At 37.6% G+C, this 103,026-nt stretch overlaps 1 protein-coding gene across 1 annotated transcript; it reads right to left on the bottom strand.

Moving 5' to 3' along the window:
• Nucleotides 1-22,186: 22,186 nt before the first annotated feature.
• pkp2 (plakophilin 2) lies at nucleotides 22,187-100,397 on the bottom strand. Its single transcript, XM_028816218.2, has 13 exons — nucleotides 100,097-100,397; nucleotides 70,204-70,295; nucleotides 53,897-54,570; nucleotides 42,113-42,251; nucleotides 41,624-41,831; nucleotides 36,096-36,273; nucleotides 33,650-33,767; nucleotides 31,053-31,214; nucleotides 30,551-30,727; nucleotides 29,816-29,969; nucleotides 28,654-28,843; nucleotides 27,632-27,719; nucleotides 22,187-24,044 (listed from the first exon to the last, which is right to left on the bottom strand). The coding sequence occupies exons 1-13, from the start codon at nucleotides 100,302-100,304 to the stop codon at nucleotides 23,982-23,984; spliced, it is 2,451 nt and encodes an 816-aa protein (XP_028672051.2). The 5' UTR covers nucleotides 100,305-100,397; the 3' UTR covers nucleotides 22,187-23,981.
• Between the last annotated feature and the right edge of the window lie 2,629 nt (nucleotides 100,398-103,026).

Genomic DNA, 103,026 nt, shown 5'->3' with positions numbered 1-103,026 from the left:
AGAGAAGAAGTAAAGTAAAAAGGAACTGAGTTGTTGGTTTGTTTGTGATTGTGCACTGTGTGCTCTAAAGGAAAAAAAGAGCAAAATGAAAGTGTGTGCTTTAAGGACTTGGGTGTCCTGTGTTTCTCTGTGTTACGGCTGATCTTCCACAATATATATACTAGGGGGAAAGCCCCCCTGGCGCCTTTGGTGCCTCAACCTTCAGCTAACTAAATCACCTAAATACAAACATTGGTGTTATGAATAGATAATTTTTTTAATAGTTTGTTCCTGTGAAAGAAAGTTTACTCAATCAAAAATAAAAGGCACAACTTTCTTGATATTTTAGTTTATAATTTAAAAACGGAACAAGAATTGGAAAATTTAACAAAATCACATTAAAGTTCAATAAATTATGAAAAGAATGATACCAAGCATATACATGTAGGTTAAAAGTAAGACTAATTTTTAAATAACATTAATACATTTTTGCCAAATTCTGAAAAGCACAAAGACACGTCATACTGTATCTGAACAACGTCAGTGTTCCTTTGCTCATATCTGATGGCCGTCACCTGACAGGCCACAGGTCCACCTTGACAACCACTGCTGTCTGGTTCAGCTTAACTTCTTTTCAAATCATATCTACTGGTTTTAAATGTATGCCTTTTTTTGTATAGCACCTTGACTTTGTGCCCAGTGACCCCTACATGCTTATGGGATGCAGCCCAACAGCAAGCAGGTATCATAGTAGTCTGCCGAATTTTCACTTTTCCCTCCTGCAGTCTTCAGCACTTGCCTGGCTACTTTTTGCTTGTGTATTGTTAGAAGACGCACGGCAGTGTTAGGCGCGCCAAATCAGATGTTTGTTTATTGCAAGAATAAGACACCGTAATAGTCTCATCGTACAGTACATAAATTAGTGTAGGAAGGAGAGGCTTCAAATATGGGGCCTCTGGATCTCAGCATTTAAACCAAGGAGGCCGCTGAAATTGTTCACGTTGCTTTCTCATGGTCCACTCTTTTCCCCTCTTGGTTTTATAGCCTTGGAATAGAAAAGCGTCAGCGTTGCAGGTGAGAGACATTAGTCCTCTGTCACATTAGCCATCTGTCATTAGTCCCCTGAGATCATGCGCACTAGCCTACACCCTAGGATGTCAGACAATGCCCAGCGTGAGGCCGTCAGGCCCACCGGGTTCGAGTCGTTGTCTTTTTGCAATGTCTGTAACCTACAGAGGTTTCTTCTTCCCTTCTGTTGACAGCTGGTGTTAGCTTAATAAAACTACATATGGCCATTTAGTTATATTTTTGCAATCTTTATGTATGTTCAGTGGCCTAAATTTTAATAGTATATAAGAAGTGCATGCCTATGCTACATATAGGTTTTGGTTTATGGCCTCGTGTGTTTGCTTTTGACATTAACTGTACACACGTGCACACATGCTGTATAACGTAACAAGTCCGCTGTATGAAGACAAATGGACTTTTGGGCAGCGGGAGTGGAGTTTGTTTTATTCAAGGATTCAGGTAATAACGGCTGTTTGTCTTTACTTTCCTATCCTGCCTCCACGCCTTTAGAGTGACCCGCTGTATTCATTTGTTAGGTTGGGTAGTCTTTAGTAGCCCAGGGGGATCATTGATGGCTGCTTGACTTTTTGCATGGACAGTTGGTGTGCCCAGAGCTCGGAGCCATGTAGAAACCCCTCTCCGTTCTCAGAACACACTTGCTTTATTACAGTTCTGTCAAACGGAGTGTAAAACAGGAGCCAAACTCAAATAGGTGCCAGTCCACGTCCAGGGCACTCACTTTACATTTGCCAGTCACCCTAAGTTAGCCCATTTAGTAACACAACACGTGGTGAAAGCCAGTTAATCCAATGCCTGGCAGAAGGCAGCAATCTGACCAGCACTGGGCACCAGTCCACCCCAGCCCATGCACTGCAGTAACAGAAATATAAAAATGTATTTTGATGAATAATAGTTTCATACTGAAATTCCCAAACCCCCTTAATTCAAGTTTGAAGCAGCACTGATGACCCTGGGCTGGGCACTCATACCCACCCCACGCTTGGACCAGTTTCCCGTGGCCATTTAAGCCAGGCCGAGTGTCACTGGGGATGTGGGGGAGCCAGGGGGAGAGAGAGGACAGTGGCAATGTGTGCGATTTGTGAGACAGCAGCGCCAACCGCTGTGCCCCTCAAAAACAATATTTACCATGTAAATATTAATTTCAACAATAACAAAGGTGGTTATTTTATTATTGCATGTTTTTCAGACGCCTTTACCCAAGGCAGTGTACAAGATCAGGATGTATTTCATTTGTTTGCGCAGGTATTTTTGTATTTTTTTTACTTCTTTTTTACATTGGAGCACTTTCTCGTAAGAGTGAAGTGATATTCTAAAAAAAGGTGTGGCTCGGCATATGGAAGCCGCACCAACAAGGTGGGCCTTCTGGGAAAGCTTATCAGGAGAGAAAGGGCAGAACGAAGGCAAACTGCAATAAAGGATTATACATTTGAGTGCTCTTTATGATGCCATCTCACTTTACTGGCAGGCAACACATTACTGGATGTACAGTTTCAGCGTTAGAAGTCTCAAAACATGTGAACGGTTTCTAAATAAAACAAGGCTATTACAGCTGAAGAGACGTAGACAGAGTAACATGGTTGGCTGAAAAATGGTGTTGACGTGGCATCCTGGTGGCTTAATGTCCGTAGGGCACACTGCCTACTTGTACTTTACTGGCTCTTCTAGTGACCCCAATCTGTGTGTTTACATGCATTTTATTAACCTGGCTATTCACAGAAACCCCGTTTCACAGATGCATCCATACCCTCATTCCGCGGTTAGAGAAACTGGGTTGACTCTCTGTGAGTAACCTGGCTATGTGGACATGTAAACCCTTAACCAGGTTACAGTTAGGGATTTTGTAGTCTTTGCTTCACACACACATCCAGCAACCACGTGTAGAAAAATGTGGAAGCAACCTCAAAGATAAACTTCCTGTGGCAAATGCCCAGGCAATCGCTTTTGAGAAATCGCTAAATGATGACCAAAACATACGGTGTAGAACAATCTCGACAGACTTGGGCTCCCTGCTTGTTTTCAGGTTCACGGTGGCAGCTGATGATGTTTAATCTCTTTGTTTTGCTTATTTTTATGATGTTGGAGTGTCTGGCCAAGTGATCTCCATAAGTGGACTTGAAGATTTTTAAGAAATGAGATTTCTGCCTTAGCCGGGTTACTTGGCTCATCTCGGTTTTATGTGGGCAGTAAACACACTCCATGATTATCAGTGCAGTCACTTATATTGTAGGATCTACCATCAAGTATTATTTTATGAATTGCATTGTGGGAGCCACTCCTGCTGTTCTTTGGCTGCTTAAGAGAAATGACGTGGTGTCCAACCACCATGGTGTGCTGATGCTCCGTCATTGCCTGCATGGAAGGTGCATGATCTCCCCGTGTCTGTGTGTGTTTCTTCCTTGCTCATCCCAAAGATGTGTGTGTTATTTTAACTGGCCTGGCCCAGTGTGACTTTGTGCCAGCGAGCCCTGCACTGCCCTAGTGTCCCATTCAAAGTTGGTCCTGTCTTGAACCCCTGGCAGCCTAGACGGGCCCTGGCCGCCCTGTGGTCTGGACTGAATTAAACCGATCTGAGAAAGTTCTGTTATGTTATACTAATACAGGCAGCATGGCTTAGCTGGTGTGGGTGGTGACACGCTGTAGAGATTTTACTGCCGTAAATTAGTAAATCGGACATTTGTGACATTTAAGGTGCTTAGGGCACAGGATCCTCTCTTAAAAACTTATGAGACTCAGCAAAACGTTCAATTAAGAATATGAAGAAGAGCCAATTGGGCGTATTTGACAGCACAGGCTTTGCTTCTTGGACAGCCGACTAGTTAGCTTCATTGTCCCTCAAGTCAAATGTGTAAAAGAGAAGAATAGAAGTGAAGTTAAACGTGAAGCTGTGAAGAGTGAAAATTTCCTCCAGGCTCTTGCCACAGACATTTTCTGCTTTTCTTCAGATCCTCACCTTTTTTTTTTTTCCTTTCTTCTTTGAAATTCTTATCTTAAGTAATCCAGCCAGGAATGCTGTAAGGAAAATTCTGAGTCATGGTATTTTACCGCCTTACTTTAGCTAACTCTGACCGTAAACCCTGTGATTAGCAAGCTGGATTCAATGGCTAAAAGACTGCAGAGGTGTGTGAGAACAAAATGATTGTCCAATTATCTGCTTAGGCTCTACCCTGGTGTTCTTCAAAATACCCTTAGCAAGACTGAGGTGAGCCGTTTGAAAGTTCAACTGCTTTTGTCACTCAGCCGAACACAACCCGTAGTCTGTTGTTACATACTTCATGCTAGTCACTTTGTGTCTGTCGATGCGAAGCAGCTTTACAGGCCCAGGTCTTTTGGCTTTGCCCAGGGCCCGTCTGCCAGCTTTGCTGCCCTGCAGTTTCACACTTCATCTCCATAGCGCTGGATAACATAGAATGAGTGCTGGCTTGACATTTGCTATTGGTAGGTGCATCATTGTTGCCTGCAAGACATTGCTTTTATACTTAGTGCAAGTCCTTCTACAGTACAGCAAGAAAAAAGAATGAACACGGCATACTGCAAGATTCTCATGTCTGCTTAAACCAATTCTGGGTAGTGGGGGCCCAAGCCTGTCCTGGTAGCACTGGGCAGAAGGCAGGAAACAGCCCAGGACATGAGAAAAGGCCATTGGAGGGGCCACCAACATGTATAGTTGTCACTTGCCCATTAACCCTAACCTGCTGTGGGAGAAAAACCCATCCAGACAGGCAGCATGCAAAGTCCACAGCGATTACGTCTTAGACACAGGAGCTGAACCCAGGACGCTGTGATGACTGCTGTACCACTGTGCAACCATGCTGCCCCAGAATGAAGAATACCACTTGCTGAAGTAGTGTTACACTTGCAACGCTCCTATTAGTGACTATGGCTGGTGCTTTTCTGTTCACCATACGTAGTAGAAGTGGAGATAAATGATTTGTTTCCATAACCTCGGGGTGGCACTGCGTGTAAATAAGTCCTAATATCCTAACTTGAGTCATGTGAGACTTCGGTTTCATCCTCACTTATGGTTATGACACTCTTAACAATACCCCATAGATTCTCCGCAACCTTGAGAGGATTGTGAAGCACAGCCCATTCAAGAATTTGTGAGAAATTCACAAAGAGTGGACTGCGGCTGGATTCAGTGCTTCAAGAGCCACCACACATAGATGTATCCAGGACATGGGCTACAACTGTCGCATTCCTTGTGTCAAGCCACTCTTGAACCAGAGACAACGTCAGAAGCGTCTTACCTGAGCTAAGGGTAAAACAGACTGGACTGTTGCTCAGTGGTCCAAAGACCTCTTTTCAGATGAAAGTAAATTTTGCATTTCAATTGGAAATCAAGGTCCCAGAGTCTAGAGGAAGAGTGGAGAGGCACAGAATCCAAGTCGCTTGAGGTCCAGTGTGAAGTTTCCACAGTCAGTGATGACTTGGGGAGCCATGTCATCTGCTGGTGTTGGTCCACTGTGTTTTATCAAGTCCAAAGTCAGCATAGCCGTTTACCAGGAAATCTTAGAGCATTTCATGCTTCCCTGTGCTGACAAGCTTTATGGAAATTCTGATTTCATTTTCCAGCAGGACTTGGCACCTGCCCACACTGACAAAAGTATCTATACCTAGTTTAATGACCATGGTATCACTGTGATTAATTGGTCAGCAAACTCGCCTGACCTAAACCCCATATAGAATCTATGGGGTATTGTCAAGAGGAAAATAAGAGACACCAGACCCAACAATTCAGACGAGCTAAAGGCTGCTATCAATACATCCTGGGCTTCCATGACACCTCAGCAGTGCCACAGGCTGATTGCCTCCATGCCACGCAGCATTATTGCAGTAATTCATGCAAAAGGAGCCCTGACCAAGTATTGAGTGCATACTTGGACATACTTTTCAGTAGGCCAACATTTCTGTAGTAAAAATCATTTTTTATTGGTCTTATGTAATATTCTAATTTTCTGAGAAAACTGAATTTTGCATTTTCATTACCTGAAATGACCTGATTACGCTTGAAATATATCACTCTGTGTGTAATGAATCTATATAATATATGAGTTTCACTTTTTGAATTGAGTTACTGAAATAAATTAACCTTTCGATGATATTCTAATTTTTTGAGTTGCACCTATGTGTGTGTATGTATTGTAGCAGTAGAGGTTCTGATCCACCTCTTGTACCCTCAGGTACCACTCCAAACACCTGGTAAAAGTCCAAGACTCTTTTATTTTACAATAATCACGTGCACAAAGCACCCTCCACTCCACACTACTCATATAAATCAATTCTCCAAATACAAACACCAATCCTCCTCTCCCAGACACTTCGCCACCCTTCCTCCCAGCTCAGCTCAATGTCTGGGCTTTCCCAGAGTCCTTTATACCCCCTGACCCGGAATGTGTTTCTGTTCCATTACCCACAAGTCCTTATTCCTTCCGGGTCAGGATAAACAGTCCTTATCTTCAACCCGGGAGCATGTCGTTTCTTCCTGTCATGGGATTATGACGCACTTCCGGGTTATAGGGCATATAAGAGTCCAAGAGCCTCCCTACAGCGACTCCCGGTGGTCCCCAAGGTATCCAGCAGGGCTGTGCATAAAAAGTACATAGTCCATGAGGCCCTGCTGGAATTCGGGGCCCGTCCATGCTGTCGGGAGAGCTCCTCCTGGCAGCCTGGGGGTGAGGGCCGGAAACTCTCGCCGGCCATCCATCACAGTATGTATATAGATATATATAGATATATGTAGATATAGATTTAGCACCCCTTCTGCCTGTTTCTTGAATTTTTTGACCTTGTTTGATGTTATCCGTTTTGTACACTCAGGATGTCGTTTCAATGCTCAGATCACATCTTGTCTTTCTGTTTGTTTGTGGATCATGCAAAAACAGCGGAACCACATTTTCACAAAATACTGCATGTAGGCTGTGGTTGGTCCAACTTGAATTAATTTCAGGCTGATAGCATCACTCTAAAATGGCCGCATTGAATTTCATGATGTTTTGCTATGTAGATTTTAAGTTGTATTAACGCCTTTTAAAAGTCCCATTGAGAAATGGGGTTGTAATGGAACTGCATTATCTCACCCAAACAGTTCAGCCAATGATAACGAATTTGGCATATTCTTTAGGTTTGGCCCTACTTGCAGGGACGGATGTGTTCCACGTCAGTGATTCAATGGAAACCATGGTGTGTGTGGCTGTCATGTGATGTGTGAAGAGTGGCTACATTTGCTTTCATAAAATTTTGTATTTACGTCATCGTTCATGCAGTTTAGAATGAAAGTTTCATGGAGTTTCAAGAATTTCACTGGTGAGTCGTAATGGAAAGACCATCCCAACAACAAGCACAAATTGTTCCAACACAACGGAGAGGCCATTCATGAATGTATGCGTGTGTGTTACAGTAAACCCAACTCAATATCATGAATAGAAGCTCACTGGACGGAGCGCTTCAAAAAACAATAGCTGTGCCCAGATTACATGCCGTATCAATGATTCAGCTACCGAACGGTTTATTAACGTAAGATTAAACGTCTATTTGTTACATCTCTGCAAACCAGGAAATTCTAAGAAGTAGTGTTCATGGCTCAACCCAAGGAAGTACGTCAACTATGGAATCCTGTCGTACACAAAATTAGCAAATTCTTGACTTGTGAGAGCAAAGAAGTTCCTTGTTGATCAGTGTAGATGTTGGATCTCAGTTAGCAATGACCAAAGGGTCAACATTTTAAAAAACACCAAAGCATTTGCCTTCGTACGTTAACCCGTTATACTCAATCCCCCAGGCTAGTGTGCCATAGTGATTGTATGATACTCTCCTTAGCTGAATTCTAAGATGATGAACTCTGCCTGCATGACACGAGAGAGAGTGGAGAGTACGTAACAATGTGGGGTGTCTAGTCGTCATGAATTTTTGACTTAGAATCTAGTTACTGTACATGGGAGTTTGATTTTTATTTTTTTACTGTGTTATCTGCTTAATTGTTAAATAAGAGCAAAACAAATAAAAACACCGCACCCAGTAACAGAGGGCCATACTCTGACAGTTTCTACAGGGTTGTTTCCTGTTATGGCCTATTCTGCTGTAGTTTACTATGCCATTGTCTTCATCAAAGAGACTGATATTTTTAATGTAGTTATCAAGGCTGTGAAAGTTAATGCAAACCTAAGGCTGATTAAACATTAACACACACATAAAGGATTGCACAGTACTGGACAGATCATATAACTGAGCACTTCCTTGTAAGTCTGTGAGCTTTCTTTGTCTGCCTCATTAGCATCTTCATCTGTTTTACGAACATGGCCAGAACAATGCAAAGTCCTATTTATAATTATAGTGTGCCGTTACTGTGCCCTGTGGCATCCCGTGACCCCCATACGCCATACGCCAAAGTACTTGACCTTTTTAAGAAGTATCCCGAGGCCAGACCTGTTCTCGAAAATAGTCTATTGTATCAGCTCCTCTGTCTGTTGATTAGAGCTTGGGCACTACACTTATCTGCAATTCTTCTGGCAACCTGCCTCTTACTGACTTTAGAAATTTTAAACACATTGCTCATAGATTGTCCTCACTGCATTTTTATCTCGTTTGTACTTATTACAGATGTTGCTGAGCTTAATCTTGGCTCTTCTCAGAATGTTTTGGTCCAGTATGGAGAACATTCTGTACTTTCAAATGACTCTGTGGTACCGTTCACCTTCTTACGTCCTTATTAACTGGCTGGCCCGGCCTGTCCCTGACAGGGTTTGCTCGGTCTCTGTCAGTTCATACGCTGGACCTCTCAGTCTCTTGGGACTTTTTTTATTGCCACTAATATGCAGCCATATTGGTGCACACTCATTGCATCTGCCTGTACTGGGCCATCACCAACTTCATCAATCCACTCCCTCAGGCTGGTGTAGTGGGCATGGAAATTTTGTCAGATAGCAGGGCTGTGCTGTGGAAGCTTTTGAAACTATATTCAGAAAAGAAAACTGACAATCTGGAGTCAACATCAAAAACTAGGATAATAAAAACAAAAGCAATATGTGAACAAACAGCATGAACAGGAGGCAAATTTACGAAATGGCAGAAATCCAAAACATAAGTAAACCTGCAGTAGAGTGCAAAGCTGCTATTGAGATGAAGGAAAATTCGGCTGAAAATCGTCATCTATGCAATGTGCAGAAGCTATTAAAAAGGCAAAAAAGTTAGGTTATATTGTAAAAACTGTTGACTTGAACTCAAGGGATGTTACGCTCAGACTATACAATGCACCAGTGAGACCCCATCTAGATCATCATATGCAGTTCACCACACTACAAGAAAGACATAGCAGCACTTGAAGCTGTGCAGAGGAGAGCAACCAAAGAGAATCCCAGGACTTAAGGACGTGTCCTACTGGGACAGACTCAGAGAAGTAAAGCTGTTTAGTCTCGAGCAGAGAAGACTGCATGAAGACCTAATCCAGGTGTTTAAAATCCTCAAAGGCATTGATAAAGTAGATCCAGCGACATTCCTTCAGCTTAAGGGTGAATCACAAACATCAGTGGAAATTAAGGGGAAGTGCATTTCAAACTGAAGCTACGAAGCTCTTCTTTGCACAAAGATTTATGGGACTCTGGAACAAACTACTGAGACATGGAGTTGAAGCAGAAACCTTGACAACCTTTACGAAAAATCTGGATGAGATATCTGGACAGCTTAGCTATTCGCTAAAAACAAACAGGCTTGATGGACTGAATGGTCTCCTCTTGTTTGTTACATATGTTCAAATTCAGAATTCAGTGCTGCAGCACTGAAGCTCTGGATAAGAGTATCTGCTAAATGATGTAAATGTAAATGTAAAATGAAAAAACAGGAACTTCTGTGGGCACCTAAAAGATCTTACAGGCATTAATAAAATAGAATTATTACCACATTCCCAAACCCTCTTAATTCATCTCAGAGTATTGGGAAGCTGGAGGCCATGAAAAGAAGCAAAAGTGCCAAAGAGTCTGTCACAGTGCCCACCAAGACAACGGCTCAGGAACTGTCAGGGTAGCCAGCATGTTTTTACAGATGTGGGAGGAAAACTCCCATGGACAACATGTAAACTGCGGAGGGGAAATGACTGGAATCAAATCCGTGACGAAAGATCCATGAGGCAGCAGTACCAACCACAGCGCCCCCATACGTATATAATGTGAGTTTTGAGATTTTAATCTTGAGTGCACTGCGAGGTTGTTGAGAAGTGCTGATTACTGCTGCTCAGTCCCAAAGGGCCTCCAAACAAAGCTGGCACTCATAGAAAAACTCCCAGCATTCCAAACAGCAAAACCTAGAAGTGCTGGCCCACTTGAGATGCTGGTTCAGGTAAATATTTAATTGTTATTGAGGATACCAATAAAAATTGAGAGAAAGTGAGCCTAAAACAGAAAAAAACGTCCAAGTGCTTGTTTCATACTGAGAATCATGAGAATCTCTCAAATGCAGTGGTAGGTGGATGTGGTTATTATCCCTGGAGGGATATTTGTTTGCAGCAAAGAAATAAAAGCAGACAATGCCATGCCACACACACAGTACCATAAATCCTAAGAGAAAGAAATGCAACACGCTGCTATAATTTGAGAACATAACTGGTATTTCCTATAAATGTTACATTCTTCTGGTATTCCATATCATTTAGAGCTCATCAGGGTCCAGCAGCTTTAGAACTGAAAAATGCCAAAAGCAATGAAAGTAGAAGAGTTTATAAAGTGGATGCTCCTACGTCTAGCAAATTTAATGAGCCTAATGGCAATCTTTTAAATATTTGAACTGAGACAATGGCAACTCTCTGACTGAGTCCATCTGCCTTTCTTGCTAATCTGACTGTTATGAAGCTCGGCAACAGCGGTCTGATTGTGACTAATAATTATGCTACAATTTGAACAACGTTGCTTTTCTTTTTAACACTAATTGGCCACCCCAAGCACAATACCAAGAATCACCAGCCATTATATAAAACTAGAAGTGCCACCTTGTCTTCTTTCGGCTGCTCCCGTTAGGGGTTGCCACAGCAGATCATCTTCTTCCATATCTTTCTGTCCTCTGCATCTTGTTCTGTAACCCCCATCACCTGAATGTCCTCTCTCACCACATCCATAAACCTTCTCTTAGGCCTTCCTCTTTTCCTCTTCCCTGGCAGCTCTATGCTTAGCATCCTTCTCCCAATATACCCAGCATCTCTCCTCTGCACACGTCCAAACCAACGCAATCTTGCCTCTCTGACTTTGTCTCCCAACCATCCAACTTGAGCTGACCCTCTAATGTACTCATTTCTAATCCTGTCCATCCTCATCACACCCAGTGCAAATCTTAGCATCTTTAACTCTGCCACCTCCAGCTGTCTCCTGCTTTCTGGTCAGTGCCACTGTCTCCAACCCATATAACATAGCTGGTCTCACTACCATCCTGTAGACCTTCCCTTTCACTCTTGCTGATACCCGTCTGTCACAAATCATTCCTAACACTCTTCTTCACCCATTCCACCCTGCCTGCACTCTCTTTTTCATCTCTCTTCCACAATCCCCATTACTCTGTACTGTTGATCCCAAGTATTTAAACTCATCCACATTCAACAACTCTACTCCCTGCATCCTCACCATTCCACTGACCTCCCTCTCATTTACCACATGTATTCTGTCTTGTTCCTACTGACCTTCATTGCTCTCCTCTCTAGAGCATATCTCCACCTCTCCAGGGTCTCCTCAACCTGCTCCCTACTATCATTACAGATCACAATGTCATCAGCAAACATCATAGTCCATGGGGACTCCTGTCTAATCTTGTCTGTCAACCTGTCCATCATTATTTCAAATAAGAAAGGGCTCAGAGCCGATCCCTGATGTAATCCCACCTCCACCTTGAATGCATCCGTCACTCCTACCGCAGACCTCACCACTGTCACACTTCCCTCGTACATATCCTATACAACTCTTACGAACTTCTCTGCCACTCCTGACTTCCTCATACAACACCACAGCTCCTCTCCACAAAGATGCACTGCAACTCTTTCTGGTCTTCTCTTTGCTTCTCCATCAGCACCCTCAGATCAGAAATGCCACTAGTTTCAATTAAACTTTTTTTAAAATGTCACTGTAAGTTTGCATACTTTTAAACTATTCAGTTATCTTCACATTTCTGCCCCTCTTTACTGATCTTATCTATAGTATAGTTTGTCCAGTGATCAGCCTGCTGTCAATGATAATGAGGTCCAGATAGTTTAGAATATTCCACCATTTCCACAATCCACTCTGTTATTGTTGTTAGGATTGAAAGAGTAGACAAGCATCTGAAATTCAAAACTGTTGACTTTAGTCTTTATTTAGCTGGAAGGAGGAATGCTTTCTCCTCTTCTGCACAAGGCCCATGATTATAGTCCTTATCTTAAAAAACACTAACGACAAGATCAACATTATCAGCAAATATGTCTAAACTCTAAAAGGTGATTATGTGCAAGACAAACACTGCGATGACTGATCACAGCCCAAAGTAGTGACTTGAATAGTGGAGGGAGGACTGTGAGGGCTTGTAAAATGTTGCAGGTTCATGGGCCCATCATCTTCACAGGTACAGAGTGTACAGTAAACGTCTTACTTTATATTCTAATGAACACATCAGAATGAGAGAGCAGAAGCATTGAGATTTTAGGGGCTCTAACAACAAATGACCAGGACATTAAACAAGTGTGTTTAAACAATGAGGCCATAGAGCTCATACCAAACTCTCTGTGAAAGTAGGGCCAAGGATGTGGGGCTGGCGGGACGTACAGAATCCCTCCTAGTGATCTTAGCCTCGGAGCTCGGTCTCTTGCTTCCTGCCTTTTCTTCTCCTCTCTGGTGGCTCACAAGAGTGCTTTGGACTTTTCTGACCTCTGACACATTCTGTGGTGCTCATGTGACTGATGGGCTAAGATGGCCCTGGGCTCCTTGAGTTAGAGTAGCTGGGGGGGCCTCAGTTTGAGAAGCTCAGTTCAGTCCAGCATTAGATGACAGAAGAGTAGTAGAGTTTTGGAAAGAGCAGGGGGCAACTGCAGAAACACCTTGACGGTGGGGGGAATCACCTGGATCTGTGAGGGCATTGCTTCAGTAATGGCAGACCAACCACAAGCGTTACCTGGTAGGTAACCACCTACACAATTCAGGTTGTCGAGACTCGGACTACACATGCAATGAATGTAATTACTTCGGACCTACAGGCTGTCAAATAAACGAACTACATGCCATGGCGCAGCATAAAGGGACTTAGTCTCTGACGCTGACGTCTGAGGTTCGATCCATGCAAGGGGAGCAGTAGAGTGTGTACACCTGATGAGCCCAAAAGAGGGCGAAACACATGTCGTGTACTCTTTGCATTATTTGACAGTAAACTATGCAATATATATATATATATTTATATATATATATATATATATATATATATATATATATATATATATATATATATATACAGTGCATCCGGAAAGTATTCACAGTGCATCACTTTTTCCACATTTTGTTATGTTACAGCCTTATTCCAAAATGGATTAAATTCATTTTTTTCCTCAGAATTCTGCACACAGCACCCCATAATGACAACGTGAAAAAAGTTTACTTGAGGTTTTTGCAAATTTATTAAAAATAAAAAAACTGAGAAATCACATGTACATAAGTATTCACAGCCTTTGCTCAATACTTTGTCGATGCACCTTTGGCAGCAATTACAGCCTCAAGTCTTTTTGAATATGATGCCACAAGCTTGGCACACCTATCCTTGGCCAGTTTTGCCCATTCCTCTTTGCAGCACCTCTCAAGCTCCATCAGGTTGGATGGGAAGCGTCGGTGCACAGCCATTTTAAGATCTCTCCAGAGATGTTCAATCGGATTCAAGTCTGGGCTCTGGCTGGGCCACTCAAGGACATTCACAGAGTTGTCCTGAAGCCACTCCTTTGATATCTTGGCTGTGTGCTTAGGGTCGTTGTCCTGCTGAAAGATGAACCGTCGCCCCAGTCTGAGGTCAAGAGCACTCTGGAGCAGGTTTTCATCCAGGATGTCTCTGTACATTGCTGCAGTCATCTTTCCCTTTATCCTGACTAGTCTCCCAGTTCCTGCCGCTGAAAAACATCCCCACAGCATGATGCTGCCACCATCATGCTTCACTGTAGGGATGGTATTAACCTGGTGATGAGCGGTGCCTGGTTTCCTCTAAACGTGTTGCCTGGCATTCACACCAAAGAGTTCAATCTTTGTCTAATCAGATCAGAGAATTTTCTTTCTCATGGTCTGAGAATCCTTCAAGTGCCTTTTGGCAAACTCCAGGTGGGCTGCCATGTGCCTTTTACTAAGGAGTGGCTTCCGTCTGGCCACTATACCATACAAGCCTGATTGGTGGATTGCTGCAGAGATGGTTGTCCTTCTGGAAGGTTCTCCTCTCTCCACAGAGGACCTCTGGAGCTCTGACAGAGTGACCTTCGGGTTCTTGGTCACCTCCCTGACTAAGGCCCTTCTCCCCAAATCACTCAGTTTAGATGGCCGGCCAGCTCTAGGAAGAGTCCTGGTGGTTTCGAACTTCTTCCACTTACGGATGATGGAGGCCACTGTGCTCATTGGGACCTTCAAAGCAGCAGAAATTTTTCTGTAACCTTCCCCAGATTTGTGCCTCGAGACCATCCTGTCTCTGAGGTCTACAGACAATTCCTTTGACTTCATGCTTGGTTTGTGCTCTGACATGAACTGTCAACTGTGGGACCTTATGTAGACAGGTGTGTGCCTTTCCAAATCATGTCCAATCAATTGAATTTACCACAGGTGGACTCCAATTAAGCTGTAGAATCATCTCAAGGATGATGTAGTCCTGGGTTGCTGCACCCACCTCACAATGTACCACCTGCATTGGGACCCGAGTGCAACCGGTGACACCTCAGCAACTAACACCTGGTAAATTTCATCTTTTATTTGGATTTATAGAAAATTTCTTTTGGAAGTAGAAATGCTATTTTATTTTGAACACCGGGCTGTCTTCCCAAATGAGAATGCCGTAAGTGGGCTCGTGTATGTAAACAGTGCTTTTTAAGAAACCAGGTTTGTGCCTTAGCCAGGTTACTCTCATCACCACGGATTTATGTGTGCCAGTAAATGCAATGAATGTTTTATATTTTTAATAGCTTCTCGTGAATTGCTCATCTCTGGCTGTGCACTTACTTTAAACAGGATTACGTGGCGGCCTGGGCTGTACTTAATGTATGGTATCTGCTGTAGACGTTCTTTTATTGTCAGAAGATGAACCTCACCACTCTAAACATAGTTTTATTTTTTAAAAGTGTTTTTCATGGAACAGAAGATTTATTATCATTACAATATCCAGTAAAATGCTGCCATTTATGTAACCATAATTTGCCTTATCCGAAGGTGTTGCTGATTTCCCACTCTCATGACAGTCAATAATAAATTTTTATCTTAGAAATCTGTCTGATGATATAAAGTACACAAATTAGAACACAACACTGGCATTAAGAGTTCACTCTCTTTTATGATTCCATATCAAACACCTTACATGGAGTCAGTTAAATATTACAACAAGATTGCCTCAAGTGGCAGCCATCCACCCACCCTTCCATGTCCCATAATGGACTCCAGCTCTGCATACAAGGAGGGAACAAGTCCTGGATGGGATGCCAGGTCTTTGCACTCATTCACACAATCAACCTGACTAACACAGGACTCCCCCAGATAAGCCCCACTGAACTCTGGGAAGACATGCAAGCTCTGATGGCAGTAGGGGAAATGTTCATGGGCCTTGTCATGCTGAAGTACATTCATTCAGTAATTTTGAAACAATATACAGGTGTCCATTGTGCTCCATATGACAAACATTTCCTCCTTCTCCTCTGATTATTAAAAATTTATTTGGTATATGCTGACCGATCCTGGCATAAGGAAGCATCAGGACTGCTCAGGACCACAGCTCTGTGACGCCAGGGCTAAGGCAGACAATCCTGATGCTCAATGTCCGTGGCTCCAATGGTGGCATTTTATTGATACGAGTGTTTTCCGTGCCTTCTTTCCCACTCACAAGTGTGTTCATGAGAAGAGCAGCGCCCCCACCAAAGATGTCCTTCGACACCCTGTTTTTCCTCAGCTGCCGACTCTTCCAGAGAACACTTTACAATTCTAATATGGCAGTATAATAAACTGGTCCAACCACTTGTGCTTATCTGGAGCTCTACTTCAAACATGTTTCTGATAACTGATGGGAAAGACTTGCTATAAAATGACTAACTGAAAATTAGCGCCTCATATCTCAAAGTGTAAACTAGGCGTGACAGAACTCAAAGAGCCCTGCTTTTATACAGTATATACCATATATAAATAGCTGTGTGAATGATATGGCAGCAGGGTGGTGTAATGGCGTGCTGCTGTTGTCTTACAGATTTGGCATCTTGTGTCCACCAGTCTAGAATTTCTAATTAACTTAGTACTAGGGGGCTTTGCCCCCTTCTCGCTTCACTTGCCAACCCCTGTGTTTGGTTTTCCGGATACACACTTTTAAGATTTTTTTTTCTTTGAATTGTTGCTATTTCATTAGGTTCACTTTTATTTCCGAACTTCTGTAAAAACAATATTTGTAATCTTGTGAGTCCCAATATGCTCAGTCTTTTTAATGAGGTCAGGACAGGTTTCTCTGTTTGGAATTTCAGCACAGACAAAATGATCGACATCATCAGCAGTTAATAATTTTTTTTTATACAAAGTAACCAATAAATGCATGTGTGGTAAACTCCATTTTTGAAAATCCAAGATTCTTTATTTGTCGCATGCATAGTTATACAGGACAACACGCAGTGAAATGCATCCTGATCCGCTTATCAAAAACTGTGCAAAGTTAGAAGAATATCAGTAAGATTAACAAAAAGTCATAGATCGAAAGATAACAGTATAGTAGAACATAATAAATAAGTAAAATTATGTGAATAAAGTAGAATTAAGTGTTAAGGTGCAATAGTGTAGTAATTATTGTGCAAAACCAAAGTTAGACTGGTACATAGTTAAATGAGGCAGTTTGTTTGTTTGCGCTACTGCGATATTTACTTTCTTGTTTTATATTTTCTAATTTTCCTACTTTCATATCCTTTAATTTTCTCCACATGTGTATAGCGCCATTTTTTTTTTTTTTAAGCCTTTCTAATTTCCCTGGTTTCATAGTCTCTAACCTGCTCTGCATGTGTTTAGCGCCAACGTTTGTAAATGTCTTTATGAAGTTCTACTTTGTCTTTTATTCATTGTCTTTTAATTCTGAGCCGGACTGGACGTGCTTTTTTTTTTCCAATTCCACTTGTTCCGGGCTGATAATTACTTTCCTTATTTTCTGAATTTGTACCTCGATTATTCTTTTTTGCTCTTTTTTCTCTCCAACACATTTGAGTCTCTTTTCTCCGCGCTGCTTTCTTCTTCGCTTAGATATCGACATTTCATTTATAACATATTGTCTTTATACGCTTTATATGCGCGGAGAGCCCTGGATCTGTGTGTGCTCAAATCCTTCACAAGACTGAATGTTTTGCTGCCCCGTTGTCTTATTTGATATTGATCGTAAGTAGGGCGTGTCTTGCAAGAATCTCATGTTCTACGTCACCGTGAGACGGTCCTGGGTCAATCTCTTGGCACAATGTCTCATTTTACGGTCCCCACGAGATGCACCGTGGCAAGTCTCTTTGGTCTCGCGGGTCTTTTAAATGTCTTCCGAGAAGATCACGTATCGTAACCTTGCTTTTGCTTTCCAGGACTGGATTTCTTTTTATAATAGAGAGAAATATGTCTGTCAAATTCTGTGTCCAGCCTCTGTCTGCATGAAGTCAGCCCACAATGAGTGTGAAATGGACTGGAGCTCCAAACAAGGCTGGTTGGCACAAAATGAAACCTTCAGCTTCCAGCTTGTTAGGCACTGTGCCATACAGCACACCAAAATGGCAGCTGAAGTGAGTATCTCAGCAAACTACTCAATAGAAAGTGATTCATTTAACAGCCTTATTTATAAAGATTATAGTGGAGCATGAAGCAAAGCTGCTTAGTCCCATTCAGGGTTTTTTTTTTATGACTAGCCCAGCAAAGCAGAATAATGACTGGACAAGATGGTAGTGCCAATCACAAGGCTGCATTTATTGACTCGCACTAATATAAATGAAGGTGCACTGTATGGCTTGGGTCCATGGCCACCGTTCTGTTCTTAATCAGCCTTCTTTATCTTTTTTGTAAAGGAACCAAAAGTATTGGATTACATTTTGCTGTACCATTCTGTTTTTTTCATTTTATTTTTCAACTGCTTTTAAAATGTTACTCCAACATGGCAGTGGATCCTAAAACCTTATAACTTAAAAACTAAAAACTCCCACTGGTTTTGTCTCTTTGATTTTGTTCATCCAAGAGACTCACCCGCTCTCTTCTTTCTTTCTCTCTTTCTTTATGTGACTGTATAAATCTCAACCTGGATAAATTCACACGACTATATCTGGGGCAATTTTAAAGGGCCTGCTATGCAGAATATAGGCAGCAGCAGAGAGCAGGTCTTGCTAACTTCATGAGAAGTTTCCAAGCAACCATTGAGTGGAAAATGTATGAACTGAAAATTCTAGTAATATTTGGTCTGTTTATTAAAATTTGAAAATGGAAAAATGTTAAGAGTCTGTTTACTAAGTTCTAGTCTGTTGTAGTCAGTTTATTAGAACCAAGTCTCTGAAATTCTAGCATCTGCTGAGCTCTCCAATTTGCTCAGTGTACATAATTTATCCCCGAGTGTTAGAGTCCAACAACTGGTGACAGTTCTTCTTGTCCCTCAGTGGTCACTTCAGCCGCACAGACCCACACATGGGCACAACAAATATGGGCAACTGAGCTAAAAGATGGTAAGCCTGCTCTCAATACCCACCTCGCCTTCAGGTAGGGACGCCAGCTGACATGTTCAAAGCTGCACTTTCACTCCTTATGTGATAAGACTGATGAATGTTAATTGTACTCTGAAGTGTAGCAAGTCTTTGAAACACAAAGGTGAGCCTTCCTCAGACTGAACTTGGGGTTTCTAAGTTTCTGCTGTTATTCACCTTGGAATTAACGTTCACTTCTTTCTTTGTTTCTTTAGGTAGACTCTCTCTAACTGATGCAGGCATGTACGTGTTAACTGTCAAAATTGTGCTTCATAACACAGCATACTGCGTATGCACTGTAGAATCTGCATGTAGATTACTTTTTTGTAATTTTCAAGGAAATCCTAATTAAAAGAGAATAGACTCCCACAAAAAAAAAATGAAAACATCTGGAGCTAAACTAAAAAAAATGTAGTTTGGTCAGATGACGTGACAAACTAGAAAACGATTCCCTAAGCCTTGTAAAACTGACAGAATAAAATGGGTTCAGCCACACAGGCTTGAGAGCAGCGCACGCCTCGCCAGCACCACTCTGTGACGTTGTTTAGTGCTTGGCGGAGATCCAGAGGTGTGTATGAATGGAGCACAAGGAAGAAAGTGCTGCATCAGCAAATCTGAGAGAAAACCCTCGTGCAGGGCTGTTCCATAGCTGATGAAGTTGCTGGGGGCAATGAGGAGATTTTTAGGCTGCTGTGTCCAACCTGCAACTGTGACACAAGTGTCTCCTCAGGACAGTACTTGTACAGATATTCAATTTTTATTTTAAAGAATTAAAAAACAATTGAGTTTTAAAAGGTGGTCTCTGTTTTAAGAATGCTTATTTTACCCCATAATCCAGGCTCAGTGGTAAAGAAAGCTGCCAATTTTAAAATTGTTGGATGAAACCTTATTTATCTATCAATCCCGCTTATTCCAATACTATAAGCATCAAGCACGAAGACAGACGGTTAGAGCAGTCCATGCTCACTCACACAGGCCATGTCCAATTCTTCACTTATGCAAACATAAAGTATGTCAAATCAAATCAAAAAAAATAAAGTCAGAATACCTGGAGGAAACTGAGCAGATGCAGGATGCTGTCCACAAAGCTTGAAAGCGTTCACATTATTTTCCATTTTCAGGTACTGAACGCATTACACAGACTTTATATAAATGTAGGGCAGATGAGTTTTGATTAATTTCAATTTATGGTACAATTCAGGCAACAGGATTTTTTTTTTTTTTTTTTACAAAAGTAATAACCATTTATTCAAAAATATGTCCACATACAGAAATTGAAAGGTGGGTTCCAAAAAATACCATGATATTGATTCAAAAACAGCAGTGATAAATCTGAAAGACAAAGTGAAATGAATCCTGCAATATGACATGTACCTTCATTCAGTGATTTAAAGTGCCATTTCTGAAAGAACTACTAATTTGTATGGATAGATGATGCACTGTTAAAGCTAAGCACTTTTATGGAGTAGTCTTTGGTTTTCAAAAACAAGTAACACAAAAATAAATTATACATAAACAGATATGCTGACTAATCATCATATATACTCTATTTTACTAGAGAATGCAGTCTCGTGAAAATGCACTTTTTAATATGTAGTAAAAACAGCAAATGCTCAATCTTGGGTGTATTGCTTGTCTAGACACATCCAGTAATCTGAAATATGAGATACACGTTTCGTTGCATGAACAGTGACATGAAGGGCCTTCCTCACTAGCTTGACTAATTAGGCTCCTGTCTGATACTTCAAATCACCCTTAAAACTCGGCTACCAGCTTACATAGCTGCCAATCTCACCTCAGCATATTGCTCATCACCATCATTGCGTTTGTAATATCAACCTCAATCTCTACGCTCTTCCATAGCCCGATTCTCCATCTAATGGCAATTATTCACCTAACTTTGCCACGTCATTCTCTGGAATCATCTTCCAGTAGACTTTATCCAAATGTACCTGCAAGCACCCATTATTTCATCATTCCTGCTTTTTGTTCCTAAAAACTCCAGGTGTAATATAATGAATGCTCACATGACTCCAAGGTGCTCTTTATTAAATTTTAATGTAGTAGTATTGCCATGTGTACAGAGCACAACAGACTGTCTGACCAACATGCAACTGATCCCCCACAATACATAATCAGTTCTCTGTCTTGTGTACATAGAAAGCAAAATTCCGCTTACCTGACGTACTCCTTAGCCTTATTTGTATACCACTTGTTCAGTAACGTTTCCACTTCCAGAATCGGCCTGCTCCTCTGTACAGTAAATTTTACTTTTAATATTCTTTCCAGTGACTATTTCTCTGTGATATTCAATGCTCTGTAGTTACCCCACTCTAAATTATACTCTGATGTGCTTTTTGAAAGATATTGTATAAAGTACAAAGTGACTAATATCACTTAATATCAGGAAATTGAGCCTTAATGTTATACAGTATATATGCTCATTTACTAAAAAGGACAAATACAAATGTTTTGTTTGTTAATCCTTCTTAAAATGCTGCCACCTTTAAACAAGGTGCACACACACAATAGCTAAATAAAGTGTACAGAATTATCACCGGAAGGAACTTGTAAATTATTCATTAAAAACTATACACAAAAAATGTCAGATATTGATGAAGAGTAAGAAAAATCTTAGTGATTTTGAATGCTGTAATGCGTCTACTGAATTACAAACATAATTGTTATGTCCTATTTATAATTAAGCTGCTTACTCATTTAGAATTCCTGTGTGAAAAATAATTACAATCAGGTCACAAATAAAAAATACTTTGTGAATTATGCATTTTGCCATGTAATAATAAAAAAAAACAGTAAAATGTATTATTTTCAATGGCACAGTGAAAAGAATTCATTTTCTTTAGTTAGTGCAATTATTTGTCATTATAAAGATAAGCTTTAAGTCTACAAGAATCTGGTAACACTGACATGCATCAACCGAATGAGTTATCATTTGCCTAGTGTTTCATTACTAGATATCTTTTAAACACCAGTTAGAGATAAAGGAGCTGTAGTACATCAAAGATACTAAATACTGCCTTGGTGATACAATACCTGGATATAAAACTCAAAAAATAAGACTCATAACCCTGTGCCTCCATTACAATATGAACGTCAAAGAAAGCTACTGGGGCTACACATTTTTGTTTGAAGCAAATGTCTGCAATTACCAAAACTTCTGTTTTAACTAATCACACTGTTATCTCCCAGTTTCTCAAAGCAGTTTACTTTTTTTATTATCTAAGGTTTTTAATAAAGATTTGTTAAGATTTTGCTCTATTTGTTTTGAAATGTTTTAGTTATTGAAGCAACAGCTACGTAATGATGGCACACGTAGTGACTCATCTTTAGCACCACATGTCATTTACAACCATTCTTTTGCTCTGTGCTGTTACTATCTGACACAGATGACGTCAACACTGTTTTTAGAAATTGATTTCACTAATGCGGTCATAAAGCAAAAAACCTGTAAATCAAATGATAGCTCTTTCTGTAAAATTATCTATAACCAAATGAAGATCTGGTGTTGGGTCAAGTCACCATTTTGTGGTAAAAAGGGCGGTGGCACTCAAGATCATAGCCTTTCACAACAAGATAAGATTGGACTTCATGTGGAAGGAAACACTGGCAAACAACATGTTTGTAAGTAACACACAGTATGTCTACATGCTGTGGCTTAGTGGACTCGTGTGTTCATTCAGGTGCTACTGATGGTCCTAAGATTCAAATGCACCAATACCTACTGATAACTGCAATATGAGGATTTATTTCCCATCTGTGAAAGACACTACAGCTTGTAGTGTTGTAGCCTCTGGTAACTCACCCAGAAGCTCACACTTCAAAAATGATTACAATATTGAATATAAGTGAAACAGCATTGACAAACTATGATATATATGGGGTTTGGACCTTTCCATTGATCTCTCATACCCACCATGCATTCTATAGTGTGAAGAAACCCACTCTATACATGTATGTGTCAATGACATTTTTTTGGATATATCCATCCATCCATTATCCAACCCGCTATATCCTAACACAGGGTCACAGGGGTCTGCTGGAGCCAATCCCAGCCAACACAGGGCACAAGGCAGGGAACAAACCCTGTGCTGGGCACCAGCCCACCGCAGGGCATGCACACACACACACACCAAGCACACATTAGGGTCAGTTTAGAATCGCCAATCCACCTAACCTTCATGTCTTTGTACTGTGGGAGGAAACCCATGCAGACACGGGGAGAACATGCAAACTCCATGCAGGGAGGACCCGGGAAGTAAACCCAGGTCTCCTTACTGTGAGGCAGCAGCGCTACCCACTGTGCCACCGTGCCACCCTATTTTGAATATATGCATCAGCTAATGTATAAATTTATCTTAACTGCTTGGATGCCACAGCAAATGCAACACATTTAAAAAGACACTATAGTCAGGCCATTTTTTGTAAGTCACAGCGAAAGCCACGGACTGTTTATTGATTTACTGATGACCTAAAAACATTATTATTTGAATTATTTTGAGAAAGACTCAACAAATGTGAGTTATATTTTTGTTGAAGACTTAAAATAATGTTTTCCCTTTTTTCTATTTTATGTAAAATGCCGCCCCCCCCCCATTTAACAGTATTAAAAGAGAACTTAAATTAAGAGCAGGAATTGCTCGGAATGAAAATGAGCAGCCACTCTCGCTGTCCAGGATCTTTCTCATCAGAAATACCACAAGGGGAAATGTAAGTGCAAATTAATCCTTAGCCACAGCTATGATTACTATATTTTCGAATTTTCATTACGCAATTAATGACTTTCTCCAAACTACAGTAGTAATGTTATTTGTAACTATCAGTGAAAAAACACCTACAAATATGCAACCTTTTGACTATATTGACTGTAATATTGTGAGAAACAATTGCTTGTGCCGGTTAACTGAAATTTGTTAACATACAGTATAGGCACAGTTATTTTGCATTTTATGATGACATAAAGAGCTCTGCAGATATTCAGTGGAAAAAAGTATTTCTTCTTTTCTTATGATGTCCGAGCTGCTTTCATTGTCCTTGAGTTGATAAATTGACTCTTTTTATATCCAGCCTTTAAAAAAAGGAGAAAGAAACTGTTAATGAGAAGAGAAAATACCCTAACGTTTTTCCTTGCAACACCATGGAAATTGAATCCATATTATACATAATTAAAAATAAACACACTATCCTTAAATACAATAATGAAATTCAATATGTTCCCATATAATTTACATCTGTATCGGCTTTTGAATGTTATAAAATGCCGGCAAATGTCAATGAACTGAATTGTAATTTAAGAAAATCTTACAAAGCAAAAAGTGCATGAAATTCGTCATTAAAGGCAATGTTAAAAATGTTAAATAAAATTTGAAAAATGACATGTTTACAGTAAATTCCACTTTTATTGTATACTTAAAAGTGAAACAGTAAAATATGTTTAATATTTTTGTAAAAATATAAGAAAACATACCACATAAGTTTTGTATATTTTACGCCACCGACACCCTTCTGTTAATATTCTAGATTAGATAGTTGTAGAGGGCATTTTTAATTTTCAAAAAAATGTACTGCTGTACCCTGTATGTGTTTAAAAAAGCACTCCTGGCACATATTTTGTTTTGTAGATGGTGTGATGCAAAGGTGAGGTACTGCAAGAACAAATATGAGTTGAAGTTTTCAGTAGACAGCATGACAATTCAAATACTGAAACCAAGGGACAGGATTTAGAAAAGTTCAAAGCAGCTCATTTTTGTTAAGACTCAATATTCAGCATATTGTATATAACAGATAAGTGTTACCTGTTAGGCAAAAAAATACAGTAAATGAAGTTGGAACATATTTCTACTGTGGAAATGCACCAACACAAGTCACTGGGACAAGAAGTACACTAATGCTGATTAGCTCTTGGTATCTAACATGCTGTTAACTTCCTTGCAGTGTTAAAAGAAACTTGTGGAAGTGCTCACTGTGCAAAGGTGTTACATAAAATAAACAGCAACTGACAACTGTTTAAACAAATGATGAAAGAGCAAGCAGAAAGCTAAATGTGCTATATTTGGGGCAACTGCCATTAAAATACACACTACAAACTCATTAAATGAGGTGTTTTAAAATACAGTTCTCTGTACTGTGCTGAAATGACGTGTAGAATGTGTACACCTGTACAATTTGAATATGTATGTTTTGACAGATGGACATTTTTCTGTATTTCAAAACAGCAAATTAGTTTTATAATAAAGAACAGAGCTGATATCACAAATCACGTCGTTCTGGGGTTAAGGACTGGAGTTCTAGAAAAGGTTTGCCACCACATAAGAGAAAACGAGAAACTATGAAGTCATTGTCAAATTCACACAAGGGTGTTTTCCCAGACACCAAACATTGCCAATTTGTTAGTTCAGTCAAATTAAAAAACAATTTTAAAACTCTCAGATGCCAAAACATTTTGTTAAGAGAACTACAGTACAGCTGTAACAGTGAGAAACACAATGACTGGAAGCAGCATCAATTACGCCTTGGCTGAATCCCTGGTTTTCGTTTGTCTGAGGTGTGTCTCAGTACGAGTAGGTACGAGTGAACTTTCAGGTCGGCAGTGGCAGCAGGCTGCTGCAAGAGCACAAAAGCTGAAAGCGCTGCACAAGACTTTAGTTTGTTCAAAAACGATTTTCCAGAAATGAATATGCAGTGCTGCTCTGAACAGCATGGTACTATATTGTCAAATGTGTTTTTAGATGTTCTAATGCCACTCAAAGCAGCATGTTAATCTTATGGGACTTAAAGAGCTGAACCAGGACTATTGAATCCTAAAATTTAGAATAACCCTGAATCTTGCCAGCTGTGTTGTACATATACTGTACCTCTTACCAACAGCCTACATATTTGTATTTTTATTATATCCAAACATATCTTTAAAACAGTTAAACATACTTGCCACTGAAATTTACTTACACACTTACTGTAAGACAAAGAAGATGAGTCATGCACACAGAGTTAAAATACGGAGCTGCCAGAAGGCATGTCTAGCAAAAATTTAATTGAAGATAACATTAATAAAGACTATTACAAAGCAGTGTTTTTTATGTTTGTTTTAAAGCAGAAATAAGTAGTCTAATTAAAAAAAGCTTGCTAGTTTTGAGGAGTTATGCTTTATATGTAATTACAAAAAAAACCTCCAAAAAACAGCGTTGCACTGTAAATAAATAAATGCCTGTTTTTTTCATGTACGTCCTACAGTTGCTTTTATCCTAATGGTGATGGTTTTCTTTCCTTTTTTTCTTTTTATACAAGAAATGGAGTGAAAATCCTCTTTCAGTTTTGTCATTTTAAACCTTTGGACAAAACTATAATAAAGTCATCTCAAAGTTCTAAAATCAGATTACTCTAATCTCAGGTGACAACATACTGTATGTATATAACAGATTTTATGTTTTTCTTTATTTATTCATTAAAAAATAAGACTCTCAGGCCTACTGCTTTCACATTAGTTAAGAAGGTGGCACGACATAGTAATCCAACGCACCAGATTAACTGATAATCAGAGCCCACCTATACAGAATAAAAACTGAGAACCTTTTGCAGTTGAGTCTGAACACATCTGTGCTGATTTCAGAGAAACAACTGTAGCTGCTGTTCACTTTTAGTAAAGTCATAAGGCCATTTTCAAACAACAAAGTCTATCGTTCTGCAGTGAGAAGGATTATTGACCGATGGAATATATATAAAACAGCATTCAACTTTCCAAAGAGGGTTCAAAAAAATTCATCCAAAGAACATGCCATATGATGTACCAAGACACTGTAAACAACCCAGAAAGGCACAACCTGGAATCTATAGACTATGGCAACACACTAAATGTTGTAATGGATGACTCCACCATCACAAAATAATTGAAAAATCCTGACTTTGATGGAACTAACATAATTCTGATTCTTTCCACGTAAACATGGCAGCACATTAGATTGCAATGTTGAAGCTGGATAAACCCTAAGAGTTCTGGAACAGAAAAAAGTGTATTGTGAAAGGAATCTCAAACAAGACATGGATTTTGCACGGTAGCTTATTTTTTGTTGAGTAAGAATAAAATGTGTCCTCACAGGTGGCGCAGTGGTAGTGCTGCTGCTTTGCAGTAAGGAGGCTCTGGAAGATTGTGGGTTCGCTTCCCAGTTCTTCCCTGTGTGGATAGCGCTTTGAGTACTGAGAAAAGCGCTATATAAATGTAATGAATTATTATTATTAATGTGTTTGCCATTGGTAGTTAGATTTGTCTAATTTTAGGAAAGGGTGAAGAATTGACTATTGTTTTATTATTATCAATTAGAATTTAAAAAGGTTGCACTTAATTTTTCACATTTCTGCATTTAAGAAGGTGAGGTTTAATATCCAGGGCCACAAAAACATGGAGCATGAACAGACTGTGCCGCCCATCATTCTCTAATATTCATTCTAGTACTTTCAATATGCTACTTGCACCATCTGATAGTTTTCATTTTACATGATTATATACTGTATACATTTAAAGAGAAATCACTACTTAATATATTCAATATTATTAATATGAAAAAGAGTCCTTTCCATTGCAGTCACAGAAAATAAAATACTTAATATTAATGATTTCTGATACTCATTCTGTTATGTAGTTGCTTATTCTTAATATATTACCTTTTTGTATACACTGTGAAGTTCACTGTGTTTCCACATCGTACAAAGCAGCATGGATGCGGCTTTTCCAGCTTTAGATTGAATGTAGCTAAAAGAAAAATCACATGTTTTACACATATCTACATCAAGCTGAAGCTTTTCCTATTTACAGATGCATTTAGTTGTTGATTAATGAGTGAACATAGAAACATTAAAAGAAACAAATGAAGAAAACTTAGAAATCATCCTAATTCATATATTTAATTATTTTTTTTCTGTTTACATACTGTAGAATAAGCAACTATGTTTACAGTAATTAAATATAAACTTTTAACATAGCTCATGCTATACAACATCAATTATAATGATGACTTTGCCCACATACTAACTCAAGTGTCCTGAACTGTTGTATTGTTTACTACATTAAAAAACACTTCATGATTCTGTTCAGCAGGAATAGTCAAATTTAGGGGGATATGCTGTCTCTTTACATATTATAACAACATACTCAATCATTAAGCACTGCTACCAGATTACCCCTGAAATGGCCTCCCAAAGTAAACTGCTTCTGTTTGGAGGGACACTGAGTATACAAGAAAATACACGGAATGCCGTCATGGGTATGTGTGCCATGGAAAAACTTCCATTGCACATACACTGAGATTATATACAGTACATACATACATTGAGATACTATATTTATTCATCAATAAACCCATAATTTAGTGCAAAGTGATCAACTTATTCTGTCTACTCCCCTATGTGGACAATCATTTCTGTTTTTGAATATGGTCATTTATACTGATCTTGTTATCAAAGATGCAGTGTCATACCACTGAAGCACAGGCCTCGACTTTCTTTCTCAAGGCCACAAAGCCAATCAGCAGTAATTTGTGAAGCTGCACATTTGTGGTTTCAAGGCAAATACTAACCAATGAAACTTGGCACCTTCATCAGCTTTTCAACATTTAGTCAGTAAGATAACAGGCCTTTCTACCCTATTGATAAACCACAAAAGGAGATATGAGCCAAATGATACTCACCTATCAGTGCAACTGATGCTACAGATCTTTTTCAACCCATCATTACTGAGGAGTAGCCGAGCATTTTGAGAGCTACTTTGAACCAGGTTGTTAAGTATACAGCACAATGAAGCAATCACATCATTGGACATTATGGGATCAGAAGCAGACATTGGGAGCACTGACACCACATCAGGTAGGACTTGGTTTGCTAGAAATTGAAAACACATTAAAAGATGTACAGATAAAATGCATCAGTGGGTGTTATGTTTTAATCTTGTACCTCATTTTACTATATTTAAAGCCAAAGGCACACTGTACTTAAAACACTTCCTAAAATTTTCCTTTTAAGAGCTTAAGAGTTGTGAAAGGTTACAGACTTGACATATAAATTGGCACATAATTTTTGCAAATATAAAGCTGAAAAGAAGAAAAAAATCAGATTGTGTAAATGTTTGAACTTAACAAACACAATAATGCCCATTAAATACCCTTAAATATTGTATTGTGCAGGCACTTCAGTTAAACACTTCAACACCAAATACAAATAATGGCAACACCGTAGATCAGCGACTTACAACTACATTTTGAAGTCACTGTATGTAAGACAAGGAAAATCCCTACTGTTGACTTCAAAAACCCACAGCAGGCTTGTTGATAACAAGCCCTCGCAAACTATTTGCATTTTCTTCATCTGTTTTAAAAAGAAAAGAGTCCCTACAACTCTCCAAGCTGTGCAGACAGGGCTCATTCATCCTGCATAAAAAAAGATAACCTTCTGATCCTCCTAATCATTTTACAGCTATACTACTGAAACATATTTTATCAAATAACTTCTAACAGTACAAATAAACCAAAAATAATACTTGTTATTGTTAATATTGAATTTAATGGCATGGTAATGCAGTATTTAATTCTTCTGCTGTTTATCCCTCCAGAAAAATGGGTTTACCTCTCAGCCCAGTCACAGTATTTTTGAATTTCACATATTCTTCACATTAGTGTGGCCTTTTTCTCTTGATGATTTAAAAACTGTCCCTTGACCAAGTGTCTGCTATTTACGCAAGTGTGCCTGTGACATACTGGTAATCTGTTCAGGACTTTTGTCCCACTCTGGGTCACCCCAATAACGTAAGCGGGCTTGAAAATGGATGAGTACATAGACAAAAGGTCCACTTCTTACCCAATTCTTTGTGCATTTCAAAGTAGCGTGACATGTTCCTTAACAATGATGCAGCTGCCTTCTGCACTCCAGGTTCTGAAGAATGAAGCATCCTCCGGATGTGCTGAAGTCCATTTTCTTTTTGAACAATAGTTTCAGCAATTGCATAAGAGATCTACATAAACCAAATGAGAAAAGAAAACTGTTATATAAAATAATGAATTTGTAAATAATATACAGACTGTACAATATGCACTTTCTGGATACAGACCCTTGCAGTAAACTTTTAATGTTTATTCTTATGGGCAACCTTGTTAATTGCCGAGGGGTTCTAACCTGGTAGATAGAAAGACTTTTAGGAGACATTGTTTATTTAGTTTTACGTATTATGATATCCAGTCACATCCAAAATGTTTTCAGCTTCTTGATATTCAAGAAAGCTTGCCTCTCAATCGATTTCTCTAAACCACAGAACCTAATGAGAATGCATAGATATTCAGATATTAAATATGTCTTCAAAACACTGTATAAATATGCCAGAACATCATTTTAGGTGCTGCAAGTTTACAACATGTACTGGATTATTTTAATTGCAGTGGTCTTTAATCAATATCTCTGAAGAACATTTGCACAATCTCACAACAGAAAGTCATTTATTTGAGGTCAACTGAGGTATGCATATAATCCTTGTAAATCTACAACAAATTCAATGGAGAGGATAAGCTTTTTTCTTTTACTAATAGATCTTGAACATACTCCACCAGTTCCAGCTGTAAGGTTTTGGAGAGCTCCAATAGAGGCCTCTTGTGTGTAGCTCCTTGTACTCTTTGCTATCACAGACAAATACATTCTCACAGTAATAGGGTTCCACAACCATTCAACACCACGTGGATTACTTTTTTCTTCAGGATAAGGAGTTTTAGTCTCATTTTCCTAAAAAGATTTAAAAAGAAAAATGTTTAATGAATATATGCTAAAAGGCATAGTTATCACTGTGATATCACATGATAAGAATGTTAGTAGGTAAATTTCATTTTGTTAATATACCTACATTATGCAATATATAGTATTAGAAAGGCAAGTGTAAGTTTGTTAATGTTATTGATTGACATTTCTAAAATTACAAAAACTATTCAATATAAATAATGAAGTATAGTAACATATGCATCACAATAATTGGTAAAACCAAGAAGGGCTACTGGCTCAATATTTAGAGTTGAATGGACTACCATTGTCTGAATTAATTACAAATATCAACCTGTTTGATCTTGGAGCTGCGAGACCCAAAACAGCCTGCTCCTTTACTTTGTGATGGCAGGTTGTGTCTTAAAATGTTCATATCTTGAAAATACTGAGATGGAAGCTCAGTTTCTAGCTGATATGAAAGATTGTGAAGGATGCACACACAGTTCTCTGTGGCCTGAAAATGTAAACAATAAAAACAGAACTTAATAACACATTCTTTTTCTCTCTCTCCATAAAAAACAGCATCACCTATAGAGTTGCCACAAAGAAAAATCAGTGTGGTATAAAATAAATGCCTGTTCTTTTTCACTTTCATTATTTTGATACCATGGTTTGACATTACAAATTTGCAGCATGCTGCTTTACACATGTGTTGTGATTAAGAACATGTACTTTAAAATCTTTCAAGACATTACATCACATTCCGGTATAAGATGTGATCACTATAATTGTTAATTTTGTAGAACTAAACAAAATCAAATGACACCATATACAGTAATTAATGACAATACAAAGGAGCAAAATATTTCAGGCTGAGGACTGACCCCAGTTTAACTTTTACAGCAAACAGTAAACTGTCTATATACCTGTACTGTATATACAGTCATATGAAAAAGTCTGGGAACCCCTCTTAATTCTTTGGATTTTTGTTCATCATTGGCTGAGCTTTCAAAGTAGCAACTTCTTTTTAATATATGACATGCCTTATGGAAACATAGATAGATAGATAGATAGATAGATAGATAGATAGATAGATAGATAGATAGATAGATAGATAGATAGATACTTTATTAATCCCAAGGGGAAATTCACATACTCAGCAGTATTTCAGCAGTGATATTAAGTTTATTGGATTAACAGAAATCATAACAAAATTAGACAGGTGCATAAATTTGGGCACCCCAACAAAGATATTACATCAATACTTACTTAAGCCTCCTTTTGCAAATATAACAGCCTCTAGACACCTCCTATAGCCTTTGATGAGTGTCTGGATTCTGGAAGAAAGTATTTTTGACCATTCTTCCATACAAAATCTCTCTAGTTCAGTTAAATTTGATGGCTGCCGAACATGGACGGCCTGCTCCAAATCATCCCATAGATTTTTGATGATATTCAAGTCAGGGGACTGTGATGGCCATTCCAGAACATTGTATTTCTCCCTTTGCATGAATGCCTTTGTAGATTTCGAACTGTGTTTTGGGTCATTGCCTTGTTGGAATATCCAACCCCTGCGTAACTTCAACTTTGTGACTGATGCTTGGACATTATCCTGAAGAATTTGTTAATATTGGGTTGAATTCATCCGACTCTCAACTTTAACAAGGGCCCCAGTCCCTGAACTACCCACACAGCCCCACAGCATGATGGAACCTCCACCAAATTTGATAGTAGGTAGCAGGTGTTATTCTTGGAATGCGGTGTTCTTCTTCCACCATTCAAAGCGCTTTTTGTTTTGACCAAATAACTCAATTTTTGTCTCATCAGTCCAAAGCACTTTGTTCCAAAATGAATCTGGCTTGTCTAAATGAACATTTGCAAACAACAAGCGACTCTGTTTGTGGCATGAGTGCAGAAAGGGCTTCTTTCTCATCACCCTGCCATACAGATGTTCTTTGTGCAAATTGCGCTGAATTGTAGAACAATGTACAGATACACCATCTGCAGCAAGATGTTCTTGCAGGTCTTTGGAGGTGATCTATGGGTTGTCTGTAACCATTCTCACAATCCTGCGCATATGCCGCTCCTGTGTTTTTCTTGGCCTGCCAGACCTGGGTTTTACGGCAACTGTACTTGTGGCCTTCCATTTCCTGATTACATTCCTTACAGTTGAAACTGACAGTCTAAACCTCTGAGATAGCTTTTTGTAGCCTTCCCCTAAACCATGATACTGAACAATCTTTGTTTTCAGATTTTTTGAGAGTTGCTTTGAGGTTCCCATGCTGTCACTCTTCAGAGGAGAGTCAAAGGGAAGCACAACTTGCAATTGACCACCTTAAATACATTTTCTCATGATTGGACACACTTGTCTATGAAGTTCAAGGCTTAACGAGTTAATCAACCAATTTAGTGTTGCACATAATCAGTATTGAGCAGTTACATGCAATCAAATTAGCAAAATTATAAGGAGACCCAAATTTTTGCACAGCCACTCTTTCACATTTGATTTAATTCCATACACGTAAATACTGCTTCACTAAAAATCTTTGTTCGGTAAAACACCCCAGTACTCAGATGTTCCTAGGAAATGAAAGGCATACCACTGTTATCTTTTTTGTTGAAAGTAAAGTAAATTATTATGCAGGCTGAGAGGGGATCCCAAACTTTTTCATATGACTGTATATATTACTTATATAATATGATGTATTTGCAATAAGAACATGTAATAAATAGTTTCAATGGCTACCATTCCCAACAGCCCTGGAGTTGGGAAGATGCTGATTTCATTTAAATAAAATGTGTTCATGTCTTACAAATTTTTAAAGTATAAATTAGCTTCACATTAGAAACACAGTTATTTTTTAATTTAGTAATCCATTCATTAGATTATATGTTTGACAATTTTGGGGTCCACTTTAGTAAAAATAATTGCACAAAGAAAAAACTTACTTTATTATCAGGTTGGTAGTCAGCAATGGATCCCCTTACATAGTGAACTAACGAGTCAATTAAAGATTCACATTCTCTCATCATTTTACGTCCCTCTGGACCAGCTGAACTGAGGTTTCTGCATGTAGGGCAAAAAAAAAAAAGACGTGTTATGTTTCACTTTGAGAAAGCTGAAGTGGCAGTTGGAATATCTTACTAGTACTGCAATTTTATTTATGTCTGTCCTTGGTCTTTGAATCATCAAAATACATTGTAATTTGCATTTACTGCATTATGAGAAAATGACAAATATACAAAAGAACAAACTTTGACTATACAAATAAGTGTGCATTTTTAAAAATCAACAGTTTTGATTTGATACACAGTAAAGCCAATGGGCAGATTTTCTAGGATACTTTTTTTCCCCAGATAAAAATACAGTGGTTACTGAAAGCCTCAAGGCTTTATTTTTGAGTGCAGTAATGTGATTATAAAGTTATAATGTTTTAATACAAAATATATGTGATAAATGTTATGTTCACACTTTGCCATCCTTTCCTAACAATAAGTACTTTTGTAGGGGCTTTGAAAAATTGAGATGTGAAACAATGCAGACATTTCAGAAAAGATGCCAGAAAAGATTACATCACTTGTCTACAACTACAGTATATAGTTGGTAGAAGAACTCATATCCCAAGAATCAGTGTGGTGCCATGCCAATGCCAACCCCTCCTATAACTAGCTCCTTCAAACCTCTAGGAAGTAAATGGCTAAACTAGGGGTGTTACTGGTTCAGTCTTTTCTGCTGATTTTTATTAAAATGGCTTTCACAACACGATTTTTTCAAAGCTCCCACATAAAGCAGTACTTTACATTATTAAGAGACTGAAAATGTGAGTATTTCCCTTTAAGTATACATATTTAATAATACATTTAAAGGTAATAGCTCACAATACTTCTGCCAATAATAATGAATATACAATACATTAATGTTTACAGACTGAGAAACATTTACATTTTGTACACATAGTACATGTGGGAAGAGATCCTAAATTTACTTATACTTTTAATACATAAACACAATTAATATCAGATGCTTTAAACATCTAGTAGTTTGTTCATAGTCAAATTTTACTTTTATTTGAGTTACTTTCCAGAAAATAAACTCTGACTCAAATTATATATTGAGCACATCTGGCTCATTTAAAATTGTCCAAAATGTTTCTAGGGCAAGATCCAACCTGCGAACGCTGCAATCAAGTTCCAGCCTCACTGGGTCACATGTTTTGGGCCTGTACCAAATTAACATCATTCTGGAACAAAATTTTTAAATGCCTATCAGACAGCCTTGGTGTCACAATCCCTCCTAACCCATTAACAGCTGTGCTTGGTGTACTCCCAGATAAACTTAAAGTGGAGAAGGACAAACAAAATGTAATTGCCTTTACTACACTATTGGTATGTAGATTTATCTTGCTCATCTGGAAGAATCCTAACTCTTCTCTTTTAAGTCAGTGGGTAACTGATGTTATATACTATTTGAAATTGGAAAAAATCAAATTCTCACTTAGATGATCTGTGCAGAACTTTTTCAAAACCTTTCAGAATCTAATCAATAACATTTTAGAATAAGCTTTTAAAGCACTGAGGACGCAGATTCTCTCCCCATTTCTTTTCTTCTCCATTTATCTTTATTCACTTATTAATTAATCTATTTACTTATTTTTACCAGGTTTAAGTTGTACTCTGCTGGCCATGCTCTCTTTCTCAGGAGTGGGGGTTGATTTGTTTTCAATCCTATTTTTGTAAAAATTGATCTATTTGTATGGAATGTTGTGTGATTACAATGAAATCAATAAAATTAAAAAAAAAGAAAAAGAAAATAAACTGCTTTTACTGAAGTATGGTTGTTAGGCACTTCACACAACATTGCTCAGTTTCCGCACAATTTGAACTATAATCATTTACAAAGTTCTTTTTCAATATTTACTTTTATTTTATCACTTAGAAGTTCAGTATGAAATAACACAGAAATGTGGCTGAAACTTTTCAATCAAAGATCAGTTGCAAGCCTGGTTGGATAATGGAAGCAAACCTAATTTAATAATCAAAGTAAGGCTAGAACAGTTATTCAGTCTATTATAATGACATACTATGGATGAGGAAAAGTATACTGATAATATTCGAGGTACAACAAAAAAGGCAAGATAAGCTGTTCAACAGACAATCAAAAAGAGAAATGTATTATCTAAAATGTTATCATTCACTGAAAAAAATACTCAAACAGCTGGAAACTGATGGTGACTGCCTAAACTATTCAGAAGCTATATAGTTTTATTCTCTGAAAAATAATTAAATAAATGTACTTGATAAATCACAAACTAAAGATACTAGATACTGCAAGATGTGAACATTTTTATTCCCCAACAAGAATATGAATGCTATCAGCACTCTTAGAATCTATTACCGTAGACAGCCTGTAGCATTGTAAAAAATGTCAGGATCATGTAACAGATCTTCTTTAGGGCAATCGCCATCTGGCCAACCCGAACAAGGGACGATGATGCTTTTGGTTAATGGCTGTAGAGCCTTTGAGATCAGAGTATGTTTTAAATCGTCACTGGAAGACAGGTTCCATAGCAAGCCTAAAAAACACCACAGTAAAAACAGGCAGTAATTAGTTATTATTTGTTTATTTGAGTTTCATTTAACAAAACTCCACTTAAAAAGCTATTTCTATTTCACAAAACCATGTTTTTAACAATGTGTACATAAACTGCAGTTTATACATTTATAAAACTACATAAACTGACAAAATGAAATTTGCATTACATATGAAATTGTTAACCTGTGAGGATTTTTTGCACTTAAATAAATGCAGTATTTACCATGCTTGTCTTTTCCTAGGATTGTGAAGTACAGTCTTGCATGATCAAGGAAACAAAACAACTATTTTGACCGATTCTTTATGCTACTGGTAGGGGGACCTTTAACTAACTGGTCTAAGAAAGGGATCAGGAAGCTAGACAAAAAAGCAATGTAAAATAGACTTGCATGACAATACATATAAAAGGCAAAAAATATCTCCCAGAACATGGGTATTACAAGATAAACCTGGAGTGTATGTTTGCAGTGAAAGTCAACATAATGTCTCACCACAGACACACAGACTGGAAAAACTTCAAATTAAATCTTGGCAATGTAAACTGAGCCTTCAGATGTGGAATGGTACTTCAACAGGGAAAGCCAAAGACTGTATTAAAATATGAAAAGTACCAGTGCATGTGGGAAATGACAAGCACACCTGGACAGATGCAACAAAGGAAAACAGTCTGCCTAATTCAACTAGAAAATGACTTATTTGAATTTTGTGAAATTCATGGATTAGCTATGAAAACACATTTCAACACTAGCTTGGTTTAACATTTACCTGGTATAAGATTACTTTTGGTCAAAGGTCAAAGATCAAATTAATAGTCATGTTGTCTGATCAGAGGTCATTGTTTAGAATTTTGTTTATTTTTCAAAATATACAACATTGTCTTTTCATTATATGGTTTTCTAGAAGAGAGCAGTGTATACAAGTAGTACTACTTCCAAGATTTTTCTTCCAGATTCAACCAGCCTATGTGTTTTTATCCTTCTTTCCATTGTCTCAAATTATAAATATTCACAAGCCAATCATAAAGCCAAAATTTAGGTGGTGCCATGTCAACTTCTGCTTTCAACATCTGTAGTGTCTTTCAAATATGTGGTCTTTTTACCTTCCTTATCATCAACAAACTTACAATGGAGTCAAGTGTTCTAAAAAAGGATGTATTCAATAATACAGGGATACTCTGAAACAGGAATAAAACATTTGGAGAGAATTATTATTTTAATTACATTCATTTTGGTGGTTCAATAGCACTGAAAGCATCATTGGTGAAAGTGCAGTTTTGTCAGGCTTCACATTCCACATGGAATCAACCAGAATGTATACTTTTTACTCATACAGAAGGTTTTGGGCTTGATTAAAGTAACTTAATACAGGCACAAATACAAATTTGAGAAACACAATAAAGAGATGTCTGCACACCACGATTTCTGGAAGCTCATTTGATGAGAAAGTGTACAGTATTTAAAACAAGCAGGATGACTAAGATAAAACATTGCTAATAATGAATTAAGTGATGACTTCTTAGAGGTGAGGTGGTTCAGATTGTAAAGGCATCAACTGCACTGACCCAGGAGATCCTAAATGGTTAACAAGAGTTTGAAGCATATGCCATTGTAACCCATCCATGTAATGTTAGCAGGATGTTTCCTATGGGGCAAGTAAAGGTGGGCAAAAGTGGTGTCAGCAATGTAAAGCATACATTAGGTTGTGAGAGGAGTTTGAAAACATCATAGAAAACTGTTTTAAGACAGTCTCCTTAAAGTTCTGGAAAACCATTAATGAAAAGTAGATACTGTTCACATTGCCCACAAAATAAATGGTAGACTAAATACTCTGAATAAATTCTAAAGCTACAGTAGCTGACATGCCCCATAAAGGTGGAGGGGTGAACTGGATTTAGGTCCATTTCTGTTGGAGAGGACTTTGGTGTAGCTGAAATGACATTCAATGAAAAGATTATGAGAAACAGAAAAAAATGATGAAGACATGCAATGCTGGAGACGATAAAGTTCTCGAATGCTGCACAGAAATTGGGAACATTACTTGGGTATTTAGACCTATTTTCAAAAAAGAGGACTCAGATGATGTTTTCTAATTAACTAGATTCTGGAAAGGAGACTTCATTCTTTAAAACAACATCTGATTTATGGCAAGTGTTTTGCCTTGGTAGAGTTCTATTTTACTCTGCTTTCCCCTTTTATATTCTTTAAAGTGACCCTTTGTCAGAATGCTTCAAATGTCATAGACTTATCACTGTTTTTAAGGTATTTTACTTTATAACCTCTCTGCACCTTCCCTTCTACATCTATAACCTCAGGTAATTACATAGAGTAAAAGACAAGCAGGAGTTAAGTTACAACTTTAAATGATGTATTATTGATAATATTCATAAAATAACCACAATAAGCAAAGTACAAGTGAATATTGGCAACCATACAACATGATGAATGCTGATGTGTAGTTTTTGGCAGCACACAGAATTGTCAGTTACTAATGCTTTTAGTTAAGTCATCATTTCTAGCTTTCTTCAGGACAGCCCGCAGGCCTGTCTTAATTCGGCTGCTGAGCTGTGCTTTTCAGTGTGTTGTCCTTTTCTTGGTAATGGTGAGAGAGAGAGAGAGAGGGGGGGAGGTGTAAAGCAATCAAATATATAGATTATCTATTCAAATCCTTACACCGATGGGGCATCATGGTACAGAATGGCCTCTGATTCAAAACCAAACAGCCAACTTTAGACCAATAGAATTCTAGTGTGACACATCCCTTAGTTACTGGCTTGTTTTCATACCTGCCCTCAAAAACTATTTGTTGAGCTGATGCTTGCCAGTTCGGTAGTTTGGTTTTCCTGTGGAGGGTTGATTGAGAGAGCCCTGCAGAGAATCACTTGCCAAACTATTTTTAGGCACTTCCGCAACCCTTCCATAAAATTCACTTCCTGAGTTAGTGCTAAAGACTCATGGGCTGTTTAGACATGAAAGCATATCAATGAAATAAAACACAAATATTACATTTGCTTTGTCTGACTTACAAATAAAAGGCACACAAAACATTAATCAACTTGTATACAAAATTTCACATTACAACAGCAAGTAAAGGGTATTCTGTTCTGGTTTTGGAATTGTTGACAATCTTCTTGTACCTGAGCAGTCATGAATGTTGACAAATGCCATCAGCACAGATTTTAGAGCTTGCAGAAAGGTTATGACTAGGATAGAAGATTTTGCCAAAAGGATGGACATGGCTGTGGTGAATACGTATTTTAGGAAGAGGGAGGAACATAGGGTGACGTACAAGAGTGGAGGAAGACGCACACAGGTAGATTACATCCTAGGCAGAAGAGTCAATCTGAAGGAGAGTGAAGACTGCAAATTGGTGGCTGGGGAAAGTGTAGTTAAACAGCGTGGTCTGTTGGACAACGTTGGAGATCAAGAAGAGGAAGAGAGTGAGAGCAGAGCTAAGGATCAAATGGTGGAAGTTGAAAAAGGAAGACTGCAAGGTTGAGTTTAGGGAGAAGGTGAGACAGGCACTGGGTGGTAGTGAAGAATTACCAGACACCTGGGCAACAACAGCAGAAGCAGTAAGGGTGACAGCAAGAAGGGTGCTTGGCGTGACATCTGGAAAGAGGAAGGAGGAAAAGGACACCAGGTGGTGGAATGGGGAAGTATAGGAGCGTATACAGAGGAAGAGGATGGCAAAGAAGAAGTGAGATAGTCAGAGAGATGCAGAAAGTAGACAAGAGTACAAGGAGATAAGGCACAATGTGAAGAGAGAGGTGGAAAAGGCTAAAGAAAAGGCGTAGGATGAGTTAAATGAGAGGTTGGACACAAAGGAGGGAGAAAAGGACCTGTACCGAATGGCTAGACAGAGGATTTGAAATGAGTACATTAGAGGGTCAGCTCAAGTTGGACAGTTGGGAGACAAAGTCAGAGAGGTGAGATTGCGTTGGTTTGGACATGTGCAGAAGAGAGATGCTGGGTATACTGGGAGAAGGATGCTAAGCATAGAGCTGCGAGGCAAGAGAAAAAGAGGAAGGCCTAAGAGAAGGTTTATGGATGTGGTGAGAGAGGACATGAAGGTGATGGGTGTAACAGAACAAGATGCAGAGGACAGAAAGATATGGAAGGACATGAACCACTGTGGCGACCCCTAACGGGAGCAGCCAAAAGAAGAAGAAGATTATTTACTCTTTCTTAAACTGCTATACTCAGAAGTCAAATATTTATTTCCTTATAAATTTAAGATCATTATACTTAAAGGAATAGTTTATCTCGACAGATAATAACTGATATCTTTGTAATGCTAATTTACAGCTGCCGAGATTAAACTGGCACAAATACAAGACTATATTAGCTCACAGTTCAGATTGTTAGGTATCATCTACAAGATAAAAATAGCATCAATACACATTAAAAATCTAATGTAAAAAAATTTTAGAAGTAGCTAGATGACATTTACTACATTTGAGTACTTTCAGCTTTAGCTCATAAAACCTGCATAAAGTAATAAAATGTATTAAAACAATAGTAAATCTACTGCATTTTTTGTCAGAAATACTTCAAAGTTGCAGACATTAGAGCTGCATTGGGATGGCCAGTTGCCCAAATCTGGGACACATTTCTGTTGAAATAAACAGATTTTTCTATGCAAAGTTCATTTTACACATTATCAGTTAATGTCCTTATTTTCTAAATTCTGAAAATGAACCTTGAGTGACCTTCTTGTTCTATTACAGGGTAGTGCATAGTACATAGTTATTAGACCAAAAGTCCCAATTAGAAAGTATGCTTGGTGTTAAGAGATAAAAGGGCATTATCAATCTTCAGAACAGACGGCAGCTGAGTTATTTGTTGCACAGCTATCACTCCAGTGAGGAACAGGCTGATACTAAAAACACATTCCACTGTCTGGGAGAAAAGTTGCAGACCTTCTGAGAATTAAGTTTTCAAAAAAAAAAAAGGCATTCAGGGTATACTTTTAGTATCCATTCCGAAGAAAAACAAACCAGCTGTTAAATGACCACTTACCAACTACAGCAAACATACCATAGTAACAAGAAAAAAAAAAACTATAATATTTTTATTTTTTGTTAAAATTATGAAAAAAACCTAATTAGGGTAACAGATTAAAAATGTTAAAGAGTAGACAATACTTGCAATATGTTACTAAATTATTGATTTGGACTACATATCTAGCAAGTGTTTTCAAGGTCAATATTTTAAAAACAGCTATACTATGTTCCTAAGGAAAAATAACTTGTCAAAAACATAAAACTATGACTTCCTTGTATGCGGGCAGAAAGCAAAATACTTTGTACTTCTTACTAGAATGATGTTTACCTGTGATCTGTCTCTTCGTTTCCATGTCACGCGTTTGTCTAAGAAGCTGTAGCAAGATAGGTATTCCATTTTTTTCAGTAACTTCCTTCTTGTTCTCACTGTCTTCAAAGACAATGTTACGAAGAGCTCCCACAGCTGCACACTGGAGGTTTTCATTGTCATTTTCCATTACTTGGAGCAATTTGGGAATTCCATGCATGGAAAACACCTGGTGGAAGTTAAAAAAATCTGCTAGAATAAAGATGCTTTATATTATATGTACTGTATATATAATATTTATACATAATATATATAATATATATATTATATATATATATATAAACATACAAACAGATGGTTAGTTAACTTTTTATGCTTTCAGTTCTTTGCTAGCATAATGTAATTTCGGGGGTGTGAAAACCTGATGAACTGCTTGATTTGAACATTATCTTTTCAAAGAAATTAAATATTTACCGTATCTTACTTCACTTAAAGTTGTACGTGACTTACCATTCTTTTAGCTTCTTTATTTACAAAGCACTCATGCTGAATAAATGAAGCAGCTGCTATCTGCCATTCAATATTACTGGAGGATAGAAGGTTTACAGCTCTGTCCAAAGTTAAATCAACAGGTTCATTTTTCAAACTCCTTGAAGACAACAACAAGACATGAAACAGACTATTAGCACAATGCAGAGCATGCTACAATAACTGACAAATATGTATTAGTAAAACATCCTCACAGTTCACATAGTCAGTAACATATCCATCCAAAAAAGTCTTGAATTTAGGCAATCCAGGCCCAGGATAACATAAACCACAGTCTATCATGGCAGCATCCACAACAGGGACCAACTCTGGCATGATCATTATTGTTAATAAATGAAATCATTATGACTGAAGGAAATTAAGTGTTATAATTAATAAATAACAATAATTAATAAACTATTATAGGAATTGTTTTACAAAAATATCACCTTCATCAATGAACTGGACTTTTTCTATAAATAAACTAACTTTTTTAGGACTTCTCTTTTTAAGTCTAGTTCAAAAGACAATTAGTTAAACTAGAAAAATATATTGTTTCCAATTTTTTTGGCTTGAAGAATTAAATTCTATTTAATGCATTTGTAGAAAACTGCATACCAGGGCTGTGCCATTCATGAAATGAAATGAACTGGTAATGCATGGTCAATTCCGATTCACTTCCTAGAATTTGAACTGGAATTGGAATTGCACCTAGGTCTAGAGGAAAATAAATGGAATCAAATTGTAATAAAAGGAAACAGAATTTATTTCCAATAAATTCCACTTCAGAGATTATTATTATTATTTATTTAGCAGACACCATTATAATAGTTATAATACAAACAAGAATGAAGGTGTAGGCATCAAAACAATAGAGAACAAGAAAACAAAGTGAGCCCAAGGAAGTATAACTACAACAAAATTATACCTGCAATTAGACTAAGGCAAACATCAGCATCCTAAACTCTTTTTCAGTACATGGCAACTTTCCAGTAGGAGAGAAGCTAAGCAGATCCAGAGTATTTAATCAAAAAGTGTGTTTTCAAAAGTCACCTAAACACAAATAAATAGACTATATGCACATGGTAGTGCTGATGTACTTCCAGTGAAATCTTGGCCAGTTCTGTCACTTCCGTTGTCTGTATTACAATTTTGATTTTTGTTTAGTGATGAGAATGTCCACGACAAATAAGTTTAAGTTTCAGCATACAGATAGCTCTACAGCTAAACATTGTTGACTACTATTATGTTCAGTTTCCAGTATATACTGTACAACAAGGTACTTAGTTTTCATAAATTTCCCTTGGATGTAGAAACCCGATCTAAATGGATCATTGCTATCCGGAGAGAGAGCTTTACAGTTAGTCCCCATACCCGAGTTTGTAGCCGGCATTTAAAAAAAAGAGGATTTTTGCAAGCCAGGGTCTGAGACAGTGCGGTGACTGTTGAAGAAGGGAGAGGTTGCCGCTTTGTTTGAGTAGAACAATTTCTTCATTCCACTTTCAAGACCAGGGGTTTGGGAGAGGAGAAAGCGACCCATGGAGGATGACACGCAAGCAAGAAGGAGGATGATAAAATCCTCAAGTACCAAAACTACACTTCGGCTCCGGATCCAGCAGTTGTCGACTTAGTGCTTGATGAAAACATGTCTTTCAGAGAGGAGATCCCCCAGCTGAGGTAAAAAACAGACCCTTACAATGAAGCAGTGGCTTGGCATTGACCGTTTTGCTGACTCAGACAGAGACATTCACTTTTTAACAGGGTAAAATGTTCAGCAGACTTGTGTTATTTTGTATTAAGCTTGCATACATAATCACCTGTCCCTGAATAAAGTTTAAAGACTAATTATTGAAATTCTGTCTTTTTAAAGAAGCCTAATAAAATCACATATTTGTGCCAAGTACATTCATAGTAGACAGATTTTTTAATGTGTTCGGATCTTACCGTCATATTTGGGGATGCACCTTCAAACATACAGTTTGAAGCCCTTCTCCCTTTTAGTTCCTGATGTTTCAATAATGTGACTTACATCATTTACAGTAAGTCTGGGCACATCTTGACGCGATCTGGTGAAAAACGCCATAGCTACTCTGTTTTGATATCAGCACCGGATGTAAAGAAGATGGCTGACATGGAATGCAGAACAGCGTGTGCATATACCCTATTGGGTACAGCACAAATAGATAATGGGAGAACATTCCACAGATTTGGAGCAAGAATGGAGAGGCAATTTCCAGTCTAGGCACATCTGGCAAGAAGAGGGGTGGTCAATAGACAGGCAGAGGCAGAACAGTGACTTTTTGAAGGGATGTATGGAGAAACCAAAGATTAGAGATATTGAGGAGCAGACCCGATCAGATAAACTGTAGGTTAAGATAACAGTTTTAAACTGGATCCTTACAGAAACAGAAGCCATTGGAGAGACCAAAGCAGAGGTGTAGTAGGAGTGAAATGAAAAACCAAGAAAATTAGTTGAGCAGCTACATTCTGGAGGAGCCTGAGGGGTCTGATAACAGCTGAAGGAAATCCAGGCAGGAGAGAGTTACAATTTGTCCAGTCAAGAGAGAACCAGTGCCTGAACTAGTAGCTGCATGGTAAAATTAGTGAGGAAGGAATGAATCCACTGAATAAGGAAAGAAACAACAGGGTTGAGTCATTGAAGATAAATGTTTGATGAATGAGTCCGAGTCACACCAAGATCCTTGACCGTGAATGATGGTTAAAGGGTGACATCTTTAAGGGCAATGCTTAGGGACAAATCAGAGGAAGGAGAATCAGAGGGCAAAGTACAAAGTGTCTGACTTTGAAAGGATAAGTTTAAGGTGATGATCATTCATCCAAGATGGGATCGCAGATGGACACCTGGAGATCTGGCCTGAAACCAGTGGGTTGTAAGAGTGAAATGAGAGGAAGATTTGTTTGCTATCAGCACAGAGGTGGTAGGAGAAGCTGTGAGAAGAACTGACATTGCTTAAAAAAATTAATGTAGACAGAAAGCAGAAGTGGTCTTAGTAAGGGATAAGAGGGGCTTAAAGGTAAAGAAGAGGGTGGCAGGAACTTCCTTCAGAGGATGCAATCAAGTGTTAAAAGGAAAATTTCTTTGCAGATGGCACAGATGCAGAGATGGAAGACAGGAGGGACCTGAACTTATCCAGGAGTGACAGTAATTTTTTCTTACTCCTAGCACTTTCAGCCAAGTGCAGTTCCCTGCAAATAGCCCAGAGTGTGGAAGATAGTCAAGGCAGGGGAAAAGTGATACGAGCAGGGCCACCTACAGAAGAACAGTGTGCATCAAGAAAAGAAGAGAAAGAAGAAACAAAAGTGCTTGTTGCAGATGCATGGTATTATAAATCATATAAAATACAAAACACATCAAATACATTCAAACTGAAAGAACGTATTACGTGTTGTCCAAGATAATTGCTATGGCAAAAGTACAGAGGGTTACATCATTTTACTCCACATTAGCAAGGGTAGAGGAAATCCTTGAGGGACACATACAACTCCCAACTGCAAAAGCAACTATATGGATGAGCCAGATGAAAAAAAGGTCATCTTCTAAAACCTTCACATGTATTATCAGATATGCAGGCCCCTGTTTAGTTTACAGTAATTGAGATCAAGCTAATCAAAAACCTCTGTTAAACACTAGAGCCTTTTTATGAAACAACAGATCAGTGCCAGGCTGATAAAGTTGTAACTGCAAGTTATGTTATTTCATGTGTCAGTGGTCTTTGTTTTGCTGTGGCAACCATGAGACCAAGTGAATGGTCTTAACAACGAAATCTTAAATTTAAAAATACTTGGCTAAGTTTGAAGATATGGAGTAGTTTAGGCTGGCTTCCACCCTGAACCCAAGATTTAAACTTGACTTGTGAAGGGATGGACAAAGACAACATCAAGGAGATACAGTACCAACAAACAAGGTACTCTCTCTCTCTCCACCAAAATTATCATCTACAAAGGATTGTTCTGAACCACCAACCCTCTGCATTGTTAGCGCAACAGAAAAGTGAAATTTAGTCACTTGTATAGCTGGTTTGATTTTAAATGTTCTTATGTTATTCTCCGTAATAAGAATAGTTAGTGTGTGTGTGTGTGTATATATATATATATATATATACACACACGAAGGTCTGTGATATAGTTTGCATATTTATAGCTAGAAAAACTGAGAAGATGAGTCATGTTTCTTAAAATAGTTTTTTATTCCGAAGCTTTCACTCCCTACCAGGAGTTATCACCAGAGGAAAATTATTAGACATACAGGAATCAAAGGCAATATATAGCAAATGAGGATGGGGGTGGTGGCATAATAAGGTGGGGTTCAGAGGGTGTTGGTCATAAAGTCTTATTTAGTATGTGGATGATCTTTTTAAGCCTGCATATGGTGGGTTCTTGTCCAAGAGTTTGTTGATGGTGTTTTTGTTTAATAGCCAGAATTCAGCCAGCTCTCTGGCACTTTTAGTATTAGCCTTGAATTTTACTTGTACCATGCCCCAGGTAAAAAGTGTGTCCGATTGAACTTGCATGTGCATATATAAGAGACTGTGGGTCCTTCTTTCTGACAGCATTGCAACGCTCTTGTATACATGTTGCGAGTGTTTAGGATGTTTATCCCACGTTTACAGCTAGCCAAGCACTGCATGTTATATTGTATACTGCATTCCTTGTCTCTGCTGCAGATTTTCTGCTTTTGGCATTGAAAAAGACTGACTGCAGAGAGTTTGTCAGTTTATGCACTATTCTGATGCCTGATTTGGACAGGATGTGCACTGTACTTTCTGATACACCAGGGTGTAAGGAAAGTGGAATGGGAGTTTAGGTTGGAGTCGATTGTTTGCAGATGTATGTAGTGTCTCCTTTGTAAGAATTGTTTGATAAATGTCTTAGGGGGTGCCGTTTTGTTGTGAACAGTTGGAAAAATAATGTATTTCATTGTTTTTCATTTCCTTTGTATTACAATGGGTACAAATCCTTCTGAACAATGCCTTAACACAACTCTGTTTATGCGATGAAGGGTGATTGCTAGAAAAATGTAATAATTTGTCCTCATAACAGTCCTTGCAATAACCACTCGTAATCAAAATGGCATCGCTGCCTTTTTTAATGGAGATATCCAGGAAATTGATATGTTGGTTCATTTCTCTTTCTATAGTGAACTGGATTGCAGAGAATATTGAGTTGATATGGCTATGGAATTCATTCAGCTGGTCACTTTTTAATATGTGTTGTTGACTAAGCGTATCAAAAGTTTAGGTGTGAACTGAGTTAGAGCCACAGTTTCAAATCACTGCATAACCAGTTCAGGTAGGAGTTCTGATAATGGAGATCAAATTGGCATGTCTGTCTGTAGTATTTTCCATTAAAATGGAAGCAAGTTTTCTGGCTAACAAATATTAAGTGCATTATGTCATTCGTGGCCAGCTTCATTCATGCCATTATGGTGGGGGCATTGTTTAGTTTTGTTTGAAAAGTCTCTGTGGCCAGTTGAATTGGAATCATGGTATACAGCGACACAACACGAAACAAGACCATGATTTCATCATCAGTGAAGGATACATTCTTCAGGTGCTGCAGTGCCATCTTGGCTGAATTAACAGAATAATCTGAATCATATGTTAAATATTTGAGCATTTTTAGATAAGTCTTTTAGATAAGTTATATATTGGCCCACCTGTTAGGCTAATCACAGGTCTGAAGTTTCAAGGGGTTTTATGGATTTTCAGGAGACCCCACCATATTATTCCACCCCCTCTTACACCCACCTACCCCCTCTCCCTCATTTTCTATATATTGCCTATATATCATCCTCTGATAATGACCCCTGGTAGGTATTGAAAGCTTAGGAATAAAAAATTATTTTAAGATATGCGACTTATCTTCTCCCTTTGCAGATTTCTAGCGACAGACAGACAGACAGACAGACAGACAGACAGACAGATAGACAGACAGACAGATAGATAGATAGATAGATAGATAGATAGATAGATAGATAGATAGATAGATAGATAGATAGAATGTGTATGAAAATAATGGGACAAGCAGTGTTCCTTATTGACTCAATATAGTATGCTCACTTTTAGTTCAAATACGGGATTATCCCGTTTTATAAAAAATGGGTTGCAATCTTACTGGTGTGTGTGGATGAAGATCATTATCAAGAAACAACATAGGAAGATTATCAAGCGCTGGTGACCAACTACTACTATTAATAGATTTGGATGCATTTGGCAATGATTCATTATCAATGTGAGAGCGTAGTCTTTAATCGTAGCAATATTTAACTAGTTAATTGTACGTGATAACAGAGATTAATCAGCAGCTCTTGTTTTTACTAATTCATTTTACAACTATAACTACTTTTAACTACTATTTTATTAATATTTGTGTTATATAAATTTACATAAAATTTATTGGTGTACTTACAGTAAATGCATGCTGTTTGTTTACAGTTATATACACAGCTCCTCCACTTCATGCTTTTGAAGTTAAGTTTTAACAGAATGAATTAAGAACAAAATAAATGAAAATAAAATTGATTTAATCATTGTTCTCTGAACTAAACTAAATTTAGTTGATGGAACAGAATTAAAAAAAAATTACCTGATGTATTCTGACTAAAAAGTGAATTAAAATTTACGCAAGTTTTCCAAAAAAGTCTACAAAATACTTATTTTTTGGCTGCATTCTTTTCTGACGACTATATGACATAATGACAGAATTTAACAATGATAGAAAACACACTAAACAAATGATGATAAATATCGGATGGGAGAGTACAGAGTTTTTTCAAAAGTAGGAGAAAAGCAAGTATAAATAAAGTTATAAGAAAGGAACAATAAGCATTATTTTTACATCTTCTGATCCACATATGTTGAAATGTTACTCATCTTCAAGGTTAGATGGAAGTAGGACAGAGCAATAAAACGATAAAGATAATTACTGCAAAATAACTTTTCCTCAATAGAAATATAAGACATGGTTGATACAACGTCAAGAGAACTCATTCCATCCATGTCTTTACAGACAACATAAAAAGCCATTGATGATGAGAATAGTACCACTCCGACCCAATCTTGTGACTGGAATAAAGCTACAGCTATGTCAGGTTAGGTTGACACACAGAGCACAGAGCGTAGGAGTAGCAGCGTTACCCAAGAAGACACCCCAACGGACACAACCCAAGGCTCAAAAGACAAGTACAATGCTGAAAAGAAGGGTCCAAGGAATTCAGTATTGTGGAGATATTTTGGCTATTTGAAGTCCGTCAAGAAGCGGAATAGCATACACTGCAAATTGTGTCAAAAGCATGTTCCTAAAAAGACAGGTAATACCATTAATCGTTTGTACCATCTGAAGCAGTGCCATCCGTTAGAGCACGCACAATGCAGACTTTACAGAATTTACTACACTAATTGTTTTTTTTTGCCTTTGAGGATAAGAATCCACAAGTGAGTGTATATGTCAGTTTTGTTTATGTTCTTCATCATTTACATTTCAAAGCTGCTCGAACTTGTACTGAGGACATATGCAGAATGTTTTTGTCTATTTATTTGTGGGTTTATTTCCCCACCATTTAAAACAGTCTGAATTCATACAAAGGAAAGGAAACTGTACAGAGGCCGTTTTTTTTTTTTTTTTTTTTTTATTTTCTTTTATATTAATACCTACATTTATTTATTTGAAACTGACCAAAAAATTTACTTTGCATTTTCCTGAAAGCTTCAAGGTTTTAGTTTTAGATTTAAGATTTTAGAATTAAGATTTTATTTTGTTTATTTGGAGTTGAACAACAAATTTAGTGTGTTATCTCCTGTAAAATTTGAAAGCTTTTGACTGGTCAGAATTAAGACTTTTTTATTTTGTATTAGCTATTTTATTTATTTGGAATTTAGTTGTTAATTTTGTTTGTGTTGTCCTGTAACACTATACTTGACTGGTCAGAATTAAGACAAATGTACTGTAAAACATTACACATGATCAACTTCTGACACAAAATAAATAATATTTAACCCACAATTAACCTTATAATATCTTCACATCTCACTAAGGAGTAAAAAAGAACCTTTAAGCTTCACAGAAATAGTGATTTGATTTATCATCATGATATACTGTATATCGATATCGACTGATAAGAAAAAAATTGTGATTTTCTTTTTCCATATCGTCCAGCTCTACGTGAAATATCACTTGTACCAAACAAAATATCTTCCTTCATTATAATATCTTTTTAATAATTGTCCACCAATATTGATTTCTGTTGAAAGAGGATTGCAAAAATAACAAAAAAAATACATGTTCAAGAGATCACTTAATTTCGGTAGTGTGAAAGCTTTCTTTAGTAGGCTGGATTGTAGGGCTTGTTTTGATAGCCTCTGCGGAGGCAGGATTCAGTCAATGTAGATCAAATTTTTCATTGGTTTGTCTTTATATAATTTCTTCATGTTCACAAAGATCTTTTTTGAAAAACAATATTAAGTCTACTTAAGCTTACTTGTTTTTATGCAAAGGGAAACCAAAGGAATAGGGAAGAAATCCACTTTGAATATTTTCTTCTTTTACTGTCAGTCTACACAGCACACATATTGTTCTAGATTCAGAAGATACGATTATGGAAACTAGACAAAGAGGATAAACAATTAAAATGACACAATATTGACCACTGAGGAACACCATGAGTAAAGGGAGGAATGTGATCTATAAACTGGACTCTGTTAGTGAGAAAAGGCTGCAAGTGACTAGCAGCGATCGTAATTCCTAAATAAAAGTCATTCAAGTAGGAGAGGGCCTGAAATTGCGTTGAAATCTGCACTTACATCAAAGAGAATAAGAATGCTAAGAAGTCCAACACAGCAGGAGAAAGGATATCATTTGTGACTTTCACAAATGCTCTTTCAGTACTATGTTTAGTATGGATACCTGAATGAAAATGTTGGAACAGATTACTGAAATTCAAATGATCAAGAAGTTGACTTTAAAATTTTAGTTGAAAAAGCAGGATTGGGAATTTCATAGTAATTATTACATTCAGAATCAGGTTTTTGATAACAGGTGTAACAGCAGCAATTTTAAGGCAATCTGGTACAATACTTGTTTAACAAGGAAATATTATTAATAACAGCAGTAAAAAGTGGAGTTAGTAAGGGAATGCAAGTCTTGACTAAATTAGTAGGGACTGTATCTATTGAAGAAGCGGATAAATTTGTTTTACAATTCAGTTCAGCAACTAGCCTGTCATCTGTTAACTGAAAATCAGATCAACCAACTTAAAAATCAAGAGACATACACATCCAGTACTGTAGTTAAGATAGGGATAAAGATTTTTGGTCTTGTTCAAGCATGACAATTTTACTTTGGGGAAAAAATATAGAAAAGAACAACAAAGTCCAGATGAAACAGTAATTGGAAAATTATTCTTGGAATGCAATAATTTAACTAATTAAAAAAGAATAAAGAATTTTAGAATTTCCCTGAGCTGCAAAAATAATATAGGAATAACACAGATCTGGCTAACTAATCTGTTTCATTATATTTAATAAGCTAGCCTTGCGTACACTATAGTATGCTCAAATAAACCATTTCATTTAGAATAATGTACAGTTACAGCTGCTTCATAGCACAAAGCAGAGTGTACTATGATTACAAGAAAAAGTGTGGTTTTAAACCAGTTATAAAGCATTCAACACATCAGATTAATACATGTTATAATAAGACATCACCCTATTAATTGAGGGACAACATTAAAAGTACTATTCATAAAAGAAGCAAAATTAATAAGATTCAGATGTTTGAGATTGCTAAAAGAGAAAACACAATTGACTTTCTGGTTGGCTAACTATGCAGCAATATTAAAACAGCACTATAATTAGAAGCTGGAACAGCAATAAGAAAATTATCAATAAACCTCAAAGAACAAGCTAATCAAGAGTGTGCCCTTCAACATCAGCGGGAAAGGCGATAAACTGTGTAAAACCATAATATTGTAATACATACAGAAATTCTGCAGCAAGAGAACAGTTTGAAGAATCCACAGGAATATTAAAATCACTTTATAAGGCTCCTTCATACCAACAGCTGTACACCTGTATAATGCCTCACAATGGCTGTGACAGCCAAGTCAGAAGTTTTCTTTTTAATTTTCTTGCTTTTTTAGTCATTCTAGTGTGTGTTCAGACAATACTTTGTGTATTGGTATATACTGCATATATATTTATTTAAAGAGCTTCTGTAAAAAGCCAAATTTCCCCATGGGGACAAATAAAGTTTTATCTATTTATTCATCCATTTGTAGATAAGGAACATGATCAAATAAGAAATGTTTACAATGCAGCAATAAACTCAATATAACATTTAGGGGGATGATATAATACAATAATGGTAAAAGGCTGACAGCATTTCAGCTGAATAATACTACATTCGAAGCAGGAATAAGGGTCAAAATCGAGTTGCTTCACTTTGTAATCAGCCCCATGGAAAACAGCAATCCTGCTACCATCATCAAAGTCACATTGCTCAAAAATATAAGTAAATCCCAGGTGAATGGCATGGTTAAGGTTATAAAAATTATTGGGTTGCCTACAACTTTTGGCCAGACACAAAAAAAAGTTATTTTTTTGTCTATAATAAAGTCATGGCTAGAAGATGCTTTAATTTTAAGATAACAAGCATTTAGCAGCACAAACATAATATTTGGATGTAATGTTAACTAGATATAGCCTTGGCAATAAAGGAAAGGCAAGGTCACAACAGCATCACAACGAAGAGCCACACTTCAAACATACACTCAACCAAATGTAAATCACTTTACTCCTGCTGCTATCATATCATCCAGTACTTGCAGGACCTGTAATGAATTTAATGAGGTTGCTGGAGAATGCCCTTTCTCTCTTAAAAAAATGTGCAAAGTTAAATATAATGCAGACAAACCCTATTCAGTTCAATCTGACTTTGTAGTGATCTTAACATCAGATTACAACAGGTCCAAAGGCTGATCCTGGAATGGATTGAGGTTACAAGCAATCCTTATAAGTAGTGGCCAGTTCATGAAGGTAGACAAGAGTTTGGAAAAATAAATACAAGTAAGAAATCCAAGTAACTACAACACAACAATCAATATATATGAACAAACAACAGGAACCAGAAAATGAAAAGTGGGAAGCAGAGACCTGGTATGCATAGCATTCCTTCAGGGCATAATATAATTAGGGGTTAGTTGTAACTGGACTTTTGACTTTGACAGACTTAAAAACAAGGAAACAAGACTCAACCAATTAATTTAAAATGATAATATTAGTAGTAGCAGTGGTGCATGTATGTCAGGTATACATGTAGGTATACAGAGTGAAACATCTTATGGCAGTTTTCGTACAATGTAAAGAGCAGCATCTTTTGCTTACATCCCATTTCATTTTTAAATATTGGCCTATATGCTGGTTATTCTTTCTTATCCCTCTTAACAGAACAAATCTGAAGTTAGGACCAATGTCCATATCTTATCTAAGTGCTGCAGTTGTTTATGGCCATTAAAATTAAAACAATCCACAATGATTTTCATCTGCCTAGTCAAAATATGCTATAGGCTTTTACAGTATATATAAGACAAAACAATAAATGTAGTATAATAAACAATTTATATAGTTTTTTGATATAAGTATGTACATAATATTACTTAGTACAATATCAGTTCCACTCTTGAAACACTGTGAAAGGTTTGTTAATTTACATATACAAAGCATTCTGTTAAGAGAACAAAAAAGGTCTTACTCTTGCTTCATTTTGTTCTGGACAGTATACCCCTCTGTGTGTGCCAAGATAGCAGGCGTCATACCAGTAAAGTTGCCCCCTATTCGAACGCTGGTTGCTGATGGTGGGCGGGAGCCATAAAGTACATTTTCCTGCATGTGGTCCCTAATGGTGCCTCTCTGGTGCAAGCTGTACCTCTGTGCCTGCCTACCCCGTTGAGAATACATGGAGTGCTTCAGCATCTGAGACTGCTGCAAGGCAGCACCTGTGGTATCCATATCAAGTATGTTCGTTAGGCTCCTACTAGTAGTAGCTCGTTGGCTTGGACCTCTGGCTGGACTGTTTGGAGCACTGTCTAAAAAGACATTGTCATCAAGCTGCATTTGATTGGTATACTGCTGCCGTCTGTTGTTGGAGCATCGCACCCTGGCAGGAGTACGATATTTATTATAGTTTGTTATCTCTGAATGGGCATATCTATTAGGTGCACTTAGTCTCATACTTTCCATGCGATATGCCTGGGTCAAGGGGATCTGTGCAACAGGCAAGGTAGTTGCTCGTTTATGCAAATGATACTGAAACTTTCCTTGGACATACTGCTGGTGGGACATCTCTTGGCCATGCACATTTTCATTATTTCTGTAGAAATGTCCAGCTGTGCTATAGCCATTTTGATTGAAGACAGGTTTATAAAGCTGAAAGAATGAATAATAGGAAAAATGTTTAGAACTAAGAAACATTTACCTGTGTACAACAGGAATATATGAATGATCATCAGTAATTAGTCTTCCAAATGTCCACATGGCTAAGTCACTAAAACAGAATGACATGAAAAAAAACAGGGCTCAATTTTAGTGTTTATTTAGAATGATATGAACATCATGGACTCCTAATTTATCTTCCATTTAGGATACATATACTAAATGTATTCACAATTTCTGTTCAGCAATTAAAAATAAATGATGCTTAAAATCAATGCTAAAAAATAAATACAGTATGTAAAATTATATTAGTACCACATGAATTTGTGAAAACCAAGCTTACTCAAGATATTTTCATTTACTCAGATTCCTTAAAGATGCTTTTACAGTAACACACTTTTTAAATTTGGTTTGCACAAAAAAACACTGTCAGGTATACTGTACAATAACTGCTGTTGTATGATGTTTTTACATCTGGAAAAAATACCTGGATACTACATGTATTAAAGAGTAATATTTAATGGACAAGACACATTAATTCAAATTTCAAATGTCACCATCTTTCGATGCTTTCATTTTCCAAAACTCTTCCTCCCTTTTCACACGTGTCCCAATTTTATGACTACTTTTGTGAAATCAAACTTGTCAATAGAAGACCAAACCATTCTTTCAGAATTACTTTCAAAAAGCTGTTGTTCTGTTGTTTTCAAGGTGCCTTGCATTAAGTGATGAGACTTTTAATTTGATTATGCCTCTGTACTAATCCAAAAATAAGCCGTTGAACTGGACTGGCTTTATTTGTAACTGGAGACTTCATGTTATTTAAATATTGTGTCTTACATGCTTTCAGTGTATTTGTCATATTTTAGTGGTTACACTAAGAAACATTATTTTGGCATCAAAAAACAACCACCACAAATTTAACATTAGTATTTAAAATTAGGTATGCCATTTCAGATGTTCTGATAACTTTTTCTGCAATTCTGCTGTTACTTTAACAGATGACACGTCTTACCACAAGAGAGGTTTAGCTCATGTTATAAAGCATAATGAGTTGAACCATCCAAATGTCTGACCAATGTGGAAGTTTTCAAACGCTAACTGTATATATTTGATTTTGGAATGACTCATCATATATTGCATATTAGCCACTTCATTTTAAACTTGCCTTGATTTTTACTTTTTTTAATTTTTACAACAGTGGCTGGCACAACCTGTGAGGAGTTTCCTCAGGATATTTCAGTTTTCCTTCCACATCTGAAAGACAAGCAAGTTAGATTACCCAATCACCGGATGGATAGTCCAATGGATAATCATAGCTATGTATATTACATTCAGAGGCAGAATGTAAATCTTCTGCACCTTTACTGGGGCTATATATGGTGCCTTTATTAAAAATCAATCTATCTATCTCTCTATCAGTTGTAATTCCTTCAACCAAATACATGATATTATGGGATAAAAGTAGCAATAACCAAAGTTTTTTTTTGCTTGAAAGAGAAGCAAGATTTTCCCTCTGTAGTAAGATTAAAAAAAATAGTGATTTTTTAAATCACGGGCAATCTGATGCTGAAATTCAGTCACTGAAAAGGCTGCAGTTTTATTTTTTGCAATGCAAGCAAGTATATCATACATGAAGTTATAGGAAAAGCTGGAGATCTGTTATTATCTAATCATCTTAAGCTTTGTACTAGATACAGAATGTTAATATTCTAACACTGATATGGCAATTGTTAATATTAAAATAAAATGCAAAAACTGTTTGAAAAGCAGTCACAGTCTCACCTTAATATGATGGCTAAACCTAGCAAAGTGTGGCACAAGATTTCTCATAATCTAGGCAGTAGCTCCTAATACCTAGTCTCAAATACTCAGAAAGACAACTGTAAGTCATACTAGATCTGTACATTGATATACTGTATTGATCTGTGACGGAAATCAATCTCACAAAGAATGCCAAAACATCTTCTGATGTTTGGATATTAATCTGGCAGCTGCTGCTGAACATTAGTTCATTGTTAATTGAGCATTAATTCAATGTTAATGTCTAATGCTTCAAAAGATGGATCTTCTGTATGTTATCCCCATCTATTGCAGTGCAAAATAGCAAATCCATGTATAAGGTTACACACTCAAGCAATGAAAAGAGAGAGAAAAAAAAAGCAGTGAAATGTCCATCTAACTCCAAGGAGTACATGCCAACTTGCTCAAAGTGTGAAGTGCTTCCCAACTCTGCATACTCTTGATATGTCACTCTAGCTCTCAGTGCAAATTCACAATGTTATTCAAGTCATTATGATTTAGCCTGGATAAATTAAAATTCAAATGCATTCACATACTTTATCATATCTAACTTTTCTTGCAGCTCCAAAGTAAGCTAATTTATTAAGGTCCAAAAGCCACTACTTATCTCCTTAGTTATGTGTGTTCTGCATTTTAAGAAACTCTTAAGATTTCAGGTAGCAGTTTTATTTTAAATAAAAAGTACAGGACTGCACTCAGTTCTTAGAGTGGGGTTACCATTTTGAGGGGGCTTGGCAATCTCTTGACCATGAAAGTCATTATGTTAAGATGGTTATTAATCTAATGAGCATCAATAAGAGGAGGAGGTTTTGAGAATGCACGGATAACTTGAAGCCGCACCCATCACATGACAAACCACCTGGATTGGGACCAGAGTGCAGTGAGTGACACCTCAGCACCACACTGGAACAGTGTGTGGTTTTTTTTTACGGTAGCTGGAGTGCCAATCCTGCCACCAACTCCCAAATTTTCTCTGGAAGTTGGAGGACCAACTTGCATTGCTGGATGCAGATTAACATCATACCCAGGACGAAGAATTACAGGTTAACGGCCTTACTCAAGGGCCGAACAGAGTAGTGTCACTTCTGCCATTTACGGGATTTGAACTGGCAACCAAAGAGTACTGTAAAATTCCACGGAAGGCCTAAATTATTAGCAAACCAAGGTCAATGTTATTTTTATTCACCTCTGAAATATAAAATCTAGAATTCAATTTTTAATTCTAACACCCTAAAAGAGTATACAGTAAATGCTGACTTATCAAAAATAAAATGGCAGACATCTTTATAGAGCTCCCTGTTGTCACCACTGTGAGTATTCACTGAAAAAACAAACATGCATAAAACAAATACACCAAGAAAACTGAATTCCCTTTGAAAAATACAAAACAAGAATCTATTTCCTAACCTGCCTTATACTGGTCAAGGTCATGGGTAGATGGAGCCAATCTTGGCAGCACTGGGTGCAAATTCACCAAGTCTGAATGGGATGTCAATCCATCACATGGCACACTCGTTGATACTAGGGCAGTTTAGAATTATCATTTTATTTCATGTGACAAGTTTTTGAGATATGGGAGGAAGCCAGATAACAAGGAGAAACAGCAATGGTTGCAGAATAGTAATAATACAAATTAGAGGGAAAATGGCCACTAGATGTAACTCGTTATATACAGAAATCTTATTTATTTTAGATCTGTATATATTATTTCAGCAACTAAGTTTTGGTTTGGCATAACACTTGGTTAAAAAAAAAAACAGTTGTGAAAAAAGGAAACTAAGCAGTCCTAAAGAGTTTTTGTCTTCTTTGTGATTTAAAAAAAATGATGGCTGAAAATATATATTGGCAGGCACTTGAAATCCCATTATCAGCTCCTTATATCTGACTGAACATTTTACTCCATAAGTGATGGTGAAGATCCATATGTAGGATGAAAGAAGTTTCTTTGAGTATAATGGCAGCTTGAAAATGCCATTTATATTTCAATTTTTTTATTAAAATTCTAAAAATATGATTACTGATTTTACCAGAAGAGTGCAAGTGTTAAATGTATGGACATCCCCAGTATTATTAACATTTATTTACATGTTAAATTAATATTTAGAAAATAGCATGTTGCAAATTAAATTCTCATCCAGTAATGTGACATGCAGGTCCAAATAAATAAATAAATAAATAACTATAGTGGGAAATATAGTTATAGTTATTGTTTTAAATTTACCTTGCATAAGTATTATTGGCCTTTATTTATTGGCACAAATAGTTGCACTTAACTGAACACAACAAAGGAACAAATAATAGAAATTAAAATGTCACTAAAAACTGAATTTCATGACAAAGAACAAATTTTACTTTCTTGTTTACTCAGTTAATTAGATACAAAAAGAACAAATATACAACCATGCATGTTAAAACTGAAACAAGAATGGTAACTTAACTTTTATTTTTGAATAAATGACATTCTGTTATGATTGCTCTTTTTAAATAATTGTGTATACCCAAAATATGCTAATGTGTTATTGAAGTATGTGTGAATATTTTATACAAAAAAATAATAAAAAGGACATGTAACTATTTGAAGGGGGACTTTTCAATTAAAGATGGACAGACAAGCATACTCCACTTACAAACAACCAGTGGAACAATCTTTTAAAGGATGACCTTGGTATTTTTCAAATCAAAGTTATTTCTTCAAAATTATGGCATATTTTAAATTTGCCATATAAAAGTATGTTCAATAGTGAAGCTTTTTTATAAATTTAAAAATTCTTTGTCTGTTCTTGCAGCTTTTGGTGGGGGTAATGGGTACTTACTGTAAGTCCATAGGTGAATGAAAATGCCTTAAAATCTACTGAATACATCCCTTTCCAAGCCAAAAATGTTACTAAAGTTGATCTGCCTCTTCAGATAGTGCACATATTAATAACGGCAAATATCACTTTAAGAAGGAAAAAAGCATAATGCAAAGCATTGTTGTGACACTCAGCCATGTTAAAAGAAGACTGTGCACTTTATCCTGACGGTTGTATTCTTCGTTCAGGACCATGGCCGTGGATTCACCTCAGAAAGTCATCACCTGTTACTAGGGCTGCAACAACTAATCATTTTCGATAATAATCAATTATTAAAAAAATTGGCAATGATCACTTTCATTGATTTGTTGATAATATCATTAGGCTGTATACCTTGTGCCATGCAACTGCATTACTACTTCATTCACTTGTGAACACATTTGGAAAAAGGCAGACAGTGTGCAAATGCCAGAAAAGATGGTGCGACCTAAGAGTTCCAGAGTTTCAGAGCACTTTACTCTGAACACAGAAGAAATGCAAGTTCCTGTCTGACCAGAAAACTTTTTTTCCTTCTTTACTAGTTGGGAATTGGACTTCAACTGGCTTTTACACAATCTTCAGGAAGATTTCTTCCATTTTCTTCTGTCTTTCATTTTGTATGATGGGATTGTGGTGGATGTTACAATTGGTTGTTTTATTAATCTGCTTTTGCATGATTGTTTGTATTGTGTTTATTTTAATGCTTTTTTGTACAGCACTTTGGCGCAACCTCTGTTGTTTTAAATGTGCTTTTATAAATAAATAATCTAATCTAATCTAAGATTCAATAATGTTCAAGTGTTGCTGCAGCAAGCCTAATATAGCCAGTAAAAAGATTTTGTTGCATGATCACAGTTTTAAAATGTGAAAATCTAACAGCACACTTCCAGCAGCAAATGACATGTGGCAGGCTGTGACAGTGGGTTGGGTGCAAGCAAATGTGCCAAAGAATCTGTGGTAGTAAAAGTTTTCCAGACACAAAAAAGGCAAAGATGCAAAAATATGTGAACTTTCAGTTAAAATTAACTCGGCATATTACACAGCAAATGAAGAATGGAGTTTCACACAAATGAAACCACTTGCTTTGCTGCAAAAGGTAAATAGTCTGGACATTTCCCCAATATACTAAAAATAAAATAAAATAACAGATTCTTCTGGGGTGGAATACTGTGGTATTCACATACTGTACTAAATTTACATGATGCTTTGTCCAAAACTGAAAAAAATAAATAGATAAAAACTTTATAACTTAAATTAGATGTTTAATTTTGTAGTGTGTGTTTAGTGTGATTCAGAATACATAAGCCAAATTGTGAGTTTCATTTATTGAAAACTGTTTTTTTAAACTGTGTTTTTAAGGAAATCTTGTTTGTGTGCTTTCATTGCACAACCACAGCCAGAAATGCTACTAAGAGTTTTATTTCTATTTATTACTATTTATTTTCATTATTATATAACTGTTGCATAACCCAGCCACAGGAAATACACAAACCAGTGTGTTTCTTCGTGCCAGTCCCAAGCCTGAATAAACGGTGAGGGTTACGTCAGGAAGGGCCTCCAGTGTAAAATTTTGCCGGATCAACATGCACACAACAACACAGATTTCCATACCGGATCGGTCGAGCCCCGAGTTAGCAATGACTGCCACCAGTACTGTTAGCCAACAGGAAATTGGGCTACTGTTGGCCGAAGAAGGAGAAGAAGAGGGGGGAGACATGTCCGGAGGAAAGAGGAGAGGAGGAAGATAAAGAGAGTGGAACTGAGGGTAGGAACTTTGAATGTTGGCAGTAAAACTGGTAAGGGGAGAGAGTTAGCCGATATGATGGAGAGAAGGAAGGTTGATATATTGTGTGTGCAAGAGACTAAATGGAAGGGAAGTAAGGCCAGGCAGATCGGAGGTGGATTCAAATTGTTCTATCATGGTGTAGATGGGAGGAGAAATGAGGTAGGAGTTATTCTGAAGGTACAGTATGTCGAGAGTGTTTTGGAAGTGAAAAGAGTGTCAGACAGAGTAATGATTATGAAGCTGGAAATTGGAGGTGTGAAAATGAATGTTGTAAGTGCATATGCCCCGCAAGTTGGGTGTGCGATGGATGAGAAAGGTGATTTCTGGAGTTACCTGGATAAAATGATGAACAGTGTACCCAAGGGACAAAAAGTGGTGATTGGAGCGGATTTCAATGGACATGTTGGTGAAGGGAACAGAGGAGACGAGGAGGTGATGGGTAGGTATGGTGTCAAGGAGAGGAATGAAGAAGGTCAGATGATAGTGGATTTTGCAAAAAGGATGGGCATGGCGATTACATATATTACGAAGAGGGAGGAACAAAGGGTAGCGTACAAGAGTGTAGGAAGATGCACACAGACAGCATAGGATGGTGGGATAGTCAGAGAGATGCAGAAAAGTAGACAACAGTACAAGGAGATAAGGCACAAGGTGAAGAGAGAGGTGGCAAAGGCTAAAGAAAAGGCGTATGATGTTGTATGAGAAGTTAGAGACTAACGAAGGAGAAAAGGACCTGTACCGATTGGCTAGACAGAGGGACCGAACTGGGAAAATTGTGCTGCAGGTTAGGGTAATAAAGGATAAAGATGGAAACATACTCACAAGCGAGGAGGGTGTGTTGAGAAGATGGAAAGAGTACTTTGACAGGCTGATGAATGAAGAGAATGAGAGAGAAAGTTGGATGATGTGGAGATAGTGAATCGGGAAGTGCAAAGGATTAGCAAGGAGGAAGTAAAGACAGCTATGAACAGAATGAAGAATAGAAAGGGCATTGGTACAGATGACATACCTTTGGAAGCATGGAGATATTTAGGAGAGATGGCAGTGGAGTTTTTAACCAAATTGATTAATGAAATCTTGGAAAGTGAGAGGATGCCTGAGGAGTGGAGATAAAATGCCAATTTTTAAGAATAAAGGGGATACAATTGATGAGCCATAGCATGAAGTTATGGGAAGGAGTAGTGGAAGCTAGATTAAGAAGGGAGGTGATGATTAGTGAGCAGCAATATGGTTTCATGCCAAGAAAGAGCACCACAGATGCAATATTTGCTCTGAGGGTGTTGATGGAGAAGTATAGAGAAGGCCAGAAGGAGTTGCATTGTGTCTTTGTGGACCAGCAAAAAGCATATGACAGGGTGCCCTGAGAGGAGTTGTGGTATTGTATGAGGAAGTCGGGAGTGGCAGAGAAGTACGTAAGAGTTGTACAGGATATGTATGAGGGAAGTGTGACAGTGGTGAGGTTTGCAGTAGGAGTGATGCATGCATTCAACGTGGAGGTGGGATTACATTAGGGATCAGCTCTGAGTCCTTTCTTATTTGCAACGATGATGAACAGGTTAACAGATGAGATTAGACAAGAGTCCCCTTGGACTATGATGTTTGCTGATGACATTGTGATCTGTAGCGAGAGTAGGGAGCAGGTTGAGGAGACCCTGGAGAGGTGGATATATGCTCTAGAGAGGAGAGCAATGAAGGTCAGTAGGAACAAGACAGAATACATGTGTGTAAATGAGAGGGGGGGGTTAGTGGAATGGTGAGGATGCAGGGAGTAGAGTTGGCGAAGGTGAATGAGTTTAAATACTTGGGATCAATGGTACAGAGTAATAGGGATTGTGGAAGAGAGGTGAAAAAGAGAGTGCAGGCAGGGTGGAATGGGTGGAGAAGAGTGGCAGGAGTCATTTGTGACAGACGGTTATCAGCAAGAGTGAAAGAGAAGGTCTACAGGACAGTAGTGAGACCAGCTATGTTATATGGGTTGGAGACGGTGGCACTGACCAAAAAGCAGAAGACAGAGATGGAGGTAGCAGAGTTAAAGATGCTAAGATTTGCATTGGGTGTAACGAGGATTGGCAAAATTTGAAATAAGTACATTAGAGGGTCAGCTCAGGTTGGGAGACAAAGTCAGAGAGGTGAGATTGCGTTGGTTTGGACATGTGCAGAGGAGAGATGCTGGGTATACTGGAAAAAGGTTGTCAAAGATAGAGCTGCCAGAAAAGAGGAAGGCCTAAGAGGAGGTTTATGAATGTGGTGAGAGAGGACATGCAGGTGGTGGGTGTGAGAGAGCAAGATGTAGAGGATAGGAAGATATGGAACAAGATGATCCGCTATGGCGACTCCTAATGGGAGCAGCCGAAAGAAGAAGAAGAAGAAGATATAAATGTTGAATAAAAAACTATATTTTGTTTAAAATATCTATAAGTAGATTTAAAAAAAAATTAATTTCTGAATATTTTATGCAAATTTGTCTTTTCTGTGAAAAGTTGCATTTCATGCACTTTGTGTTAAATTGCAAATGAATTGTTTTACAATCTAACTAATAGGTTATACCTGTGTGCCACTGCTTGCCCTGGCCCCTTGGCAGCAGATGCGCTTTCTACCAAAAATGTAAACTGTACTAGTAATCTGTCATGTGACGTACAGTTAACAGAGGTTCCAAACAAGATAATAGTTTAAAGGCTCATCAAGTGCTTCAAGGTGATAGTTTACAGGCACAGCGGCTATGGTCCCCAGGCCTTGGCTCTGCAACTATTTGGGGAGCTCCTTTTATGTCTGCTTCTTCAGGCAGCACAGAGCTGTCATTCCTGCCTCACAGCTCCAGAAACTGTACAAGTTTTGCATGTTCTCTCCATGTATTTACAGATTGTTATTTGTGTAAAATACAACAAAACTCTGTACTCTTTTCACTACACTGCTACTCGGTGTGAATCTCACTCTATAGGCTATGTGAAATGAATGCAATAGGTGAAAAGTAGGTGCTGTTTATGGAAAAATAATCATAAGATGTGAGTGGGCATCTATTCATTATGATAAACAATTTTATGTTCTGCCATGGCACAAAAAATAGAATTGCAGAAGCAACAGTAGTATTATAAGCAGAGTATAGCTTGGTGCTGGGGTTTGTTGGGTTGTCATAACTCCTGCCATGACAGAGGCTGTGAACAGATAAGTGAAAGGGCAATGTATTCTTACCTCAGAAAAAATAGTTTCATGAATCCATGATAAAATAAAAATTTCTAATTCCTATTTGTTATCACAAGGATGTGTCATAAACACAAAAGGCATTTTTCTGAAATCGAAACCTTTGCTGCTTCAAAGTGGATAAGTTCGGCAAGTTTTAAAGCTTTTTCATTTTCCTATGAACCCATATATCCATCAGTCCTAATGTAAGCTGCATGAACAGAAATTTTAAAAATTTATAATATTAAAAAAAAAAAAAAATAACTCTTCACTTCAGAGCACACTTTTATGTGGCAAATTAATATATACCATTGTGAAGAAATTACTTTGATTTGAAAAATACAAAACTTATACTTCAATAACAAAAGGTTTTCTTATAAAATTAAAAGGCTTTGGATATGGTGCTAAAGAGAGTACCATCTAGGATACTTCATTACTCATTTGGAGAATCATAGATAACTGGAGGGGTGCGATTAGAACAACCTGTGTGATTTCAATACCTGCACTGAATTGTCATCGAATTTCTGTGTGGGTCATGAATATGTTTTAATGATTCAGAAAAATACGTGGTACCAGAATACTTTGGACACAGTTGTTAGCAGTTAATTCATCATCTATTTATGGTGAGCTGGCTCATATAGAGAAAACTGAATTGGTGAGGGTATGCCAAGAATAACTAGTGGATGCTTCTGTTTATCACCTCTGGAAATCTAAGAGAAGTCAAGGGTATGGAATAGGAACGGACTCTATCCAACCTCTAAGCAGCTGCAAGGAGCTATGGCTATAGGTTTGCTGGTATCAGTTATGGTGGTTGCCCTAGAACTTGTTGATGGGCACCAGCAGTGTGAGAAGCTGTCAAGTAAAAGAAAGAAGCTTTTCATGCAAAGTTAGCAGGAAGTTTCACAGATTTGACTTGGAGGTACCAGCAAGCCTATCAAGTGACCAAACCAAAAATACACACGAGTGTAATTTGGCAAGGCCATGGAGTATTAATTTTGGGTGTCCTCAAAGTGATTTTAGAAAAGCATTTGACAGCTCAGTTATGATAGGCAGGACAATATCCAGGCTGTTCACAGCAAGGTTGGTGAAATGTTCATTTTCAGTTGGGTATGCTGGTGAGAGGAAAAAACACCACTTGCTGTATTTATACAGCAACAGTTAAGGCTACATACTTTGCATGAAGTTGAGAGCATTCACTGTAGGCACTGACTTTCACCCTAGGTGTGTCTTGTGTCCTTTACTATTCACAATTTTGAATTGCGTGGAGAAGTTTTGGAGGGAAACTGCTTTGTAAATATAAGGGTTGCATGCTGGAATCTTGATCTCATCAGTATGCAATCTATGAGGCACATTTTAATGATTGGCAGCTAAGTGTAATATGGTTGGGATGAGGTCACTATCCTCCTTTAGGAAGGGCCGACATTCCTACATGCAAGAAGTAAAATGATGGACTAATCAAATCACTGAACTAAGAAAATCTGGATATTCCTCTGGAGGAAGCTGTTGGAAATAAAAACGCCTGGTCAGTGCAGTTCAGTGTTAATAGTTTATGCACTATAGCAATGCTTTCAAAATCCAAAATACAGTTAGGTCCATAAATATTTGGACAGAGACAACTTTTTTCTAATTTTGGTTCTGTACATTACCACAATGAATTTTAAATGAAACAACTCAGATGCAGTTGAAGTGCAGACTTTCAGCTTTAATTCAGTGGGGTCAACAAAACGATTGCATAAAAATGTGAGGCAACTAAAGCATTTTTTTAACAAAATCCCTTCATTTCAGGGGCTCAAAAGTAATTGGACAATTGACTCAAAGGCTATTTCATGGGCAGGTGTGGGCAAGTCCGTCGTTATGTCATTATCAATTAAGCAGATAAAAGGCCTGGAGTTGATCTGAGGTGTGGTGCTTGCATGTGGAAGATTTTGCTGTGAACAGACAACATGCGGTCAAAGGAGTTCTCCATGCAGGTGAAAGAAGCCATCCTTAAGCTGCGAAAACAGAAAAAACCCATCAGAGAAATTGCTACAATATTATGAGTGGCAAAATCTATAGTTTGGTACATCCTGAGAAAGAAAGCAAGCACTGGTGAACTCCATCCATCCTTTCTCTTCCACTTATCCGAGGTTGGGTCGCGGGGGCAGCAGCTTGAGCAGAGATGTCCAGACTTCCCTCTCCCCGGCTACTACTTCTAACTCTTCCGGGGGAATCCCGAGGCATTCCCAGGCCAACCGAGAGACATAGTCCCTCCAGTGTGTCCTGGGTATTCCCCTGGGCCTCCTCCCGGTTAGACGTGCCCGGAACACCTCACCAGGGAGGCATCCAGGAGGCATCCTGATCAGATGCCCGAGCCACCTCATCTGACTCCTCTCGATGCGGAGGAGCAGCGGCTCTACTCTGAGCCCCTCCCGGATGACTGAGCTTCTCATCCTATCTTTAAGGGAAAGCCCAGACACCCTGCGAAGGAAATTCATTTCAGCCGCTTGTATTCGCGATCTCGTTCTTTCGGTCACTACCCATAGCTCATGACCATAGGTGAGGGTAGGAACATAGATCGACTGGTAAATTGAGAGCGTCGCCTTGCGGCTCAGCTCCTTTTTCACCACGACAGTCCGATGCAGAGCCCGCATTACTGCGGATGCCGCACCGATCCGCCTGTCGATCTCATGCTCCATTCTTCCCTCACTCGTGAACAAGACGCCGAGATACTTGAACTCCTCCACTTGGGGCAGGATCTCGCTCCCAACCCTGAGAGGGCACTCCACCCTTTTCCGGCTGAGGACCATGGTCTCGGATGTGGAGGTGCTGATTCCCATCCCAGCCCCTTCACACTCGGCTGCGAACCGATCCAGAGAGAGCTGAAGATCACGGCCTGATGAAGCAAACAGGACATCACCTGCAAAAAGCAGTGACCCTCCTTTAACCGCCACTTTATCGTAGTGGAGGGGTTTGCGTGTCCCAATGATCCTAGGAGCTCTGTTGTCCGGGGCTTTATGCCCCTGGTAGGGCCACACAAGGCAAACTGGTCCTAGGTGAGGGATGAGACAAAGAGCGGTCAAACAGACCTTCTATGATGAATGAAAACTTTGGACGCCGTTTTCCCTTGCCCGGACGCGGGTCACCGGGGCCCCCCTCTGGAGCCAGGCCTGGAGGTGGGGCTCGATGGCAAGTGCCTGGTGGCCGGGCCTGCACCCATGGGGCTCGGCCGGGCACAGCCCGAAGAGGCAACGTGGGTCCCCCTTCCCATGGGCTCACCACCTATGGGAGGGGTCAAGGAGGTCGGGTGCAGTGTGAGTTGGGTGGTGGCCGAAGGCGGGGACCTTAGTGGTCCGATCCTCGGCTACAGAAGCTGGCTCTTGGGACGTGGAATGTCACTGGTGAACTCAGCAACGCAAAAAGACCTGGATGTCCACGGAAGACAACAGTGGTGGATGGTAGCAGAATCCTTTCCATGGTGAAGAGAAACCCCTTCACAACAGCCAACCAAGTGAACAACACTCTCCAGGGGGTAGGCGTATCGATATCCAAGTCTACCATAAAGAGAAGACTTCATGAAAGTAAATACAGAGGGTGCACTGCAAGGTGCAAGCCTCTCATAAGCCTCAAGAATAGAAAGGATAGATTGGACTTTGCTAAAGAACATCTGAAAAAGCCAGCACAGTTCTGGAAAAACATTCTTTGGACAGATGAAACCAAGATCAACCTCTACCAGAATGATGGCAAGAAAAAAGTATGGAGGCAGTGTGATGGCTTGGGCGTGCATGGCTGCCAGTGGCACTGGGACACTAGTGATTATTGATGATGTGACACAGGACAGAAGCAGCCGAATGAATTCTGAGGTGTTCAGAGATATACTGTCTGCTCAAATCCAGCTAAATGCAGTCAAATTGATTGGGCGGCGTTTCATGATACAGATGGACAATGACCCAAAACATATAGCCAAAGCAACTCAGGAGTTTATTAAAGCAAAGAAGTGGAAAATTCTTGAATGGCCAAGTCAGTCACCTGATCTTAACCCAATTGAGCATGCATTTCACTTGTTGAAGACTAAACTTCGGACATAAAGGCCCACAAACAAACAACAACTGAAAGCCGCTGCAGTAAAGGCCTGGCAGAGCATTAAAAAGGAGGAAACCCTGCATCTGGTGATGTCCATGAGTTCAAGACTTCAGGCTGTCATTGCCAGCAAAGGGTTTTCAACCAAGTATTAGAAATGATCATTTTATTTCCAGTTATTTAATTTGTCCAATTACTTTTGAGCCCCTTAAACAAAGGGATTGAGTAAAAAAATGCTTTAGTTGCCTCACATTTTTATGCAATCGTTTTGTTCACCCCACTGAATTAAAGCTGAAAGTCTGCACTTCAACTGCATCTGAGTTGTTTCATTTAAAATTCATTGTGGTAATGTACAGAACCAAAATTAGAAAAAAGTTGTCTCTGTCCAAATATTTATGGACCTAACTGTATGTTTTAAATATGTTTCATTCCAATTTCACCACTCAGAGATTAGAATAAGATGGATTCTGTATGAGAATAAAGTGAAGTGAATTTCATTTACACACAACATCCTTTTTATCAGCTATCTGCAATACTGTTTACCAAATCAGATGCAAAGACATCTGTACAATGGGAATCAACTTCTTATCCATAAATGTGTTTTATATATTTTTATAGTGTGAACCATGACAATGTACTTTACAAAGCATGGAAGAACAAAATTTATTGGAAAGAGGTTATAGAAATAAAAAAAAAATGTTCAAAGCAATATATTGAGACTTTTCATAAACAGGAGAGTAATAATGCCATTAATATGTTTCCATAGCAGCTGCTGAAATACAGTAAGTTACAATATTACAGTCAGATTTCTGATAGTACTTAATATGAAAGGATCTGAGTAAAATTAACATTGACCCTTTAATTGTTCAATTTGCTACAAGCTTCTGATATGAAATTAGGTATTTTTCCTTCTGGATCAACAATGCTAACTGGAGTTTAAATATACTGTCTTTTACATCGGATTCACATCCAAAAATGACAAAATACAACTGAAATAATATGCATGTTTAATGTTATGAGGAAAAAAAAAACAACCATTAAATGTTATTGCACAGCTCTCAGGAATGGTACTGGGTGTCTAGACATATACTGCATTGGAAAAAGCATGCATTTCTATAATTGATAATAGATTTGCTTACTTTTAAGTTCTAGTCACCTGCAATCATAGTATTAAAATTTTTTTTTTTAAATTATTTCTTAAACTGAGTTAGAAAATCTTCACTTAAACATGTGTCCGTGTGGAAGATGTTAGCCCTTTGTTTTAGTTTTTGTAATTTCTAGCTCTAGTATTTTTTATGGGCAAAAATTAACTCAAACAAATCAATTGAAGTAACAAGTCAATTGATAACAAGCCCTTTTCTTGGGCAAAGGACGGTGCTATGGGGAACTATACAATATTTTTTGAAACAGGTTAACATAATAGAGGGAAATACAATATAAAAAAGGGGGTTAGACCATGGAGGACAGATGCAGGGCATTATCAAAGGTATGATATGATCATTAGCCTAAAAACATTAGAATAAAGGAAATAGACAAGAGACATACCTGCACTGAATAATACATCATGAGCAATAGAAAAAAACATTAATTATTCAGAAAGCTATTCAGTAAGTCTGATGTACTCTACTCTGTTTACAGTATAAAAAACATGCTAAATATACAATCTATATGCATAATATACTGTATATATAAATTACTGAAAAATTTCAAATGGGTTACTCAATGAATAAATAAAATCAATAAAAAATAAAAATTGCGATGTTAAGAGATACACAAAAGCGAGTTACCATTTTAAAACCATAATTTACCATACATTAAGATACAGGCATATCAGAATGTTGAGATAAAACATTTAGCAATTTTTACATTAACTTGAAACACAAAATGTTCAAGTAATACCAAGAAGAAATAAAGATATGGCAAAAGATACAGTAGTGTACATCCCACCATAACTTGTTCCAATTCTTTTCTTACCTTGCGAAGACCAAATGCTGAAGCTGTTGAATCCTTTTCAATGCCTTCTTTGGAAGTTACCTCTGAGATACTGCCACTACAGTCCAGGTAATCTACAAAATAATTTACTTTTCTGTTACAATTTTTATGTTTCATGTTTACTTCAATAAGGTATGTATTACTTCACAATAAACAGGCTGATTTAATTGAACTTCAGATTTTTGTTCAAACTTCCTTTCAACTTCTGCATTTCTTTATCTGAAAAGTATTTTATTAAAAACATTTACGTCACACAAAGTATACACAGTTCTGAAGTCAACAAATATCAGTTATCTAGTATGGCCTTCTTTATATTTTTATGTCTCAATAACCTTGTACTGTGAAAAGATTGCAAAGAACATAGATATAAAGCTTTTTTTGTCAAAAAAGCCATATGATTCACTTTCTGCGCTTCATTTTACAGCAGTACACATTAGCCAAAGTACTGTATATATAAAAATTTTAAAATATATATTTTATAAAATATAGTGTATATGTCCTTCATGAGTCATTAAAATTTTTTTTTGTTTGTTCTTTATTTCGCCTTATACAATTTCTTGTATTAGGAATTTGTTAGTTTTCGCACACCCCTTGGGGTCAGAGCGCAGGGTCAGCCATTGTACAGCGCCCCTGGAGCAATTATAGGTTAAGGGTCTTGCTCAAGGGCCCAGCAGAGTAGGATCTCTTTTTGGCAGTGACAGGGATTGAACTGGCAACCTTCTGAATACCAGCACAGATCCTTAGCCTCAGAGCCACCACTCCACCCCAAAATTGTCCAAAAAACAAACATTCACTATGTCATAACACCAGATACCCATACAATGAAGAAAAATAATATATAATTGCTTGTTGCCTCGCAGTTAGGACACCTGGGTTCGCTTCCCGGGTCCTCCCTGCCTGGAGTTTGCATGTTCTCCCCGTGTCTGCGTGGGTTTCCTCCGGGCGCTCCGGTTTCCTCCCACAGTCCAAAGACATTCAGGTTAGGTACATTGGTGATCCTAAATTGGCCCTAGTGTGTGCTTGGTGTGTGGGTGTGTTTGTGTGTGTCCTGCGGTGGGTTGGCACCCTGCCTGGGATTGGTTCCTGCCTTGTGCCCTGTGTTGGCTGGGATTGGCTCCAGCAGAACCCCGTGACCCTGTATTCGGATTCAGCAGGTTGGAAAATGGATGGATGGATAATTGTTTGTTGTAAGACAGCACAACTACCCATTATGGTTTCATAGCCATTAAGGATATATCTTAGGTCTGTCAAAACTAAGATTTCCAAATTTCATGACTGTGTTTATGCAAATTTAACATCTTGACATTAGAGTCTTCTGAACTAATTTTATATATGTTGTTTTTGCTGTGATGGTTACATTTAGTGTTTTGCTTGTACTTACATTTTATTTTGTCAGATAACTGAATAAAATTCCATAAAAATTATGCTTTTCTGGCTAGAAATAAAATTAAACTTTTGAAATGAGATACAACTGTAGGAAATGCTTTCTACTCAAAAAATAACAATGTGAATAAGGATTAGTCCACAGTAAAGTTTTCTGTCTACATTACCATTTTTAGGGTGTTTCCAACATGTTTGTCTATTACGTTTCAGTGCAATTAGAGGATAAGTTCGGTATTTTTCCAAGTTAAAGTTATTTTTTCACCTGAAGAACAGAATCATTTTGAAACCACTGGCTACTTATTTCAAATCTAAATTTTGCTCAAACCAACCAGGATGAACTATAAAGGAACTAATGTTGAATAATGAATTGCACTTTTATTGTTATTGCAATAATTCATTTCTACAGTAAACATATCGCTGCTTCAAATATATAGCTGTGATAAACTTAAGCTGCAATTAAAATTAGGCAAGTAACTGAACTACAAACTAAAAGGCTGAGAGCAGAGACTCTTTTCACGCTACCAACATTCATTGCAAACAATTACGTCAAAAGCGGAAAAGGTGCAACAGCACTTCAGTGTCCATCAACTCGTTTATTAGCAAAGGCAACAACAGCATGGATATAGCTGAGCCCGAAAATTGTGGCTTAAAAGCAGAAGATGTGGTCCCCAAAAAAGCTAGCAAATCTGGTAAGTGGCAGTACTTTGTGTAAATGGTCTTTCCATTTAAAACCAATCTGGTATTTTATAAATCATGTTGAGTGAAGATGGCTTCTTTGAGAGGAAACACAAGCCTGTTCCATCATTTGAAACACACTCAAAGATTATGAAGAGTACTGTTCACAAAAATGTGCAAGCAGCACGACCAGACTGAAGGCAAAATTTGAACCATGTCTAGCCATCGATTTCCAAAAGTTTTGAATGCGCATCACCATATAAACCTGGGTCCCAATGTCAGAAAGAAATAATGCAAACATTTACCCATTACCTGTGTAAAGACATGGTGCCGATAAATATTGTCCAAAGTTTTGTGTGAGCTGAAAGACGTACAATTTTTTGCATGCATGACCAATCTTTGGTCAAGCAGGACAACAGAGACCAAGATAAGCCTAACAATTAACTTCATCGACTGTGACTTTGAATTAAAGACTCTGTGTTTACAGACGTCCTACTTCCCTGAAGAACAAAGTGGAGAAAATATAGCTATGGGATTATGTGAGGCTTTGGCTAGCTAGTGTTTATGTGAAGATGGGCTAGTGTTTTTTTACTACTGACAATGCGAAAAATACAATCAAAGATACTGAAGTAAATGACTAGCCCAGACTTCAGTGAGGTGGACACAGGCTTCATCTTGCTGTCACTAAATGTTTATTTTATTTCAGAAATGTAACTGGCTAATAACAGATTAATACAGAGTTAAAATGTTTGCTGTTCTATGCCTTACACTCCTTATATTTACCGCATTTGGCAGACACATTTAGGGCGACTTAACACAAGTTCTATGTAGTCATCTATGTAAAGACAGGGGATTTACCACAATGTGCAAACCACTGGTAAACCTTGAGTATAAGAAGTACAGATTAGACTTTGCCAGAAATCATTTTTAAAAGCCTATCCAGTTTTGGAACAATTTTCTTTGAACAAAGGAAACTAAGATCAATGTATATCAGAATGTTGGAAAAAAAAGAGTATGGAGAAGAAAAGAATACCACATCATCAGTGAAACGTAGTGGAGGCAGTTTTATGGCATGATCATATGCATGGCTGCAAATGTAAGTTAGTCACAAATGTTTATTGATGATATGACTGCTTGCAGAATTAGCAGGATGAATTGTGAAGTGAATAGGGCTACTCTATCTGCTCTGATTCACCCAAATGTTGCAAACCTGATAGGACGATGCTTCACAGAACAGATGAGACAATCAGCCAAAACATACTGTGAAAACAAACCAAGTGCTTCACAAAAGCAAAGACGTGGAATATTCTTCAATGACCAAATCAATTAACTGACTTCAAACCAATTGGACAAGTATTTCACTTTCTGAAGACAAAACTGATGTCAGAAAGTCCAACGAACAAACAGCAACTGAAGACTGCTGCAGTATAGGCCTGGCACAACATCACTTGAGTGGAAACCCAGTACTTGGAGTTGGCCATGGGTTCCAGACTACAGGCAGTCCTAGACTGTAAACGATTTGCAACCAAATATTGAAAATTATTATTACATTTATGATAATGTTAGTTTGTTAAAATGCTTTTGAGCCCAGAAAATAGGGGGGCCATGTAAAAAAAATGGACTTTTATAAACCGCTTATAGAATATTTTTGTTGAACCCCCTGAACTAAAGCTGAAAGTCTATACAGTACACCCCCAAAATTGATGGGGGTTACGTTCCTAGAGCACCCGCGAATTGTGAAAAACCGCAAATTATGGATGTGGCTAAAAAATGCCTATTTTTACTTAGTTTAAACCCTAAATATGCCCCCAAAACACTTTAATTTCAATTCAACCTCAGCTTAATACATTACCTAAAAAAAGAATGTACAGGTAAACCCGTATACTGTACAGTACTGTACAGCTATGTCTCCTGCAGTGCTAGAATGTAAAATACCGATGTTACTACTACATGAACTGTAATTCATGCAAGCGTGTTTTCATTTGCAGAAGCCTTAGAAGGTGCAGGGCGTTTCGGCGACATCTTGGGGCTTTAACCCTTAAACTGCCACATTATTTGGGGGTTAATGCATGCCTGGACACCAAATACTTTTTTGCTGCACTTTTTAAGTAAACATCACAATTCACAAAGAAAAACTGAAATTTTAATGGAACACATTTTTTTTTAATGCAAAGAGCATCACAATTACTGCAACACTGATCATTTTACACACTGCTAATGAACTGTAAAAACTATTTAAAAAACTAGTGGAACAATATGTACAAGGTGCAACTGACGCCATTGATGAAATTCAGGAAATCACCAAGCCAACTGCACTTGAACTGGCTGCATGCAAGCACACAGAGGTAAACGCTGATACTTGCAGGCTAGTCTAGTGCAGTGGCTGAATCCCAGAGACAGTGAGGCTGCAGTGCTGATTCTAGTATAGTACAACGCTCTCGGATTGGCTACTTTCACCATTCCAAGCTGCGTTTTCCTCTACGGTTGCTTCCTGTTCTCTCTATAATGCAGTATTGCCACGAAAAAAGCATAAAAAATTGAAGAGGATATTTGCGGTTTCCGCTAACAATTAGTTAGGTTCTAAGGAAAAATCCGCGAATGACTGAGGCCGCGAACCCTGAACTGCGTCTTCGCGGGGGTCTACTGTACTTCAATTGCATCTTGATTGCTTTGTTTCAAATCCATTGTCGCAAATACTTATGGAAATGACTATATATGCAGAATATAGCTTGGCACTGGGGTCTTTTAGGTTGTCATAACTCCAGCCAAAACAGATGCTATGAGAAGACAAGCAATCATGAAATATAGTTTTTAAGGCTTTCATTCATTTATGGACCCATGTACCCTAAGGTACAAAAACAGCCATCATATTTTAGACATTTATGAAAAATACTTCACTTCAGAATGCAATTTTCAGTGCCAAAGATGAAAAGAGTTAAGGATAGGACTATTCCCACAATTAAGATAAGATCAAAAAGGGCATTAACACAACAAAACTGTAGTCGGTGCTTGATGACATGACAATCATACATCATTAAATTCAAATAACTTGGATTTCCTCATTGAAACCCTTATGTAAAAACTGGAATTTTTTTTAAACCACATCCCCCTGTCCGAAAAGCATATATGCTTCCTCCACAGTTCCGTCTACTTGCTCACATACTTCTGTGCAACCATAGAAGGACATTCATTCTACCTGCTAAATGAATGGAATAAAAAAAAAAAGAAAAATGTACTCACCATAGGAAAACAGTGCAATAGGCACTAGGGTCTGGCATACCCACACCACAACAGGAGGCAGGGTCTCCCGTTTATAACTTCATCTTGTAGCGGTGCTACTGGGGATTGAAACTTCAACTCCCAGCAGTCACTGCAGTGGCTCTGATTGGTCATCTGCCGAGGGTGCAGGGACTGCTGGGTATAAGGAGGCCGGCACGACATTTAAAAGGGGACCAGTGATACCAAATGAGAGAAATCTTTTGTGTTACGTATCTGGAGTTGCCTGTCTGTTTGCCTTCCTGTTTTGGGTGTATGGCCTGTCTGGTGTCTTCCTGATGTAAGAGGACTGTCTGAGGATTTGTTGTCGTCTTGCGAAGAAAGGAGCACTCCTGATCCCATTCATATGCCATCATCTCATCAGGAAATACTGGTAGGACTGACCTTTACATTCATATACAGCGTGCTGATCTCTGGACTACCTACCATCATTTCATTTTATCAGTTGCCGTTTTCATGAAATTCATAGTGTGTATGAAGGGGTGGGATACATAAAGGGAACTGGGGTGGGATTGTTTTTTTGTCTCTGTGAGGGAGTGTGTGCTGGTCGGGCCAAGCTGGATGCGTCCCTGGGATTTCCACCAAAAAAAATAAATAAAATCACCATTTTATGATGGTGTGAATCTTAGCAGCACCGGACCGCTACAACTTTTCTTGCATTTTATTTGCTTTCTTTTGCATACTGATATATAAGAACCATTTTGAAAGCAACACATGGTATATTAATAATAATAATAAATTTTGTTTATATAGCACTTTCCCATGCTCAAGGTGCTAACAACAACTATCTATCAAATAATATCTAACAAATTTGCAAACAAGATACTTTGATATGTGACATCTCCATTTAATATCTGGGGACATTAAATTTTACATTGACAAATGTATGTACTTTAGTCAGTTAAATTAACTCTGTTAGTTCAATACTGAAGCAAATGAAGCATTTTATTTCAAATCCAAAAATAATTATATATTCTTTAATGCTACAGTGTTAACTAATATTTTTTTAACCTTCTCATTTTGCCAGCACTGACAATCTGAGGTTAAAATCTTTAAATGTTTTCGAAAAAGATTGAAAAAGACTATTTAGCTTTTCATTATAGATAGATAGATAAATAGATAGATACTTTATTAATCCCAATGGGAAATTCACATACTCCAGCAGCAGCATACTGATAAAGAAAATATTAAATTAAAGAGTGATAACAATGCAGGTATACAGACAGACAATAACATTGTATAATGTTAACGTTTACCCCCCAGGATGGAATTGAAGAGTCGCATAGTGTGGGGGAGGAACGATCTTCTCAGTCTGTCAGTGGAGCAGGAAAGTGACAGCAGTCTGTCGCTGAAGCTGCTCCTCTGTCTGGAGATGATACTGTTTAGCAGATGCAGTGGATTCTCCATGATTGACAGGGGCCTGCTCTGTGCCCATCGCTCTGCCACGGATGTCAAGCTGTCCAGCTCCATGCCTACAATAGAGCCTGCTTTCCTCACCAGTTTGTCCAGGCGTGAGGCATCCCTCTTCTTTATGCTGCCTCCCCAGCACACCACCGCATAGAAGAAGGCGCTCGCCACAACCGTCTGATAGAATATATATATACTGTATATTTATAGTCATTAGTATAGGCAGTGTATTGTGGTGGTTAAGGACTTGGATGTGAAACCCTGAGATTGTGAGATCAAATGGCTTTACTGACACTGTGACCATTAGCAAGTCACTTCACCTGCCTGGGATCCAAATTGGAAGAACAAAAGAAATGTAACCAATTGTTCCTCTCAGATGTGTTAAGTTGCCTTGGACAAAGACATCAGCCAAATGATAAGTATAATTAGAAAAACAATGAACAGTATTTTACAGGGGACATATACTCGGTAAAAACTAGGTTTTTTTATTGTGAGCTTTCTACGTACCCAAAAATATCCATACAGATCACAAAATAGACAGCAGAGAACAAAATTAGAGAAAAAACACTTTAATACTGGAACAAATAGCTGAGAAGGCACAACATGATCAAACAAGGGTCTCTGCTACAGCAGGCACAACAGTAATTCTTTTACAAGTGTTAGTTTGTTTCTCCAGGTGTGTCAATGTGCCTTGCTTTAGATAATAGTCTAAAGCTACATGGCTTAATGACTTTCAACAAGATGGCCCTCATATGTTAAACCATTGAAGACACAATGGATAGCAGTAACAGCACCTTTCAGAGCCTTCTACCTTTTATCATCTTATTCAAAGCACTTGCTCGGTAGACTAAAAAACTCCATATATGCCTCTTTAACTCCACTCTTTATGTGAATACCCAGGTTATTTTGGCAAATAGTGCCTGTCCTCCATCACTAATCTTGTTTTCTTGTTTCTTTCTGGACGTTAACCATTGAAAATACCTTGTTGTGCAAGTCATATGTACAGTGTGTCATATTCTCATTATCTAATTACATTTATGTCTGTTTTTGTATTTACCGTACATGTCAACTAAATATATGTTTAAAATCTAGAAATACAGAAACAATGAACAATAATGTAACAAAAACTGATTACATTTGCTACACACTACCCATGCACCTTTTCAAAACTGGGGATTTTTGTTCTATCCTGTCATTGTCTGACATGCACAGCTATCTATGACATGCACAGCCCTGTTACAGCTTCTGCAGTAGGGTGTTTTGAATACAATTAATAAGATCTTTGTTTTTCTTGAACTCTACTGCACAAGTCTCTACTTTTATTTCATATTCCAAACAATTCTGCCAAATATAAAAGCAACTTTAAAATTTACTTTGCATGAATATATGTGCAAATAACAGCACGGCTTTAAGTTAAGTCACGTTTGCTGATATTATCAGCATAGAGTGGTAGGTAAGGTAAGATTTTTTTATAATTATAATTATATTTGTGCTTAACTGTATATTTTATATATCGTGCTTCCGCATGTGTCGTCCCATTGGGGGGTACAGGATCAAAGAAGAATTCAGAAAAGACCCCAGGTCCATCTATAACAAGTTTGCATTATATGGTTTTCCACCATTTTTGACTGTCATTTATATTCATATCTAAATTGTTTATGTAATTGTTTAAGTTAAGAGCAATGAACTTAGCCCTGATCCTTGAAAACACCACATTTAACATCACCTAATTATGAAAAAGTTCCGCTCACCACCCATAACCCAATTTTAGAGCTAAGTAATTCCTACTTATTTTACTTTTTCATTATTAACATTTCATGTGGTATCTTATCAATAGGCTTTTGAAAAGCAACATAAGTAAAATTTTATGCAGCTCTCTTATGTTTTTGTTGCTTCCTCATAGAATTGAAGCATATTAAAGAAACAATACCTTCTGTGCCTAAATTCATACTGACTTTTTCCTAACACACCTCTTCTTTATACGTATATGCTACTCGTTGTTGTCTTTAATAATTGCTCCCATGAATTTACCTGTGTTGCACATTAAGCGTACTGGCCTATAGTTACTTGGATCAGCCTTTTTATACAAATTTTAGGACCTTTCTCACTGTGCAAATGTTTTTGAAAAATAGGGTCAAAGGTTTATATATTGTCACGCTTGGGTCACAGATTTGCACAGAAACACAGGAGGTTGTAGAGACAGGAACTTTATTCAAACACTGTAAACGAACATTTGTCTCTTTTTCAAAAGTTTAAACGTGGTCCATGACAAGACAGGGATGACAGTTTCGTCTCACAATTAAAAGAATGCAAACATATCTTCCTCTTCAAAGGAGTCAGGAGCAGAGAATGTCAGAGAGAGAGAGAGAAAGAGAGAAAAGCAATCAATCAAAAACTGATAGGTTCGGGCTTTTAAATATGTGAAGTACCGAGCGGGTCGTGCGACAGATCAGCCACAAGTAAGCAAGGGAGCAATGTGAAGTGTAGTCTTTCAGCGTTTTTTAGAGGAGCGTCCGTATCCTGTAGGGGTGCGATCAGCCCCCCAGCTCACAATATGCAATCACTAACTTCCTTAAGCATTTAAAGATAAATGTTATCTGGTTCTGGTGATGTTACATTTCAACTTATTTAATCTAAGCAGTACTTCCCTTTCTACAATTCCAAATCTTTCAGAATATCCTGAGTAGTCCCTGTTACTTTGAGTGGTTATTTTTTCACACATGTATACTTCAGCAAAATAAAACTTCAGAACATTTGACATATTCCAGCTAGTTTTCACTGTTCCTAATTCTCTTACCTCCTTCATGACCATTCCTTAACCACTAAATTACAGAAACAACCTCTTTGAGTCATTTGTTGCCTTTTTCCCCCAATATTCCTCTCCAACTGACTTTTAGCTTCCTAAAATCCTTTTTAACTGTTGCTCTCATGCTCTCCAATGCCCTATGGCTACCACTGGAGTTATTAGTTTTTATGTATTTTTTCCCTTTGTAACTTCATTTTAACTATATATTTATCCACCACGGCATTCTCTTTTATTTATTACTCCATCTACTGTATATTTTGAGATAAACTTGTCCTGCATTACGTGCAAAACAATTTTGAATCTCCTCCACACCTCCTCAACTATCCTAGCAATTAAAAGTTCATCTGAATTCATCTTATTTAGGCTTTGCTGCATCTGCTCAAAATTTGTTGTACTAAGTTAAACTGTATTGCTTTAGTTCTTGAAACAATGAGAAGTTTATTATACACTGCTCAAAAAAATTAAGGGAACACTTAAATCACACATCAGATCTCGAATGAAATATTCAACTGAAGAGAGTAATACTGTGTAACTCTTTGAGAAGAAAATAATGTAACAGTGTTCAATGGAAACTAAAATCACCAACCCTCTGAGGGCTGGATTCAACATCACACCAAAAATCAAAGTCAAAAATTGAAATTACAGGCTGATCCAACTTGCAAGAATTTAATCCCAGTAACTCACAAAGTAACTCAGTAGTGTGTATGGTCCCCACATACCTGTATACACTCTTGACAGTGTCTGGGCATGCTCCTGATGAGACAGCAGATGGTGTCCTGGGGGGAATCTCCTCCGAGACATAGATCAGGATCAGGGCATCAAGTGAGCTCCTGGACAGTCTGTGGCACTAATTGGAGGTGTGTGATACAGCAATATGTAACATGCCAGAAGTTCTCAATCAGATTCAGGTCTGGGAAACGTGGGTGCCTGTCAATGGCATCAATCCTTTGTCATCCAGGATCTGCCTACACACTCTGGCCAAATGCAGCCGGGCGTTGTCCTTTATCAGGAGGAACCCAGGGCAAACTGCACCAGAGTATGGTCTTACAATGGCTCTGAGGATTTCATCCTGGTACTTTACAGCAGTCAGTGTATCATTGTGTAACACATGGAGGTCTGTGCAACCCTCCAAGGTATGCCTCCCCAGACCATCACTGACCCACCTCCAAACCGGCTATGCTGAATGATGTTGGTGAATGCATGACATTCACCATGTTGTCGCTAGACTGTTTTATGTCAGTCACCTGTGCTCAATGTGAACCTGCTCTCATCTGTGAAAAGAATGGGGAGCCAATGGCAGAGTTGCCTATTGCGTACTCTCTGGTGAATGTCAAACAAGCTGCATGATGACGGGCTATGAGCAAAGTCCCACTAGAGGATGTCGGGCCCTCATGCCTCCGTCATGGAGTCTGTTTCTGACACTTTGGTCAGAAACATGCACACACAACAGTAGCCAGCTGGAGGTCACTGGAGGTCTTCCTGTTCCACCTCACACAAAGGAGCAGATACCAGTCCTACTGTGGGTTGTTACCCTTCTATGACCATGTGGAGCTCTTCTTGTGTTACAGCCCATTTCCTGGTTTCTCCTCCTTGCTCTTGAGACTGTGCTGGGAGACACAGAAAACCTTGTGGCAACGGCAGGTATGAATATGCCATCCTGGAGGAGCCGGACTACCTGTGCAACCTGAACCGGCTACAGGTACCACCTCATGCTACTAACATGACAAGGACACTAGCAAAACACAAAACCAGAGAAGAGTCAGTTAGGAAGTATAAATATAGAGCATTTGTCCAAGCTACCAGCTACAAAACCATTCCCTTTTTGGGTGTTGTCTTGCTGTTGCCTCTCCAGTGCACCTGTCGTCACTTTCATTTGCACCAAAGCAGGTGAAACTTTATTCACGGTCACTTATGTTTCCTAACTGGACAGACTGATATCCCTGAAGATTAATTAACTCGGTGTTAAGACTGTAATTATTACGTATTCCCTTAACTTTTTGAGCAGTGTATTATGGTCATTTGAACCTAAAGGTTCAATCACAACTATCCCCTCAATCCTATTCTAACTATAATTGAATACCAAATCTAGACAGATTTCTCACCACTCTGGTGCTTTAAGATACTGTGTTAAGAATAGTCACTGATTACATTCAAAAACTCCTGTTCTTGTACTCTATTGATAAGACTAATCCACCTAATACTTGACTAATTAAAGACCCTCATGACTAAAATACCCCACTCTAAATTCACATTTTTAACATTAGTACTACTGTCCACATTAGGTAGTCCATAATGCAGTTCTTTTACAAGGCCTTGATCCTAAATGATTTCTAGTTGAATCCAAATACCTTCACTAAGCTGTTGCTCACCAAAATGTGAAACATTTGCTCTACAATGCACTTTCAAGTTCAAAGCAAAAGTCCTTAAAGCCTAGGCAAACACTGTAGTAAAAATATTCTGGCACAAAATGAAAATGTATCAAAAGATTTAGATTGCATAACAACCTAATAAACTGGCACTGTGTCTTATAGCATGAAAACAATTAGGGTGGTAGGAGTATGAATACAAGTACAGAGATGGTAACACTTATTCACACCTCCCAACCCAAACACATAATGATATCTCTACTGTACACTTACTATAATATTCCTATGATAGCTTACAAAGCTAATAGAAAACATTAGTTTTTTTGACTCTGTAATCTTTCATGGTTTAACTTCCAGCTACTTCTTCCATAGATTAGACAATCTTTTCTATTCAATCTTTCAATACATAGTCCTTGGACAGAATGATATATTGCAAAGTATACATTTTGTGCCCTCTAATTAATAACACAAATAATGTGTGAAGTAATCTTATTTATCTTTTCTATCACAAACTACCCTTTATTCATGTCAAAACAACATTTTTCCTTCTTTACCTAGAGGCAAGATTGGTGCAACATATTAACACTTAAAAATCCAAATGACCCTTAGGGCTCGTTTATACTTCACACTCAGAACACATACGCATCATGGCTGCCACGTGCTCCTAGCATTCATTTGACGCGTCCTCTGAGCACGTCCTCAGAAATTAACGTGACACGTGCACGAGTTGCAGTACCAGCAAAAGGTCGGGGGATTTGGGCACAGTGTGATAAAAGTTGGAATGTGATGTCAGAATCTCTGTTTACTATCTGCATGTGACAGAAAGCTGCTTTGAGGATACTCCAGGATCGATGTGCATGCTTCGATGTTTGATGAATGGTTTGATGTGGTGAAGCAAAATGCTGACATACAAATGCATTCATGGTGCTTTTATATTCAAGCGTTGCATATTCCCCATTATAATGGCATGATACATTTTAAAGGTCTCACATACCATCTTCTGTGCCATTTATTTATTTATTTTTTTTGGACCTTCACAACAACATCAGAGTGTATGTCAGCGTATTTGAGCCACAGAGAAAAAAATTAAGGACATGGTGAAAAGGTGTATTTTATGATTAAAGTATATATTTTAGCTTTAATCTCGAAATGTCCACTTTATCATTAAAGCAGACCATCAAAAACGTTATCTCATCTTAAAACCGACCCAGTTGTTAATCGCAATGTGCTTCTACGCTTTCTCCTGACCTGACAGCAGGAATCGCCACACAGAACTCATTAACTTTATGATATTCCAGCTCTCTGCACATTTAGAATCCTTAGATTTATACTTGATATCACTTTCATGATGAAATGCATTAAATTATGTATGTTACTTTTTACAGATAAGTTGTTAACTTCATTTAAATAATGAATACATAATAATCACACATGTTGTGGTGCAACGGGAGTCAATTTCCTGGTGTTCCCCGCCTGGAGTTTGCATGATTCCCTGGTGGGTTTCCAGAATGTGCTACAGTTTCCTTCCAAAGACATGAAGGTTTAGGGTTTTGGTGATGTTAAAATGACGCTAGTGTATGTGTGTGCTTATGTTCACCTTGCGATGAGCTGATGCCCTGTCCAGGGATTGTTTCTGTCTCACACCCGATGCTTGCAGGAATGGACGTATCCCTTTCTTTTCAGAGATATTGCGGCAAAGTGTCCTCAAAATTTAATGGGTGTATCAGGCAATTCACAACACTGTGAAGCTGAACCTGCTCTCACCGTGATATCTCACACTGCCACCTGGTGGAATCTTCCAGATTTACGTAAAGTATGCACGCAAGTATGAACAATACAACACTTGCATAGCAGTAGCGTCCGCTGGAGCACACTTTATGTCACGTGAAGCCTAAACCTAGCCTTACTCTCTCTGGAAAAGTAAAACACCAACTGAGGCTGGTGTCTATGCCGATTCATTCTGAGGAAAGTTACTCTGAAGGCAAACATTTTATTTCATATCTTACTGTAGAAACAGAACAAAATTGTTAGGTGGATGTTTCCTGTCAGCACTCAGTACCTCTTTCATTTTTAAGCTACGCTATTGTGAATCAAAATAAACTATAAATTGCTATATGAATAGGAAGAGTTGATATGGAATTACTGGTAAAGTCTGATGTTCTTGACCTTTGTTATTAAAACAGGTATGGCACTAGCTCACATTCTGTATCTGAAACGCTGACTTTAACCATCACTTGCACTGGGGTAGGGGTTTACCAATCTCTTACACAGCAGGAAGCACCAAACAGTATACTTAATACTAGAGGGACCAGGCAAGCCTGACCTGTGTCACAATTTTTGTTTGACTTTGCTATAAAGCCCTTTGTCTCCATCTCACTGTAGCTGGAAGAATTAATGTTGTTAAGATGAATATCCTTCCTAAGCTTCTCTTTTTGTTTCAAAACATTCCAATATACATCAATAAATCATTCTTTAAGCAATTAGATTCAACCATAACCTAATTTATTTAGAACCTAAAATATCCATGTATCCAAAGAGCGACTCTACAAAGACCTAAGACAGAAGGTGGCATGGCTCTACCTAACTTTCAGTTTTACTACTGGGCAGCAAACATACAAGCTATAAAAACCTGGACACAATTAGATGAACATACACAGGCTTGGTCCGCAATAGAAATAAAATCCTGCAGCACTTCTCCTTATTCCCTGCTTTATACCCCAATAAATGCAAGTTATCGCCAATATACTAATAACCCAATTGTGCTTCACTCACTCAGAATATGGAACCAATGTAGAAAGCAATTTAAGATGGAGAATCTTTTATCTGTAGGACCTCTGCATGAGAACCACCTTTTTCAACCCTTGCAAACATATGCAGTTTTTAATATCTGGAAAAACATTTGGGATTAAAGTGCTTAGAGATCTTTATATAGGCAACATCTTTGCATCCTATGAACAACTACATTCCAAATTTAATTTTCCAGCAACACATTTCTTTCACTATCTTCAGATTAGAAACTTTGTCAAACAGAACCTGCCCGATTTTCCCCATCTCCCGCCTTCCTCTATGCTGGAAAAAATATTGCTCAGTCTCAAAGACTCAGACAGCATTTCTGCAATATATAAAAATATTTTACAGTCCCTCCCTTTCAAAGATCCAAGAGGACAATGGGAAAAGGATCTCTCACTCAACATATCAGAAAAGGAGTGGAAGGTAGCAAGGCAGAGAATTCATTCGAGCTCCATATGCGCAAAGCATACAATTAGTCAGCTCAAAATTATATATCGAGCACATCTGTCTCGCTTAAAACTGTCCAAATTGTTTCCAGGGCAAGATCCAACCTGTGAACGCTGCAATCAAGCTCCAGCCTCACTGGGTCACATGTTTTGGGCCTGCACAAAATTAACATCATTCTGGACAAAAATTTTGCCTTTCAGACAGCCTTTGTGTCACAATTCCTCCTAATCCACTAACAGCTGTGTTTGGCGTTCTTCCAGATGGGCTTAAAGTAGAGAAGGACAAACAAACTGTGATTGCCTTCACTACACTATTGGCACTTAGACTTATTTTGCTAAACTGGAAGAATCCTAACTCTCCTCTTTTAAGTCACTGGGTAGCTGATGTTTTATATTATTTGAAATTGGAAAAATTCAAATTCTCACTTAGAGGATCTGTACAGACCTTTTTCAAAACCTGGCAGGATCTAATCAATACTATTTTAGAATAAGCTCTTAAAGCACTGATGAAGTAGATTCTCTCCCCATTACTTTTTCTTCTCCATTTATCTTTATCCACCTATTAAACTCTTCAGTTTATTTATTTTTACTATTTTTAAGTTTTAGTCTGTTGGCCATGCTCTCATTCTCAGGGGTGGGGGGTTGATTTGTTTTCAATCCTATTTTTTTTTTTTTAAATTGATCTATTTGTATGGAATGATTACAATAAAATCAACAAAATTTATATATAAAAAAAAGTTTTATAAAAAGCCAGAGATCCAAAGAATTGCAGGATAAGGACTACTTTATGAAGTAGATATGTTACTTTACATCCCTGATCCATAGTCATCACTTTCACATTTACTAAATGTTACTGATAAAAATCCCATAAAAGTTCATAGTTTAACATTAACTTTAATTATAGCATACTATTTCCATATCAATATCCCTGCATGCAAAGTTGAATTTTATCAGCTTTATTTCACTGTTTCACAACAGTTCTGATACTTAGGAATCATAATTAAAAAAAAATACTAAAGGACGTTCTCAAATGGAATTTTATCAACCTAACAGAAAATGGTAAAGTTGTTATCATATAGTTAGATCTTTCTCACATTGGTAGAGAATATTGATAAAATGAATATCCTAAAGTGTTATACCCTTCCAACTTTGTTAAACTGTAACACAGAAAGGGCAAGGATTGGGGAACAGAGATCCAACACATAAATTGGTATGTGTCAATGCTACATAACTTTCAGCTCTTTTGCTGGCTTTCGAAATCAAATAAGAAGGAAATAATTTACACTAGCTTAGTTAGCCATGGGGAAGAAATTCTGCAGTAGCTCTTCCCTGTATGTTTTGGTCTGTATTCTAATCCTTACTAATGACTATCATCTAAGTGGTCTATCCAGTGGTCAAAAAGTCCACTAAATACTGTATTCTTTTAGGTCTGACAAGTAACTATCAATTGCACTCTTGCAAGACAATCATATTAATACAATCCCTAAAATAAATCTGCCGCATATCAAGCACTGGGCATTTAGAGATTTATAGATTAACAGTATGTTTAAATTCTCTGAACATTTGTCCCTTAATTTTTTCCAAAACCAATTTCTTTCACAAAGCATAATTTAGTAATTTTGCAAAACAAACCTGTTCCGCTTTCATAAGCTTCTCTTAGTACCTGGTGTAAAGATTTTGCTAACTGGCACTGATAATTACACAGGTAGTCTCCATGCTATGCCAGCTTCTCAAAAAAGTTCATATTAAATAATCTGAGGAAGTACTTAGAATGGGACATTTCAATGAGAATTTCAGTTAATGAATGGATGTTAGCTACAGACATAATACACTCTTCACCAAGTTGTGTTCAAAGTTAAGGTCTAATTCAACTCATACTTATATATGACACATTTCTCATGACTTAAAGATGAAGCCATTCAAAATTAGCATGACATACTGCATTATTTTGCTGTGTACTCCTCGTGATCAAACGGTTTCAGAAATTTTCACTAATGTGATTGCACTAGTTTGAAAAACGACCAGGTGGAGCCGTGAGCGGTTGAAATGACACACTAACAGTAAATACCTATTTATATGATCAGACCACAGTCAAAGTTGTGTGGCTGAATACAGACTGTAATATGCTGTCATAAGTAGTTACCTTTTCCTGTGTTCTAAATGAATACACTTTGTGTTGTGATGGAATTGAAGGGCGTCAAGAAATGAATGGTAGGGTTAAAAAAAATTCATTTTTAAAATTTTCACAATTGTTAGCCCTGTGTTGGCTGGGATTGGCTCCAGCAGACCCCCGTGACCCTGTGTTCAGATTCAGCGGGTTGGAAAATGGATGGATGGATGGATAATGGATGGATGGATGTTGCAATTGAATTAATAAAGCACACAAAAACAAAAGCAATGGACAGCATGGGTGACACATGGAATTAGGATAAATAACAATCATAATAATCCTCAGACTGGTGAAAAAACTCTGACATAGTGCACTGATTGGATGGTAAGATTGCATTCTTTGCATACTGAGGATACAGAAAGCAGAAATAATAGGTAAATGTTTAATACTATTCATTATACTTCAGTTTGATTAGCCTAATACAATTACAAAATTCAATCAGTTTATTTCAGAGACCTAAATTAATTTGCATGATTATGATGGCTGCATGATATGATTATAAAGTATACTGTGACCATCACTTTAAGTTATCTGCTAGGCTGGTGGGTTAAATAAAAAGCTACACAAACTTCATAGGCACTGTTGCGTAAAGAAAGCATTCTTTCAGTTATTAACTTAGTAAACCATGGAAAAACTCATTCCTTATTTACGGCCCCAGATGTAAAGGAATGTTCTGCTTTATATAGGAAAGTAGCACACAAAAGCAGCACTACACATGTCATGTAATTTACTTAAATGGCAATGGTGAACACCTAGTAATAAGCTGTGTATGCGAACATCTTACACTTTTTCTCCATTACATAAAACCAGTTAGTGGTCCGTAAATTATATTTCAGTTTGCCAACTGCACATTCTCAGCATACACTGGCTGATTCAGATTTGTTGCCAATAAACTGGTGCATCGTTAATAATTATAGACATGTGTTTGTTTAGATTGGCAATTCCATATTATATTCATTGTTAAAAGGTTTCTAAAAAGTATGTATTTCTCTACTATGATACGTGCTCAAGTGTTCAGTAAAACTGTAAAACATTATAACTTTTAATAAAAAGAATATAAACTTAATATAGTCTGAACAATGTGGAATTTTATTTTAGAAGAAACATACGACCACAGCAGCTCACGTCATCACTGCTAGACTAGTCACAACTACAGAGACAGCCAGTTCACTTGAACCTTCCCAGCTTTTAACATGCTAAAACTGTAGCAGACACTGCTAGTGTGTAGTTTGTTATGGATACTCCAGTCTTCTTCCCAAATCCCAAAGATATGCAGGTAAAATTATCTGATAACTCAAACTTGGCTTCATAAGATAAACTATGGATGTGTGTGTGTGAGTGTAGCATCCCATTCAAGGTTAGTTCCAGAATTTCACCGACTACAGCTATAATAGGTACTGTTAGAAAATGGAATAATAGTGGAATAGACAACTATAACAATGTATAATGCCACCAGAGGATGAAAGCAATGTCTCTGTTCCTTTGAGTCGGGACTTTGCATGATGCTGTACTAAAAAGTAATTAATATCGTCATCATTCCTAACTTTCTCATTGAAATATGTGAAACTATAAACTAAAATAAAACTCATGCGCATTAGTCACATCATCGTACTTTCAAGGCATGCATGAATCGTGAAGTTTTTTTTCTGAACTGAATCCTCCCATTTTTTGGACATGACTTTGCAATAACAATTCCACAGAAATCTAGACCCTGCACAGAGAATACCAGCATACTCCAGGCTCATTCTTGAACAAATACACACTAGGACAATTGAGAAGTATCAGTCATCCTAACAAAAATTCTTTCTTACAGAGGAATACTGAGAAAACACTGACACTAAGGTGGAAACTTCACAAAGACAGTGACTAGAGGTGGGCGGTATGACCAAAATTCTATATCACGGTATTTTTCTAAATTCTGCCGGTTTCACGGTATTAGACGGTATTTTTTTCCCCATGCATGAGTGGATGTTAACCACATTTTCCACTGCAATTACTGCAGTAGACTGGCTAAGAATAACCTATTAGACTGTTATGAGAATTGTACATCGTACAAAAAGACATTTTAATGTGCACACAAGTATTAATCCAGGTTTGCATGGCCCCATAAAGTGATAGTTTTCAAGGGGGTGGCACTAAAGAGAAGGAAGCACATTGCATGACAGATGCAGTCAAAATATAGAACCTTTAATTGAACAAATTTTGCAAAAGCTTAAACTATGATTTTGACAACATATTTTCAACCATCCAAAGAGGCATTTAGACTTAGTAAAATATCCAGAGGTGTTTGTCAAAAGTTGGATTGCACTGAACACCTCTTAGAAAAGGAATAAATAGTAAATATTTTTTGTAAACCAACTACACTTTCTGTTAATGTTAACAATCTCTGTCCACTGGCACGTTAAAGTGACTTTTTAAACAATTTTACCATCATTAAACTGCATAATATTTAAACTAATAAATAATAACCATAAAATACATAATAGTATTACTGATAGTTGCACCATTACTTCAAAGCTGCATTACACAGTATTCACCAAATTAAAATAAAATAAAACAAGTGCAACTTGGTGATGACATCTTACCAACTGTACCATCATTTAGGCAAACTGCATTAATATGGACCTTGCTTCAAGCTAAGCTATATACATAAATAATAAAAACTGCAACTTGCATTTATAATGCTGTTTGTGGTATAGCCCTATGGAAGCGCATTAGGGCCACTGTGAAGAAAAAAAAATATGGACACGGAAGAAAAAAAACAAACTATATGACGACATGTTGACTATGTCAAGATTAAAGTCGACATTTCCACTTTATTCTCATAGTTTATTTTATAATTAAAGTAGAATGTTGTAAACTAAACTTCATCCTAAAATCAATGTTTAATTTACTAGATTTTCTCAAACCCCGTCACAAGTTAATGCAGCACATCAAATACTTTGTGTTAAGTGTTCCCCGACCCAGTCGTTAATCACTACGCTTCTTAAACTGACTTCCTTCGCACTAAGAGCAGGCGCCTGCAGCAATCACCGCACAGAATCCATTCACTTCATGATATTCCTGCTCTCTACCAAAACCCCAGTTCCTATCTTTCCTTTTTCTTTCTCCACATTACCAATCACCACACGATAAACATCTTTGTGAAATTAAAACTAGTTATTAACTTAGCCGACGGAGTGTTCAGAACTTTAAAAATATCTTCATTATACATGTTTAATTATGCCATCCATTCAGAGTTGCGCCCATCTCTGAACGAGTCGCCAGCACAGGATGAATACAAGCAAAACATACACTATCAAGTACAAAAACAAGTACAACTTGGCTTGCAGTATTATACAGTAGTATAGAAACAGTATTTACACATCTGACCTTTTAAAACTAAAGCATCTCCAGGCGACGGACGTGACTCCTTTTTTTTGGCAAAAGTTCTTCTGTTCATCATGTTCAACTTTTAGTTCAGTTTCGGAATGCTCTCTGTCCATTTTCACCACGCGGCATACCTATGCTACCGCCCACTATTTGGTGGTGTAGCAGTGAAAAAGAGCCCTAGTGCAACAAATCTGTGTTTAGCGGTGTAGCAGTGAAAAAGGTCCCCACTTGAACAGTTTCCCGCTGCGCCATGTTCCGAACGTCGTTTAGGCAATTTAAACCGGTGTTGCGGTATAAGAAAAATTCATATCATAAAAAAATAAACTGTTTTCGGTATGAACCGGTATACCGCCCAGCACTAACAGTGACTGACCAGAATTTTAAGTTACTGAACCCATGAGACAACATACCTAACACAGAGCTAGCATCATACTCATGCATAACCAGACTGACATTTACATTAAACATGTTTAAAAAAGGAAAAGAGACAAGTTATAAACCACCAAGCGTGTAATGACAAGTACCATATGACATCAGTATCTGCCCGTTAAAGCAGTAATATTGATAATATTTTACAAGCTATCTTTTTCTTTTAAATAAGACATAATTTGATACTTGGTGATTTAAAATGCCTTATTCATAAGGTAAAGTTAACTAGAATAATTAATACAATTTATTACCAGCCATAACAACTAATGCTAAGATTTGCATTGGGTGTGATGAAGATGGATAGGATTAGGAAAGAGTACATTAGAGGGTCAGCTCAGGTTGGACGGTTTGGAGACAAAGTCAGAGAACCAAGATTGTGTTGTTTTGGACATGTGCAGAGGAGAGGTGTTGGGTATATTAGGAAAAGGATGCTAAGGACAGAGCTGCCATTAAAGAGGGCCTAAGAGAAGGTTTATTAATATGGTGTGAGAGGACATGCGGGTGATGGGTGTAACAGAGCATGATGCAGAGGACAAGGAGATATGGAAAAAGACGAACCACTTTGGCAACCCCTAAAGGGAGCAGCCGAAAGAAGAAGAAGAACATTATCAATCATAACAACTGGTTTTAACATCAGGCAAAAAAAGGTGAGAAACATGGTGGAAACACTGACCTCTGAGTGGCTGAGAACAATGGCACAAATGTGACAAAGATGTCCTGGTGGCCACATCAACTGTCCTGGAAGATGAGGGAATGCTTACAAAAAAAGTGATGATTAAAGGATAAGTTTAGTATTTTTCAAATCAAAATTATTTCTTCACAAACATGGTATTTATGCATTTGCCACACAAAATAGTGTTGTAAACATTTTCTATAAGTTTAAAAAAATGGGGCATGGGGCATAAAGCATAAAAACGTAACAAATCTGTCCAAGAAAGTGATCGAGTATTGTTTTGTGTCTTACGATTACATACACATTGTAAAATAGCTTATACATGTCATTTTTGAACATGATTTTTTTTTAACTTATAGAAAACATTTAACTTTAAAACATAATTACATGCAGAAAATGCATTTATGTTTATGAAGAAATAACTGACTTGAAAAATACCAAACTTCTCCTTCAAGGGAAAGATAATGTTTTCCTCTTTCTCTTTTTGACTTCAGGTTGACCTATCACCTAGGTCCACCATATCTGGTAAACAACGTGTGATGTGATACTTTTCATTTAACTCTGTTTATTTAATTCTTTTGATAATGGAGTTCAGAAAAAAAATGTTTAATAAAGTTTTGAACACACAAACACTATACCTAAACCACTATTGTACAACCCCAATTCCAATGAAGTTGGGACGTTGTGTAAAATGTAAATAAAAACAGAATACAATGATTTGCAAATCCTTTTCAACCTATATTCAACTGAATACACTACGAAGACAAGATATCGAATGTTCAAACTGATAAACTTTATTGTTGTTTTGCAAATCTTCACTCATTTTAAATTTGATGCCTTTAACACGTTCCAAAAAAGCTGGGACAAGGGCAGCAAAAGACTGGGAAAGTTGAGGAATGTTCAAAAAACACCTGTTTTGAACATTCCACAGGTGAACAGGTGAATTTGAAACAGGTGTTTGTCATGATTGGGTATAAAAGGAGCATCCCCAAAAGGCTCAGTCGTTCACAAGCAAGGATGGGGCGAGGTTCACCACTTTGTGAACAATTGCGTGGACAAATAGTCCAGCAGTTTAAGAACAACGTTTCTCAACGTACAATTGCAAGGAATCTAGGGATTTCATCATCTACTGTGCATAATATCATCAAAAGATTCAGAGAATCTGGAGAAATCTCTGCATGTAAGCGGCAAGACCGAATACCAACACTGGATGCCCATGACCTTCGATCCCTCAAGCGGCACTGCATTAAAAACCAACATCATTCTGTAAAGGATATTACCACGTGGGCTCAGGAATACTTCAGAAAACCATTGTCAGTTAACACAGTTCGTCACTACATCTACAAGTGCAAGTTAAAACTCTACCATGCAAAGCGAAAGCCATATATCAACAACACACAGAAACGCCACCGGCTTCTCTGGGCCCGAGCTCATCTGAGATGGACTGACGCAAAGTGGAAAAGTGTGCTGTGGTCTGACGAGTCCACATTTCAAATTGTTTTTGGAAATCATGGACGTCGTGTCCTCCGCGCCAAAGAGGAAAAGGACCATCCAGATTGTTATCAGCACAAAGTTCAAAAGCCAGGATCTGTGATAGTATGGGGGTGTGTTAGTGCCCATCGCATGGGTAACTTGCACATCTGTGAAGGCACCATTAATGCTGAAAGGTACATACAGGTTTTGGACCAACATATGCTACCATCCAAGCAACGTCTTTTTCAGGGATGTTCCTGCTTATTTCTGCAGGACAATGCGAAGCCACATTCTGCATGTGTTACAACAGCGTGGCTTTGTAGTAAAAGAGTGCGGGTACTAGACTGGCCTGCCTGCAGTCCAGACCTGTCTCCCATTGAAAATGTGTGGCGCATTATGAAGTGCAAAATATGACAACGGAGACCCCGGACTGTTGAGCAACTGAAGTTGTACATCAAGCAAGAATGGGAAAGAATTCCACCTACACACAGCTTCAACAATTAGTGTCCTCAGTTCCCAAACGCTTACTGAGTGTTGTTAAAAGGAAAGGTGATATAACGCAGTGGTAAACATGCCCCTGTCCCAGCTTTTTTGGAACATGTTGCAGGCATCAAATTCAAAATGAGTGAAGATTTGCAAAACACCAATAAAGTTTATCAGTTCGAACATTTGATATCTTGTCTTTGTAGTGTATTCAATTGAATATAGGTTGAAAAGGATTTGCAAATCATTGTATTCTGTTTTTATTTACATTTTACACAACGTCCCACCTTCATTGGAATTGGGGTTGTAAGCTGAACAAAGATTTAGAAATATCCCCAAAAAGTTTAAAGATATCTTGAAACAAATTATAGACTATTATAGATTATCTTGAAATAAGCATATTATCTTATATGCACTTTCAGATGTCTCAAAATAACATCCTGATAACTTTGAAACACTTGAATTACATCTTAAACATAGAATATTTAAAGCATTAGAACATTCTAGACAAGGATGGACAGTTCGGCCCAATAAAGCTCTCCAGTCTATCCACTTAATTCTTCCAAAATAACATCATCTCGAGTTTTGAACATCCCCAAAGATCTACTGTATACCACTTAGTATTCTTAGCCATTTATTCCATGTGTCTATGGTTTTCTTTGTGGGGAAAAAAAAACTTCCTAATATTTGTGCAAAATCTATCCTTAACAAGTTTGTAGCCGCCCCAGTGTTTTTCTTGAACTCATTTTAAAGTAACAATCTTGATCCAATGTTCTAATTAATTTCATAATTTTGAACAGTTTTACAATTCCACTTCTTAATCTCCCTTTACTTAAACTGAAATGGCTCAGATGTTTTAATCTTTCCTCTTAACTCATCCCTTGCAGTCCTGGAATAAGCCTAATTTCTCTTCTCTGGACTTTCTCTCTCACTTCCATATCTTTCATATAGCTTGGAGACCAAAATGTCACTCATAATTCTAGTTGAGCCCTTACCGAGTGCCTTACTCCATTGGGCACTTGAGCTAGGTCATTAGCCTAAAAATTGCTCCAGGGGCACTGTACAATGGCTGACCCTGCACTCTGACCTACAAATGTTATGTGAAAAGGGGATTAATACAGTGTACAAAATACAATAATATATTTTATATATAAGATTGAGCATAAATTCATTTGACTTGTACTCTACACATCATGCTCTATAACATAACATTCTATTAGCCTTCTTAATAGCTTCTGAAGAATGCCTGGAAGTTGATAGTGAAAAGTCCAAATCCTTCTCATAAAGTGTACTTTCAATTTTCAGACTTCATATTGTGTATTCAAATCTCACATTTTTACTTCTTACATGTAATACTTTACATTTACAAAAATTAATTTAATCTTCCACAAAGTCCGTCTGTAACGATTCAATGGATCCTAGATTATCTGTCAATCCTCCTAACTTGGTATCATCTGCAAACTTAACCAGCTTGTTATTTATATTCCTCTCCAAATCATCTATTAAAAACAGCAAAGGCTCCAGCACTAACCCCTGTGGTACACCACTCTTAACTTCAGCCAATTCTGATAAAAATGTCCTACATACATTTGGAGTCATTTTAAAATAACTTCCTATGCTAAATATTAATACAATAAAATGATTAAATGAACAGAACTCACATTAAAATGTAACAAACTTCAACCCAAATTCCAAAAAGTTGGGACAATGTGTATAATGTAAATAAAAACAGAATGCAATGATTTGAAAAATCTCACAAACCCATATTTTATTCACAACAGAACATAGAAAACGGCTCAAATGTTGAAATTGAGACATTTTACTATTTCATGAAAAATATTAGCTCATTTATAATTTGATGGCAGTAACACATTTTTAAAAAGTTGGGACGGGGCAACAAAAGGCTGGAAAAGTAAGTGCTACTATAATGAAACAGCTGGAGAAACATTTTATAATTATTAATTAACTGGCAACAAGTCAATAACATGATTGCGTATAAAAAGAGCATCTTAGTGGGGCAGAGTCTCTTAGAAGTAAATATGGGTAGAGGTTCACCAATCTGCAAAAAACAGCATCTACAAATTATGGAACAATTTCAGAATAATGTTAATCAACATAAAATTGCAAAGACTTTGAAAATCTCATCAGCTACAATACATAATATCATCAAATGCTTCAGAGAATCTGTGAAAAAAAGAAAATCATAATTCTGTCATAGAAATCACTGCATGAGCTCAGGAACACTTTCGGAAATCATTGTCTGTGTACAAAGTTTGCCCTGCCATCCACAAATGCAGGTTAAAGCAAAAAAGAAGCCATATGTGAACAGGATCCAGAAATCCTGCTCATTCAAAATGAACGGAGGCAAAGTGGAAAACTGTTATGTGGTCATAGAAAATCAAAATGTGAATTTTTTTGGGGAAAATATGAATACCGCTTCCTACGAACTAAAGAAGAGAGGAACCATCCGGCTTGTTATCAACACTGCGTTTAAAAGCCTGCATCTCTGATGGTATGGTGGTACATTAATGCCTATGCAATTAGCAGCTTGCACATCTGGAAAGGCACCATCAATGCTGAAAGGTATATGCAGGTTTTAGAGCAACATATGCTCCTTTAAAAAATACAATTATTGATGGGCATAAGGCAAAAACAAACTATTAATACTTCAGGAAGAAGTATAATTCTTAAAATTTCCTTATGGAGTAAAGTTAAACTAGCAAAGGTCAAATTATCAAGTAATGAAACACTTGTTAGTCAGACAAATACCCACTTGATAGCTTACTTAAGAAAATCTCCTCTTGCCAGATTGATCATTTTTTGCTCTTCATGCAGGTAACTCTTTACATAAACGTATTTCAATATCATTATTACATCAGGAATTGAAAAGGATATAAATAGCTAAGAAAAGTGAATTATGGCTTCTAATTCTATAGGAAAACAATTTATTTAAATCCACTTTATTTGAAAAATAATGGGCCTATGTGTGGGTAAAAAGGCCTCACCTCTTTTAAAAACAACTTGGGGTCATTAAATAGAGAAACAAAAATACAAAAATTTGGCTAAAAACTTTAAATCTTAATGATGAAAACTAATGCTTTTTTAAAACATCTAAGGAGGTTTATTTAAGGTTAAAAAAAGGAAATTCTATGTTCAGCAGTAATAAACATGAGTGGTAACAGTTTCCTGAAAAAAAATTTGAAAACTTGTTTGAATTTTTACAAACACAAATGGCTCCACCCAGAAGTTTATATAAAAGGTACCCAAAAAGTATGCATTACTCTTATCAAGTAATTTCAACCTAGCATGAGCAGAATGAGGAAAATGTAACTATTTTTATGCAAACAGAATAGTTGTTAACATATTTCTATAAGCTGTTTAAGTAACATAATACTGTAACAGTGGGTGAGTGGTGGGGAGATCACCTCTATAGTACTTTTTCCAGAAGAAATGAAAAAAAAAAATCCTGAAATAATATAAATAACGATTATAAAGGGAGGCACATATACTGTTTGCTTACTTTGAAACCCACACAAGGATTTGTATTAAGGCTGCATGGCTCTAGGTATACAGATCTTATTCCCAGATCACAAAGGCATCCATATACAGTAATGTTTTAATTACCATTTTATGATCATTAAAAATATCATTAATTTTTTGTTTAATTTTCAATGTGCGTTTGAGTATACACATGTACAGTATGTGTAAATGTCCTCTGACACACTGCAACATCATCCAGGGTTGGTTTCTGACTAAACTGTATGCTGGACTACTCCAAACACCCACAGCACTGAAATGGGTTAAGCAGGTTTTAAAATGTTGCAGCGCACTCATTAACATATTATCTGAAACATTTTTTAGTACAAGATTATGGGAAAGCAGGGTCACTGGTAGGGTCACTTGCAGGTATTAGTTAGTGTTTGCACTTTGATAAGATGTCACTAAGATAAACAATGGTCAAATTGAAATACTCCATATTTTATGTTTAATGTAATATTTCTTTTCCAGTTTTAAAGTTAAATATGCCTGTTAGGATAACTGGTGAGCATAACCTGCCTGCCGTTGAATGAAAAGGGGGCGATGGGGTTGGGATGTTTATGAATGTGTCCTGAGATAAACTGGCCTCATGGAAAATGTTTATGCAAGCTTTTCACTTCTTACTAGAATATGCTCTAGCTCCTCACAATCCTTTATGAACTAACTTTTACATTTACTTTTACAGCTAATGCACAAGTAGGTATATTTTAATATATATTAATGCTCCAAAATACCTTATTCAAAATAAAGCAAAGTAGTGTATATCCAATCAAATCATTTATTAGTGTACAATAAGTACAAATTATTTCTCACTGTCACATAAATTAATAGCCATACTATATAAAAACCTAGTATATGGTGACATTTCTGTAGCTAGGCTGTGTAAATTAATCATTAAAGCACAGAAGTGAAAAGCAAAATGCCCCTGGCTCAATGTATTTTGCCTGCTGTTTAATATTATAGCTGTGGTTGATTTATATACAGTAGCTCCTTTTAATAGTTGGTGTTAACTTTGTTTTAAAGTGTACTGCTTTGCAATTTTCAAATACTGCAGCTGTTTAAAACCTATTATGTGTACTTTTAAGGTTCTCATGGTATCTGTCAATACCACTGTATTACAGCCCTGTTTAGCCTCACAGGCTCTTTGTAATAGTTGTTGATGGGACTACAGTATGCTGTATATAACAAAAATGTTCTGATAGGTTCATTCATTCCCCAGCAGTGTCTAATTTACTTTGTGATGCTCAACACACCACTAGCATGTACCAGATAGGTAGAAATATAAAAACAGCTGAAGCACATTGACACTTAACAAATAAAAAACTAAATTCAAAAGAAGCTCTCAGATGCTCTGAAATAATCAAATAGCAGTTCTGAGTATTTACCCTCGTTCTTTCTTTTTTCAGTATTCATTAAATTAATATGTTAGACATGTGAATCTGTCCAGTTTTCCAGATCTGTAATAGCTTTAGGATGATTTGTCTACCACATTAAGGCATTTTGTACGTTTTCTTTTTCACACATTCACATACTAGTGCAGAGCCAGGAGGGAAAGTCAGCCCATAGCTGCCGTTTATTCACATGTAATAATGGATCATTCCAATGAATAACATATTCTTTGCCGTGTGTGGAGAAATAAAATGAAAATCGAATTTGCCGTACAGTACCCATTTCTAAGGAACATGTGTCTAACGTCGCTTGAAACTTTTCCCCTGCCCTCCCGAGTTCACCTTTTTAAAACAATACGTTACATGTCTCTCCTAAACGTTTTAAATATCATCATAATGACACAAGTAGAGTCACACAAAAAGTAAAAAATAGAACTGTACACTACCGATGTATGTATGAAGATACTAAAACTTCGATTCAAAAAGACCCACCTGAGAAGCATTATGGAATAAGGTCTGCTTTAAAAGTGTAATTGAGCACAAGTCTGACTGATAAACAGATGCAAACAGTCAGGGGTTTCTTTCCCACATGGTTTCATGGAACGGGAGTACAGACACAAGACTAAAGAGTACATCAGGTAAACTAATTTGAATGTTCTATTAATTAAACCGTTCTGCATTTTGATTAATTTGTGTTTATTAGGGCGCCTCACAGTGGCGTCGTGTTGCCTGTTGGTCTGACATTCAAGTGTGCATTTCAATGTACTTTATACGTGCTACAATATTAGCTTTACTACTGAATTTCTTGGGAGACAAAGTAAAAAATTTGAATAGGTGACATCGAATTCGCAGTTACACTATTCACGTTCCCGTTGCTATTCCTCGTAAAGGATAAACAGACGCTAACTTGCTTCTTGTAAATTGTGCCAAGGTTCACCTGAAGGTTTATAAGTGGCTTTGTTGTAATAGTTGAGGAACAAAAAAAAAACATCCGCGTACTCGACTAAGAAGAAGAGGGCGCGCATCTCTCTCGACTGACCGCACGTCACACCCATCAGAGTCATAACTGCCATAAGAAAATATAAAGCGGCTGCATACTAAATACTAGAAACCGTATTCTTAAAAAACAAATAAACACCTTACAGTATAAACATTAGTGCTGTCTACCAGTCAAGAGTGCATGAGAACGAAGAGCGCTTACCGTTTGAGTGTGCCTTCTTGCTTCTCCTGGACATGGTTAGCTGAACCTGTTGCAGAACACGACTGTTCGGATCGACCGTATGCCTGCTAAAAGTTTTTATTTGCTGCTCGGCAGGTAATGCCAAGCTGCTGTCGTTCAATACATGCATTGAATCCGCCTTTAGCACAGTCTTAATAAAACCTTCCGAAATGGGTTCGGTTGTTGCCATTTTCTGTCACAATTTAAAATCCCTTTCGCCTGGGTAGCTTACGAAGTTCAAAATGTTCCTCTTTGCCAACAGTCCAGCTGCGACTTCCAGAAAGAACTCACGCCCCCGCTTGCCCGTAGTCCACCTATTACAGAGCTACGTAGTCCTACTGCCCCTCCTGCTTCCAGGCTTGCCCTGGGCGGGGCGGGTCGTGGATGGGCGTGGTCTCAACAGGTTTAATCTCACCTGCGTTCGCTTCAACGACTCGAGTGACAGAAATAAAAGAGGAAGTCAAGGTTAGGAGGCTCAGATCGCCCTGGGTTACGGAAGTGTATAAAGTTACACCTTCGATGCTTTGTAGCCTTTTAATTTCGTTCTTTTTAAACCACTTTCACCATAATTAAAGATAAGTCGTAACAACCCCAAGTATAAACGCAGCTTTACCTAATTAAAACACAGAAAATGTCAATGGTGAGAAACATAATCGGAACACCACAGTAGGACAGCATATACTGTATATCCCAGCTGATTTCCTGCGCATCTCTATCCAAGGAGGACTTTAGTTTGTTTTTCTAAGCAGTCCCATAATCAAAGGCTCATTTGTCTGTTTTTTCTGTATGGCTTATGAAAAATCTCTTAATCCAACAGTAGTTTACTTGTATAAATTGAAAATTAATTTTACATCTGTTGTTTAAAATCATAGTAGGTAAACGTGTCCGTGGATAATGAAAAAGGCATACAACATAGGAAGTGTGTTAAAAATCATTAATCTCACACCTTTGGTAATCTTGATGTCATACATGACACCCCATGTATCATTTTGATAATCTGAAGTCAATTTATTTAAGTTTGGCTACCTCACATAAAGGCAAATATAGATCTTTCTGTCTGTTATCTTCTTGTTTAGATTCAAAGAAGAAATTTATAATGATCTTACGTGAGACATAACTCTTTCCCATCATTCAATCTGAACTAGATGTGGCAAATATTTGTATAGATAAATACTTTTTCTGTGGTTTAGTTGTCTCATTATTGACCTTAAGTTTAGTTTTTTTGTCAATTAAAATGTTAAACCAGTACAGCCATCAGTCATGGAGGCAGTTTGACATTTAGGTGCGGATTACTGGGAGTGGAAATGGACCATGAAAGGTAATTGTATTGTTTAGTGTAACAACTGTACTGCAATTGCATCACATCCCCTGCCAAATGTATTTTTATTAATTATAAAGTTGCAATAGGAGGTATGTTTCACTTGCATTAACACATTTGAAATTTCAAAGTTACGAAAAAAATATACATATGACATAAATGAAATTTATACAATAGAAAACATTGCAACATTATGGCAAAATAAGTAGATTGTTATTTTTTAACATGTTAAAATATGCATGCCAGGTCTAACATTCCAAAGTGTTCAGGGTCTTAATTAACTGATTTGAATGCCGGAGTGTTTTCTATTTACCAGTTTCATCATTTGTGTTTTTTTAAAATATTTTGTCACAGAGGTAAGCGTGACATGTGATGGAGATGTTTCGCCAATGTGATGACATGTGATGGAGATGTTTTGACAAGCCACACGCACCTGCACACTACCATTTCAGCCTCTCATGTTGACAACTGAGAATCTGCTTACCAACAGGATCGGATCCTAGGCATTTGAAAGAAAAACATATTGAATACAAAATATACAAATTGAAATAACATCTCTCAAGTAAAATATGAATTGCAAACCAATCTTTAATTGAAACTGTATAGAATGCTTCTCTGTTTTATGGATACAGTAGTAACTTCAATAAACAGCACCCTCGGGTGCCACCTAGTGGATTGGATCGATCACCTCTGCACAAAGATACATATAGAAACTAATCGTAGGGAGCACCACGTGGGAACCCCAGAATGTGAAGGCAGCAGCAGTAACCCAGCATCACCGTGCACCTAATTCTCTGATTCTTAACATATTTACTTTGGCTAAAGCCTTAAAAAAATAAAACATAATTCATAATAATAATAATAATAATAATAATAATAAATACTTTTTATTTGAGACTTATTTTAGTAACATAATGCATTTTCTTGGGGACCAGGCCCCCCTGGCCACCTCTAAAACTCTGCCCATGCCTTCAGTATATTTAATGACATATTTGTGAACTTAAGAGAAAAATCCATCCATCCATCCATTTTCCAACCCGCTGAATCCGAACACAGGGTCACGGGGGTCTGCTGGAGCCAATCCCAGCCAACACAGGGCACAAGGCAGGAAACAATCCTGGGCAGGGTGCCAACCCACCGCAGGACACACACAAACACACCCACACACCAAGCACACACTAGGGCCAATTTAGAATCACCAATTCACCTAACCTGTATGTCTTTGGACCGTGGGAGGAAACCGGAGCGCCCGGAGGAAACCCACGCAGACACGGGGAGAACATGCAAACTCCACGCAGGGAGGACCCGGGAATCGAACCCAGGTCCCCAGATCTCCCAACTGCGAGGCAACAGCGCTACCCACTGCGCCACCATGCCGCCCTAAGAGAAAAATGATCTTGCAATATATGTTTGTTTATATATAGTAAATTCAATATACAGTGTGTAATATACTATATATATTGTACAATAAATTCAAGTCTTGTATCCATTATTATACCTGCTTGATCCACTTAATGGTCATTGTGTATTTTTAATTTAGAGGCTTGTCTGGTGTTCAACCAACTATTGTTGGAGAGATGCACTTCATTGGCTG

The sequence above is a fragment of the Erpetoichthys calabaricus genome, chromosome 1, assembly GCF_900747795.2.
Source record: "Erpetoichthys calabaricus chromosome 1, fErpCal1.3, whole genome shotgun sequence".
NCBI lineage: Eukaryota > Metazoa > Chordata > Cladistia > Polypteriformes > Polypteridae > Erpetoichthys > Erpetoichthys calabaricus.
This window is presented reverse-complemented; position numbering and strand designations above follow the sequence as displayed.

What these genes read in the sequence shown, in the direction of transcription:
- pkp2 (XM_028816218.2), bottom strand. Translation starts at nt 100,304, where the DNA reads ATGGCAACAACCGAACCCATTTCGGAAGGTTTTATTAAGACTGTGCTA. An exon ending in ATAAAGAAGCTAAAAGAATG is followed by an intron (nt 41,832 to 42,112) that starts GTAAGTCACGTA and finishes AACTTCCACCAG; the next exon opens with GTGTTTTCCATGCATGGAAT. An exon ending in GCAGCTCCAAGATCAAACAG is followed by an intron (nt 30,728 to 31,052) that starts GTTGATATTTGT and finishes AAATCTTTTTAG; the next exon opens with GAAAATGAGACTAAAACTCC.